At 44.5% G+C, this 144,179-nt stretch overlaps 5 protein-coding genes across 6 annotated transcripts; all 5 read right to left on the bottom strand.

The window, feature by feature from the left end:
- Nucleotides 1-4,128: 4,128 nt before the first annotated feature.
- On the bottom strand, nt 4,129-9,971 carry LOC124006723 (ras-related protein Rab-1A-like). Its single transcript, XM_046316837.1, has 7 exons — nt 9,818-9,971; nt 9,519-9,604; nt 6,778-6,850; nt 6,588-6,683; nt 6,392-6,487; nt 6,167-6,298; nt 4,129-5,220 (listed from the first exon to the last, which is right to left on the bottom strand). Exons 2-7 carry the CDS (start codon nt 9,530-9,532, stop codon nt 5,026-5,028), a joined length of 606 nt encoding a protein of 201 aa, XP_046172793.1. The 5' UTR covers nt 9,533-9,604; nt 9,818-9,971; the 3' UTR covers nt 4,129-5,025.
- Nucleotides 9,972-65,611: 55,640 nt separating this feature from the next.
- LOC124007380 (leucine repeat adapter protein 25-like) lies at nt 65,612-68,189 on the bottom strand. The gene is made up of 2 exons (XM_046317883.1): nt 66,796-68,189; nt 65,612-66,439 (listed from the first exon to the last, which is right to left on the bottom strand). Exons 1-2 carry the CDS (start codon nt 67,045-67,047, stop codon nt 66,155-66,157), a joined length of 537 nt encoding a protein of 178 aa, XP_046173839.1. The 5' UTR covers nt 67,048-68,189; the 3' UTR covers nt 65,612-66,154.
- A 146-nt stretch (nt 68,190-68,335) lies between these two features.
- Nucleotides 68,336-70,569, bottom strand: LOC124007379 (protein ZNRD2-like). The gene is made up of 4 exons (XM_046317882.1): nt 70,387-70,569; nt 69,783-69,934; nt 69,495-69,579; nt 68,336-69,193 (listed from the first exon to the last, which is right to left on the bottom strand). The coding sequence occupies exons 1-4, from the start codon at nt 70,463-70,465 to the stop codon at nt 68,748-68,750; spliced, it is 762 nt and encodes a 253-aa protein (XP_046173838.1). The 5' UTR covers nt 70,466-70,569; the 3' UTR covers nt 68,336-68,747.
- Nucleotides 70,570-83,735: 13,166 nt separating this feature from the next.
- Nucleotides 83,736-91,784, bottom strand: LOC124007388 (putative thiamine transporter SLC35F3). 2 transcript variants are annotated; one of them, XM_046317893.1, is made up of 7 exons: nt 91,656-91,784; nt 89,902-90,268; nt 89,185-89,404; nt 87,675-87,800; nt 85,831-86,023; nt 85,562-85,651; nt 83,736-85,397 (listed from the first exon to the last, which is right to left on the bottom strand). In XM_046317893.1, exons 1-7 carry the CDS (start codon nt 91,729-91,731, stop codon nt 85,141-85,143), a joined length of 1,329 nt encoding a protein of 442 aa, XP_046173849.1. In that variant the 5' UTR covers nt 91,732-91,784; the 3' UTR covers nt 83,736-85,140. The 2 variants fall into 2 exon arrangements, with proteins under 2 accessions (XP_046173849.1, XP_046173850.1); XM_046317894.1 differs by having other exon boundaries at nt 83,736-85,394.
- A 737-nt stretch (nt 91,785-92,521) lies between these two features.
- On the bottom strand, nt 92,522-119,202 carry LOC124007207 (arrestin-C-like). The gene is made up of 16 exons (XM_046317604.1): nt 119,131-119,202; nt 115,712-115,744; nt 112,852-112,882; nt 112,662-112,722; nt 112,520-112,564; nt 95,214-95,467; nt 95,040-95,113; nt 94,741-94,879; nt 94,538-94,622; nt 94,385-94,457; nt 94,158-94,295; nt 93,987-94,070; nt 93,804-93,877; nt 93,615-93,618; nt 93,429-93,452; nt 92,522-93,072 (listed from the first exon to the last, which is right to left on the bottom strand). The coding sequence occupies exons 2-15, from the start codon at nt 115,717-115,719 to the stop codon at nt 93,431-93,433; spliced, it is 1,092 nt and encodes a 363-aa protein (XP_046173560.1). The 5' UTR covers nt 115,720-115,744; nt 119,131-119,202; the 3' UTR covers nt 92,522-93,072; nt 93,429-93,430.
- Between the last annotated feature and the right edge of the window lie 24,977 nt (nt 119,203-144,179).

Raw genomic sequence — 144,179 nt, 5'->3', positions numbered from 1 at the left:
CTAGTAAGATACCAGTAACATCCGAGTCACATACCAGTAATATACAAGCAACATTCTAAGTAAGACACCAGTAACATAGCAGTCATTACCAGTAAGATACCAGTCCTGATTTTTGTTTCAGATTTTAATAGTTGTGTTTGACATAGTAGATTTTTTCACACTCATATTTAGAGTGTGTGTATGTGTGTGTGGGGGGGTCTAATGTAAAACAGGTCCACTACCATGGTGAGTCTGAGGGGTAAACGTGGCTGCTGGCACAAAGCCCTCCGGTCGAATGCCCATTACATCCCACAGGGAGGGACCCAGTTTAAGGGGGAGAGAAGACAATGTGAATAGAAATATAGGCTTCAATAAGCCTACTGTACTAATTTCCCACCGATCCAGAAATTTCTGACTTAACTCAAGTTAAGTAGGAGTCTTACACATAGATCTGCACACAGACTACACAATTGTAGAGCAGGCTACATAAACAATAATCAATGACTTAATTGCAATTTTGAAAAACATGATGGTTTTGAAGTTTGGTTCTCCTATCTTTGCAATTTACCGTGATGCCCACCCAATCTGCCCAAGCTTTCAAGACAGGAGGTGACAGAGCAGAGACCACCAACACAGTGGTGAAACGCCTTTTAATCACACTGGGACTATCCCCGTATACAAACACACACAGGCCGTTAAGCAAATAATTTGCTTTGCTATAGCACTAGTACACAACATTACACTATTGACAGACTGCTGTGTGGACTGGGACGGCTGTGTCCCAGTATAAACTACCTACAAAAGAACAGGCATGAAGTAAACAGGACAGAATGGACACCCTGCACACTCCATCGAGTGTCAACAAACTATCATTATTATCCAACTGGCATACTTGTGTTGAAATCATGCGTTTTCAAGTCTTCTCCTGCCATGCGAAGGCCTACGAGAGCTTGAAGGTAAATTGTCTTGATAAACTATTTTATGTCAGATGGTGTACAGCTCAAGAGGATTATCAGTAGGCTATAATAGCTTCAGAATAGCTCATGTTCAGGTTCTGTATTTTGTGCTAACTCTGACCTCTGCTGGCCATTATACGTATCACATTCACTTTCAATAGAAATGTTAGGGTCTGAAAGACCTCCTCAACCAATTATAGAGTCAACACAATACTCATAATGGTAATAATAACAATATACTTTATGACTATGGACTGCAATGTCTTCTGGGCATTAAAACATGATAAATTGTGCACAGCAAAGAAGAAATAACTAGCAAAGGCCAAATTAATGAATTAGTGGATAGAAGTTATTTGTTGTTTTAAGGAGAGCTGTTGATTAGTTAGTACACTACAGAACCAAAAGTATGTGGACACTTGATCGTCAAACATCTCATTCAAAAATCATGGCCATTAACATGGAGTTGGTCCCCCCTTTGCTGCTATAACTCCCGAGTGGCACAGCAGTCTAACACACTGCAACTCCATGCTAGAGGTGTCACTATAGACCCTGGTTTGATTCCAGGCTTTATCACAATCGGCTGTGATTGTGAGTCCCATAGGGTGGTGCACAATTGACCCAGTGTGGTTAGGGTTTGGCCGTGGTAGGCTGTCATTATTAATAAGAATTTGTTTTTAACTGACTTGGCTAGTTAAATAAAAATATAACAGCCTCTCTTCTGGGATGACTTTCCACTAGATGTTGGAACATTGCTGTTGGGACTTGCTTCCATTCAGCCACAAGAGCATTACTGAGGTTGGGCGATTAGGCCTGGCTCGCAGTTGGCGTTCCAAATCATCCCAAAGGTATTTGACGGGGTTGAGGTCACGGCTCTGTGCAGGCCAGTCTAGTTTTAACTAACTGATCCTGACTAACCATTTCTGTATGAACCTCACTTTGTGCACGGGGACATAGTCATGCTGAAACAGGAAAGGGCCTTCCCCAAACTGTTGCCACAAAGTTGAATCGTCTAGAATGTAAGTGTAATGCTGTAGCTTTAAGATTGCCCATCACTTGAACTAAGGGGCCTAGCCCGAGCATGAAAAACAGCCCCAAACCATTATTCCTCCACCACCAAACTTTACAGTTGGCACTATGTATTGGGGCAGGTAGTGTTCTCCTGGCATCCTCCTAACCCAGATTCGTCTGTCAGACTGCCAGATGGTGAAGCGTGATTCATCACTGGGGATCACCAGAGAATGCTTTTCCATTAATCCAGAATCCAATGGCGGCGAGCTTTACACCACTCCAGCTGACACTTGGCATTGCGCATGGTGATTTTAGGCTTGTGTGAGGCTGCTCAGGCCATGGAAACCCATTTCATGAAGCTCCCGACGAACAATTATTGTGCTGATGTTGCTTCATGGTGCAGTTTGGAACTTGGTAGTGTCTTGCACCCGAGGACAGATGTTTACATGCCACGCACTTCAGCTGTCCCATTCTGTGAACTTGTGTGGCCTACCACATCACGGCCGAGCCGTTGCTGCTCCTAGACGTTTCCACTTCACAATATCAGCACTTACAGTTGAACTGTGAAGCTCTAGCAGGGCAGAAATGTGACAAACTGACTTGTTGGAAAAGTAGCATCCTATGACTGTGACACATTGATAGTTACAGAGCTCTTCAGTACAGGCCATGCTACTGTCGATGTTTGTCTATGGAGATTGCATGGCTGGGTGCTCGATTTTATGCACCTGACAGCAATGGGTGTGGCTGAAATAGCCAAATCTACAAATTTGAAGGGGTGTCCACATAATGTTAGTGTATAGATTAAGGAAGCCTGATCGGTCAACAACCAACAAACAGGTTTTACTCAATAAAAAAACTCAGCCACCCCTGGTATGTTGCTTACCATCCAACCGCAAATAACACCTTTATCAAAAAGGCAAAGGATATCAATGGTGATGCTTAAAGGCATGTGGAATTCCCAGCCAGACCCAGTTCTACAGTATTTATTCAGGACAGCAAAAGTTTCTCTTGTTGTAATCCCCATACTAATTTGAGATGCTGGTGTTATCTCTTCGGTCCTCTGTCTCGCTCTCCCTCTATAATGATCATTAGCATAGACATCTGCAGTTAAAGCAAACATTCAAACATGAAAACAATACAATCAAACCAAGTCTAACTGGGGCAGGCTATGTGTGCCATACTCTTCAATTTTTTTTATTTAAACACATACCAAAATCTAACCTTCCTTTAATGCTGGATCATGGAGACTAATGGCATTGTTGAGCTAGTAACAGGGCCGGTTCCAGGCATAAGCGACGTGGTTGCTTAGGGCCCCCACGACCAAACATATATTTTTAAATCAGGAACTCAGTCGGGTCTCAATTTACTTTTGAGAGTAACAATAGTAGAAAACACCAGGTGAAATTTAAAAATGTGCTTGTGCATCCTTACCTTTTCTCTTGTTATGTCTTTCACTGACAGTCAACGAATTAGCCATGCCAGCTAACAATGGTTAGATTGGTAGTTAGTCTAGCCAGCTATCTAAACTTGTAATCATGACCGGACAAGTGTGCAGGGAACCTGACCTCCAGGGGGCCCCCATTGATTTCATTATTCTCACTCAGACCATATTAACATGGCATGTCATTACAAAATGTGTAGAATAACAGGAAATTAGCTTTGAAACTGCAAAAATCTCTCTTCATCCCATGGCAAAATATGTAGAATGACAGAAAATGAACTTTAAGTACAATTTTTCGCTTTACTGTAAGGGGGGGGGGGCTATATTGTTTTGCTGCAGGGTGGAAAACTATTAAGTGCAGTACTTTGGACCAGGGCCTTATGGGCGGCGGGTAGCCTAGCGGTTAGGAGCGTCCGCCCAGTAACCGCAAAGTTGCTTGTTGGAATTCCTGAACCAACTAAGTGAATAATCTGTCAATGTGCCCTTGAGCAAGGCACTTAACATTAATTGCTTGCTGTGCTGAACAATGGGCAGTTCAATACCTCTGTCAATTAAATGTGTGTATGTGATCTGGATAAGAGCATCTGCTAGAGTCGCCCCTGGCTAGTTCTGTAATAATGAAAGGGAAGCTGTCAGACACCAACCAGAGGTTGCCCATATAGTATAGGGAACATGTAAAGCTGTGATGGTACAGCAGCATTCTGAATTGATGTGAGGTCAAATGAAATGCTCAAGTATTGGACATGCCTTAATTCCCTCCTGTTTATAGCCAGCTTCCACTCCAGAAAGAACCAAATGCTGTCAGCTTTTGGTTATGCACTCAATCATTAGGTAACAACATAATTGATTATACACATTCTAGATTAGAAAACAGAGAAACAAAAAACAAACATCACAGTAATAAAACCACCATGTAATAGTATCATATAGCAATGATTAAATCAGACATTAAAGATGTGAACACCATGATGGCAGGTTTCCATTTACCACGTGATCCCCAGGTTGCGAAAACTGTTTTGACTTCACCATGTCCTCTCCTTTTCCTCAACAGCAGCCCTATATCGTGTTTGTGTGCACGGGCCCATTGATTTATGGCCAATATACCATGGCTGAGGGCTGTGTCCAGGCACTCCGCGTTGCCTCGTGCATAAGAACAGCCCCTAGCCGTGGTATATTGACCATATACCACACCTCCACAGGCCTTATTAAGTAATATAGTCAACCATATTTGAAAGAACATCCATGATTTCTTTCAATCACACACATATACATATACATATATATATGTGTTAAAAAAAATTGTGATACATGAGACAGAAAGTGCTGGATTAGTTACAATCATCAGTTGCTTTATCACATTTGTTTTATTAAGTTATTTCCACTTCTGTGCATATCGTTGAAATTTCTTTCTTATTTTTTTTATATATTTTTTTTAAGAGTTGAGGGGGGACTATTCCTTCAGCACAAAAACTTTCTTACTCACTCAATTATGGGCATTGGTCAAGAGGTAAAAAATGTCAGCCAGTTCTTGAAGATCCCACCATCATATTTTCCTGTTCTGTCAGAAGTACCCCAACTTCAACCCAATACTGTTACTCTACTCATGGGCCTCTGGGGGTGAGAGGAGAGGGCAGGACCGTCCTAACAGCATCCTCCTCCAGACTGCCTCACTGGAGTGCTGTCAATCTTCAGGTTGTGCTTCTCTCCTCCTGCCGTGGCCCCAGGCCCCATGCGCTTCTTAATCTCAGCCGCCATGGTCATGAAGGATTGCTCCACGTTAGTTGCGTCCTTCGCACTGGTCTCCAGAAAGGGGATGCATAGAGAGTCAGCAAATTCCTGTTTGAGGAGAGTGAGATGGGTCAATCACCAGTCTGACTGCAGTAGTAGGGTGCTTCCATTGCAAGTAATAGTGTCTCCCAAGGGTTGATAATTGAGCATGTCGACCAGGGCATAAAATGAACACCCACCAAACGCAGGTAGATTTAGGTACTTAGCGGGTAAGAATGTATATTTCCCCAGCCATGCTGGCAAGTGGTCAATTTGCAGGGTTCTACAATGCGAGTGTTACATTCACAAATAAAAAAATTGTGAAAAGTAAAGTATGAAAAATGCAGTAGTAGCTGTTTTCAAACTATTTCTGCGTTTTGTTTAATAGCTGCTAATTGCACAAAGAAATAAGAATCCTATACCCCTCCTCACGCAGCAACATTGCCTTGCAGGGGAGCTGTGCACACACTGAGTGAAGTTCTGATAGATTCATTGAGGCACTGTGCACAGACATAAAAGCTGGTCTAATTTACCCTAAACAAATCTACAAAGTGAGACTTAGTCCTCAAGCTCAGTTGTTTTTCAATGTTAGTTTGAGTCTGCTGCTTCAACTGATAGTGAAGACACGCTCTATAGTCATCAAAAATCTCAGACATGCTTTCCTGTGTAATGTCCCGCCCTTAAAGGGGCAGATAAAAAATGTAGTCTGATATTTTGATTTAAGAGACTCACGCCACAAAAAATAAATTGAGCAATATACCACATTACTTCTTACATTTCTTATTTTAGGAACATTACAAAGCACGGTGATCTGTTAATGGCCCCAAAAAAATTGACTGGTGAAAATATTTGAGTGGCTAGTATATTTTCTTAAATTTACCTGCCACAGTGGCTGGTAAACAAAAAGTACATTTTAGGCCCTGATGTAAACTACAACAAACTAAGGCTACAGAGAATAATATACCCAAATACTGTGGTTAATCTGTATGAGAGTCCAAGTTTCCTGAGGACTCACCTTGGCTGTCGTGTAGTCTACTACCTTCTTGGTGGTGAGGTCACACTTGTTACCCACCAGCAGCTTGTTGACATTCTCGCTGGCATAGCGGCCAATCTCCTGCAGCCACTGCTTTATATTGTTGTAAGACTCCTAGAAAGAGAAAATACCTCAGTTACGGGTTGTCAATAAATGCAGGTTGACTCAGATGTTAATTAATGTTCTTTGTGGAGGGGCGTCACTAACCTGATCTGTTACATCATAGACAACGATGATACCATGGGCTCCTCTGTAATAGCTGGAGGTAATGGTGCGAAACCGCTCCTGACCAGCAGTGTCCCACTAAAGACAATTTAAAATATATAAGTTACCGCACTTCATGAAAGCATGAACTGCAATTAAACTTCCCAGGACAGCTGCCAGAGCTGCTGACTCAACTCACAATCTGTAGTTTGATGGTCCTGCCATCCAATTCAATAGTTCGGATTTTGAAGTCCACGCCGATGGTGCTTATGAAACTTTCCGTGTAGGTGTCATCCTGAAATGCATAATAAAAAAACATAGCTTTAATCAACAAATGGACACACAGTATCCATCCAAATGATGTAAAGCTGAAGACTGATAGTTCTTACCGCAAATCGAAGCAGGAGGCAAGACTTTCCCACCCCTGAATCACCAATCAGAAGCAGTTTGAACAGGTAGTCACTAGGGGGAAACCAGGTCAGGGAACATTAAATAACAAACCAACAAAATCTATCCAATCAAGCCCCCGGCATTGACTTTCATCTGGGTCTCTGGGGAGTTAGGCTAAGTTCATATGCAATGCTGTCATTTCCATCTGAAATTAGCTATGTTATTATAGCTACAGTTGCAAGGGTGTGCAAAGAAATGTCAGAGGAAAATATAAATTATAAACTTGGTGGGTCGAGCGCTGAATGCTGATTGGCTGACAGAATTTATCTAACTGGGTGGGTCTAATCCTGAATGCTGATTGGTTAAAAGAGCATTCCAGCCGGTGCCTAATCCACAAATTACTAGCGGCTAAATCTATGACGTTAAAATGCCTATTTACTCTGTTCCATCTAACTGCACAATCCACCGTCTCATCAGCCCAGGCAGGAAAGTTATAAACTTGATCTCCACTATAAAAAGCATCCAGACATTAACTCACACTTCTTTTAGTGTAACATTTAGTTTAACAGCGGAGATTTGTATAAACCTCGCTGTCACAGTCTCTGACATTTGCAACATTGTTTCAATATTCAAAATCGATCTCCAACTGTCCCAGAGTACTGAACCTTTAGGGGTCAGGAGTCAGGCAACATTTCTCAGCCAGTCAAAATCATGAATCAGCTGGCATAATTTTTATGGATATATACAAAGTAATGTCAATTGAAACAAGGTCAATCGAAATGAAGTGCAGTTAGTTTGCAGTCTTTCCAGCTTCAGTTTGAAGTGATTGTGTTAGCTGTGTTGTTGGCTAGCTCCTCTGAACAACAGTGTCCTGAAGAGAGAGCACGTTTTCTACACCAGGCAAAATTGTGCCTCCTTAGCTCATTGTTATGGATGTATCCAAATAAATGTCACTAGAAAACAGCTTAAAACAAATGCAGCTACTGTTGTTATTCTGTCTGCACTGTTTGACGTGACTAAATTAGCAGTAGTTGTCTAGGATAAGAGCGTTGCCAGCCAGTACGGCAATGTAACATTTAGAATGAACGACTGGGTCGCGTCCATAGATACAGAACAAAAAGAACGAACTGAACGACTGGGTCGCAGCTCTGGCAACCGAACCAATAGAACGAACGACCAGCCGGCTTGGTAGCAACCCTAGATTTGTTTCAGGACTACATCTTGATGAAGGATGAAATACTATGAATAAATTAATCAAATGAACATCAATTATTTTCCAGTTGTCGTGGTAATACTATGAAAGTGTAGATGCCAATCACCATATAAGTTTAAAGATGAAAAAGCCTGTAAGGAGGAGAGATTTTATTTATTTATCTAACCAGGTTGGCAAGTTGAGAACAAGTTCTCATTTACAACTGCAACCTGGCCAAAATAAAGCAAAGCAGTTCGACACAACAGTCACACATGGAGTAAAAAACATACAGTCAATAATAGAGTAGAAAAATAAGTCTATATACAATGTGAGCAAATTAAGTGAGATAAGGGAGGTAAAGGCAATAAATAGGCCATGGTGGCAAAGTAAATACAATATAGCAATTAAAACACTGGAATGGTAGATGAGTGTGCAAAGTAGAAATACTGGGGTGCAAAGGAGCAAAATAAATACAGTAGAGATGACCAGAAACGATTCAGCCGGTCATTTTATGTGTGGATTAATTGTCCGAGTAGAGGACCTTGTGCATTTCAGGTAAAATAACAACTCAATGTTTATATCCCAGGACAAATTAGCTATCAACAGCAAGCTAGCAAAATAGGGCGAATTAGCTAGCAAGTGCAAGCCAACTAGCCATACAGGTGCAATGCTTTTAGACCTGTTGCCAAATTAATGTCATTACAAAATAAATTAATGCACGATAGCGCACGCGCCCAACCGGTTTAGTTTCCGTGTTAGCCGTGGTTTATTGGCCATATATATACACACACACACACACACACACAACACCTCCTCGGGCATTATTGCTTAAATATAGAACGTTGCAAGAGACAACTAACTAGATCAACAATATTATACATTGTTTTGTCAGCATTGCTTTTGCTATGATCATGACAACATTGTACCAAAACAACCCGATATGATGGCAGATGTAAGGCACAGAGCCCAGCTAACAGTAGCTAGTTAGCCCAGCTAACAGTAGCTAGTTAGCCCAGCTAACAGTAGCTAGTTAGCCCAGCTAACAGTAGCTAGTTAGCCCAGCTAACAGTAGCTAGTTAGCCCAGCTAACAGTAGCTAGTTAGCCCAGCTAACAGTAGCTAGTTAGCTAGTTAGTTAGCCCAGCTAGTTAGCCCAGCTAACAGTAGCTAGTTAGCCCAGCTAACAGTAGCTAGTTAGCCCAGCTAACAGTAGCTAGTTAGCCCAGCTAACAGTAGCTAGTTAGCCAGCTACATTAGTTTTCACTCAGAAAAACATATCATGTTTGTGTGTGTGCAGTTAGCTACTGTAACTAGCTATGTATTTAAGGGCACTTGTTTTACTTGTGTATTTTGTTTTGCGGTAGACGTGTTTGACGTACTGTAGTGATATATAAATGGTTGATTGTTGATCATTTGTATAACGAATATTTGTGCCTGATATTTGTAATTAGTACTTGGAATAAAGAATACAACAAAATGCTTGTTACATCATCGGTGTTATTAGATATGGAGCTAACAAGAACAACACCTAAACATCAACTTTACTCACTATTCAGGATTCATGGTGTCCGAAAGCTGTGTTTTCTTGGCCCTGTCTGGGTCACACACTCATCTTCTTGGTAGCTAGCTGCGTTGCTATCGTAGTAGGAAAGAAGACTTGTTGTTGTAGCTAGCTAACGTTATTGTACAGAAAATAAATTAGCTAACGTTAGTTTGGCAAATGGTTCTGCAATTTCACGAGCCAAAATGTTTTGTATAGCTTGTTGGTTAGGTAAGTAAACTCAAGTGTTCGGTGACTAACCAATTTAGCTAGAATTAGTGTCGCTAGGTAAACATAGCTTTGTTTACCTTGTTCTTGTTGCTTACTCGTCCTCATTCCTAGCCTTTTGCGCATGTGCCAGTGAGTGATGACGTTAAATAGTTTTCCTCCACCGATTGGAAAATGTAGTTCAGCCTAGAAGTCCTTCTGAACGTTCTTCTGGCCAGCTGCGTCTTTCTTTTCCCCATTGCAGTTAAGCCAAAACCACGCCCCGTTATTCAGAGGGGCGTTCTAAGACGCTTTGAGCGCTCTTCGAGTCCGGAAGTGAATATCAGGTAGCGCGAAACTTCAGTCACTTGATTAATAATATTTGCCATGTTTCAAAATGTCAAAAATATAATAACATAATGTCGTGGACCGAGCTAGCCATTTAACGTTCAAAGACAGATTCAATGGCTGTAAGCATAGCGTATTCGACTGAATGATTAGCTAATACATATTTGTGAAATTATTAATAATAAGCATATGATTTGACCTGATAATAGACTACTAATGATAATATAACAACTTCAAATTCCGAGCTAGTAACGTTAAGTAGCTTAGGTTAATTTAGCTCACCTTCAATTGAGAGAATTCAGCAGAGTTGTCAGAGACATTTTTACAACTAATGGAAACTCTGAAAATAAATACATGATAATAATATGCCTACATTACGGTAGGCAGCTAATTGTTCAATTACACTTTCTTTCCTTACAATACACATTTTCTGAACCACCAAAGGAGGCGTATTTATTCTTCATGCACAAACGTAATAAATAATAGTGCAAGATCAAGATAATAGATATGTTCCTGAACACAATGACATCTATCCACGAAAAAGTAAAGAAGTACCACATAATTTAATATGACAACAAATTAGAGAAAACATATTCAAACAAACTCTTAAACTGTATTATGTATCACTCACAGGTTTAAACAAAACATTGCGTATCCTTTTTAAAAACAGGCTTGGACAAAGTAATACTTTATTGTCACATCATTACATTTTCAGATCTACCCCCCCCCCCCCAAAAAAAATGTCACATGCTTCGTAAAAAAAGAAAGAAGTGTTGACTAACAATGAAACGTTTACTTAAGGGCCCTTTCCAACAATGCAGAAAACAGAACTAAAATTGAAAGTTGAAAAAAATAGAAGAAAATAATATTAATAATACCATGAATAATAGTAATCATCATCTATGATAAATAGCACATAACATCGAACAAGCTATTGGTAAATGTTGACTCTATTAATACTAGACAATTTGACAGATCTTTCAAAAAACATGCAGTGCCAGGTAATTCATTTAAATTTGTTTTAACTAGGCAAGCCTTAAGAACAAATTCTTATTTATAATGACCCCTGCCAAACCCTAACTCGGACAACACTGGGAAAATTGTGTGCCACCCAATCACAGCCAGGTGTGACACAGCCTGGAATCGAACCAGGGTCTGTAGTGACACCTTTAGCACTGAGATGCAGTGCCTTAGACCGCTGTAACACTTGGGATACTCAGAATAATAGAGGGACATACAGTATTATATACAGGATGGTATGTATGTTTTCCAAGTATGACTACTAGTTTATGTCTACAACTAGTTTCACCTTTATTCACTATTCTCTTTTTCTTTCATTTCTGGTTCGATCTGACTGTTCATGCCACTTGTAATATGACACACCTAACCCAAACATTTCTCATGCACATGTCCAATCCATAAATAATAGAAAGATTGATAAAACACAATTACAAGTCATCACCAGAAGTCATCAAGACATGATACTCTCATAAACAGTCTTTCATCAAACATCTGGGTCCAAAGTAAAACACAGAGCTGCTGTTACCAAACCCTCCTGTATACACAGAGGCCTGATGTTACCAAACCGTCCTGTATACACAGAGGCCTGATGTTACCAAACCCTCCTGTATACACAGAGCTGATGTTACCAAACCCTCCTGTATACACAGAGGCCTGATGTTACCAAACCCTCCTGTATACACAGAGCTGATGTTACCAAACCCTCCTGTATACACAGAGGCCTGATGTTACCAAACCCTCCTGTATACACAGAGGCCTGATGTTACCAAACCGTCCTGTATACACAGAGGCCTGATGTTACCAAACCCTCCTGTATACACAGAGGCCTGATGTTACCAAACCCTCCTGTAAACACAGAGCTGATGTTACCAAACCCTTCTGTATACACAGAGCTGATGTTACCAAACCCTCCTGTATACACAGAGCTGATGTTACCAAACCCTCCTGTATACACCTGATGTTACCAAACCCTCCTGTATACACAGAGCTGATGTTACCAAACCCTCCTGTAAACACAGAGCTGATGTTACCAAACCCTCCTGTATACACAGAGCTGATGTTACCAAACCCTCCTGTATACACAGAGCTGATGTTACCAAACCCTCCTGTATACACAGAGCTGATGTTACCAAACCCTCCTGTAAACACAGAGCTGATGTTACCAAACCCTCCTGTATACACAGAGCTGATGTTACCAAACCCTCCTGTATACACAGAGCTGATGTTACCAAACCCTCCTGTATACACAGAGCTGATGTTACCAAACCCTCCTGTATACACAGAGCTGATGTTACCAAACCCTCCTGTATACACAGAGCTGATGTTACCAAACCCTCCTGTATACACAGAGCTGATGTTACCAAACCCTCCTGTATACACAGAGCTGATGTTACCAAACCCTCCTGTATACACAGAGCTGATGTTACCAAACCCTCCTGTATACACAGAGCTGATGTTACCAAACCCTCCTGTATACACAGAGCTGATGTTACCAAACCCTTCTGTATACACAGAGCTGATGTTACCAAACCCTCCTGTATACACAGAGCTGATGTTACCAAACCCTCCAAACCCTCCTGTATACACAGAGCTGATGTACACAGAGCTGATGTTACCAAACCCTCCTGTATACACAGAGCTGATGTTACCAAACCCTCCTGTATACACAGAGCTGATGTTACCAAACCCTCCTGTATACACAGAGGCCTGATTTATTTTGTGTCTAAACACCAGACCCTTCATTTCATAGCCAGTTCCATCAAAGTTCTCTTATATTGTTGATGAGATCAGTGAGATGTTTATAGACATAAAAGTAAACATTATGGCCTATACATCTGAACCTCTTAGCTTCATGGCAGTCTAAAAGTACACAGCACATCTGTTTGTACAGTGGGCGTTCTGTCTATTGAATGACAGAGTAAGGCACATTGACAGACTGAATTGGAAAGGTCCTCGTTTCTCAAACAAAAATACTCCATGGATGGGCGACCTTCCCAGAGTCTCTTACCTCAAGGTACAGAGGGATTTATTTCTTCAAGTATCTCCAAAAGGGAAGGCACACAGCCCCAGCACCCTCGGGGGTATAATTGTTTATTAACCATCAGTCCCAAAATCCCAGTTAAGGATTTGTTGAAGTGGTGACATGTTTGTCTAGGAGTGTTTCATATTGTAGGTTGCTGAGTGACTGAGAGCTTGGTTTGAAGCAGAGATTGAGGAGGTTTAGTTCTAGATGGGTTGGTATTTAAGGCACTGCGCTATTTGTCATTGTCGTCCCTACTCTCACTGCAGCACACACTTGTCTTTGTTGCTGAAGTTCCTGCGTCTAAGCTCCAGCCCCCGCTCCAAACGCTCATCCTCTTCAACGGCACTGAGGACACACACACACGCATAAACAACCACACAGTAGTGCATCGTTTAAAACGTGTGTAAACGTTTAAAATATGTGTGCTTATGTGTGTTCATGCTTAGTGTGTCTCACTGCATAAGCATGGCTGTATAACAAACATATGGGCTAGACTCACCCTCTCTCCTTGGCGTCCAAGTCCCTGACCAGCTCGTCCCGCTGGTTGACCAGAGAGACCAGTTCCTGCAGTAGGAGCTCCTCCCGGTGCTGCTGGGCCTTAGTCTTCTGCCACTCTGAAGAGAAGGGGGATGAGGCAAGATAGAACATTTGTGGTCATATGCACGTCCTTAAAAAATGTAGTATTATAACAGAAAAGCTCACACACCGAATATGACAACGTTTCAAACCACAAGGATCTTCTTCAGGTCAGATCTGGATCAAAACATTGTCAATAAAGGTGGTAATTTGGAGCATATTAAGTGTGTGGGCCTTTCTATTGTTTTCAGGGATGAGAGACAATATCATAGTCATTATATATACACACACAACTGCTGTAGGTCTACAGTCGTCTCACTGGTTGTGTTCAATGTAAACAAGGTTGTGTTTATGCATTGGACTCACTAACCTTCATTGGCCATCATGGCTCTAAGTTCTCTATTCAGTAGTTCAAATCGTTTCTCCAAGTCCTGCTCCTCCTGCCTGTTAAATACAATACATTCAATTAGCTGCCGTCTGCTGGGCACACACACAGAACATAATATGGAGCAATTCAGTACAAACCATCTCCTCGTAATATAATCCTGTTACGTATTATTAAGAATGATAGATGTGTGAGTGGTGTGTTGTGTCTTACAGCAGCTCCAGATGATCCTGTCTCCTGATCAGGGCGTTCTTCTTGTTGACCAGAGTGAACCACTCCTGGATCAGTTTCTCTTCCTCGTCACGGTCGCTACCTGGAGCAAGGACACAACACATGACACCTCAGAGGTTAGACCCTGTTATATCTACTGAGAAAAGTCATCTGTGGCCTTTGATAAGCACACGTAAAGGTAAGCCTGACACTTCCTGTTAGGTTTACAGCCACTTTTTTTATATTGTTCTGTTTCTCACTTGATTCCATCAGTCTTCTGAGTCTCCTCTCCACGATGCCTGCTCGGTTGTCGATGTGCTTCTGTTCAGTCTCCAGGGCTTGCAGCTCACTCAGCACATACTGACTGGTGTCCTGCAGACGCGGACCGTGAAGATACAGCGACACACATTGCCAAAACGGACATGCAAGGACAGACACACAGATGAACATAGACGACAAAGAGAGGGAGAAACAGGAATAAAGGAGAAGAGAAATCCACGTTGACTCCAATGCTTCCCACAGTGAGTGTCAAGTTGGCTCCATGTCCAGGGTGGTGGAACATTCTTGATACACATGGGAAGCAGTTGAGTGTGAAAAACCCAGCAGCGTTGCAGTTCTTGACACACTCAAACCGGTGTGCTTGGCACCAACTACCATACCCCGTTCAAAGGCACTTAAATATTTTGTCTTGCCCATTCACTCTCTGAATGGCACACATACACAATTCATTTCTCAATTGTCTCAAGGCTTAAAAATCCTTCTTTAACCTGTCTCCTCCCCTTCATTGATTGAAGTTGATTTAACAAGTAACATCAATAAGGGATCATAGCTTTCACCTGGATTCATCTGGTCAGTCTACATCATGGAAAGAGCAGGTGTTCATCATGTTTTGTAGGCTCAGTGTATATAAAACACAGCAAATCAGATTGGTGACTGTACTGGGCCTTTAAGCTAAACAGAGAGAGAGAGAAGGTGGCCGAAACCAAAAGAGAAAAACAAGTGGATAATAATGTGAAGTCAAGGCAAAGGTTTGAACTGACCAGAGTATCCTCCTCCTGGCTTGGGACACTGGACTCCTGGACTTGTGCTGGGCTCCTTGACTCTACACACAGACCAAACAGCGAGACTGCATATTAGTATATTTACAACAACAATAGAAAAAACTCAAGAGTATGCAGCCTTTCATATCATGCTTTACGCATTGTCCTTTTCTGTTGTCTGCTCATTCAGTTCAGGTAAAAATCTCCCGGTAAACCTCCTACCGGATTCTGAGGAGACATTCTTCACTTCTCTGTCTGATACACTTTCAGCTGACTGGACAGGAGACACAAACACAATAGACATGATAGGTAAAGAGAAACATGGCCTGGTTTAAATAGCAAAACATTAGCGCATTAATTGAACATCAATCTCTGTTGAAATACAAGAACACAGTTTTAAAAGCTGGGAGAGTATTCAGCATGTACCTCTGTGCTCTTAGATGTGCTACTCTGCTGCTCCACCACATCCCCTTCATCCATGGACTCACTCTTCAGCCGCAAGCGCCTTTTCTTCACCAGGTCGGCGTCTCTTACGTGACCAAATCCTGATTTGGCTGCAGAGGTGTGTGACCTGGGTGGAGGCACGGGGGTCTGTGTCTCTCCCGTTCCCCCATCCAAATCCCCAGCTACGCTTCCCTTCTCTTCCACTTTTGTCACCCGTTTAGTCCAGGGGGGTGGCACTAGGCTCCCATTGGGCTTAGAAGCCTGTTCTGTAGCACCGTCCTCCAGGGAGATGCTACCTTCCTGTAACTTGCGGGCACAGAAGCGAGCAGCAGCATCCACATCAGAACCCTCACTGGGCTCAGTCACTGCATAGCTGGACTGGCTGCTGTTGTGCTCTATCTGAAGAACACTCAGCTCCTGCCCCGTAAAGTGGGTGCGGATCTGACTCAGGTAAGTCATGATGATCAGGCGGTCTGGCACAGAGAGCAGCACCATGTCTGAGGGCTCCAGCAGTCGGGAGATGCCCAGCGCAGCGAAGCCATCAAAGGCCTGTGGGAGAGGGAATAGTCAGCACAAAAAACAACGACTTCTGTGTTCCTTATAGACATTATGTATAATTATGTAAATATGTCATCAATAAGCTCATTGACGTTTTCACCTTCTTGTTGTTTAACTTGATATCGTTGGGTTCCAGTGCCTCAAAAGCTCTAAGAAAAACACCAGTAGTTAATAGAAGGACGGAGAGGACATTTTCTACTATTTTGTGAGAACTTCTACCCTATTTCCTGTAAGGAGATGGATTAATTCTACCTCTCCTACATTCAGCTGTATGGGTGGGTTTAAAGTACATGCGTGGACTACTAATAAAGTTGTTCGACATTTCACATTCAGACAAGGATCGAATATTGTGGATGATTTATCTGATTAGTGATCAAGTCCTTACATCTTGTCGGGATAGAAGTGGTGTAGGATGGAACAGAAAGCCAGACCATTACGCCAGGAGGTGTTAAAATTAGTGACCTTCACTCCCTTATAACCCTGTGTAACCACCTGGCACCACTCCAGTAAAGACCTGCTGGAGGACACGAGACCAGGACTGGGCAGAGGACCAGGCATCTGGGCAGGGTGTGAAGGAGAGGAAAGAGAGAGAGAGGAACAGAGGGAGAGAGACCTGTTATAAGTGACATTCCCATGAACATATTCAATGTTCAGCTGTGTTTGAAATATAATTAACTGTTTATATTCACTTTAAAAAAAAGAAATGTACCTCCTGGATGAGGACGAACACATCCTTCCCATGGGCTTCGTCCTTGTCCGCAGGGGGAGTGGAGGCCTCTGGGCCAACTTCCTGGAAGACCACAGGAAAGGAAAGGGGTTTCTTCTTGCTGCGTCGAGGAGGAACAACCGTATCTGACGCTTGACCAGAAGGGACCTCCTTATCTGCTGGAGTCTGTCCATTGGACTGTGGCTCTTCACTGCCTGAGTTACCCTGGATGTTACCCTGGATGTTACCCTGGATGTTACCCTGGGTTGTGGTGTCTGGTGAGGATGGCTGAGCAGCTTTCTTAGAGCATCTTGTTGGGACAGCCAGGTCACTGGACTTTCCCCCCCCCTCAGCCGTCTCAGATCTATAGAGACAGAAATAGGAGAAATAAGACGATGGGACAGCAAAGGCCAGTTTCAGTTATACACTCCAAAATGATTGGTAAATACAAACATTTTGGTTGTTCTTTTGGCTCTGTACTTCAGCAGTACGGATTTGAAATGACATACAAATATCATACCCGCCCAAAAATGCTAACCTATCCCTGTTATTGGTAATGGTGAGAGGTTAACATGTCTTGGGGGTATGACATTTGTGCATCTATAACTTTCTCACTCATCATTATTCACAATTCATTCAGGACTATCCATAATCATGGTTGCATCCACACGAATGTAGTGTTTAGAAGCATTTTCTATTCTTATCTACAATAAAAGGGACTCCAAAAGGACACATTATTTACCATTCATTTCTACTGGGCACAAAATCATCTGAAACACATCCAAAACAAACAGCAAATGCATCCAACTCATTTGTAGAGTCACAAGCTTTATGTAGTCATTGGGTGCTGGGAATATGGGACCAAATACTTCCCTTTTTACTACTTTAATACACATAAGTGAATTTGTCCCAATAATGTCCAAAAAGTGCTTTAATTTCTAAACAGTTCACCCGATATGGATGAAAAACCCCTGAAAGTCTGCACAGTTATTGTATAATTTCCAATGTAAAGTCCTGGTGCACAGAGCAAAAACAACAACAAAATTGTAACTGTCCCAATTTTCTGGAGATTACTGAATATCCTGCAAAACAAACAAAAACTGTTTAAAGTTAAGCACGGATTAATGTGAATATTATTTAACTGTGCAAGTAGTTACAAGAGCCAGATGACATGATCTGATTAACTTCAAATTGTTCTGCCAACTTACTGTTGATCCTCTGATGAATCTACAGTGCAACGAGTGGTATCCTGTTCTATCTCAAGGCCCTTCTCTTCCTTCTCAACCCCTGATTCAGTCACATTCTTATGGGAAACTGTCTCTGCTAATTCAGTCAATAACAAGCACTCCTCTTGGGCAGTGGCACAGAGAAAGGTAGAGAGCGGGCCATTGTGCATTTCAAGTCCTTTGTCAACAGGTACCCCATCTGTCCCTGTTTCTGTCCTCGGTGGATTGTCAAGTTCACAGTGGAGTTTGATGTCATACTCTCAGTGGTTGCCACCAGGTCCTCCAGGTCCTGTCCATGACTAGTGTCAGTAATAGTCTCTTATGGGTTACTATTTGATGAGGAGGTGGCTATGGTAGAGGGCTCACAAATGATTTCCTGCTGACCTTTCCTTCCATCTAGGTCTAGGTGGTTTGACTCAGGCCTGTCTAGACTGATTTCCTGGGGGATTACTGGTGATGGAGTCTCTTGCTCCTCGCTGGCCTCGGACCCTGGGAGATCTTCTGGGTTCAGAGAGAGGTCTTCCTCATGCAGGAAGGGGATCAGGCGTTTTCTGACGCAGAGGGCAGGCACAGGTACATCTGATATCTCTTCTTCTGCCAACTGACTAATATTAGCCAGTAGCAACTTTTCCTCCTTTATGAGGCTTAGGTCGTCTTTTGGGTGTTCTGCAGGGCTTATGTGAGGGACCTTGGGACACGTAGTAGATGTTCCAGGTTGAGAGGGTGGTAGAGACCATGGGACCACTGAGTTGACAGAGACAACTTTCTCATTGTCATCCTCCTGGTCAATGCTGGTCATTGGCTCACCTTCTCCTTGACTGTCACCAGAATGCTATCTGAAGAAGTTGTTTCCATGGCGAGGATGAGTGGTTTTGGAATGTCTTCCTTTAGCATCAGTGTTAAGGGTCTCCTTTGTTAAGCTATCTGTGCTGCTCTATTGGGCCATTGCCTCAGTACTTGTATTATCTGGTGGAGGGACAGTTTTCTTTTGTTTTGGTGGAGTAAGGCAACTGGCAACAGGTGCCATGTCTTGACTAACTCTTTCTGGGCCTACTTCCTGAAGAGGCACTGGAGGAGTGCTATTTTTATTTTTGCTGCGATGACAGGGAAGTGGTTCCAGTTCAATGGTCCTGGCAAAAGGTCCTGCAGGAGGGGACAACACTGACATGGCCTGCTGTATGGACAAACCATCAGGGCGTGTGTCCTCATGTTCAGCAGGTGGTGAAGAAGATAACACCCCTGGACTGTGAAACAGAGATATCAATGTTAGCCATCTGGCATGGCTACAATAGCAATTCAATCAATTCCCCAAAATGCAGACGACCACACAATCCTCAACAATGTCACAGACAAAAGACAACAGTAAACATCAACACGGCAAGCTCACTATCAGGTAACGTCCAGTTACATTCCCTGAACAACATTTCATTGGGTTCAGTTCACATGCTCATTCAGCACTAACATCCAACAATTCAACTCTCTCCTCAGGCATGGTAGTAGACTTTACGCACAAAGATATAAAAAACACAAGTTCATGACAAATAACTTTTACGAGAAATCTTTACAAGATCACTCAGCATAAAGAAAATACTGTACCACTCCAAATGTCTGAAGACACAAAGCCAGTCAAAACTTGACAGAGCTCCATTCCTATGGCATGAATCAAATCTGCCTCATTAAACCATGCAGGAAAGTAGTGCAGAGAGCGACAGGAGCTCCGGCACTTACCCTCCATCTACTGTATGTAAAACTCTGCTAGCCACACTGTGCCCACACCTCTTGCCCATCTCAAACTCAAACTCATCTGAATTGCTGTCAGGGATGAACACTGGATTGTCTCCTTACAGACTTTAGCACCATTAACGATGGGGGTGGCTTCATCTTTATTTTCTTCCAAGCACTCTTCATAAGCTATTTCCTCCAGCTCTGCTTCTCTCGGCAGTGGGAAATGGTCTGTACAGCTTTTGAATCCTTTTTGTATTCTAGAGGTGGTAACACATCCCTCTCTGGTTTACCTTGGTTTACCCACAGTCTTCCCTTTCAGGGGTTCTGTGATCTCCGTCAGTGGTCTGTGATCCCCTTCAGTGGTTTTGTGATTTTATTCAGTGGTTCTGTGATCTCCTTCAATGGTTCTGTGATCTCCCCCAGTGGTTCTGTGACCTTTAGTGGTTATGTGATCTCTATTAGTGGTTCTGTGATCTCTTTCAGTTGTTCTGTGATCTCATTCGGTTGTTCTGTGATCTCATTCAGTTGTTCTGTGATCTCTTTCAGTGGTTTGGCAGTCTCTTTGTGTGGTTTGATGATCTCTTTCCGAGGTTTGGTAGTGTCTTTATGTAGTTTGGTGGTCTCCTTCAGTGGTTCGGCCTCTTGCTCAATTTTGTTGGTTGGGTCCTTTAACCATCTCTTGCGCCACAGTAGCTAAACGCAAAGCCTCCACTAAGCTTATCCTGCCAGTCTCTTCAGTTGTAGAGAGCTTTTTTTTAGCTAATTAGCAACTACTTACTACATTTGAGCTACTTTGCAACTAAACTCAGCAAAAAAAAGAAACGTCCCTTTTTCAGGGCCCTGTCTTTCAAAGATAATTCTTAAATATCCAAATAACTTCACAGATCTTCATTGTAAAGGGTTTAAACACTGTTCTCATGCTTGTTCAATGAACCATAAACAATTCATGAACATGCACCAGTCGCTAAGACACTAACAGCTTACAGACGGTAGGCAATTAAGGTCATAGTTATGAAAACTTAGGACACTAAAGAGGTCTTTCTACTGACTCTGAAAAACACCAAAAGAAAGATGCCCAGGGTCCCTGCTCATCTGCGTGACGTGCCTTAGGCATGCTGAAAGGAGGCATGAGGACTGCAGATGTGGTCCGTACTGTGAGACGCTTAACACAGCGCTACAGGGAGACAGAATAGACAGCTGATCGTCCTCGCAGTGGCAGACCACGTGTAACAACACCTGCACAGAATCGGTACATCCGAACATCACACCTGCGAGACAGGTACAGGATGACAACAACAACTTCTCGAGTTACACCAGGAACGCACAGACTGTCCGCTGGACTGAGGGCTTGTAGGCCTGTTGTAAGGCAGGTCCTCACCAGATATCACCGGCAACAACGTCGCCTATGGGCACAAACCCACCGTCGCTGGATAAGAGCATCTTGATAAGAGCATCTGCTAAATGACTAAACTGTACAGGACACCCACTAATACTCTCATGAAGACATCAACATCAAGACCCTCCTCCTGTACAGCTACAGGAACCCACTCATCTTCCAACACCTCCGATGTGCTCTCAGCGCTCTTCTTCGACACTGGATCTACCTGCTGTTCATTGTTGGGGTGTCCTTGGAAGAACCTGACTGACTTGCATCTTCCTCACACTCAGTGTGGACAACAGCACATTTTTCCAGATACAATCTATTTTTCTTAGAAGGGTGAATTGGGCCTCCTCAGTCAATGGTGTGTCAAAGCCTCCTGAACTGTCACAGTGAAAGTAAATATCTGTTTCTCTATTTTACTTGGAGGGAGATGGGAGGAAAATGTCCTATAGGTACTCAGTAATGTAGATCTCTGTTACAGACACCTGTCTAGATGGGCTGCCACGGATACAGATATGAAATGACACACTTGATTGGACACTAATCTGAAACCAACAGTAGGACTGGAATCCATAGAGTCATGATCCATAGGTAATAACTTGTAATATGGGGAAAATGACTAGTGTCCAGAAAAGTTATAACCTAAATGCAGTGTTATTGGCACTTGTTGGTGAGCATTAAAACATTGTTTAAATGTCAACACCACCACAATTATGCATGTCTAGTGTAAATGTGCCTCACAGACACTTTATGCCATGCTGTGATGTGTTCAACACCCAGTAACTTACCCTGTTTGCAAGGTATTCTTTGTTGGCTCCAATGTGCTCATGCCTACTCCCTCTGTCCCATTCTCCTTAGTTTCCTCCTCTAAAGTAGCCCACAGAGGCCTTTCTGCCTCAGTTACAGCCTCCCTACTGGGAGGACGCTTCATATCGCACGGCCCCTCTTTCTTCGTAACATCTGACTCTCCAGCTGGAGAAATGTCTCCTTCCACTGACACAGGCGTGTCTAACAGCAATGTGCGCTCCATGGTGAAGCTACCGACAGCCTTCGCGGGGAGATCCAGGAGGGGTGTAGTCGATATTGACGGTACACTATCTTTACCATTTTCCTCTTCAATCATCTGTTTTCTAAGTGATTCAGAAGACTGGGTAGTGGGCTCTGGGGAAGCTGAAGACTGTGTAGTGGGCTCTGGGGAAGCTAAAGACTGTGTAGTGGGCTCTGGGGAAGCTGAAGACTGTGTAGTGGGCTCTGGGGAAGCTGAAGACTGTGTAGTGGGCTCTGGGGAAGCTGAAGACTGTGTAGTGGGCTCTGGGGTAGCAGAAGACTGGGTAGTGGGCTCTGGGGTAGCAGAATACTGGGCAGTGGGCTCTGGGGTAGCAGAAGACTGTGTAGTGGGCTCTGGGGAAGATGAAGACTGTGTAGTGGGCTCTGGGGAAGCTGAAGACTGTGTAGTGGGCTCTGGGGAAGCTGAAGACTGTGTAGTGGGCTCTGGGGTAGCAGAAGACTGGGTAGTGGGCTCTGGGGTAGCAGAAGACTGGGTAGTGGGCTCCGGGGTAGCTGAAAACTGTGTAGTGGGCTCTGGGGTAGCTGAAGACTGGGTAGTGGGCTCTGGGGTAGCTGAATACTGGGCACTGGGTTCTGGGGTAGCTGAAGACTGTGTAGTGGGCTCTGGGGTAGCTGAATACTGGGCAGTGGGCTCTGGGGTAGCTGAAGACTGTGTAGTGGGCTCTGGGGTAGCAGAAGACTGTGCAGTGGGCTCTGGGGTAGCTGAATACTGGGCAGTGGGCTCTGGGGTAGCTGAATACTGGGCAGTGGGCTCTGGGGTAGCTGAAGACTGTGTAGTGGGCTCTGGGGTAGCTGAATACTGGGCAGTGGGCTCTGGGGTAGCTGAAGACTGTGTAGTGGGCTCTGGGGTAGCAGAAGACTGTGCAGTGGGCTCTGGGGTAGCTGAATACTGGGCAGTGGGCTCTGGGGTAGCTGAATACTGGGCAGTGGGCTCTGGGGTAGCTGAAGACTGTGTAGTGGGCTCTGGGGTAGCTGAAGACTGGGTAGTGGGCTCTGGGGTAGCTGAAGACTGTGTAGTGGGCTCTGGGGAAGCTGAAGACTGGGTAGTGGGCTCTGGGGTAGCAGAAGACTGGGCAGTGGGCTCTGGGGTAGCAGAAGACTGGGTAGTGGGCTCTGGGGTAGCTGAAAACTGTGTAGTGGGCTCTGGGGTAGCTGAAGACTGGGCAGTGGGCTCTGGGGTAGCAGAAGACTGGGTAGTGGGCTCTGGGTTAGCTGAAGACTGTGTAGTGGGCTCTGGGGTAGATGAAGACTGGGTAGTGGGCTCTGGGGTAGCAGAATACTGGGCAGTGGGCTCTGGGGTAGCTGAAGACTGGGCAGTGGGCTCTGGGGTAGCTGAAAACTGTGTAGTGGGCTCTGGAGAAGCTGAAGACTGGGTAATGGGCTCTGGGGTAGCTGAATACTGGGCAGTGGGCTCTGGGGTAGCTGAAGACTGTGTAGTGGGCTCTGGGGAAGCTGACGACTGGGTAGTGGGCTCTGGGGAAGCTGAAGACTGTGTAGTGGGCTCTGGGGTAGCAGAAGACTGGGTAGTGGGCTCTGGGGAAGCTGAAGACTGTGTAGTGGGCTCTGGGGAAGCTAAAGACTGTGTAGTGGGCTCTGGGGAAGCTGAAGACTGTGTAGTGGGCTCTGGGGAAGCTGAAGACTGTGTAGTGGGCTCTGGGGAAGCTGAAGACTGTGTAGTGGGCTCTGGGGTAGCAGAAGACTGGGTAGTGGGCTCTGGGGTAGCAGAATACTGGGCAGTGGGCTCTGGGGTAGCAGAAGACTGTGTAGTGGGCTCTGGGGAAGATGAAGACTGTGTAGTGGGCTCTGGGGAAGCTGAAGACTGTGTAGTGGGCTCTGGGGAAGCTGAAGACTGTGTAGTGGGCTCTGGGGTAGCAGAAGACTGGGTAGTGGGCTCTGGGGTAGCAGAAGACTGGGTAGTGGGCTCCGGGGTAGCTGAAAACTGTGTAGTGGGCTCTGGGGTAGCTGAAGACTGGGTAGTGGGCTCTGGGGTAGCTGAATACTGGGCACTGGGTTCTGGGGTAGCTGAAGACTGTGTAGTGGGCTCTGGGGTAGCTGAATACTGGGCAGTGGGCTCTGGGGTAGCTGAAGACTGTGTAGTGGGCTCTGGGGTAGCAGAAGACTGTGCAGTGGGCTCTGGGGTAGCTGAATACTGGGCAGTGGGCTCTGGGGTAGCTGAATACTGGGCAGTGGGCTCTGGGGTAGCTGAAGACTGTGTAGTGGGCTCTGGGGTAGCTGAATACTGGGCAGTGGGCTCTGGGGTAGCTGAAGACTGTGTAGTGGGCTCTGGGGTAGCAGAAGACTGTGCAGTGGGCTCTGGGGTAGCTGAATACTGGGCAGTGGGCTCTGGGGTAGCTGAATACTGGGCAGTGGGCTCTGGGGTAGCTGAAGACTGTGTAGTGGGCTCTGGGGTAGCTGAAGACTGGGTAGTGGGCTCTGGGGTAGCTGAAGACTGTGTAGTGGGCTCTGGGGAAGCTGAAGACTGGGTAGTGGGCTCTGGGGTAGCAGAAGACTGGGCAGTGGGCTCTGGGGTAGCAGAAGACTGGGTAGTGGGCTCTGGGGTAGCTGAAAACTGTGTAGTGGGCTCTGGGGTAGCTGAAGACTGGGCAGTGGGCTCTGGGGTAGCAGAAGACTGGGTAGTGGGCTCTGGGTTAGCTGAAGACTGTGTAGTGGGCTCTGGGGTAGATGAAGACTGGGTAGTGGGCTCTGGGGTAGCAGAATACTGGGCAGTGGGCTCTGGGGTAGCTGAAGACTGGGCAGTGGGCTCTGGGGTAGCTGAAAACTGTGTAGTGGGCTCTGGAGAAGCTGAAGACTGGGTAATGGGCTCTGGGGTAGCTGAATACTGGGCAGTGGGCTCTGGGGTAGCTGAAGACTGTGTAGTGGGCTCTGGGGAAGCTGACGACTGGGTAGTGGGCTCTGGGGTAGCAGAATACTGGGCAGTGGGCTCTGGGGTAGCAGAAGACTGTGTAGTGGGCTCTGGGGAAGATGAAGACTGTGTAGTGGGCTCTGGGGAAGCTGAAGACTGTGTAGTGGGCTCTGGGGAAGCTGAAGACTGTGTAGTGGGCTCTGGGGTAGCAGAAGACTGGGTAGTGGGCTCTGGGGAAGCTGAAGACTGTGTAGTGGGCTCTGGGGTAGCAGAAGACTGGGTAGTGGGCTCCGGGGTAGCTGAAAACTGTGTAGTGGGCTCTGGGGTAGCTGAAGACTGGGTAGTGGGCTCTGGGGTAGCTGAATACTGGGCACTGGGTTCTGGGGTAGCTGAAGACTGTGTAGTGGGCTCTGGGGTAGCTGAAAACTGTGTAGTGGGCTCTGGGGTAGCTGAATACTGGGCAGTGGGCTCTGGGGTAGCTGAAGACTGTGTAGTGGGCTCTGGGGTAGCAGAAGACTGTGCAGTGGGCTCTGGGGTAGCTGAATACTGGGCAGTGGGCTCTGGGGTAGCTGAATACTGGGCAGTGGGCTCTGGGGTAGCTGAAGACTGTGTAGTGGGCTCTGGGGTAGCTGAATACTGGGCAGTGGGCTCTGGGGTAGCTGAAGACTGTGTAGTGGGCTCTGGGGTAGCAGAAGACTGTGCAGTGGGCTCTGGGGTAGCTGAATACTGGGCAGTGGGCTCTGGGGTAGCTGAATACTGGGCAGTGGGCTCTGGGGTAGCTGAAGACTGTGTAGTGGGCTCTGGGGTAGCTGAAGACTGGGTAGTGGGCTCTGGGGTAGCTGAAGACTGTGTAGTGGGCTCTGGGGAAGCTGAAGACTGGGTAGTGGGCTCTGGGGTAGCAGAAGACTGGGCAGTGGGCTCTGGGGTAGCAGAAGACTGGGTAGTGGGCTCTGGGGTAGCTGAAAACTGTGTAGTGGGCTCTGGGGTAGCTGAAGACTGGGCAGTGGGCTCTGGGGTAGCAGAAGACTGGGTAGTGGGCTCTGGGTTAGCTGAAGACTGTGTAGTGGGCTCTGGGGTAGCTGAAGACTGGGTAGTGGGCTCTGGGGTAGCAGAATACTGGGCAGTGGGCTCTGGGGTAGCTGAAGACTGGGCAGTGGGCTCTGGGGTAGCTGAAAACTGTGTAGTGGGCTCTGGAGAAGCTGAAGACTGGGTAATGGGCTCTGGGGTAGCTGAATACTGGGCAGTGGGCTCTGGGGTAGCTGAAGACTGTGTAGTGGGCTCTGGGGAAGCTGAAGACTGGGTAGTGGGCTCTGGGGTAGCAGAAGATTGGGCAGTGGGCTCTGGGGTAGCTGAAGACTGGGTAGTGGGCTCTGGGGTAGCAGAATACTGGGCAGTGGGCTCTGGGGTAGCTGAAGACTGTGTAGTGGGCTCTGGGGTAGCTGAAGACTGGGTAGTGGGCTCTGGGGTAGCTGAAGACTGGGTAGTGGGCTCTGGGGTAGCAGAAGACTGGGTAGTGGGCTCTGGGGTAGCAGAAGACTGGGCAGTGGGCTCTGGGGTAGCTGAAGACTGTGTAGTGGGCTCTGGGGAAGCTGGCATCTGGAGCAGCTCTGATTCATCTGAGATGTTTTGCTTGTCACCCTCAACTCTGATAATAGCAGCTTCTGGTTTAACATCGTTGTCTGAGCTGAGAGGGCAAACATATGTGAAGGACATCAGTATTATGACACAGTGAATACTTACAGATCAGACACTCAAAATAACTGTAGGACAGGGCCAGGCATTGTCTTACATTTGAACTATTGCCAAGGATTACCACCAGACCATAATTCACACATATATGGTAAACTTGAACAGGGGTATCCCTGAAGTCATCAATTACTCTCAGTGTTACAGAGATGCCTCCCTTCCTTCCACACTTACCCTGTCTCCAGTGATTCTACATCTGGCACTAACATGTTCTCATCTACTTCCCCCTGTTTCTCCCTGAGGACTTCATCTTTGATCATCACTTCTCCAGAGTCCTGCTCTGGTTCCTGATCATTAGCTTTCTCCTCCAGGGCCTTCCAGAGTGGAACCTCTGGCTGCTCCAGGGCCACTGTTGGAGGCTGAGGGTCTGTCTTCTCTGGCAGTTCTACATTCTCCATTGCATCCTCAGCTATGGTGTATAATGTGAATTTCAATTGGATCGTAGGTTCAAGGACTTCATATTGCGAGAGATCATTCATTTTGGATGTCTCTAGGCTTACTGGAGTAGCATCCATGGTTTTACCCATAGAAATGGAATAACTACTGTTTGATAGTACATCTACTTCTATGGTTTTATCTACACTGACACTGCCTGACAAGGGAAGCGTTTCTGCTTTTGATGACACATGGTCAGAAGAACTGAAAGAGAGACTGAAGGTCAGCCCAGTCAAAACTGTTCGCTGCTCTGGCCCCCCCAATGGTGGAACAAACTCCCTCACGACGCCAGGACAGCGGAGTCAATCACCACCTTCCGGAGACACCTGAAACCCCACCTCTTTAAGGAATACCTGGGATAGGATAAGTAATCCTTCTCACCCCCCCCCCCCCTTTAAGATTTAGATGCACTATTGTAAAGTGACTGTTCTACTGGATGTCATAAGGTGAATGCACCAATTTGTAAGTCGCTCTGGATAAGAGCGTCTGTTAAATGACTTAAATGTAATGTAAATGTAAGGTGACATGGAACAGGACATGAAGTGTGACAGAGGAAATGAGAGTTAGACAATAGAAAGGTTGACAAGGTTAAAGGACATTTCGTAGAGAGGAAAATGCTAATAAGATGTACTCTCACTTACCGCTCTTTCAGAACACAGTTAGCATCTCTTCTGTGTTCTTCCCAAAAAGCCTGCTTCCTCTTTCGCTGTGTTCCATTCAGAACTATGTGACTCCTCTACACTCTTGTTCACTTGAACTTCTAGAGTGGCTGATTTGTGCTCATCAGCTTGTGATATTGAGGCCTTCTCATCCCGGGGTTGATGGTACATCTGTTTCTTATCATTCTCTTTGGAGCCCATAACCTCCTCAGTCCATGATGGCCTTTTCGCTTTGATTGGCATTTTCATTTCCTTGTCTTTGCTGGGAGGACCTGCCTTCAGGGCAGCCATGCTTTTCATCATTTCCTTGTTTTTGCTGGGAGGACCTGCCTTCAGAGCAGCCATGTTTTTCAAAATTTCCTTGTCTTCATCTGACCTGTTGAGGTCATATAAACAAGGTGAATGAGGCACTGGGCTCTGTTTCCCGTGCTTCTTATCAACGGGCTGCTCTAGGCCTTTGGCGTGCTTCTCAGCTGCACACGTGATGTTTCCAATCTCTGGAAGTGTCTTTGTGTCAACTGGGCCGTGCTCTACGTGGAGCTCCATTGATGTTGGAAATCCAGTTGACTCTGGATCAGCTGTCCGTTCAACACTGTGGAAAGGGACATTGATGTTAAGGGTCTGAGCATCAATGGAGATATTATTCTCAGAAGTGCGCCCGTGTGTGCGTGCATGCGCGTCCACGCGCGTGCGTGTGTGTGTGTGTGTGTGTGTGTGTGTGTGTGTGTGTGTGTGTGTGTGTGTGTGTGTGTGTGTGTGTGTGTGTGTGTGTGTGTGTGTGTGTGTGTGTGTGTGTGTGTGTGTGTGTGTGTGTGTGTGTGTGTGTGTGTGTGTGTGTGTGTGTGTATATATGTGCACGTGTGTGAGTACACTTGCAATGGTAAACATATTTTTTTTGTGGAGAAACAAAGAGGAGCTTCCAATAAACACACAAATAGTGTCTGTAAAATAGCCCAGTATAGTGTTTAGGCTTGTAAGGATGACATGTTATTATACATCATCACATGAGGATGAGGAAAAAGGATGAAACTGCAGCACAGTGTTAGTGTGTGCTTGTCTACGGAATGTCACACTTACCCTCCATCCTGATGATCCATTCCAGTCATCAAGGGGCTGAATGGTGACCTCTTTACTGCGCCCACTTTTGATGTTTCTTCATCTGCATTGTCCTCCAAAAATAAGTTACCGGCCATGACTGACGGATCAGGCGTCTCTATGATTATGTCATCAAGGTCGAGCTCAGCCAATGGCGGCTTGTCTGCACTAAAAGGTTTTTCACCCGGGGTTGAGGCAGAGTTGTCCTCTGGTTTGGCAGGTTGAGAAGGCACTTCTTTGGTCTCATTGGATTTCTGTTTAAAGTCAGGCTTCTTTTCAGCACTAAAAGCTCCCAGGATGTTGGTAGAAGGCTCTTTATGGGTCGTGCTCTCTGGTGCTACTGTCTCTGGGCTAGAGAAAGGCCATGGAGGAGGGAGCGCTGGAATAAGCTCTGCTGAGACTTCTGTGTGAATAGGGCGAGGAACACCAGTTGCTGGGTCGCCATCTTGCCCAGAACTGAGGAATAAAGATACTTGGTGTCAGAGCTCAGACGTTGAGAGCAGGGAGGTTGCGGGGAACACAGCAGGCAGGTCACACACATTGGCAGGGTCATGAACCAGTAGTGTTAGGGAGGGTTGTGCTTTATAGAAGGTGAAATGAAAGTAGGTGTAACAAGACAAAGGGGAGGGGGTGAGTAATTATGGGTATAAATACCAGACACTAGAGACATACATGCCACTCTTTACCCATCCTCCCTGTTTGAGGCCATACATAGGACTATTTCTGCCCTTTATGAATCAACAGGGATCCATCAAGCAGGAGGTCAGATTACAGCGTGTCTCTGCACTATTGCTGTAAAGCTGAAATCATGGCAATGGTTCCTTTCACACCATAAAACTTTTGTATCCATTGGCATCCATTTTATGGTTAGGCAAAAAATTATAGCAATCAATAGAGACGAAAAAGGCCATTTTTACACCAACAAATAACTTTCAATTCATTATTATTTTTCAAATAATCTTTCCAAAAACGTTTGGATATTGTCCCATACAATAATCTGTACTCTTACTTTTTGTTAATTTTGCCGACGCCGCTGCAGTTCCCCAGTGACCCCACTAGACCCCGACTTTGAATACCACTGCCTACTACATCACACAGCAACAAGACAGCAACAACTCCATTTAAAAATCAACGTGTGAGGTCCAAGTTGTGAAGTGGCTGTACGTACGGTGTACCATCACTAGGAACTCACCCTTTGATAGTACTGGCATCTTTCAACCCCGCAGCTTTCTCAGCAGAGACTTGTTGGTTTGTGATCCTGATGGCGCCAACGGTCCTGGGGGATTGAGGAGACTCGTCCCCTCTCAGAGCCAGGGGAACGGTCTCACTGGAGACAGACGCTGTCTGCTGCTCTGACAGTTTCGGACCTAGAGCAATCAGGGAGTAAAACATATAGATTATGCTATAATTAAGCAATAAGGCCCGAGGGGGTGTGATCGGGGGTTAGTACAGTTTGCACATTAGACTGATTGTATAAATATAGTGAGAACATGGCAGAATGTCTCACCAAGAGTAGGACTGTGGTAGTCCTCTTCTGTGAGAGTTTTCAACCCCCCTCTGTATCTCTGTAAAACACGCACACATACACACATCATGTCATGGGGATAACTGTCATGTTTGTCATTTATTGTCATGTCTTGTCCCTGTGCTCCCCATGCTATTCGTTTCCCTCTGCTGGTCTTGTTTGGTTCTATCCCTCTCTCTCCCCCTCCCTCTCTCACTCTCTCGCTCTCTCTTCTCTCTGTCGTTCCGTTCCTGCTCCCAGCTGTTCCTATTCCCCTAATCATCATTTAGTCTTCCCACACCTGTTCCCGATCCTTTCCCCTGATTAGAGTCCCTATTTATTCCTTTGTGTTCCGTTCCTGTCCCGTCGGTTCCTTGTATTGTATTCACCATGCCGTGATTGCGTTTCGCCCTGTCCTGTCGTGTTTTTGCCGTGATTGTGTATCACCCTGTCCTGTCGTGTTTTGTGCCTTCATCAGATGCTGCGTGTGAGCAGGTGTCTCAGTCGACTACGGCCTGCGCCTACCCGGCGACCTGCAGTCTGTGGCCGCTTCTCCAGTTGTTTCCCCTCTACAAGTCTAGAGGAATTCTGTTATTCCGTTTTGGACTTTAATAAACTCTGTTTCTGTTAAGTCGCTTTTGGGTCCTCTTTTACCTGCATGACAGAAGGAACCGACCAAGGAATGGACCCAGCGACTTCAGACGCTCGTTACACTGCCGTCGAGATCCAAGGAGCCATGCTCGGCAGACACGAGCAGGAATTGTCTGCTGCTCGCCATGCCGTGGAGAACCTGGCCGCTCAGGTTTCCGACCTCTCTGGACAGTTCCAGAGTCTACGTCTCGTGCCACCTGTTACTCCCTGGCCTGCCGAGCCTCCAGAACCCAGGGTTAATAACCCACCTTGCTACTCCGGGCAGCCCACTGAGTGCCGCTCCTTTCTCACGCAGTGTGAGATTGTGTTCTCTCTCCAACCCCACACATACTCTAGAGAGAGAGCTCGGGTTGCTTACGTCATTTCACTCCTTACTGGCCGGGCTCGAGAATGGGGCACAGCTATCTGGGAGGCAAGGGCTGATTGCTCTAACAAATTCCAGAACTTTAAAGAGGAGATGATTCGGGTTTTTGACCGTTCAGTTTTTGGTGGGGAGGCTTCTAGGGCCCTGGCTTCCTTATGCCAAGGTGAACGGTCCATAACGGATTATTCCATTGAGTTTCGCACTCTTGCTGCCTCTAGTGAGTGGAACGAGCCGGCGCTGCTCGCTCGTTTTCTGGAGGGACTCCACGCAGTGGTTAAGGATGAGATTCTCTCCCGGGAGGTTCCTTCAGATGTGGACTCTTTGATTGCTCTCGCCATCCGCATAGAACGACGGGTAGATCTTCGTCACCGGGCTCGTGGAAGAGAGCTCGCATCAACGGTGTTTCCCTGCTCCGCATCGCAACCATCTCCCTCCTCTGGCTTTGAGACTGAGCCCATGCAGCTGGGAGGGATTCGCATCTCGAATAAGGAGAGGGAACGGAGGATCACCAACCGCCTGTGCCTCTATTGCGGAGTTGCTGGACATTTTGTTAATTCATGTCCAGTAAGAGGCCAGAGCCCATCAGTAAGCGGAGGGCTACTGGTGAGCGCTACTACTCAGGTCCCTTCATCTAGATCTTGTACTACTATGTCGGTCCATCTACGCTGGACCGGTTCGGGTGCTACATGCAGTGCTTTGATTGACTCTGGGGCTGAGGGTTGTTTCATGGACGAAGCATGGGCTCGGAAACATAACATTCCTTTCAGACCGTTAGACAGGCCTACGCCCATGTTTGCCTTAGATGGTAGTCATCTTCCCAGTATCAAATTTGAGACACTACCTTTAACTCTCACAGTATCTGGTAACCACAGTGAGACTATTTCTTTTTGATTTTCCGTTCACCGTTTACACCTGTTGTTTTGGGTCACCCCTGGCTTGTATGTCATAATCCTTCTATTAATTGGTCTAGTAATTCTATCCTATCCTGGAACGTTTCTTGTCATGTGAAGTGTTTAATGTCTGCCATCCCTCCCATTTCTTCTGTCCCTACTTCTCAGGAGGAACCTGGCGATTTGACAGGAGTGCCGGAGGAATATCATGATCTGCGCACGGTCTTCAGTCGGTCCCGAGCCAACTCCCTTCCTCCTCACCGGTCGTATGATTGTAGTATTGATCTCCTTCGGGGGACCACTCCTCCTCGAGGTAGACTATACTCTCTGTCGGCTCCCGAACGTAAGGCTCTCGAGGATTATTTGTCTGTGTCTCTTGACGCCGGTACCATAGTGCCTTCTTCTTCTCCGGCCGGGGCGGGGTTCTTTTTGTTAAAAAGAAGGACGGTACTCTGCGCCCCTGCGTGGATTATCGAGGGCTGAATGACATAACGGTTAAGAATCGTTATCCGCTTCCCCTTATGTCATCAGCCTTCGAGATTCTGCAGGGAGCCAGGTGCTTTACTAAGTTGGACCTTCGTAACGCTTACCATCTCGTGCGCATCAGAGAGGGGGACGAGTGGAAAACGGCGTTTAACACTCCGTTAGGGCATTTTGAGTACCGGGTTCTGCCGTTCGGTCTCGCCAATGCGCCAGCTGTTTTTCAGGCATTAGTTAATGATGTTCTGAGAGACATGCTGAACATTTTTGTTTTTGTCTATCTTGACGATATCCTGATTTTTTCTCCGTCACTCGAGATTCATGTTCAGCACGTTCGACGTGTTCTACAGCGCCTTTTAGAGAATTGTCTCTACGTAAAGGCTGAGAAGTGCTCTTTTCATGTCTCCTCCGTTACTTTTCTCGGTTCCGTTATTTCCGCTGAAGGCATTCAGATGGATTCCGCTAAGGTCCAAGCTGTCAGTGATTGGCCCGTTCCAAGGTCACGTGTCGAGTTGCAGCGCTTTTTAGGTTTCGCTAATTTCTATCGGCGTTTCATTCGTAATTTCGGTCAAGTTGCTGCCCCTCTCACAGCTCTTACTTCTGTCAAGACGTGTTTTAAGTGGTCCGGTTCCGCCCAGGGAGCTTTTGATCTTCTAAAAGAACGTTTTACGTCCGCTCCTATCCTCGTTACTCCTGACGTCACTAGACAATTCATTGTCGAGGTTGACGCTTCAGAGGTAGGCGTGGGAGCCATCCTATCCCAGCGCTTCCAGTCTGACGATAAGGTTCATCCTTGCGCTTATTTTTCTCATCGCCTGTCGCCATCTGAGCGCAACTATGATGTGGGTAACCGTGAACTGCTCGCCATCCGCTTAGCCCTAGGCGAATGGCGACAGTGGTTGGAGGGGGCGACCGTTCCTTTTGTCGTTTGGACAGACCATAAGAACCTTGAGTACATCCGTTCTGCCAAACGACTTAATGCCCGTCAAGCTCGTTGGGCGTTGTTTTTCGCTCGTTTCGAGTTTGTGATTTCTTACCGTCCGGGTAGCAAGAACACCAAGCCTGATGCCTTATCCCGTCTGTTTAGTTCTTCTGTGGCTTCTACTGATCCCGAGGGGATTCTTCCTTATGGGCGTGTTGTCGGGTTAACAGTCTGGGGAATTGAAAGACAGGTTAAGCAAGCACTCACGCACACTGCGTCGCCGCGCGCTTGTCCTAGTAACCTCCTTTTCGTTCCTGTTTCCACTCGTCTGGCTGTTCTTCAGTGGGCTCACTCTGCCAAGTTAGCTGGTCATCCCGGTGTTCGAGGCACTCTTGCGTCTATTCGCCAGCGCTTTTGGTGGCCGACTCAGGAGCGTGACACGCGCCGTTTCGTGGCTGCTTGTTCGGACTGCGCGCAGACTAAGTCGGGTAACTCTCCTCCTGCCGGTCGTCTCAGACCGCTCCCCATTCCTTCTCGACCATGGTCTCACATTGCCTTAGACTTCATTACCGGTCTGCCTTTGTCTGCGGGGAAGACTGTGATTCTGACGGTTGTCGATAGGTTCTCTAAGGCGGCACATTTCATTCCCTCGCTAAACTTCCTTCCGCTAAGGAGACGGCACAAATCATTATTGAGAATGTATTCAGAATTCATGGCCTCCCGTTAGACGCCGTTTCAGACAGAGGCCCGCAATTCACGTCACAGTTTTGGAGGGAGTTCTGTCGTTTGATTGGTGCGTCCGTCAGTCTCTCTTCCGGGTTTCATCCCCAGTCTAACGGTCAAGCAGAGAGGGCCAATCAGACGATTGGTCGCATACTACGCAGCCTTTCTTTCAGAAACCCTGCGTCTTGGGCAGAACAGCTCCCCTGGGCAGAATACGCTCACAATTCGCTTCCTTCGTCTGCTACCGGGTTATCTCCGTTTCAGAGTAGTCTGGGTTACCAGCCTCCTCTGTTCTCATCCCAGCTTGCCGAGTCCAGCGTTCCCTCCGCTCAAGCGTTTGTCCAACGTTGTGAGCGCACCTGGAGGAGGGTGAGGTCTGCACTTTGCCGTTACAGGGCACAGACGGTGAGAGCCGCCAATAAACGCAGGATTAAGAGTCCAAGGTATTGTTGCGGCCAGAGAGTGTGGCTTTCCACTCGCAACCTTCCTCTTACGACAGCTTCTCGTAAGTTGACTCCGCGGTTCATTGGTCCGTTCCGTGTCTCCCAGGTCGTCAATCCTGTCGCTGTGCGACTGCTTCTTCCGCGACATCTTCGTCGCGTCCATCCTGTCTTCCATGTTTCCTGTGTTAAGCCCTTTCTTCGCACCCCGTTCGTCTTCCCTCCCCTCCCGTCCTTGTCGAGAGCGCACCTATTTACAAGGTACATAAGATTATGGACATGCGTTCTCGGGACGGGGTCACCAATACCTAGTGGATTGGGAGGGTTACGGTCCTGAGGAGAGGAGTTGGGTTCCGTCTCGGGACGTGCTGGACCGTTCGCTCATCGATGATTTCCTCCGTTGCCGCCAGGATTCCTCCTCGAGTGCGCCAGGAGGCGCTCGGTGAGTGGGGGGTACTGTCATGTTTGTCATTTATTGTCATGTCTTGTCCCTGTGCTCCCCATGCTATTCGTTTCCCTCTGCTGGTCTTGTTTGGTTCTATCCCCTCTCTCTCCCCTCCCTCTCTCACTCTCTCGCTCTCTCTTCTCTCTGTCGTTCCGTTCCTGCTCCCAGCTGTTCCTATTCCCCTAATCATCATTTAGTCTTCCCACACCTGTTCCCGATCCTTTCCCCTGATTAGAGTCCCTATTTATTCCTTTGTGTTCCGTTCCTGTCCCGTCGGTTCCTTGTATTGTATTCACCATGCCGTGATTGCGTTTCGCCCTGTCCTGTCGTGTTTTTGCCGTGATTGTGTATCACCCTGTCCTGTCGTGTTTTGTGCCTTCATCAGATGCTGCGTGTGAGCAGGTGTCTCAGTCGACTACGGCCTGCGCCTACCCGAAGCGACCTGCAGTCTGTGGCCGCTTCTCCAGTTGTTTCCCCTCTACAAGTCTAGAGGAATTCTGTTATTCCGTTTTGGACTTTAATAAACTCTGTTTCTGTTAAGTCGCTTTTGGGTCCTCTTTTACCTGCATGACAATAACGCACAATATTATGTTATTTCAGTGTGTACAATTACGGCACTCAACAGTGCATAACATGATTTATACAGTATGTAAGTGTTGTTAGAACTGATATTTTACTGGCAGCAGTAACAGAACATTCTACTCCATTACATATGCAACAGAATGTGTCATTCTGTCTACAGACAACAGGTACTTTGTGCAGGATATATTCTTAGCTAAGTACACCACTTCATTGGTACTGTGCCTTCAGCACTGCTCACAGGCATTGACATGAATTTAGTTAAAGCTACATTTGGCCGTGGAATATTGTGGTCGTCTCAGTGCTTTGCCAACAGGTAGTGTCGGGCAAGGGACAAAATGTCCAGAATGGTTCTATTGATGAAACTAGGCTGACGTCTTGGAGCTAGTTGCCCTCCCATGTCCTAATGGTTTTCATGCTGTGAGACCTGTTAGTTCAGTACCTGACTGGGAGGCAGTGAGAACAGCTGAGGCAGGGACAGTAGCAGGAAGCAGAGGGACAGGCTTGGGTAGAGGGTGAGAGAGAGGGGCAACAACTAGGGCAAGTTTACGGTGGGTGTTAGGGTGAGGAGTTGGAGTTGGAGGGTTGTGAGAGAAAAGACATTTGACAGGAGGTGAGGACTTAGGGAAAGGGATGGAAAGGGGAGGAGAGTGAGGGTTACACAGGGCATCCAGGTCTAGTCTAGTCAACAGGGGGGACAGGGGCCCTGGCATCTCTGGGAGAGGGACAGAAATAGGAGGGGGACAGGCCAGAGGGGCCTGACACAGGCCTTGCCCCCCCCCACTCCCTCTGCCGGACTGAGAGAAGAGAGGTGATGAAGGGGATCGACAAAGAGAGAGTGGGGGTGGGATGAGAGAGAGAGAGAGAGAGAGAGAGAGAGAGAGAGAGAGAGAGAGAGAGAGAGAGGGGAGCGAGAAAGAGGAAGCGAGAAAGTGGGAGAGCGAGAGAGAGAAAGAGAAACAGAATTGTATGTCAAAGATAGTAGGTAAACAAAGGAAGGGAGAAGAGAAAAATGATATAATTAGTTCAGCAACCAGAATTAAGAGTGAAGACATAGCAGCAAGTCAGCTTGTCTCACGCTCCAATATAATACAACCGAAGAGAAACAAGCTACACAAGCTATAACTACAGAAGTAACACCAAGTTATCAGCTTTGGCTACCTGGCTCAGGGTTTGGGAGCTGGGGTTTCGGGAGCGGTGGGTCTGGCTGGGATAGGGCAGTAAAAGTGCTTTTATCTTGAGGAGAAGCAGCAGTGGAAAAGATAGAGGGGGAGGAGGGACGCTGATAAGTTGATACAATCTGAGGTCTGAAGACATTTGAATGAGCTGCAGTAGAGGAAGAGGGGGGTGTGGGGTGGGCATCAGTCATAAAGGACAGGAGAGGACAGAAATTTGATAGTGTAAGAAAAACTACAGCATGAGACACTCAAACCTCTATGTGTCAAACTTAAAGACATATAATGGCTAATGTGATAAAGTAGGTGGCCTTTGACCTATGAACTGCCATGTGTCTGGTACCTCTCTGTGGGTCAGAGGGGGGTTGAGAGATGCTAACACCCCGAGGCTTCAAGTCTACTGCAGGGCCACTCAGAGCCCCTGGGAGACTACTGAGAAAAGACCCAGGTACTAGCAGCAACAAGGAAAGGAGAGTGAAAAGAGGGAAGATAAATAGCAGAAACCAATGAGTGAGAGCGATGACCTGATGGAAAGAGGGAAGATAAATAGCAGAAACCAATGAGTGAGAGCGATGACCTGATGGAAAGAGGGAAGATAAATAGCAGAAACCAATGAGTGAGAGCGATGACCTGGTGGAAAGAGGGAAGATAAATAGCAGAAACCAATGAGTGAGAGCAATAACCTGGTGGAAAGAGGGATACTACAAGGCATGCCTTAAGACGTGCACTGATGTTACTTTGACTTTTTCTAAACCACAATTTCCTGTTAATAATGCAGAGGACATTTCTGTTATCTTACAGTAACACTGGAAGTCTTAAAGGAAAGCAAACAGGTTCAAAAGCGCCCCTGGTTGATGCTACTAATAATTTCTATGTTGCTCAAAATCACTCTCATTAGACAGGCCAGACAAACCTACAGCATGCTCTTGCTGGGGGATACTTATGTTGAAAATAATTCAAAGCAATTCATAGGTAAATCAGGGAGTACCATTATGCAGATTGAGAAAGAAGTGAAGCTTCAGTAATCACTTGTCAAGGCAGCATCATTCAGTCTATCTGCCTGGCTGGAGGTACCTGAGCCGCAGCTGGGACGGAAAATTTTGAGTAGTGGTTGATAGTGGGTAAAGACTGGCACTGGGGGAACTGGGGCTCCTAAGGACACTAATGGCACAGAGGCTGATAGAACTGATGGAACTGGTGGAACTGATGGAACTGATAGAACTGGTGGAACTGAGGGAACTGGTGGAACTGAGGGAACTGATGGAACTGGTGGAACTGAGGGAACTGGTGGAACTGATGGAACTAATGGAACTGGGGGAACTGGTGGAACTGAGGGAACTGGTGGAACTGATGGAACTAATGGAACTTGGGGAACTGAGGGAACTGGTGGAACTGATGGAACTAATGGAACTGGTGGAACTAATGGAACTGGGGGAACTGGTGGAACTAATGGAACTGGGGGAACTGGTGGAACTGATGGAACTGGTGGAACTAATGGAACTGGGGGAACTGGTGGAACTAATGGAACTGGTGGAACTGGTGGAACTAATGGAACTGGGGGAACTAATGGAACTGGTGGAACTGGGGGAACTAATGGAACTGGTGGAACTGGGGGAACTAATGGAACTGGTGGAACTGGTGGAACTGATAGAACTGGTGGATAGAACTGCTAGCCCCCGAATAGCAACACTGCAGAAACTATTACACTCAACGGAACGACTTGATTAGTGTAGTGTCAACAACGCACCCACTGCCAGCTGGCCTACTTCAGCAGTACTGTATCATTTTAATCATTTTAGTCAATAAGATTCTTGCTACGTAGCTTAACTTTCTGAACATTCGAGACGTGTAGTCCACTTGTCATTCCAATCTCCTTTGCATTAGCGTAGCCTCTTCTGTAGCCTGTCAACTATGTGTCTGTTTATCCCTGTTCTCTCCTCTCTGCACAGACCATACAAACGCTCCTCACCGCGTGGCCGCGGCCACCCTACTCTGGTGGTCCCAGTGCGCACGACCCACGTGGAGTTCCAGGTCTCCGGTAGCCTCTGGAACTGCCAATCTGCGGTCAACAAGGCAGAGTTCATCTCAGCCTATGCCTCCCTCCAGTCCCTCGACTTCTTGGCACTGACGGAAACATGGATCACCACAGACAACACTGCTACTCCTACTGCTCTCTCTTCGTCCGCCCACGTGTTCTCGCACACCCCGAGAGCGTCTGGTCAGCGGGGTGGTGGCACCGGGATCCTCATCTCTCCCAAGTGGTCATTCTCTCTTTCTCCCCTTACCCATCTGTCTATCGCCTCCTTTGAATTCCATGCTGTCACAGTTACTAGCCCTTTCAAGCTTAACATCCTTATCATTTATCGCCCTCCAGGTTCCCTCGGAGAGTTCATCAATGAGCTTGATGCCTTGATAAGCTCCTTTCCTGAGGACGGCTCACCTCTCACAGTTCTGGGCGACTTTAACCTCCCCACGTCTACCTTTGACTCTTTCCTCTCTGCCTCCTTCTTTCCACTCCTCTCCTCTTTTGACCTCACCCTCTCACCTTCCCCCTACTCACAAGGCAGGCAATACGCTCGACCTCATCTTTACTAGATGCTGTTCTTCCACTAACCTCATTGCAACTCCCCTCCAAGTCTCCGACCACTGCCTTGTATCCTTTTCCCTCTCGCTCTCATCCAACATCTCCCACACTGCCCCTACTCGGATGGTATCGCGCCGTCCCAACCTTCGCTCTCTCTCCCCCGCTACTCTCTCCTCTTCCATCCTATCATCTCTTCCCTCCGCTCAAACCTTCTCCCACCTATCTCCTGATTCTGCCTCCTCAACCCTCCTCTCCTCCCTCTCTGCATCCCTTGACTCTCTATGTCCCCTATCCTCCAGGCCGGCTCGGTCCTCCCCTCCCGCTCCGTGGCTCGATGACTCATTGCGAGCTCACAGAACAGGGCTCCGGGCAGCCGAGCGGAAATGGAGGAAAACTCGCCTCCCTGCGGACCTGGCATCCTTTCACTCCCTCCTCTCTACATTTTCCTCCTCTGTCTCTGCTGCTAAAGCCACTTTCTACCACGCTAAATTCCAAGCATCTGCCTCTAACCCTAGGAAGCTCTTTGCCACCTTCTCCTCCCTCCTGAATCCTCCGCCCCCTCCCCCCTCCTCCCTCTCTGCAGATGACTTCGTCAACCATTTTGAAAAGAAGGTCGACGACATCCGATCCTCGTTTGCTAAGTCAAACGACACCGCTGGTTCTGCTCACACTGCCCTACCCTGTGCTCTGACCTCTTTCCCCTCTCTCTCCAGATGAAATCTCGCGTCTTGTGACGGCCGGCCGCCCAACAACCTGCCCGCTTGACCCTATCCCCTCCTCTCTTCTCCAGACCATTTCCGGAGACCTTCTCCCTTACCTCACCTCGCTCATCAACTCATCCCTGACCGTTGGCTACGTCCCTTCCGTCTTCAAGAGAGCGAGAGTTGCACCCCTTCTGAAAAAACCTACACTCGATCCCTCCGATGTCAACAATTACAGACCAGTATCCCTTCTTTCTTTTCTCTCCAAAACTCTTGAACGTGCCGTCCTTGGCCAGCTCTCCCGCTATCTCTCTCTGAATGACCTTCTTGATCCAAATCAGTCAGGTTTCAAGACTAGTCATTCAACTGAGACTGCTCTCCTCTGTATCACGGAGGCGCTCCGCACTGCTAAAGCTAACTCTCTCTCCTCTGCTCTCATCCTTCTAGATCTATCGGCTGCCTTCGATACTGTGAACCATCAGATCCTCCTCTCCACCCTCTCCGAGTTGGGCATCTCCGGCGCGGCCCACGCTTGGATTGCGTCCTACCTGACAGGTCGCTCCTACCAGGTGGCGTGGCGAGAATCTGTCTCCTCACCACGCGCTCTCACCACTGGTGTCCCCCAGGGCTCTGTTCTTGGCCCTCTCCTATTCTCGCTATACACCAAGTCACTTGGCTCTGTCATAACCTCACATGGTCTCTCTTATCATTGCTATGCAGACGACACACAATTAATCTTCTCCTTTCCCCTTCTGATGACCAGGTGGCGAATCGCATCTCTGCATGTCTGGCAGACATATCAGTGTGGATGACGGATCACCACCTCAAGCTGAACCTCGGCAAGACGGAGCTGCTCTTCCTCCCGGGGAAGAACTGCCCGTTCCATGATCTCGCCATCACGGTTGACAACTCCATTGTGTCCTCCTCCCAGAGCGCCAAGAACCTTGGCGTGATCCTGGACAACACCCTGTCGTTCTCAACTAACATCAAGGCGGTGGCCCGTTCCTGTAGGTTCATGCTCTACAACATCCGCAGAGTACGACCCTGCCTCACACAGGAAGCGGCGCAGGTCCTAATCCAGGCACTTGTCATCTCCCGTCTGGATTACTGCAACTCGCTGTTGGCTGGGCTCCCTGCCTGTGCCATTAAACCCCTTCAACTCATCCAGAACGCCGCAGCCCGTCTGGTGTTCAACCTTCCCAAGTTCTCTCACGTCACCCCGCTCCTCCGTTCTCTCCACTGGCTTCCAGTTGAAGCTCGCATCCGCTACAAGACCATGGTGCTTGCCTACGGAGCTGTGAGGGGAACGGCACCTCAGTACCTCCAGGCTCTGATCAGGCCCTACACCCAAACAAGGGCACTGCGTTCATCCACCTCTGGCCTGCTCGCCTCCCTACCACTGAGGAAGTACAGCTCCCGCTCAGCCCAGTCAAAACTGTTCGCTGCCCTGGCCCCCCAATGGTGGAACAAACTCCCTCACGACGCCAGGACAGCGGAGTCAATCACCACCTTCCGGAGACACCTGAAACCCCACCTCTTTAAGGAATACCTAGGATAGGTTAAGTAATCCCTCTCACCCCACCCCCCCTAAGTTTTAGATGCACTATTGTTAAGTGACTGTCCCACTGGATGTCATAAGGTGAATGCACCAATTTGTAAGTCGCTCTGGATAAGAGCGTCTGCTAAATGACTTAAATGTAAATGTAATGTAAATGAACTAATGGAACTGGTGGAACTGGGGGAACTAATGGAACTGGTGGAACTGATGGAACTGTTGGAACTGGTGGAACTGATGGAACTGGTGGAACTGTTGGAACTGGTGGAACTGGTGGAACTGTTGGAACTGTTGGAACTGATGGAACTGATGGAACTAATGGAACTGATAGAACTGGTGGAACTGGTGCAACTGGTGGAACTGGTGGAACTGGGGGAACTGATGGAACTGGGGGAACTGGTAGAACTGGTAGAACTGATAGAACTGATGGAACTGGGGGAATTGATGGAACTGATAGAACTGATGGAACTGGTGGAACTAATGGAACTGGTGCATCCATCAGCTCTAGGCCAGAACAAGATGAAGAACAGAACAAGGGGAAGAGAGGCAGGGTACCTATGACAGGGGGTTTCTTTAGTGGTGCAGGCATCCTTCCCGTGGGAGGCACCAGGCAAGCAGGAGGGAGAAGAGCTGGCAGAGAAAGTGGTGAAAGAAAGCAATGAGAATTAAAAAGAAGGGACAGGAGATAGACTTTAAAAAATGAAGCGATAGAGTGGGGATGCCATTATTTATTGGAGAGAAAGGAAAGCATCAAATAGAGAGATGAACAACAGAAAGCATCAAAGAAGGTAAGGTTTTATCTGACAATGTATGTATGAGTGTATAATTGAAGTGTACCTGCGGCAGCTTTGCTAATGCTAGCTCCAGCACTAGACCTCCTGTCTTCCTCCTCATCACTCTCGTTGAAGTCGTCAAGGTTACCGATGTCTGTGGGTTTGACACTCATCAGACTGGCCAGGCTCTGCATGTCTTCGTCACTGTGGAAGAGTAACACAGCATTGTCATCTAAAATACATAATGAAGTCATTACTGATGTTATTACTGTAGTGGTAATTATGAATCTATCATTAGTGGGATATTATGGGATGGACTCACGTGGCTTTCCCCTCTCTGAGAAACACACAGGACAGGGAGAGCTTCAGAGTGGCCTCCAGCACCTTGACAGACAGGGGCTTCAGCTTCAATGTCAGGTCTTGCTGAGTGGGAGTGGCACTGGCAAACTTCTTCATATTCACGTCCACTGCAGCCAAGACCTTACGTTGACCCTTTGTCTCCTGCAAGGCAAGCAGCAGGGATACATTCATCAGTGGGCTTTAGTGGTACCATTAGATGATCTTTAAAGAACTTCTATATTTCAATGCTATGAGATATTGTATTAGATAGAGGCAGAAAGTACACTCACACTCTCAATGACAAATGTCCAGTCTTTGTCTTCAAACACATCAGAATGGGGATCCTAGTGGGTAAGTACAGAGATGGAAATGACAGGGGAAAAGGACACATGTTGTTGTACGTTGTCAATTTACATTAGAAATGTCTAAAGTGTCATGTTTTGTCTTATATTGTCTTGTCATTATGCTTTCCCTTCTGTTCGTTTCCCCCTGCTGGTCTTATTAGGTTCGTTCCCTTTTTCTATCCCTCTCTCTCTCCCTCCCTCTCTCTCCTCTCTCTATCGTTCCATTCCTGCTCCCAGCTGTTCCTATTCCCCTAATCAATCATCTAATCTTTCCACACCTGTTCCCTATCTTGTCCTCTGATTAGAGTCCCTATTTCTCCCCTTGTTTTCCGTTTCTGTCCTGTCGGATCCTTGTATATTGTTCACCGTGCTGTGTCTTTGTATCGCCCTGTCGTGTCGTGTTTCCCTCAGATGCTGCGTGGTGAGCAGGTGTCTGAGTCTGCTACGGTCAAGTGCCTTCCTGAGGCAACCTCCAGTTTATGATCGAGTCTCCAGTCTGTTCTCGTCATTACGAGTGGAATTGTTTTTTATGCTTTATTTACCGCTCCGATTTGTCTAGGAGCATTGCATATTTCCTTTACTGGATTAAAGACTCTGTTTTCGCCAAGTCGCTTTTGGGTCCTCATTCACCTGCATAACAGAAGGATCCGACCAAGAATGGACCCAGCGACTATGGATTCTCTCTACTCTACTCTCGAGTTCCAGGGAGCGATGCTCGGCAGACACGAGCAGGAATTGTCTGCTGCTCGGCATGCCGTTGAGACCCTGGCCGCTCAGGTCTCCGACCTCTCAGGACAGTATCAGAGTCTTCGTCTCGTGCCACCAGCTACTTCCGGGTCTTCCGAGCCTCCGGAACCTAGGGTTAATAACCCACCATGTTATTCTGGGCAGCCCACTGAGTGCCGCTCCTTTCTCACCCAGTGTGATATAGTGTTCTCTCTCCAACCCAACACATACTCAAGAGAGAGAGCTCGGATTGCCTACGTCATATCACTCCTTACTGGTCGGGCTCGGCAGTGGGGCACAGCTATCTGGGAGGCAAGCGCTGAGTGTACTAACAATTATCTGAACTTTAAAGAGGAGATGATAAGGGTTTTTGATCGTTCAGTTTTTGGGAAAGAAGCTTCCTGGTCCCTGTCTTCCCTATGTCAAGGTGATCGATCCATAACGGATTACTCTATAGAGTTTCGCACTCTTGCTGCCTCCAGTAACTGGAACGAGCAGGCGTTGCTCGCTCGTTTCTCTGGAGGGACTCCACGCTAAGGTTAAGGATGAGATTCTCTCTCGGGAGGTTCCATCCAGCGTGGATTCTTTGATTGAACTCGCTATTCGCATTGAACGACGGGTAGATCTTCGTCACCGAGCTCATAGAAGAGAGCTCGCGTTAACTGTGTCTCCCCTCTCTCCGACACTACCATCTTTCCCCACTGACTCAGGTGTTGAGCCCATGCAGCTGGGGGTATTCGCATTTCGACTAAGGAGAGGGAACGGAGAATCACCAACCGCCTCTGTCTCTATTGCGGTTCCGCTGGTCATTTTGTCATTTCATGTCCAGTTAAAGGCCAGAGCTCATCAGTAAGTGGAGGGCGACTGATAAGCGCTACTAGACGGTCCTCTCCGTCAAGTACCTGTACTACCTTACCGGTCCATCTACGCTGGACCGGATCGGCAGCTTCCTGCAGTGCATTAATAGACTCTGGGGCGGAGGGCTGTTTTATGGACGAAGCCTGGGCTCGGGAACATGACATTCCTCTCAGACAGTTAGGGAGCCCACGGTCATGTTTGCCTTGGATGGTAGTCCTCTCCCCAGTATATTATGTGAAACACTACCTTTAACCCTCACTGTATCTGGTAACCATAGTGAGACCATTTCTTTTTTGATTTTTTGTTCACCTTTTACACCTGTTGTTTTGGGTCATCCCTGGCTTGTGTGTCATAATCCTTCTTTTGATTGGTCTAGTAATTCTATCCTTTCCTGGAACGTTTCTTGTCATGTGAAGTGTTTAATGTCTGCAATTTCTCCTGTTTGTTCTGCTCCCTCTTCACAGGAGGAACCTGGTGATTTGACAGGAGTGCCGGAGGAATATCATGGTCTGCGCACGGTCTTCAGTCGGTCCAGAACCAACTCCCTTCCTCCTCACCGGTCGTATGATTGTTGTTCTGATCTCCTCAAGAAGCGTTTTGCATCCGCTCCTATCCTTGTTGCACCTGACGTCACTAAACAGTTTATTGTCGAGGTTGACGCGTCGGGGGTGGGCGTGGGAGCCATTCTGTCCCAGCGCTCCGATACTGACGATGGGGTCCACCCTTGCGCGTATTTTTCTCATCGCCTGTCACCGTCGGAACGTAACTATGATGTGGCTAACCGTGAACTGCTCGCCATCCGTTTAGCCCTAGGCAAATGGCGACAGTGGTTGGAGGGGGCGACCGTTCCTTTTGTCGTTTGGACTGACCAAAGGAACCTTGAGTACATCCGTTCTGCCAAACGACTGAATGCGCGTCATGCTCGTTGGGCGTTGTTTTTCGCTCGTTTCGAGTTTGTTATTTCTTATTGCCCGGGTACTAAGAACACCAAGCCTCATGCTTTATCCCGTCTCTTTAGTTCTTCTGTGGCTTCTACCGATTCCGAGGGGATCCTTCCTGTTGGGCGTGTTGTCGGGTTGACAGTCTGGGGAATTGAAAGACAGGTTAAGCAAGCACTCACGCACACTGCGTCGCCGCGCGCTTGTCCTAGTAACCTTCTTTTCGTTCCTGTTTCTACTCGTCTGGCTGTTCTTCAGTGGGCTCACTCTGCCAAGTTAGCTGGCCATCCCGGCGTTCGAGGTACTCTTGCTTCTATTCGCCAGCGGTTTTGGTGGCCTACTCAGGAGCGTGACACGCGCCGTTTCGTGGCTGCGTGTTCGGACTGCGCGCAGAATAAGTCTGGTAATTTTTTTTCTGTTTCTGCTCCTGGTCTTGCTGGGTCTCTGTCTGTTCCCTGCCATCGCATCTCTCCTGTTCTTGTTCCTGCCCTTGCTGTGTCTCAGTCTGTCCCTAGTTGTGACTCTCCTGGCCTGTTTGGTCCTGTTTGCTCTAAAGCTTTCAGTTCTCTACCCGTGTCTCATTTTTTTTTTAGAGTAGTACCCTAGTTTCCCTTTTTATCGTTTTTTCGTTACGGTCCTGAGGAGAGGAGTTGGGTTCTTTCTCGGGACGTGCTGGACCGTTTGTAATCTATGATTTCCTCCGTTGCCGCCAGTGTTCCTCCTCGAGAGCGCCAGGAGGCGCTCGGTGAGTGGGGGGGTACTGTCATGTTTTGTCTTATATTGTCTTGTCATTATGCTTTCCCTTCTGTTCGTTTCCCCCTGCTGGTCTTATTAGGTTCGTTCCCTTTTTCTATCCCTCTCTCTCCCTCCCTCTCTCTCCTCTCTCTATCGTTCCGTTCCTGCTCCCAGCTGTTCCTATTCCCCTAATCAATCATCTAATCTTTCCACACCTGTTCCCTATCTTGTCCTCTGATTAGAGTCCCTATTTCTCCCCTTGTTTTCCGTTTCTGTCCTGTCGGATCCTTGTATATTGTTCACCGTGCTGTGTCTTTGTATCGCCCTGTCGTGTCGTGTTTCCCTCAGATGCTGCGTGGTGAGCAGGTGTCTGAGTCTGCTACGGTCAAGTGCCTTCCCGAGGCAACCTCCAGTTTATGATCGAGTCTCCAGTCTGTTCTCGTCATTACGAGTGGAATTGTTTTTTATGCTTTATTTACCGCTCCGATTTGTCTAGGAGCATTGCATATTTCCTTTACTGGATTAAAGACTCTGTTTTCGCCAAGTCGCTTTTGGGTCCTCATTCACCTGCATAACATAAAGATTATTTATCACAGAAGCAAATATCTATGGTGCAGTGTACTCATGAATACCCATGGGATGATATTTACCCTGAAGAGTGTGAGGGAGATATCCATGTTTTCAGGTACGGGCCAAACCACCATCCCCCTGTAGGGGTTCTTGATGCCCGGCTGCCATCCATGAAGCTAAAGAGAGAGATCGAGACAACAAGACTACATCAAAACATGATACAAATTATGGAAATGCATCCCTGCCATCCTGGTGGGATAAGAGATGTGCTGATTTGAGGTAAGTAAAACTGGGTGAATATTTACCTTAGAGCACATACGCCTATTTCTTCTGGTCCAAACCACCCTGACTTTATCTGGTTGCCTAAAATCAAACAAAAAGGGACAATGAGACAAGAAACAGTGAGAAATGCAATAAATTGTTTTGTAGATTATTTTAGTCCTTACATAATTCAGCATAAGTTATATTCTTTGCCGTTTCAATGTAATAATTTCCACAAAAACACTAATACAAACACCAATACACAAGTTCTCTGTTATTTGTTATGAAACAATTTTCTGAGAAGAACGGGACTGCTTCCCCAGTCAGTGTCATCCCTGGTGGTTTAACTCCAAAGAAACAGTTTATTTTACACAAACTGAACAACGCAAGGGAATCATGACCTAACAGATGTTCTATTCCACAACAGATGACGAAGAGGGTGGATAGCAGACAATCAGCTGGAACCCAATACACACAACCCAAAGGCTGGAAGGGACACAGCATGTGTGTGTGTGTGTATGTGTGTCTGTGTGTGTGTCTGTGTGTGTGTCTGTGTGTGTGTGTGTCTAAAGTAAATCTCAGAATCTATTTTACATTACATAATGCATTCATGAAATATGTCATAGGCCTACACAAATGTTTGACTGTTTGTCAGATATATTGCTATTATTTCGGTCCTCAATGTGTAATATTATACAAATGTTGCTTGGTCTCCACTGACTGGGAGAAGTTTCCAACCCTTGGTTTGCCTCTTGTGTTTGTTAGATGGAGAAGCTCGGGCTTCTGCAACACAGGAATAATGGAAGGAAGCTGCATTAAGGCCAATGGCACTGCTTTCTTGAGGCCTCTGGGGTGGGGTACCTCACAAGAGGAAGGACCCATATTGCTCAATCACTTTTAATCTACAGTCTGAAGACTCTCCCATCCTGATTGTTTATGTTTTAACAAGACCCTCCCACTTTATTACAACTATATCATGTCATTCTGGAATACAGTTGAGCTGTCTGCTCACTAATATTGCTTGTAAATTGCAATGCACGTGAAATTCAGGCCCTGTTTAATATATTACTATTGTAGGATCTATCTAAATTGAATTGAAGTTCCTCTAGTGCAGGGGACTCCTTGCAGACATAGAGAGTCATTGAGCTAATACAGCCTGTTTAGGAGAACATAGAAAGCAGGGGAAAATTCAGTTCTGTCTCGGATTGTTAGAGCAACAGGGCAGAAGGGAGCCAAATGGCATGTTTGGGTGGGGAGGGGGTTGTTTTTTAAAACATTGTGGTATCATAGGGCACAGAAATAGTCTGACATACTGGGACAGGCAAACCCATTACAACAGGAGAAAGCACACCCATACTCCTTCCTGAGTTACCAGTGGCCAATATGACTCACACCAAAATCAGGCCACTTTGTCATGCTCCAGCTGTCATAAACTCAACCAGAGGCAAGACTGATCATTTGTTGAGACTGAAGACTTTGACCCTGACAGCTGCAACCAGTAGTAAGGCTTTCTCAACAACAAAAAACTCCCCCCCATTGGTTCTCATGTTAGAACAGCTTATTACTAAACATGAGATGGACAGTGTGATCACTCTTCATGTTTGTGTTATTATAAGTGATACCCAGTTCAACTGGAGAGCTTCAAGTTCTTCTTTGTTCACATCACTAAGGATATATCATGGTCCAAACACACGCCCGCTAATACAAGACTATTAAAGGCCCAGGGCACTTTTTTATATTCAAAAATGTTTCTTTAAATATTTTGAAATGATTCTGATTTTTCAGGAGGTGCTGCATCCCTCAGCATCCCTACTTCCCGTGGCTTTGACAGCTGCAACATTGAGAGCATCTCAACTTTCTGCATCCATGTTTTGTATGGCAACTGCGTGGCATCTGACCGCAAGGGGGTAGTATGTACGGCCCAGGACATCACTGGGGCCGAACTCCTTGCCATCCAGGACCTTTATACCAGGCGGAGTCAGAGGAAGGCCCTAAAAATTGTCAAAGACTCCAGCCACCCAAGTAATAGACTACAAGCGGTACCTGAGCACCAAGCCATAAGACTGCTGAACAGTTCATAAAATGGCCACCTGGACAATTTACATTGACACCCTTTTCTTTCTCACTGATATTCTTGCACTGGCTCTATAAACACTCACTGAACTCTACCCACACACTCACTGGACTCTACCCATACACTCACTGGTCGGAGATTTACATACTTAAGTCATTAAAACTCATTTTTCAAACACTCCACAAATTTCTTGTTGACAAACTATAGTTTTGGCAAGTCAGTTAGGACATCTTCTTTGTGCATGACCCAAGTAATTTTTCCAACAATTGTTCACAGACAGATTATTTCATTTATAATTCACTGTATCACAATTCCAATGGGTCAGAAGTTTACATACACTAAGTTGACTGTGCCTTTAAACAGCTTGGAAAATTCCAGAAAATGATGTCACGCTTTAGAAGCTTCTGATAGGCTATTTGCCATAGTTTGAGTCAATTGGAGGTGTACCTGTGGATGTATTTCAAGGCCTACCTTCAAACCTTCAGTGCCTCTTTGCTTGAAATCATGGGAAAATCAAAAGAAATCAGCCAAGACCTCAGAAAAACATTGTAGACCTTCACAAGTCTGGTTCATCCTTGGGAGCAATTTCCAAACTCCTGAAGGTACCACGTTCATCTGTACAAACAATAGTACGCAAGTATAAAAACCATGGGAACACGCCATCATACCGCTCAGGAAGGAGACGCGTTCTGTCTCGTAGAGATGAACGTACTTTGGTGCGAAAAGTGCAAATCAATCCCAGAACAACAGCAAAGGACCTTGTGAAGATGCTGGAGGAAATAGGTACAAAAGTATCTGTATCCACAGTAAAATGAGAACTATATCGACATACCCGGAATTTGTGGGCAGAACTGAATAAGTGTGTGTGAGCAAGGAGACCTACAAACCTAACTCAGTTACACCAGCTTTGTCAGGAGGAATGGGCCAAAATTCACCAACTTATTGTGGAAGGCTACCTGAAACTTTTGACCCAAGTTAAATAATTTAAAGGCAATACTATCAAATAGTAGTTGAGTGTAAACTTCTGACCCACTCGGAATGTGATGAAAGAAATAAAAGCTGAAATAAATCATTCTCTCTGCTATTAATCTGACATTTCACATTCTTAAAATAAAGTGGTGATCCTAACTGATCTAAGACAGGGAATTCTTACTAGGTTTGAATGTCAGGAATTGTGAAAAATTGAGTTTAAATGTATTTGGCTAAGGTGTATGTAAACTTCCAACTTCAACTGTACTACACTGACATTCCCACACACACACACACACACACACACACACACACACACACACACACACACACACACACACACACACACACACACACACACACACACACACACACACACACACACACACACACACACACACACTCTTCAGCTACTCTTTTTATTATACACTGCTCAAAAACATAAAGGGAACACTAAAATAACACATCCTAGATCTGAATGAATGAAATATTCTTATTAAATACTTTTTCTTTACATAGTTGAATGTGTGAAAATTCAATGGAAATCAAATTTATCAAGCCATGGAGGTCTGGATTTGGAGTCACACTCAAAATTAAAGTGGAAAACCACACATTTACATTACATTTAAGTCATTTAGCAGACGCTCTTATCCAGAGCGACTTACAAATTGGTGCATTCACCTTATGACATCCAGTGGAACAGTCACTTTACAATAGTGCATCTAAATCTTAAAGGGGGGTGAGAGGGATTACTTATCCTATCCTAGGTATTCCTTAAAGAGGTGGGGTTTCAGGTGTCTCCGGAAGGTGGTGATTGACTCCGCTGTCCTGGCGTCGTGAGGGAGTTTGTTCCACCATTGGGGGGCCAGAGCAGCACACTACAGGCTGATCCAACTTTGATGTAATGTCCTTAAAAAAAGTCAAAATGAGACTCAGTAGTGTGTGTGGCTGGACTAAAGCATCCGCCAACTCCTGGACAGTCTGTGGTGCAATGTGGCGTTGGTGGATGGAGCGAGACATGATGTCCCAGAGGTGCTCAATTGGATTCAGGTCTGGGGAACGGGCAGGCCAGTCCATAGCATCAATGCCTTCCTATTGCAGGAACTGCTGACACACTCCAGCCACATGAGGTCTAGCATTGTCTTGCATTAGGAGGAACCCAGGGCCAACCGCACCAGCATATGGTCTCACAAGGGGTCTGAGGATCTCATCTCGGTACCTAATGGCAGTCAGGCTACCTCTGGCGAGCACATGGAAGGCTGTGCGGCCCCCCAAAGAAATGCCACCACACACCATGACTGACCCACCTCCAAACCGGTCATGCTGGAGGATGTTGCAGGCAGCAGAACGTTCTCCACGGCGTCTCCAGACTCTGTCACATCTGTCACATGTGCTCAGTGTGAACCTGCTTTCATCTGTGAAGAGCACACGGTGCCAGTGGCGAATTTGCCAATCTTGGTGTTCTCTGGCAAATGCCAAACGTCCTGCACGGTGTTGGGCTGTAAGCACAACCTCCATCTGTGGACGTCGGGCCCTCATACCACCCTCATGGACTCTGTTTCTGACCGTTTGAGCAGACACATGCACATTTGTGGCCTGCTGGAGGTCATTTTGCAGGGTTCTGGCAGTGCTCCTCCTGCTCCTCCTTGCACAAAGGCGGAGGCAGTGGTCCTGCTGCTGGGTTGTTGCCCTCCTACGGCCTCCTCCACGTCTCCTGTTGTACTGGCTTGTCTCCTGGTAGCTCCTCCATATGCTCTGGACACTACGCTGACAGACAAAGCAAACATTCTTGCCACAGCTCGCATTGATGTGCCATCCTGGATGGGCTGCACTACCTGAGCCACTTGTGTGGGTTGTAGACTCCGTCTCATGCTCCCACTAGAGTGAAAGCACCGCCAGCATTCAAAAGTGACCAAAACATCAGCCAGGAAGCATAGGAACTGAGAAGTGGTCTGTGGTCACCACCTGCAGAACCACTCCTTTATTGGGGGTGTCTTGCTAATTGCCTATAATTTCCATCTGTTTATTCCATTTGCACAACAGCATGTGAAATTTATTGTCAATCAGTGTTGCTTCCTAAGTGGACAGTTTGATTTCACAGAAGTGTGATTGACTTGGAGTTACATTGTGTTGTTTAAGTGTTCCCTTTATTTTTTTGAGCAGTGTATATCATGATTGCCTAGTCACTTTTACCCTTTAGTTTTACACTTATAGGGAAGGACATTCAACAAGCACAGCACTTACACAAATGACTGATGGTTGGCTGGGAGAAATCGATGATAAAAACATTGTTTTGTGTTTGGATGTGTTTTGTTAGACTTCAGTGCGGCTTTTGACACTATCAAAAATAGTGTGCTGCTGGAAAAAATGTATGTGTTATGGCTTTACACTCCCTGCTATATTGTGGATGTAGAGGTACCGGTCTAACAAAACACAGAGGGTATTCTTTAATGGGAAGCCTCTCCATAATCCAGGTAAAATCAGGCATTCCCCAGGGCAACTGTCTAGGCCCATGCACGGCTATGCACGGTATGCTGGTATTTACCGGGTTTTGTTTTCTCGCCATTTCCGGTCACAACTTGCAGACTTGTTTACATGTTGCTGTGCGTTTTGTTGCCAACCTTACTTTGCTACCTGACAACTTTACGGTTTTTACTTTTTAATTACCGTTTATATTTTTGTTTTTTCCCTCAACTTTTTTTTTTCTCCATTCAACTTTTTCACTCCGGACGCTTTATCTGGACATGGTTTGTCAGGACCTCCAACAGCCGAAGCTAAGTAGTAACATTAACATGATGCCTTCTAATTGCAGTCGCTGTACTCATAATATACAGGAGAACGATCGCCTTACGGCGAGGATAGCTGTGCTACAAGCCAGTCAGACGCAATCGTTAGGCAAGGGTAATTTCAGTGTAGGAAAGGATGAAACAGCGTCTGTGCCACCAGTAAGTACAGATAGGAATGTTAGTATAAATCCCCTCGCACGGTCCCCGCAGCCGGACAACTTTCTCACAGTTTCTGGAGGGAAATGCTGTAGGAATGCTCAAAAGGTGTCGCTCATTCAGCTGACAGAAACTTTCAACCTGTTTTCCCCATTAAGCAACGAGTCGGAGTCAGAGGCCGAGCCTTCTCTTGTCTCTACTCCTCCCGTTACGGGGTCTGAGAAGCCAAAGCTTCCCACCATTAGCTCTGACAAATTGAAAACTCTAGTCATTGGCGACTCCATTACCCGCAGTATTAGACTTAAAACAAATCATCCAGCGATCATACACTGTTTACCAGGGGGCAGGGCTACCGATGTTAAGGCTAATCTGAAGATGGTGCTGGCTAAAGCTAAAACAGGCGAGTGTAGAGAGTATAGAGATATTGTTACCCACGTCGGCACCAACAATGTTAGGATGAAACAGTCAGAGATCACCAAGCGCAACATAGCTTCAGCGTGTAAATCAGCTAGAAAGATGTGTCGGCATCGAGTAATACTCTCTGGCCCCCTCCCAGTTAGGGGGAGGGATGAGCTCTACAGCAGAGTCTCACAACTCAACTGCTGGTTGAAAACTGTTTTCTGCCCCTCCCAAAAGATAGAATTTGTAGATAATTGGCCCTCTTTCTGGGACTCACCCACAAACAGGACCAAGCCTGCCCTGCTGAGGAGTGATGGACTCCATCCTAGCTGGAGGGGTGCTCTCATCTTATCTACCAACATAGACAGGGCTCTAACTCCTCTAGCTCCACAATGAAATAGGGTGCAGGCCAGGCAACAGGCTGTTAGCCAGCCTGCCAGCATAGTGGAGTCTTCCACCAGCACAGTCAGCGTAGTCAGCTCAGCTATCCCCATTGAGAAAGTGTCTGTGCCTCAACCTAAGTTGGGCAAAACTAAACATGGAGGTGTTCGCCTTAGCAATCTCACTAGGATAAAGACCTCCTCCTGATCATAATCTTGGTGTGATTTGCTTGACTGAAACATGGCTTAAGCCTGATGAATTTACTGTGTTAAATGAGGCCTCACCTCCTGGTTACATTAGTGACCATATCCACCGTGCATCCCGCAAAGGCGGAGGTGTTGCTAACATTTACGATAGCAAATGTCAATTTACGAAGAAAAAAAATGATGTTTTCATTTTTTGAGCTTCTAGTCATGAAATCCATGCAGCCTACTCAATCACTTTTTATAGCTACTGTTTACAGGCAACCTGGGCCTTATACAGCGTTCCTCGTTGAGTTCCCTGAATTCCTATCGGACCTTGTAGTCATAGCAGATAATATTCAAATTTTTGGTGACATTAATATTCACATGGAAAAGTCCACAGACCCACTCCAAAAGGCTTTCGGAGCCATCTTCGACTCAGAGGGTTTTGTCCAACATGTCTCTGGACCTATTCACTGTCACAGTCATACTCTGGACCTAGTTTTGTCCCATGGAATACATTTTGTGGATCTTAATGTTTTTCCTCATAATCCTGGACTATCGGACCACCATTTTATTATGTTTGCAATTGCAACAAATAATCTGCTCAGACCCCAACCAAGGAACATCAAAAGTCGTGCTATAAATTCATAGACAATACAAAGATTCCTTGATGTCCTTTCAGACTCCCTCTGTCTACCCAAGGACGCCAGAGGACAAAAATCAGTTAACCACCTAACTGAGAACTCAATTTAACCTTACGCAATACTCCAGATGCAGTTGCACCCCTAAAAACTAAAAACATTTCTCATAAGAAACTAGCTCCCTGGTATACAGAAAATACCCGAGCTCTGAAGCAAGCTTCCAGAAAATTTGAACGGAAATGGCGCCACACCAAACTCGAAGTCTTCCGACTAGCTTGGAAAGACAGTACCGTGCAGCATTGAAGAGCCCTTACTGCTGCTCGATCATCCTATTTTTCCAACTTAATTGAGAAAAATAAGAACAATCCGAAATTCCTTTTTGATACTGTCGCATAGCTAACTAAAAAGCAGCATTCCCCAAGAGAGGATGGCTTTCATGAACTTCTTTGAGGAAAATATCATGATTACTAGAAAGCAAATTAAGGACTCCTCTTTAAATCTGCGTATTCCTTCACAGCTCAGTTGTCCTGAGTCTGCACAACTCTGCCAGGACGTAGGATCAAGAGAGACATGCAAGTGTTTTAGTACTATATCTCTTGATACAATGATGAAAATAATCATGGCCTCTAAACCTTCAAGCTGCATACTGGACCCTATTCCAACTAAACTACTGAAAGAGCTGCTTCCTGTGCTTGGCCCTCCTATGTTGAACATAATAAACGTCTCTCTATCCACCGGATGTGTACCAAACTCACTAAAAGTGGCAGTAATAAAGCCTCTCTTGAAAAAGACAAACCTTGACCCAGAAAATATAAAAAACTATCGGCCTATATCGAATCTTCCATTCCTCTCAAACATTTTAGAAAAGGCTGTTGCGCAGCAACTCACTGCCTTCCTGAAGACAAACAATGTATACGAAATACTTCAGTATGGTTTTAGACCCCATCATAGCACTGAGACTGCACTTGTGAATGTGGTAAATGACCTTTTAATGGCATCAGACCGAGGCTCTGCATCTGTCCTCGTGCTCCTAGACGTTAGTACTCCTTTTGATACCATCGATCACCACATTCTTTTGGAGAGATTGGAAACCCAAATTGGTCTACACGGACAAGTTCTGGCCTGGTTTAGATCTTATCTGTCGGAAAGATATCAGTTTGTCTCTGTGAATGGTTTGTCCTCTGACAAATCAACTGTAAATGTCTGTGTTCCTCAAGATTCCGTTTTAGGACCACTATTGTTTTCACTATATATTTTACCTCTTGGGGATGTAATTCGAAAACATAATGTTAACTTTCACTGCTATGCGGATGACACACAGCTGTACATTTCAATGAAACATGGTGAAGCCCCAAAATTGCCCTCGCTAGAAGCATGTGTTTCAGACATAAGGAAGTGGATGGCTGCCAACGTTCTACTTCTAAACTCGGACAAAACAGAGATGCTTGTTCTAGGTCCCAAGAAACAAAAGAGATCTTCTGTTGAATCTGACAATTAATCTTAATGGTTGTACAGTCGTCTCAAATAAAACTGTGAAGGACCTCGGCGTTACTCTGGAACCTGATCTCTCTTTTGAAGAACATATCAAGACTGTTTCAAGGACAGCTTTTTTCCATCTACGTAACATTGCAAAAACCAGAAACTTTCGGTCCAAAAATGATGCAGAAAAATTAATCCATGCTTTTGTCACTTCTAGGTTAGACTACTGCAATACTCTACTTTCCGGCTACCCGGATAAAGCACTAAATAAACTTCAGTTAGTGCTAAATACGGCTGCTAGAATCCTGACTAGAACCAAAAAATTGGATCATATTACTCCAGTGCTAGCCTCCCTACACTGGCTTCCTGTCAAGGCAAGGGCTGATTTCAAGGTTTTACTGCTAACCTACAAAGCATTAAATGGGCTTGCTCCTACCTATCTCCCTGATTTGGTCCTGCCGTACATACCTACATGTACGCTACGGTCACAAGATGGAGGCCTCCTAATTGTCCCTAGAATTTCTAAGCAAACAGCTGGAAGCAGGGCTTTCTCCTATAGAGCTACATTTTTATGGAATGGTCTGCCAAACAATGTGAGAGACGCAAACTTGGTCTCAACCTTTAAGTCTTTACTGAAGACTCATCTCTTCAGTGGGTCATATGATTGAGTGTAGTCTGGCCCAGGAGTGTGAAGGTGAACGGAAAGGCTCTGGAGCAACGAACCGCCCTTCCTGTCTCTGCATGGCCGGTTCCCCTCTTTTCACTGGGATTCTCTGCCTCTAACCCTATTACAGGGGCTGAGTCACTGGCGTACTAGGGCTCTTTCATACCGTCCTTAGGAGGGGTGCGTCACTTGAGTGGGTTGAGTCACTGATGTGATCTTCCTGTCTGGGTTGGCGCCCCCCTTGGGTTGTGCCGTGGCGGAGATCTTTGTGGGCTATACTCGGACTTGTCTCAGGATGGTAAGTTGGTGGTTGAAGATATCCCTCTAGTGGTGTGGGGGCTGTGCTTTGGCAAAGTGGGTGGGGCTATATCCTTCCTGTTTGGCCCTGTCCGGGGGTGTCATCGGATGAGGCCACAGTGTCTCCTGACCCCTCCTGTCTCAGCCTCCAGTATTTATGCTGCAGTAGTTTATGTGTCGGGGGGCTAGGGTCAGTTTGTTATATCTGGAGTACTTCTCCTGTCCTATCCGGTGTCCTGTGTTAATTTAAGTATGCTCTCTCTAATTATCTCTTTCTCTCTTTCTTTCTCTCTCTCGGAGGACCATGCCTCAGGACTACCGGGCATGATGACTCCTTGCTGTCCCCAGTCCACCTGGCCATGCTGCTGCTCCAGTTTCAACTGTTCTGCCTGTGATTATTATTATTTGACCATGCTGGTCATTTATGAACATTTGAACATCTTGGCCATGTTCTGTTATAATCTCCACCCGGCACAGCCAGAAGAGGACTGGCCACCCCACATAGCCTGGTTCCTCTCTAGGTTTCTTCCTAGGTTTTGGCCTGTCTAGGGAGTTGTTCCTAGCCACTGTTTTTCTACACCTGCATTGCTTGCTGTTTGGGGTTAGAGGCTGGGTTTCTGTACAGCACTTTGAGATATCAGCTGATGTACGAAGGGCTATATAAATACATTTGATTTGAAATTTGATTACCTTTTTTTCAATCTTACATCAGATATCAGCTGATGTAAGAAGGGCTTTAATGACATGCCACTGGCTTTGAGTAATGCCAGTTTGTCTCTGTATGTGGATGACTCAACACTATACACGTCAGCTGCTACAGCAACTGAAATTAACAAAGAGCTACAGTTAGTTTCAGGAATAAGTTAAGAAAAAGTTAGCCCTAAATATTTAAAAAACGATTTAAAAAACTAAAAGCATTGTATTTGGGACAAATCATTCACTAAAGTCTGTCCATAATAAAGTGTTACTCTACCTTCTTAACAGCACTATCAACAAGGCAGGTCCTACAGGCTCTAGTTTAGTCACACCTGGACTACTGTTCAGTTGTGTGGTCAGGCACCACAATGAGGGACTTAGGACAATTGCAGTTGGCTCAGAACAGGGCAGCACAGCTGGCCCTTGGATGTACACAGAGAGCAAACATGAATAATATGTATGTCAATCTCTCCTGACTCAAAGTAGAAAAGAGATTACTTGTATTTGTGAGAGGTATTGCCATGTTGAAAGCACCGAGCTATCTGTTTAATCTACTAGCACACAGCTTAGACACCCATGCATACCCCACAACACATGCCACTAAAGGTCTCCTCACAGTCCCCAAGTCCAGAACAGACTATGGGAGGCGCACTGTGAAGCAACACAAACATAGGCAGAGACACAAGCATACACACACCTGACACACACACGTATACATTGGATGTTGTGTTGTAGATATGTGGTAGTGGAGTATGGGCCTGAGGGCACACACTTAGAGTGTTGTGAATTCTGTAATGAATGTATTGTAATGTTTACATTTTTTAATAACATTCTTAATTTTGCTGGACCCCAGGAAGAGTAGCTGCTGCCTAACTAATGGGGAACCATAATAAACCCAAGGAAGAGTAGCTGCTGCCTAACTAATGGGGAACCTGTAATGCTTGTCGTCTGGGGAAGGAGAGGACCAAGTTGCAGCGTGGTAAGTGTTCATATTATTTAATGAAATATGCAACACTAGACAAAACACGACACACAAACAGCCCTGAAAGGTGAAACAAAAACACTAAACAGGAAACAACCACCCACAAAACACAATTGAAAACAGGCTACCTAAATATGGTTCTCAATCAGGGACAACGATTGACAGCTGCCACTGATTGAGAACCATACCAGGCCAAACACAGAAATAGAAAATCATAGACAAACTAACATAGACAAGTCACCCAACTCACGCCCTGACCATACTAAAACAAAAGACATTGTGTGTTAATATTTCCTTTGTTTTTTCATATTAACTCTGCATTACTGGGAAAGGGCTCGTAAATAAGCGTTTCATGATAAAGTCTAGACCTGTTGTATTCGGGCACATGCAGCAAATAAAATGTGATTTGAATTGATCCATCACCCTGATGGGGCTCGACACTCCAAGGTTCAATGTGCGGACGTTGCGTCAGATTTCAAATCTGTGTTTTAGTCCAAGTTTAAATCTTATCTGCTAAGAAAGAATGATATAGTCACACTACTGTACAGTACACAATAGCACATGCTATAGCTCTGTTGGAACATGACAGAATACGCAAGGACATGGCACGGCTGGCAGGCCTGTTTACAAATGACATTATTGTGTAGTCTACTGTGGTGCAACTCAGACACTCGTTGAACAATCTTGAAAGATCACATTGAAAGATCTCCCTTATCATGGTTGACAGAAAATAAGTACGTAGTAACTTTCGGATTTCGCGAAGACTGAAGAAAGCATTGTTTTAATTGAATCAATTATGAGGCCCTTCTCCTCTTAAGATCAAACTAGGCAAAGGCTAGCGTAATTGATGACATGTATGATGACATCAACACAGATAGCCTAATTAACAGTACAAATAAATACCAACAAATCCAATCATAGGGAAACAAATGAAGTTAGACGTGATATCACTCTTGAAAACATTTGCCCTGTTTCCCAGTATCTGGCCATGACAGGGCATCATCATCATCATCATCATCATCATCATCATGATAGAGATTCTCCTGTCAACTGAGTGAACTGAGTAATGTCTGTTATTTATCAGTCTGACAGTGATGAGGTAGGCTTGTGGTAGGAGTATTGATGCCTATTGTGTGCATTACATCTACAGTAGACCTGTGCCTATGGGACACAGTCTTTTCAAGCCACTTCGATACTAAGTGATCTTCGTAGCAAGTTAGGAGAGTATTTTTTGCAAACCCTATATATTTTCCTAACCTTTAACCTCTGCCTCCTAACCTGCTACGTTAATTCTCCTGAACTGTTGCGTAAGTTCTAACCTGTTACGACAAAAGTCTCGTTGGTATCAAGTGGCGTGAAAATAGTGTTTATCCTGTGCTCATAGCCTACTATAATTACAATACACGCGGAAATGTAGAGGCTCAATTCGATTCCACAGCCACAAAATTGGCTATAGAGTAAAAAAAACAACATTGGTCTTCATTTATGGCAAGGGTAGCAATGTGGTTAAGGTTAAATGTTAGGTTTAAAATAAAATTTTAAATATAACAATTGGAGAAACAGGCAGAGTTTATCCATCATTATGACTTTGTAGTTGTGGTAGCTAGTGACGACAGCTCACGCGCTTCTCTTATTCATATTACTGTTTCAGAGGAAACAACGAACTAACCGCATTCTGCGCTCTTCCTGTAACTCTGTTGTCACTAGTACGGAAATGGAATACGGTCCGTTATGGCTTGGATCAAATAAATGGAATAGGTTCTTGACAAGGATGCCTAAAGCAGTACCCATGGTGGTAGGCTGCGCAAACCTAACATTAAAGTAGAAATATTACAAGGAGAAACGCCCTTCACGGGAGCAGATAGATAACGTGGGTCAATGGGATGTTGTGAAAATTAGTTCGTTGAACCTAAATAAATGACATAACCTACCATTTCTTCGTGCATTCCAACACAAGTTCTTGATAAGACGCCACAAACTGAAATTTTGAAGCTTTCTTGCCAACGCGTTGTAATCTTTTCCAAACCGAAGTCATAACTTGGTTGAGGTATTACAAAGTTTTAGAAAGTAAATTCCACTCTCTTGTAACTCCTTTCAGGATGATTGTTCAATGACAGTTCGTGGTGTGTAAAACCCTTGTCTTCAAGCTGGCCGTGTTCAAAAGGAACAGCCGCAGGTGAAGAAGTTGAGTTGAGTCACATAAAACTGTCGCCATCAACTAAAGGCATCGAATAAAAAAAACATGTAGCACGGAACTACCGTAATTATTAAATACAGTATTTAGAAGCGGAACCGAATCCACTGTCGTGCGCATTTCAACACTTCCACATGGTCAGAATAAGGAAAAACAAATATCCTAAATGCAACTACTAGTCCACAATATGCATTCCCGAGTTAAAGGACAGTGTCGACAATTCATCCAGGTATATAATAGCTGTCCTTCGCCCAGCCAGGGAAATAAAACTGTCCGATAAAGCCAGCATAACACATTTTTAGGCTACGTTATACTGACAGTGCAATAAACTCTCCAAGTGGTATAATTTGTTGAGTCTGTAGGCTGCAGATAAAGGGGAGCGGTTGCAAAGCATTGATGACGCGGCACTATGCAAAATTCCCTATCTTTTATCTTCTTTTTGCCTATCCGTATAACAGTAAACAATAACATTTCAGACTTTGGATTCCGTCCATGGTACGATGCCACTGTCAGTATGATGACCGTTAACGAGTCAGATGACACTTATCCAACTTTTCTGAAGTATATTCAAAAGTAATACTTTGTCCTGAATTGTTCACTCAAACTATTATTGGCACTGTTCTCTGCAGTATACATTGTATCCATTTGTAAAGTGCTCTTGCCTATTTTGACACTTTTATCCTAATATTTGATTTACATTTTAAGAACATCCTTTAATTTCCTTACTGATCTAAACGGTTTGTGATTCAATTTGGGCCAAACGCACATTGGGCAATAAGATGATGCATGATTTTTCATGAAGAGAGATGTCCTGTCCCAACGGGTATTCGAAGTAGCCATGCATAGGGATTTTCCATAGCTGTGTGGAGTATATTTTTGGAAGGAGAAGAGGGAGGGGTGGGTGGACAGAGGCAGCTGGGGACAGAGAAGTGTGGTACAGCCTACATGTGGAACACAGCAGCTGTGTACCTCTCCTTTCCTCTTTGCAATAGTATTATAACAACATTGACAGAGAGGATGCACGATCGATCACAGGCTATGAAAAAAATCAAGGCATGTTATGACTAGGAGTTATATACATTTATTGAGCCTGATTATGTTCAGAACGTCATTACTTAACATATGGAACTACACTAATAATGTTTTACAGTATTCATGGAAGAGATCAGTGAAGTAGACAGCTGGCTAGAGCCAAGAGTTTCCTAACTCAACCCCACCTTGTTCACTGAGACAGAGTGAGTGTTCTGCCAGGCAGCAGCGGATGTGTAAGTCATGAGTCAACATGTTATTTATCTTGACTCAAGCAGCAAACACATCACTATCAGTGTCTGAGAGTCATAAGGCCAGGTAAAGACCTGAAATGAGCAGAGGACTTGTCTAATTTATCTTTGCTCAGACTGTAGGTTAACTATCATAAACTGAGTTGAAGCCACATTACGTTTGTTTTCATGCTCACGCTACAAGTGGTTAAATCGGTCAGCTAATACAGGACTAGTAAAAGGCCTAGTGCACTACTTCATTTTTTAAATTGAATTGAGATTTTTTTAGGGGTGCTACAGCACCCTCAGCACCCCTACGTCCCACAGCTGTGTGTGGCCTATTTATAGAAATACATGGGATTTTCTACAAGGAATGTAAAAGCTCTCACCCGTTTTAATGTGCTGTATTACTTGAAAGATCACATTGAATATCTCCCTTATCATGGTTTATAGAAAATAAGTGCCTAGTAACTTTAGGATTCCGCTAAGTGTGAACAATGGATTGTTTTAATTTGATCCATCATCGTTAGGCTATTGATTGAGGCCCTTCTCCTCTTAAGATCAAAGAAGGTAAAGGCTAGCCTAATTGATGACATGTCTGATGACATCAACACAGATAGCCTATTTAACAGTACAAATACATACCAACAAATCCAATCATAGTGCTAAAAATTAAGTTAGAAGTTATACCACTCTGGAAAATATTTGCCCTCTTCGAAGTATCTGGTTTATGTTAGGGTGTCATCATCATCGTGATGATGCAGATCCTGCTGTCAGCTGAGTGGATGGAAGTAATGTCTGTCATTTATCAGTCTGACAGTGATGTAGTAGGAATGTAACAGCTCTCACCCCTGTTTTCATGTTCTGTTGCTATATGAATAGTAAATACAATTATTGAAATGGGAACTGACCACCAATGGTAAAAATATTTCAGAGACCGTTATTACGCAAATAAAATCAAAGGTTGAAGTAAAGTGGCCTTGCTCTGTGACTATTAGGAAAATGATCATGGATGTCTGAGGCATGTATGGGGCTTCCTGTTTTCAATTAGTCATTTCCTGGTGGCTAGTGGATCTGTAACGTAGCTTGCTCAAGGGTAGAGTTGATCTATTCATGTAATTCCTGTCACCAGTTACTGTGTTAAGCAGTACACACTTAGAAAAAATGGTTCTTCAACTGTCCCCATACGAGAACCCATTTTGGTCCCAGGTAAAACTATTTTGGGTTCCATGTAGAACCCTCTGTTTAAAGGGTTCTACATTGAACCAAAATGGTTGTACCTGGAAACAAAAAAGGTTCTTCAAAGGGTTCTGCTATGAGGACAGCCTAATAACTATTTTAGGTTCTAGATAGCACCTTTTTTTCTAAGAGTACACTTGCTGCTCTGACCTTAGCATTTGCTGCTATTACTTTTGATTCTGTCTTAAAAGAAAACATACTGACTCTGTGTGTACTAATATACTTATTAGACTGTAATTACAGAAGTTATTCCATTCCAGTTATGCTGGCATAATGTCTATGTAATATATATGGAAGTGTGGCAGAGAATGGAAGGAACTATGTGGAGACAACAATAAGCTGGGCCTACTGGTATAAGCCTCTGCTATTATTGCTTGATGTTGATGAGTTGTCATACAACTTTCCTTTATACTAAATATAATGGCAAGCTAGCAAGATAAATGACCTGGGATGTCCTGGTTGTATTCCTCTAACCTTCCTTTACACAAAACATTATGGTGTTTTCAAGTTTAAACAATAATTTTATGTTTTATTCAAATTCTATTTCAACCACTAAATAAGTAGAAACACTAGATGTTCAGGGCTAATTCCGTTAGTAAGGAATGCATTTTGATGGTAGTTGAATGTTTTACAGCTACTGTGTTCTGGACTCCTCCTCCTACCCTGGGGAGAGAACAGGGATCATTACCTAATAAGTCCATGTGTGGCTGGAATGGTTTGTTTATAATGGCCAGACAGTCAGAGTGGTGCTCTCAGGAATCAAAAACATGAAAAAGTACAGTCATATAACATTAAAGGGCTAAACAATGATATCAATGGCATCCACATAACTTCTCCTGTGAGATACTGTAAGTAATAGTTAGATGCAAAAAGGCACACTTCCAGGGTTATCAGAAAGGCACACTTCCAGGGTTATCAAAAAGGCTCACTTCCACGGTTATCAAAAATGCACACTTCCAGAGTTATCAAAAAGACACACTTCCATAGTTATTAAAAATACTCACTTCCATGGTTATCAAAATGGCTCAATTCCATGGTTATCAAAATGGCTCACTTCCATAGTTATCATAATGGCACACTTCTACAGTTATCAAAAAGGCACACTTCCACGGTTATCAAAAAGGCACACTTCCACGGTTATCAAAAAGGCACACATCCACGGTTATCAAAATGCATACTCTGCAGTGAGCCAGAAACACAAGAACAAAAGTACAGTTTTTGGAACGAAAGGGCTTTCTGACTTCACCTTGGGAAACAAGATTTTTCAGGTTTTCTCCATGTGGAACAGATGCTGATATCTGTCACAACAAATGTTGCCATCTAGTGGTTAGAGTATGCCAATAACCCCTTTCCAAACCAATATATTACAGTTGAGCTGGACCCATTAACGGACCATTGAAGTAGTGTAGATTTGACTTAAAAGACATGGTTACTGTCCATAACATTTTTTATTTTTTATGCCAAGATATTAAAAAAGCTCAATACATAAACTTCCCATCACAACAAACAAAAAGGAGAAATACTGACATTGTGTGTATGTGACTATGTGTCTAAGATTACATTCAATCTTAAAATTGTAGAGAAGAAAATTATATTTAGAGAAAAATGTTTTACTCCGATAAAGGAGTAAATTACAAGGCATTTACAATCATGTATATGTAATATGTATATAGATATATAAATCATCAGGTATTTGAAATATGCCTTAATTGGCTTGTGTTTTCAAGATACGTACAATTAGTCCAAATCAACAAGCAAGGTCTCTTTAACGAAGGATTGTATAGTAACAAGGTTTTGTTGAAAATGTCAGCTCCTTGTGTGATGGAGACCGTTCATCAGTAGGGCACCAGTATAAAAATGTTCTTCTGCCAATAACCTAGCTAGCTGGGTACAAGTATAATAAATAATAAAACAGCTATACAGAACAGGAAACAGATTATATTATGTAAATACAGGAAAAATATTAGTTGGTTTATAAGGAAATGTGGAAAGACTCTTTGATCCATTGGTCCCGGGAGTTTTGAGTTGACTGGAGAGTCAGTGAAGTGCCAGGTAGATTCTGAGGTACATTATCACCATCATTCTCCTCCTCTTCATAATCATCCTCTTCCTCAGAGTAACTATTTTCTGTAGTGATGCTGCTCTCTGACAGCAGAGAGTTGGAGATGTCCTGAAAGGCTCCCTTGTACTCCTGGATGGACTCATAGAGAGACCACAGCTGACATTGCAGAGACATGTCCAACTGTCTGAGTCCCACCTAGGACACACAACAGGAAAGGATAATTGTGTCAATAATCTCATACATGAACTATATTAACGTTGTCAATTTAATACAAATTAACAATAACACATGTAGGTAAATTGAGCAGAAATAGCAGCTGATTAAATAATATAATAATAATAAATAAAATAACCCTATTATTTCAGGATGTTCTCTAGATATGTTTGCTGACAATAATCAAAGACAAAAAGCTGTGAGAAATTATCAAAATATTGTATGTATTTCTGTTTTTAATTTGCTTTTGTTGTTTATCAAATTTCAGTATGTTTTTTACATTTCTTACGATAAATATTAATAAAATCAAATCAACTGATTGCAAAATAATGTCCAACCATTTCTTCGCGCAGCACTGCGAGCCCTGCGTCCAGACTTGCAGGCTTGCTGCGGCCGAGAGAGTCGATCACTGTAGACTCGCTAATGTCGGCCTGAATGCGTGTCAGTTTACTGTAGACTTTTTTGATGTCCCTCCATGAGCCACCACTGGAGTTCAGGATGCCGCTGAGGCCTTTTGGCAAAGGGGGTAGTCCTTCGATTGAACAGACGCTGTCTGGACATTCAGGAGGACTGGTCTGGAACCCGTTCATTTTCTACCTCTGTATCAATGTATATATATTTGTTTACTTCCACGCGTCTTATTATATGCTATAATATAACTGCCAGAAATATGAAATCATTAAGAACATACGGATTCAAAAACGGAAGTCCACTATCAAGAACAGTTTGTGATCATTTCGAAAAAGTCGGCTATAGCCCAGTCGTCTCAAATCCACCGATGATGAGCGTTTAACAGATCATGTCGCAAATGTAGAGGGAATGTATAGTTTCAATAAAAATACGTTGCGTCACCTTCAGTCCGATTATTGTATTTCCAACGAGTCCTCAGTGGCACAATAGAGGCGCCATACACACAGCATCCATCGTAGTGTGGATGAAAAACTGCTTTGACAATGAAAACATAACGGAAGCCTATGCAAATGTTACCAGGATGAATTCATGTCTGATGTCCTTGCTTTGTTTCCCACTACGCGTTCCTGTCTCAACTGCCAACCTCGCCCTGGATAATATCCCCTCCCCGTCCCACTTCATCGCAGCGAGACCGAGGCGCTGCACCGCTTCCAAAACACATTATTTGGGGAGAGAGGAAACAGTAAGTCCTTTGTAACGATAATTCCGAAATGAGGTTGGCGTTTTATTTCATTCTAGCAATACCAAAATCTTTACCTTAACCCATTTCCAAATGCCTAACCTCAAGACAACACCACTGAAAACTCCCACCCAATCTTGCCATCCAGAAATGCTGAATATTCCAATTGTCCCCACAATTAAAATCGGGGAGTGAACTATGGATCTGTCTCCATCAGTACATTCCTACTTTCGTCACACGTGATGTCAGACAGCACTAGCACGATTTCAACTTAACTTGGGTGAATGGTGAATCTTTCCATAGAGTTCGGGCATTTACAATATTACACTGACTGACACAAGGCGGGAAATGTGTTAGTCACAAGTGATACCTCTATTCGTGGGGCATTCGTATTGTATTTGTTGCCTTGAATTATATTTATACTACAACTCCCAAATAAAAAAATATCCACCATTACAAACACACTGAAATTCGTTCAGTACTACATCACAGCAAATATCATTATGCATCCATCAAGTCTCTTATCAAAAACATCCTTAGTTGCACCAACACTATTTGTTAAAAAGTAGGAAAGTCCCACGAGTGAATATTACAAATATCTTCTAGTATAAATAGATTGCTACAACACCATAAAATTACATGAGCATTCTGTCACTATAATTGTAGTATGCCACATAAAACAAAGGCCACTTGTTTAAAAATGAAGTAATAAGGACAGAAAGTAGGAATAATGTGGATAAATTCAGATTTTTATAAACAAGTGATGTACATTAATATCAACCAGTCAAACCCCACTCAACTATATGCAGTTTAAAGAAATTCAACCACTCAGAGGTGCCCATTCTCACCATGCAAGTTTGTGTCAACTTCACCATGAATCCAGAGAAGACTTCAAATGAAAAGTAACAGCAATGTTTAAACAAATGTTACACTACAGGTCAGGCAATCAACATACAAACTATGCATACACAGACAGTTGTAATTAATAATTACATGAACCTTTACCGCCAGAGGCGAAGCTGTTCATATTTGCCACAAAAACCTTTGCAAGGTTATCAAGCTGCTACAACTTCCGGTGTTGCTTATGTGAGCATGTGTTTATGCCTTGTTTCTGTTTTTAGAATTGCCATCAGTTCAGTCTCATGATTGGTGAAGCTCTTTCAGGCTGCGCAGTGAATCTGCGCAGCTGCGGATGAGGCTGCACAGCTGGATACTAGCCTCTACTGAGGCTGAGTGCTGGAGCTCCTGTGTAGCCCACCGCAGCTTGTGCAGCACTGCATCCTCAGCACTGGACAGGGCTGGGTGAGATGCAGGGGCTACTATGGGGGCTGCCACCTGGACTGGCTGTATGGATGGGGTGGATGTAGGGAGAAAGCTAGGGGTCACAGTGAGTGCTGGGGAGGGGTTGGCTGGTGGAGGTAGGGGCCCTCTCAGTCCTGACGCAGCACCCTCGCAGTGCTCTGGTCGGGGCTGCCCTGTGATGGAGAGGGGGTTGTCACTGGAGGGTGCTCCATTGTCCAGATGGACAGGCTGAGAGGCTAGCTGTCTCTCTCTGACCTGTGACAGGGCAGCCTGGGCATTTAGGGCTGAGTGTGAGAGTAACAGGAAAGAGAAGGAAAGGAGAACAGTTTAGTTGGAGCAAGACAATTATTTGTTCAGTTGCAAAATAATATTAGATTAGTCATAAGCAGGGCCCAGAGTTAGCTCAGGAAACTAATTTCCTAGCCTGTACCGATCCACATTGCTCCAGCCAAACATCACACCCACAAGTGTTTACTTTGTATGGAGTGATCAATAAAGCAGCTAAATTAAATTCAGGATGAGTTGTCAGGCAATTTTTCCCCCCAGTCATAACATAAATGAACCTAGCCCTGCACAGACTCTTACCTGGGTTGTCCTTGTCTACATCAGAGTCCAGTTCCTGACATGCAACACAGTAGTTCTTCTTCTGCTTGTCCTGAAGGAGAATCGTCTGGACAGGTACAAACAACCAATTATTCAACACAAGCCCAGATACTACTTAGACGTTCATTAATCTCCAAAGACAAGACCAATCAATCCCTTTAGTTTTAAAAAGCATTACAGAGTAAACATATTTAGCTATAGATCTCTCAGTAAGTATATAAAATGTTACAAATATATAAACTGGGATGGCCTGGATTATCCCCCACTCACCCCACATTGCTCACAGCATTCTCCTAACATTTTGTAGCCTTTGAGGAGGTAGGCACCCATGAGCTTGCTTATTTTGTCCTGTCGTTCCCGCTGAGCATGAATAACCTTCATCTCCGATTCTGAAGGGGGTGTCCACTCGAAGTCATCGTCGTCTGACAAGAAAACCGTGGAGGGTGAGGAAACCGACATTCAAACTATTAGAGCTCAGTCATATGGACACGGCTGGCTTGCAGCTAGCTAGTTTATCAAACTGACAGTACGATCATTTAACGCGTTGCATTAGTCGATTTTGGTTCATCTTTCAGCTAGCTAGGTGATGCTAATCTAACGTTTGATAGTGAGCCAACAGTAACTAGTTAGCAAGCAAGTATTATGCGACGTCAGTTTGCGCTAACTAAACTGGAGACACCGGTAGACCAACTAGTTGGCTAACGTTACTGTAGCTGGCTTAGCTGTCCAAGCTAGCTGTCAAACTGGGCTTCCGGTCAAAACTTTAATTCCCAAAAACGTCTGGCATTCTGAAAGACAGTTAGCAAAATAAACTTTTGAGATAGCCTACCAAAATAAAACATAAGCATTTAAAGAAAGCAGCTGGTTTATTTACCTGCATTCAGTGCCATGATTCCACTGCTGTCCCCGGTTGCTGCACGCCGTTGCTTTACAAAAAAAATGTATGTACACATGCGTGCACTACGTTTGAAATGTAACCTTTATAGGTTTGCTACTGCCACCTGCCGTAGTGGAAGACTATAGCTAGCTAGCTCAGAGACAGTCCAGTCAAATATATATTTTTATAACTAAACCAAGATAGACCTCAGCCCGGAACAAACGCATCTCGGTGGGCAGAACAAAACCAGGAGGTGGGCGGAGAAACACGAGCTAGCAACATCCTATTGGCGCGTTCTAGCATATATTCCGTTAGGGAACGCCTACTCTGTGATTTTTTTTAATTTACATTTTATCTTTATTTAACTAGGCAAGTCAGTTAAGAACAAATTCTTATTTTCAATGACGGCCTAGGAACATTGCCTGTTCAGGGGCAGAACGACAGATTTGTACCTTGTCAGCTCGGGGATTCGAACTTGCAACCTTTCGGTTACTAGTCCAACGCTCTAACCACTAGGCTACCCTGCCGAAATGCGCATATACAATAACTCAATTCGCCTTTGCACTCCTAAACAATGCTTTTTTTTTTTTTTTACTTTGGCAAAGGGTAAAGTCTACAAAACATAGTCAACTCTGTTTGTAACATATTCTAGTTTTGGGAACAGAAACCTGTATTGAAATCAAATGTTTCATAAATGAGAAAATTAGCAGAATGTTCTCCCACTGCCGGCAAATAGGCTTCCTCTCATTACTTCCATATTTGGTAGTGAGTGGAAACGCCAAGCGGATGCTTCACATTTATACATCCGGTGAAATATCTGTCTCATTGTTCTTTCATTGTTCTTTCTGTGGTACAGTATGAAGATCACCCTTGTAGGCGATGTCATGGCGACTTTGGCTACTTTAACTCATGCGCAGAAACGTCATCGGGTCTAATCTTTCGGATTGCGCATGTGCAGACCATCAAATCAACGGCACTCCTTTAATATAAAGTTGTTTTTTACAAAAATTAAAACGTGTCGGTTTGTCACTTTTACGAGGTTGGAGTAATAACATGTTCAACTACACAAGACATTGTCTCGAACCTAGGTTGTGCCTTTAGATTTCGAGAAAATTGACCGCTAAAGAATAATGTTTCACTTCTCTCATTGATTTCTCAAACCTCAGCCTGGTCTGCTTTGCAAGCGTTCCCGAAAGTCTCGCGATCTTCTTCTTCTTCATCTGTGGATTATATATGGCAACCAACTTTAAGGTTCATTTACCACAACCAACTGACTGGAGTGTGGACCAGAGACAGGGAAGGTCTAAATCCTACCCATTATTCTCGTCTCCATAAAGAAAAACACAATTAAATACTACATCCCCTTGGCTCTTCAACCCCATTACTCCTTAAATCTAATAACAATCTCTCCCTTTCCCTCCCATATTTCTGCCACTGAAATAGAACATGTTCCACTGTCTCCATCTCCTCCTGACAATGACCACACCTCCCAGTCGGATGTTTTCCTACCAATATCTATGTAGTGTTGAGCCTCGTGTGTCCGTCTCAGCCTTTTAATTACCCTTCTCTCTCAACCTGAGGACCTCCCTGCCCCCACCTTTTCCTGGATCTTATGTAGTTTTATTTTATTTTATTTTTACAGGGACAGTGCACATTAACGTTTCAGTAAATGTGCCAGTATTAACAAGCCGGCTAATTTTCAACCACAGTCCCTGGGCAGGTTATTAAAAACAATTACAATATAGACAATAGCAACATAGGACAAGCAAGACATAGCATACAGACAGAGCAACATAGGACAAGCAAGACGTAGCATACAGACAGAGCAACATAGGACAAGCAAGACGTAGCATACAGACAGAGCAACATAGGACAAGCAAGACGTAGCATACAGACAGAGCAACATAGGACAAGCAAGACGTAGCATACAGACAGATCAACATAGGACAAGCAAGACATAGCATACAGACAGATCAATATAGGACAAGCAAGACGTAGCATACAGACAGAGCAACATAGGACAAGCAAGACATAGCATACAGACAGAGCAACATAGGACAAGCAAGACGTAGCATACAGACAGAGCAACATAGGACAAGCAAGACGTAGCATACAGACAGAGCAACATAGGACAAGCAAGACGTAGCATACAGACAGAGCAACATAGGACAAGCAAGACATAGCATACAGACAGAGAAACATAGGACAAGCAAGATATAGCATACAGACAGAGCAACATAGGACAAGCAAGACGTAGCATACAGACAGAGCAACATAGGACAAGCAAACGTAGCATACAGACAGAGCAACATAGACAAGCAAGACGTAGCATACAGACAGAGCAACATAGGACAAACAAGACATAGCATACAGACAGAGCAACATAGGACAAGCAAGACATAGCATACAGACAGAGCAACATAGGACAAGCAAGACGTAGCATACAGACAGAGCAACATAGGACAAGCAAGACGTAGCATACATACAGACAGAGCAACATAGGACAAGCAAGACATAGCATACAGACAGAGCAACATTGGATAAATAAGACGTAGCATACAGACAGAGCAACATAGGACAAGCAAGACGTAGCATACAGACAGAGCAACATCGGACAAGCAAGACATAGCATACAGACAGAGCAACATAGGACAAGCAAGACATAGCATACAGACAGAGCAACATAGGAAAAGCAAGACATAGCATACAGACAGAGCAACATAGGACAAGCAAGACATAGCATACAGACAGAGCAACATAGGACAAGCAAGACGTAGCATCCAGACAGAGCAACATAGGACAAGCAAGACGTAGCATACAGACAGAGCAACATAGACAAGCAAGACGTAGCATACAGACAGAGCAACATAGGACAAGCAAGACATAGCATACAGACAGAGCAACATTGGATAAATAAGACGTAGCATACAGACAGAGCAACATAGGACAAGCAAGACGTAGCATACAGACAGAGCAACATAGGATAAATAAGACGTAGCATACAGACATAGCAACATAGAACAAAAAGCAGCAAGACAAAATTCATAAAAGCAACAGTGTTTCCACACCTCACAAGCTACAGACAACAGACAACATGGAAAGCAGCAACACACACCTAGGGACCATGTTCACAAATCTGATTGCCCTTTAGCCATGTCAAATCAAATCTAATCTAATTTTATTTGTCACATACACATGGTTAGCAGATGTTAATGCGAGTGTAGTGAAATGCTTGTGCTTCTAGTTCCGACAATGCAGTAATAACCAACAAGTAATCTAACTAACAATTCCAAAACTACTGTCTTATAAGGGGATAAAGAAGGGGATGTGTAAGGGGATAAAGAATATGTACATAAGGATATATGAATGAGTGATGGTACAGAGCAGCATAGGCAAGATACAGTAGATGGTATCGAGTACAGTATATACATATGAGATGAGTATGTAAACAAAGTGGCATAGTTAAAGTGGCTAGTGATACATGTATTACATAAGGATGCAGTCGATGATATAGAGTACAGTATATACGTATGCATATGAGATGAATAATGCAGGGTAAGTAACATTATATAAGGTAGCATTGTTTAAAGTGGCAAGTGATATATTTACATCATTACCCATCAATTCCCATTATGAAAGTGGCTGGAGTTGAGTCGAGTTGAGTGTCAGTGTCAGTGTGTTGGCAGCTGCCACTCAATGTTAGTGGTGGCTGTTTAACAGTCTGATGGCCTTGAGATAGAAGCTGTTTTTCAGTCTCTCGGTCCCAGCTTTGATGCACCTGTACTGACCTCGCCTTCTGGATGATAGCGGGGTGAACAGGCAGGGGTGAACAGGCAGTGGCTCGGGTGGTTGATGTCCTTGATGATCTTTATGGCCTTCCTGTAACATCGGGTGGTGTAGGTGTCCTGGAGGGCAGGTAGTTTGCCCCCGGTGATGCGTTGTGCAGACCTCACTACCCTCTGGAGAGCCTTACGGTTGAGGGCGGAGCAGTTGCCAAACCAGGCGGTGATACAGCCCGCCAGGATGCTCTCGATTGTGCATCTGTAGAAGTTTGTGAGTGCTTTTGGTGACAAGCCAAATTTCTTCAGCCTCCTGAGGTTGAAGAGGCGCTGCTGCGCCTTCTTCACGATGCTGTCTGTGTGAGTGGACCAATTCAGTTTGTCTGTGATGTGTATGCCGAGGAACTTAAAACTTGCTACCCTCTCCACTACTATTCCAACAATATGGATAGGGGGGTGTTCCCTCTGCTGTTTCCTGAAGTCCACAATCATCTCCTTAGTTTTGTTGACGTTGAGTGTGAGGATATTTTCCTGACACCACACTCCGAGGGTCCTCACCTCCTCCCTGTAGGCCGTCTCGTCGTTGTTGGTAATCAAGCCTACCACTGTTGTGTCGTCCGCAAACTTGATGATTGAGTTGGAGGCGTGCGTGGCCACGCAGTCGTGGGTGAACAGGGAGTACAGGAGAGGGCTCAGAACGCACCCTTGTGGGGCCCCAGTGTTGAGGATCAGCGGGGAGGAGATGTTGTTGCCTACCCTCACCACCTGGGGCGGCCCGTCAGGAAGTCCAGTACCCAGTTGCACAGGGCGGGGTCGAGACCCAGGGTCTTCAAGCATTTTGTGAAAGTGTGATATGTGGTGCAGTTAAGTGTGTCTGGCGGCAGTGTATTCCAGACATGGGAAGCTCTCACAGAGAAAACAGATTTAATAAAGTTGCTTTTCCTTAAGGGAACTATACAGTCACCTCTCATGGCAGACCTTGTGGATCTGCTGCCATATGTTTGGGTTTTCTGTTTAACAAAAATACTGAGTGGAGGGGGAGCCAGGCCATTTAGGATCTTGAATACAAGACATGCATCGGTGTATTGCACAAGATTTTCCCAACTCAGGAGCTCATGCTTTCTGAGGATGTAACAGTGATGATGGCTATCGGGCTTCCTATCAAGCACTTTGAGAGCCTGTTTGTAGACAGACTGAATAGGTCTTAATGTTGTACAGCAAGCTTGGGCCCAACTAGTCAAGCAGTATGTTAAGTGGGGGAGTATCATAGATTTGAAGTACAGTTTTGCTATCTCTGTAGTCAAACACTTTAGTATTAATCGGAAATTAGCCAGGTTGAATTTTGTTATTTGAATTACCTTTTTCACATGCTTTTTAAAAGAGAGGTTGGAATCAAGTATGATGCCAAGGTACTTAAAATCAGATACCACCTGGAGATTCACCCCTGACACATAGACATCTGGCTCAGTAGCATCTGTTGCCCTCTTTGTGAAGAACATGCAAACAGTTTTTTTTCACATTGAGATGCAAACACGAGTCACTGAGCCACTTTGTAACCTGGACCATTACAGTAGTGAGTTCTTGTGCAGCTTGTTGTTTGCTCTTTGCATGCACATATATCACTGTGTCATCTGTATACATTTGAACTTTAGATCCAGTACAGACAGAAGGCAGATCATTAATGTACAGGCTGAACAGGAGGGGCCCCAGTATTGGCCCTTGGGGCACGCCCACATCATAGCTAAGAGTGGGCGACAGCTCACTCACTCTGTCACACTGAGTTCTGCCTTCAAGGTATGATTTCATCCATCTCAAGGCATCAGGGGAAAAGTTGAACTTTGACAATTTTGTGATGAGAATCTCATGGTTAACAGTATCAAAAGCCTTCCTTAGGTCCAGTTGTCTTCCCTTTCCATCCTTTTTCCAAAACTCTTATAATTTGTTTTTAACCACTGTTCTTATTAACCCCTTGGCGTCTGCTTTACTGATTGACAGCTCCATTTCAACATTTGGATGTTTGAGAGCCTGCTTGGTGATAACATCCACCTCCTCATTCCCCTCTACTCCCACATGAGCTGGTACCCAGAGGAACATCACAAATACCACTATTTGTCTCACCCTATACAAGCACTGCAAATCCTCATACAATACACCCTGTCTGCTCTGATACACAAATGAGTGCTGCACAAGAGTCAGAGCAGATGACTACCCTGTCTGGCCTCACCTCCTCCACACACTCTGCAGCCAAGAGTATGGCCAGCAACTCCATTGTGTATACGGATAAATTATCCATTGCTCTTTTTGTCACAGCCACTTTAAACTCAGTAATACTAAAAGCTGCACCTGTCCTTCCTGATTTAGGGTCCTTACATCCATCTGTGAATATATTAAAGAAAGGATACTACTGAGTTCTTAAATGTTCACTTACAACTGAATCCACTCCTTCCTCAACAGCTCTTACCGTCTCAGCTCTTACTCTCTCAGTTCTTACTCTCTCATCTCTTACCGTCTCAAGCTACCCTAGATCACTGGCTGAGGGAGCAACCAAGGTGGGATAGCAGGAAGAACTACAGAGGGGCTAAACTCCTCCCAAAACAATCCCATCTCTCGCCATGCCTTTGCCTATCCACCCAAAACATCTATTCAGATTTCGTTCATGTTCCCAGCACTCTAGTAGCACCTTTTTTGTAAGTTGTGTAACCTTATGACCTTGAAGATTGACCCAATATGTGATGGCTAGTTGTTGTCATAGATCCATTTCCTGCAGTGGAATGCCCAAAGTGCCCTCTAGTGGCCTCCTGGGTGGAACATTATTAATATCTTTCATAATTTCAGAATGAATACACTTTTTGCCGGCAATCCGGTGTTTCTATTTCAAATGGTTTTGGCATATTTCCCCTTTCTGTGATGTACATGAAGTGTAATATTGGGATGCAAACTTAATATTGAATACATTTCAGCTCTATATCTGACATTGTACAGGTACGTTATTTTTTAAAGCCCATAGCTTAAGGTGTATACTTTTGTTGCAAAGTAGATTTGTTCAAGGCTACCCAGAACCCCTCTGTGTGGCCCTGATTTAGCCCAAGGCATTAGAATGTTTAACTGCACCACCAATCGATGCGTTGGGCGGTTAATTAAGGTAGTCAAAAACAGGTTATCTGCATTTCGTCTCTAATGTTTATTGAAAAGATAAATACATTTGCAAAATGAGCACTTGTCTCTCAAATTAATTATTACAGTTTCTGGTTAGCTAGCTAGCTAACTAGCGCATTTGAGCCATATTAGCACAGATGTGACATCAGTCAAAACATCACAAAACAAGACATGGTATCAAAAACAAGATCAAACGAGCTGAAAGGAGCCACTTACAATTCACCTCATGGCAGTTTCATTGAGTAGCCTACGTTTACATGCACACAGTGGTATTGTTATGCAGGTGAATGAGGACCCAAAAGCGACTTGGCGAAAACAGAGTTTTTAATCCAGTAAAGTAACTTTACAATCAAAAGGCATAATTCTACTCGTAATGACGAGAACAGACTGGAGACTTGATCAAGAACTGCAGGTTGCCTCGGGAAGGCACTTGAACGTAGCAGACTCAGACACCTGCTCACCACGCAGCATCTGAGGGAAACACGACACGACAGGGCGATACATAGACACAGCACGGTGAATAATAGACAAGGATCCGACAGGGCAGGAACGGAAAACAAGGAGAGAAATAGGGACTCTAATCAGGGAAAAGGATCGGGAACAGGTGTGGGAAGACTAAATGATTGATTAGGGGAATAGGAACAGCTGGGAGCAGGAACGGAACGATAGAGAGAAGAGAGAGCGAGAGAGTGAGAGAGGGAGGGGGAGAGAGAGGGATAGAAAGAGGGAAAGAACCTAATAAGACCAGCAGAGGGAAACGAATAGAAGGGGAAGCACAGGGACAAGACATGATAATCAATGACAAAACATGACAGGTATAAAGTACTTAAGTAAAAATACTTTATAGTACTACTTAAGTCGTTTTTTGTGTATCTGTACTTTACTATATATTTTTTGACAACTTTTACTTTTACTTCACTAGATAAAATCTTGTATTTTTTACTCCATACAATTTCCCTGACACCAAAAATGACTGCTTAACAGGACAGGAAAAAGTTCAAATTCACACACTTATCAAGAGAACGTCCCTGGTCATATTGCCTCTGATCTGGCGGACTCACTAAATGCAAATGCTTCTTTTGTAAATGGTGTCTGAGTGTGCCCCTAGCTATCCCTAAATAATAAAAAGAAAAAAAAGAAAATTGTGTCATCTAGTTTGCTTAATATCAGGAATTGAAAATGATTCATTATTTTACTTTTGATACTGAACTATATTTGAGCTATTACACAGAATGCGTACAAAGCTCTCCTTCACCCTCCATTTGGCAAATCTGACCATTACTCTATCCTCCTGATTCCTGCTTACAAGCAACAATTAAAGCAGGAAGCACAGTTACTCGGTCTATAAAAAAGTGGTCAGATGAAGCAGATGCTAAACTACAGTCCTGTTTTGCAGACTGGAATATGTTCCAGTATTCTTCCGATGGCATTGAGGAGTACACCACATCAGTCACTGGCTTCATCAATAAGTGCATCGAGGACGTCGTCCCCACAGTGACTGTACGTACATTCCCCAACCAGAAAACATGGATTACAGGCGACATTTGCACTGAGCTAAAGGCTAGAGCTGCTGCTTTCAAGAAGCGGGACTCTAACCCGGAAGCTTATAAGAAATCCCGCTATGCCCTCCGACAAACCATCAAACAGGCAAAGCGTCAATACAGGACCAAGATTGAATCGTTCTACACCGGCTCTGACGCTCGTCGGATGTGGCAGGGTTGTAAACTATTACAGACTACAAAGGGGAGAACAGATGAGAGCGGCCCAGTGACCCGAGCCTACCAGACGAGCTAAATAACTTCTATGCTCGCTTCGAGGCAAGTAACACTGAAACACGCATGAGAGCATCAGCTGTTCCGGAAGACTATGTGATCACACTCTCTCTGCAGCCGATGTGAGTAAGACCTTTAAACAGGTCAACATTCACAAGGCCACGGGGCCAGACGGATTACCAGGACGTGTACTTTGAGCATGCGCTGACCAACAGGCAAGTGACTTCACTGACATTTTCAATCTCTCCCTGTCTGAGTCCGTAATACCAACATGTTTCAAGCAGACCACCATAGTCCCTATGCCCAAGAACAATAAGGTAAACTATCTAAATGAATACCGACCCATAGCACTCACGTCTGTGTAACAGTATAACTTTAGACCGTCCCCTCGCCCATACCCGGGCGCGAACCAGGGACCATCTGCACACATCGACAACAGTCACCCACGAAGCATCGTTACCCATCGCTCCACAAAAGCCACGGCCCTTGCAGAGCAAGGGGAACTACTACTTCAAGGTCTCAGAGCAAGTGACGTCAACGATTGAAACGCTATTTAGCTCGCACTGCTAACTAAGCTAGCCGTTTCACATCCGTTACACTCACCCCCCTTTTGACCTCCTCCTTTTCCGCAGCAACCAGTGATCCGGATCAACAGCATCAATTGGTGCAGTATAACTTTAGACCGTCCCCTCGCCCATACCCGGGTGCGAACCAGGGACCCTCTGCACACATCGACAACAGTCACCCTCGAAGCATCGTTACCCATCGCCCACAAAAGCCGCGGCCCTTGCAGAGCAAGGGGAACTACTACTTCAAGGTCTCAGAGCAAGTGATGTCACCGATTGAAATGTTATTTAGCGCGCACCGCTAACTAAGCTAGCCGTTTCACATCCGTTACATCTGTAGCCATGAAATGCTTTGAAAGGCTGGTCATGGCTCACATCAACACCATTATCCCAGAAAAACTAGACCCACTCCAATTTGCATACCGCACCAACAGATCCACAGATGATGCTAGCTATTGCACTCCACACTGCCCTTTCCAACCTGGACAAAAGGAACACCTATTTGAGAACGCTATTCATTGACTACAGCTCAGCATTCAACACCATGGTGCCCTCAAAGCTCATCAACACCTCCCACTGCAACTGGATCCTGGATTTCCTGATGGGCCGCCCCCTGGTGTTAAGGGTAGGTAACAACACATCCGCCACACTGATCCTAAACACGGGGGCCCCTCAGAGGCCTGATCACGGACAACAAAGAGACAGCCTATACGGAGCAGGTCAGAGACCTGACCGTGTGGTGCAAGGACAACAACCTCTCCCTCAACATGATCAAGACAAAGGAGACTACAGGAAAAGGAGGACCAAGCACGCCCCCATTCTCATTGACAGGACTGTAGTGGAGCATGTTGAGAGCATCAAGTTCCTTGGCATGTACATCACCAACAAACTAACATGGTCCAAGCACACCAAGACAGTCGTGAAAACCTATTCCCCCTCGGGAGGCTGAAAAGATTTGGCATGGGTCCTCAGATCCTCAAAAGGATCTACATTTGCACAATCGAGAGCAAAGTGACGGCTTGCATCATTGCTTGGTATGGCATCTGCTCGGCCTACGAACGCAAGGCACTACAGAGGGTAGTGCGTACGGCCCAGTATATCACCAGGGCCAAGCTTCCTGCCATTCAGGACCTCTATACCAGGTGGTGTCAGAGGAAGGCCCTAGAAATCGTCTAAGACTCCAGCCACCCTAGTCATAGACTGTTCTCTCTGCTACTGCCCGGCAAGTGGTACCGGAGCGCCAAGTCGAACTCGAAGCGGCTTCTAAACAGCTTCTACCCCCAAGCCATAAGACTCCTGAACAGCTAATCAAAAGGCTACCCAGACTATTTGCATTGCCCCCCACCCACCCACCCACCCACCCCACGCTGCTGCTACTCTCTGTTACTATCTATGCATAGCCACTTTAATAACTAATAATAATTATTGTGTGCATGTAACCGTGCGTTGCTAGCTATCTGGGCATCCAGGGCTGAGTTTCCCAAAAGCATCGTAACACTAAAATAATATTTTGTCTATTTAGTTTCAAGAAATCTTACAGGTAGAATAAATCTTGTTAGAATGGCATGGCTGCCAAAGTTTTACTATTTATTTTTGGTAATAACCAAAAATACTTTATATGGGCAAATAAAATTCATATGATAAAAAGCAAAGTTTCACATTTTTGTAAGTCTGAGGGTGGTTTTAACCTTCCAGACTTGGAATTGTATCAACTCGCCACCCAAGCCTTGCGATATATAGTTAAATGCACTAAAGAGGAACAATGGGTACATATTGAAGATGTACATGCTCATCCCAAAATCTTTTTATGAGTCTATTTTCAAAGGATAAAGCTAAGAACATTAACAACTTCCTAGTTAAGAGCACTATATGAGCACTATTTTACAAGGACCAATATCACTCCCTAGAAACACAACCTTATGGAACAATCCTTAGATAGCTGTTAAACATTCATCGGTAAATTGGCCCACATGGAAAACAAAATGCATAGAAACCGTAAATGAATTTGGTAACAGGAAATACATTTATTTCCATCACAGAATAAAACAATACTTTTGGACTGACCAATGTAGATAGTTTCAAATACATTAAAAGTTACATATGACGTCATTTAGATTTGAAATCTTTTGGACATCAGAGAAATCTTGAGGGAATCCTATTTGAGTCAGAAAAAGATGTTCATATGACAGGTAAGATTTACTAAACCTTGCAAAGAGCCTATCCAACTGACAATCTCTTTAAAAATATATAAACTATTGGAACCAAGATTGTGATGGGGTATGAGGATGAGTGTCTGGGCAGATGAGATGTAGTCATTGTTTGTGTGTCTTGTAAGTTATGTTTTTTGGAATGCAAAAAAACTATTACAAAGAAAAATATAAAATATTTTTAAATATGAAGAATTAATCATTAAAGTAAAAGAGATCTAACTTTTGTTTTCTGCATAACGAAATACAGATATACTCTGTATTTGAGGGTATCTAACACATATCTCATGCCCTTGGGGTACTGAGTACGCCTCGTAGAGAAACATCCACAATATTTTAATATACAGGCTTATGGTCATCTGGCACTTTAGTTCCGAAAGACACAAGACAATTCATTATTTTGGTCAGGGGCGCAATATTCACTGGGGCTTGGCGGACATGACCCCGCAAAATTCTGAAATTGCATTTTTGTCCTTCCCAGTTTTATCATTGCACGGTGATACAAAACTTAGCTTAGGTGTGCTTTAGGACCGTGTAAACGCCTCAGAGCAGTCAGGTAGGCAATTTTCCGGTTTGAGCTGGATTTAGGACCAGACAGAAAGCACAGAGCTTGCAGACAGGCTGTGTTAAGGCTAAACTTCTGAACAGAAGCAGCTGCTGTCTTTGTTGCGCTTTTTCTCCGAGTTATAAAAGCAAGGAGAGCAGAAATGGGCTACTCTTTAGTTAACTGATCTAGCTGGCAAGGTAACTGCTGTTTGACAGAAAAAAATAACAAATGATTCCCTGTGCTGAGCTAGAAGTGTAACTAACATTAGCAAATTTTTCATCCCCTCTCAGCTGAAGTGAATGAACTGCTAGCAGCTACCACAGCCAGTTCAGCTCTAGCTAGCCTCTAGCTGCTGTATCTGTCAGGTAGCAATATCTAACAGCTGTTGTGTGTATGAAAATGTTTTGTTGCCTTTGTTTTGTCCTGTTTCAACATATGTACATTTGATGATGTACCATTAGCTAGCAGAGCTAGCCAAAAGTTGGCTAGGAAAACTGACAGCTAGCTAGCTCACTAACTGTAGGTATTATTTTTGCCTCAATCACACTAGACCTGAATCAAATGATTAAACCCAGAGTTTTTATTAGTCAGTATAGCAATGTAACATGATTTATCTGGCAGTTTCCCTAGCTAATTCCCTTCCTTTCACACTGACACGATATAAGCAGCTATTCAGGCTTCTTGGTGCAGTCAGTACACAACACTACAGTACACATCAAGCAGGATCAGATGATGACAGGTGTCCCAGCAGGGTCAGACAGCCAGGGAAGACCAGTCTACAGAACTCAGGTGAATTTTGCAGTATATTATAACAACCAGTGAATGAATACAAAGTTCCATCTTGAGGTGGCTAGTCTGGGATCTGGGAATTTCAATTTTTGAACCATTGATTAAAATCATGGATAATATAATGTAGAAATGTACACCAATGTCTTTGTCATGCCTCTTAGTATTTCTGAGCACATCTGAGAAAAAGATGGTGACAGAGTCAAGCAGCCAGGGAAGTCTGGGATGGAGCTGAGGTGAATTCTTGCAGATACAACACTATTTTTTCAGTGTAGCAAACACTGGGCAAGCAAGAAGCTTCAAAGATTGAAACTATTTCTTTAAACCCTTTTTTCTCCCCAATTGGTAGTAGTTACAGTCTTGTCTCATCGCTGCAACTCCCGTACGGACTCGGGAGAGGCAAAGGTCGAGAGCCATGCGTCCTCCGAAACACAACCCAACCAAGCTTCTTGACACAACACACATCCAACCCAGAAGCCAGACACACCAATATGTCGGAGGAAACACCTGGTGACCTGGTCAGCATGTACTGCGCCCGGCCCGCCACAGGAGTCGCTAGTGTGCGATGAGACAAGGATATACCTGCTGGCCAAACCCTCCCTAACCCAGACGACGCAGAGCCAAATGTGCATCGCCCCATGGACCTCCCGATGCATTGCCATTAATTGGAAGGTTGGTTATCCTCCCACAATGGATGGAAGAAATGTCAAGTTATGTATCACTAGATACACTTTATTTATTTATTTTTTATTTTTTATTTAACCTTTATTTAACCAGGCAAGTCAGTTAAGAACACATTCTTATTTTCAATGACGGCCTGGGAACAGTGGGTTAACTGCCTGTTCAGGGGCAGAACGACAGATTTGTACCTTGTCAGCTCGGGGGTGTGAACTCGCAACCTTTCGGTTACTAGTCCAACGCTCTAACCACTAGGCTACGCCGCCGCCCCAAGACACACTAGTATTTATTACTAGACTAAGGGTATACTGTGCAACTTTCATAAAGTATGGATACCTTATATGGAATACAGTATGACAAAGGGTGTCTTTATTGAAAACATGCCATGTCAGGGGAGATAACTATTTAGGAAATCCCGAGCTGCTGGGCTGCTCATTCCTCAGTCCTGGCCTTGGGGGTCTGCCGTACTGTTGGTTGTCACTCTGACCTTGGCCTAACACACCTGAAACCAATAATGAATGTTTCACTAAAATCTTAAAGCTGAGTGGGGTGTGTTGGGTTGGGGGCTGCAGGGCCGTGGACCTCTAGGGGCAGGATGGGGTGACCCAGCTATATTGTGTGCAGATAAAAAGAGCTACAGTACTATTACGCATGATGTGATTTATTTAGGGTGTACTGTTTCTGTGTGTCAATGTGTGTGTGTGTTTTTACAACACTTTTGTTTTCAAACCTTTCCTTGAGACATAAAAAAAAGATGGGAAGGAAGTTTTGTTGGGGAGAGAGTTGAGTTATTGACTAGACTGATGGGGGTTGGGAGTGCAGGTGGCTCGGGCTGGCTGGGCGGTCTGGCTGAAATGTAATAAAGACAATCAAAAGTCTTTGTACTTTATTTGTAAGAGTTGTTCGTTTTTTAGGCTGTTGGTTCAAGGTGCAACACATTATTTCTTATTGAATTACCATTTATCTAGTTCAGTCTTCTCAATCACTTAAACATATTTAATAAGGATATCTTAACTAGCTTGATGACTGGTCATTTTTGCTTTCTTTATGTTGTTCTAAATAGAGATGGCTAGAAAGGTCAATGGGTCATATTAGATTGTGCAGAAATGCAGGAAATTAGCTTTATATGCCCCCAAAAATGGGAGGACCCCCAGACCCTCCACCAAGTTATTCCCCCCCACTTCTAAAACCAAAGTTGCGTCCCTGGGTTTGGTTGAGAGACTTTTGACACCAAGTTCTGTCATGTAAAACCAAAGAGCATCATGTTAGGGCAGCAATGCCTGCTGGTTTGGGCTTGGGCTTGGGCTTTGCAATTTCTCCTCCATCAGCTCCTCCATCTTCTCCAACCACACTGTCCTCTTTCCATCCTCCTTGCCACAGACCCTCTATCCAGTGGACAACACTGTCATCCCAGTCTCCAGGGAGCAGCAGTAAGAGGTAGCCCACCCCGATGATAGCTGCTGCAGCCACTCTGACCTGGCTGAGCTGGGGGGCTGCAGCGACATAGAAATCCACTGCTGAGGAGAGATACAGCAGGGGGTCAGGTATAGTGGAATGCTGTTTGAGATTCCCACAATGACTTCAGGAAGATCTGTATGAAGATCTCTCATGACACCGTTGTTTAGCATGATTTATAGTGTCTAGTTTTATAAGCAGATAAATATCATTGTTCTTTCTGTACCTGAATTAGCTGGGATGCTCAGTAACATTCCAAGAGAAATAAGGGAGGGGTAGGCAAGCACACTTCCTAGATTCACCAAGACATTGAAAGCTGATGGTGAGAGAGGAGGGACAAGAGTGAAGGAAATGTTAAAAACAGAGTTATTCAAATGAACTAATTTAATATCTGGACGTGTAGGCCGTCATTGTAAATATGAATTTGTTCTTAGCTGACGTGCCTAGTTAAATAAAAATAGAATATCTGTACAGAAATGAGCGGGGGAGTGTTACCGAGGAGCAGGGAGGCCATCACGCACAATGCGTCCCAGGGGATGTACTGGATTGGAGGCCAGTACTCCACATGTGTGAGGTAGAGTATCACACACACCCAGGAGAGGAGGACACAGCAGCATAGCCCCACACAGGACAGCAGAACACTGGCCGTACCCGGCTGCACCTCTCCCACTCGCTTTCTAAACAACACCTTGAAGAATAAAAACAGACATGAATACTTTGTGCTTATGTCTGCCCACCACAACGGCTAAGATTTTGATTTAAGGAAGGAGACCTAAAGACAGACTCCAGCTATTTTTAAACGTTTTCTGTTGAAAAACAATACAGTTGAAGTCAGAAGTTTACATACACCTTAGCCAAATACATTTAAACTCAGTTTTTCACCATTCCTGACATTTAATCCGAGTAAAAATCCCCTGTCTTCGGTCTGTGGGGATCACCACTTTATTTTAAGAATGTGAAATGTCAGAATAATAGTAGAGAGAATGATTTATTTCAGCTTTTATTTATTTCATCACATTCCCAGTGGGTAAGAAGTTTACTTACACTCAATTAGTATTTGGTACAACATGATGCTGCCCCCCCCCCCCCCACTTCACGGTTGGGATGTTGTTCTTCGGCTTGCAAGCCTCCCCTTTTTTCCTCCAAATATAACAATGGTCATTATGGCCAAACAGTTCTATATTTGTTTCATCAGACCAGAGGACATTTCTCCAAAAAGTACAATCTTTGTCCCCATGTGCAGTTGCAAACCGTAGGCTGGATTTCTTATGGCGGTTTTGGAGCAGTGGCTTCTTCCTTGCTGAGCAGCCTTTCAGGTTATAGGACTCGCTTTACTGTGGATATAGATATTTTTACACCTGTTTTCTCCGGCATCTTCACAAGGTCCTTTGCTGTTGTTCTGGGATTGATTTTCACTTTTCGCACCAAAGTACGTTCATCTCTAGGAGACAGAACATGTCTCCTTCCTGAGCAGTATGTCGGCTGCGTGGTCCCATGGTGTTTATACTTGCGAACCATTGTTTGTACAGATGAATGCGGTACCTTAAGGCGTTTGGAAATTGCTTCCAAGGATGAACCAGACTTGTGGAGGTCTACAATTTTTTTTCTGAGGACTTGGCTGATTTCCTTAGACTTTCCCATGATGTCAAGCAAAGAGTCAAGAGGCACTGAGTTTGAAGGTAGGCCTTGAAATACATCCACAGGTGCACCTCCAATTGACTCAAATTATGTAAATTAGCCTATCAGAAGTTTCTAAAGCCATTACATCATTTCTGGAATATTCCAAGCTGTAATAAAGACATGGTCAACTTAGTGTATGTAAACTTCTGACCCACTGGAATTGTGATACTGTGAGTTATAAGTGAAATAATCTGTCTGTAAACAATTGCTGAAAAAATGACTTGTGTCATGCACAAAGTAGATGTCGTAACCGACTTACCAAAACTATAGTTTGTTAACAAGAAATTTGTGGAGTGGTTGAAAAACTAGTTTTAATGACTCCAAACTAAGTGTATGTAAACTTCCGACTTCATCTGTATATACAGTAACGTAGACACACTTAAGGGTAAAAAAACATGTTTGCGCTAAATAGTGTTTTTTCGACACAACTGCAAACTTCAAGGCGTTGGCCAATGAAGGAGTCGGTCTGATGGTGCCCTCTGATGTCATCAGCCTCCCTGCCTGCTTGCGGGAGCAACAGAGAATACAAGTGGAAAGGTCTGCCTCGTGCCATGTCATGAGGACACCTGGACCACCTAATGAGATGTGCCTTTTGTTAAGTAGATCATGCGATTAATGAAGCGAAACAGAGAATTGAGTAGGACTTTAATGCCGATGACCTTGTATAGGGCAGTGGTTGAAGCTGAGCCTACTGCCAGGGCCACCCCTGTGATTGAGTCGCTATGGAAACCATCAGCATACGCCATCATGACGATTCCTGTGATGGAGAGAATTACAGCCACTATCTGATAGAGAAAAAAGACACAGGAAGAAATCACAGCTCAACACTAATGACAAGGAACACTTTGATTTGCTCAGCCATAAACATCACCTTTTAAAGGTTAGGTACACATTAATCAATTGACTCAAACTCATCAAAGTCAAACCCCACATACGTAGTTGGTCAACAATTACCATGTGAGAGCTTGGCTGTGTTGCATTCAGTTCGGTTGAACATTTGCTACATTGTGTGACGGTTTGTACTGAACAACCCGTTTCCCGCACCGTTCTTAACAGCCTTTTGAGGTGTGTTTGCCCTCCGGTTGGTAACACTTGACTTGGATCGTCCATTTGTAGATGCTCTACGGACTACTGTATCTACAGACTCTACAGTAACATTTCAACTGTCAATGTACTAACCCAAACGCTAGCTCTAACCCTAACCCTAAACTTAACCCTTACCCCAAACTTAACCGTAACCCTAAACTTAACCCTTACCCTAAACTTAACCTTAACCCTTACCCTAACCTTAACCCTTACCCTAAACTTAACCCTTACCCTAACCTTAACCCTTACCCTAAACTTAACCTTAACCCTAAACTTAACCCTAACCCTAAACTTAACCCTAACCCTAAACTTAACCCATACCCCAAACTTAACCCTAAACCTAAACTTAACCCTTACCCTAAACTTAACCTTAACCCTTACCCTAACCTTAACCCTTACCCTAAACTTAACCCTTACCCTAAACTTAACCCTTACCCTAACCTTAACCCTTACCCTAAACTTAACCTTAACCTTAACCCTTACCCTAACCTTAACCCTTACCCTAACCTTAAACCCTAAACTTAACCTTAACCCTTACCCTAACCTTAACCCTTACACTAACCTTAACCCTTACCCTAAACTTAACCTTAACCCTTACCCTAAACTTAACCCTAAACTGTATTCTAAACCTAACCATAACCATAGTCTTGGCAAGCAGTTGCTGATCAACAGATAGTTTGTTGACAGTATGACCCTCTGTAGACCATCTACTGATGGAAAATCCGGACTATCCAAATAAAGTGTGACCCTCCTGATTGGTGGGGGGGGGGTGTGGCCTGATCAATATGGGTTTGACCATTATACATCTCAAAACTTGTGCAGCACACCATACACAATCGCTCTCTGGGCTGCCATAATCACAACGTTCCTCAACTGGTCGTTCAATACAGTACCGTTTCCTTTGAATTAAACGACAAGCACCGCTCTCTCAAGGGAAATCTATACATTTGAGAATTTTTTTATGGAAGCTTTGATGTGAGTATCTGGATGCTTAAATGAGTATCTACATTGGTAGATGCTTTGTGTTGCACTGTCCATCCACCCCCTTCCCCCTTTATCCAGCACTGACAGAGGAGTTCTTACCCGTACACCCATGAACCGGTCGTTGAGTCCGATCCAGGACAGGAGGAAGATGAAGCCCTGGCTACAGCAGAGAATGGCGCTAGCGTCTCCCGCTGAGATGCGACAAAGAGCCAGCAGGTACAGGTAGCCTGAGAGACTCCACAGCACGGAGAACGGTGCTGCACCCTTCAGGAGCACTCTCACTGTCATGTCCTCCTCCACCAGGAAGCCACTGCACTGCCTGGGACACAGGAAGACAGAGGCAGGCGCCTGGTGACCTGGTCAACCTCTCTACCAATCCTCTGGATAAACAGCAGGGTTGTTTTTAAGATGTTTGTTTGTTGAGCTGCAGATTAAAGCACAAAGCAGCTTGTCTTAAATATCTTGTCTGATACAGAGGGTTTGTGGCAATAGGTTTTCTATATTCCCTAAAAAGAAAACCATTCATTTAGTAATTTGACAAATCTAAAGTTACTGTAAATCCTTATATTACACTCTATCCAAAGTGGGTTCGATCCCCGGGACCACCCATACGTAGAATGTATGCACACATGACTGTAAGTCGCTTTGGATAAAAGCGTCTGCTAAATGGCATATATTATATTATTATAGATGAGTGTAATAACAAAAACAAGAGGTGATCATGACTTCCTGCCACACATAGCCCTGTGAAACTTCTCTCAACCTGAAATGGGCCCAACACCTGCTTGTCAGAGGACACTTTAGCTGTTGTTTCACCTGAAGCAGGCTGTGGGCCACTGTCTCTGCTCTGCCCCTAGCAGGTGTCCCAGGTAGTAGAGGGGGAAGAGGAGGAGGTTCCATGTACTGCAGAACCAAATAGTGAAGAAGGGGGCATGGAGCTGCTCCAGAGACTGCTTGGCACTGTGTGTGCCCACTGCCCACGCCAGGGCCACACAGCACCCAAGGACCAGCCCCCACACAGCTCGACACATGGCTCTCAGCGGGCAGCGGGCACAGCGGCTCTTACTGTCCTCTCTCTTCTCCACACACTCTTCTGCCTGGTCTCCACCCTTCCCTCCACCCTGCCCTCCATCCTGCCCATCTTCAGCCGCGTGCTGGGGTCCCCTCTGTCTTTCAGCATGCTCTACATGGCAAAGGCAAAAAAACAATAACATAATAGATGCATAAAGATATAATTCTCATATGGGAAAGGGTAATAGAAGAATATAGCCCATATTACAATTTTACTCCCAAGTTGCCTATTTTTGGTGGATCTTCAAGATATCATGGAATTATTCCCCCAACCTGAGGTGTCAGTGCTTTTCTCATACTGAAGAAATATACAGTTGAAGTCAGAAGTTTACATACACCTTAGCCAAATACATTTAAACATAGTTTTTTTCACAATTCCTGACATTTAATCCTAGTAAAACATCCTTTTTTTAGGTCAGTTAGGATCACCACTTTATTTTAAGAAAGTGAAATGTCAGAATAATATTAGAGGGAATCATTTATTTCAGCTTTTATTTCTTTCATCACATTCCGAGTGGGTCAGAAGTTTACATACACTCAATTAGTATTTAGTAGTATTGCCTTTAAATTGTTTACCTTGGGTCAAATGTTTTTGGTAGCCTTCCACAAGCTTCCCACAATAAGTTGGGTGAATATTGGCCCGTTCCTCCTGACAGAGTTGGTGTAACTGAGCAGGTTTGTCGGCCTCCTTGCTCTCGCACACTTTTTCAGTTCTATCCACAAATTTTCTATAGGATTGAGGTCAGGGCTTTGTGATGGCCACTCCAATACCTTGATTTTGTTGTCCTTAAGCCATTTTGCTACAACTTTGGAAGTATGCTTGGGTTCACTGTCCAGTTGGAAAACCCATTACTGTGGATATAGATCCTTTTGTACCTGTTTCCTCCAGCATCTGTCTCTAGGAGACGGAACACGTCTCCTTCCTGAATGGTATGACAGCTGCGTGGTCCCATGGTATCAAACAAAGAGGCACTGAGTTTGAAGGTAGGCCTTGAAATACATCCACAGGTACACCTCCAATTGACTCAAATGATGTCAATTAGCTTATCAGAAGCTTCTAAAGCCATGACATCATTTTCTGGAATTTTCCAAGCTGTTTAAAGGCACAGTCAACTTAGTGTATGTAAACTTCTGACCCACTGGAATTGCGATACAGTAAATTATAAGTGAAAAAATCTGTCTGTGAACAATTGTTGGAAAAATGACTTGTCATGCACACAAGTAGATGTCCTAACCAACTTGCCAAAGCTATAGTTTGTGAACAAGAAATGTGTGGAGTGGATGAAATATGAGTTTTAATGTATCCAACGTAAGTGTATGTAAACTTCCGACTTCAACTGTATATGACATTAACTACAAGCACCGAAATGGATAGATAATATCTTAATATGCAGTATTACATGTCACTGTGATTGGTCACACCTGACCTACACATAAATGAATGCACATAACGTTAGATTTATGCCTAAAACCATAAGAAAGCTATGAAATATACTCACCCTGTGGAGTGGGCAGCAGAAAGACAGCAGGACCAGTGATGGGCGAGGGAGACACTTTGGCTGTTTGTTTTTTCATGGCCCTCTCCAGTGTCGGCTCTTCTCTGGACACTGAGTCCTTCTACAGCCATGGGCTCTGGGTGGTAAGCCTTTGATGTGTATGGAGAATTAAGTTGCTTAAACTCAGCCAACCCAGAATGACCTGTGATTACTATGATTACTCCCCCTGCTCACAGACCATCTAATACCAGGAGGTTGCGTGAAGCCACTAACAGAACTGCAAACGTGTGTTTAGTGAGACGTGTTTACATATTGCCCTCTGAAATGTGTGTAAGTGACGTGGAATACTGTATACCTGTAATTTTTCATTGCAGTAAAGCGTTGACATATTGACGTGGTTTTGGTGTGTCTGATGTAGAGAACACTACAAACTGGGTGGTTTGAGCCCGGAATGCTGATTGTCTGACAGCCGTAGTATATCAGACATTTTTACTGGGTGGTTCGAGCCCCGGAATGCTGATTGTCAACATTGCCAAGCTGTGCTATTTTGGACAGTATACCACCAGTATACAACATTTATTGTTACTGCTCTAATTACATTGGTAAGCAGTTTATAATAGCAGTAAGGCACCTCTGGGGTTTGTGGTATATGGCCAATATACCACAGCTAAGGGCTGTATCCAGGCATTGCGTTGTGCATAAGAACTGCCCTTAGCCATGGTACATTGGCCATGTACCACACCTCTTCAGGCCTTATTGCTTAATTATAAAACATGTTTTGCTATGAAGACGTGAAGTTACCTGATGCCAGTTCAGCACCATGGACAGTTCCCGTCAATGCACTGCAGTGAATGGATGAAATCCCAGTCTTAGAAGTATATGAGTTGTTTTTATTTGGTTCAATGACTTATCAGTCCAAAACATACATACATACCACAGAAAAACACAATTCTTTGAATATGATAAACTGAGTACAACCGGACTCCCTGTTTGATGGAGTAGTTTAGGTGAGAGTTTTATCCGCAAACCAATAAACCCCTTTATACTGAATGTGTTCATTAACCCCCCTTGGTTTTATGTGAGAAGTACAGAGTGAATGGTTAATTAAGGTACGTTTGAAATGATGTGACTCATACGCATGGCTGGATATCTACATTACAGTACAGGTACTACAGGCTCAAACCACTCAAATACAATACTAAAATGGCCGTAATAGTGAGAGATATCAACATCATATAAAGCTGTTATTGTTTTTATTGATGGTTCTTCCTATGAGGTTTCCAGTTTCTTTTTGCTTTGGTCATCAGCCTTTCAATCTGGACAGCCATCAACAGCTTTGCTCCATTGAACTTTGCAGTCCCTCATTCCTCGTCTTTCTTCTGCTGGGGGAATGTACTCAGCCTCAAGGGTAACATGCGTTCTGGGGATTCACAAAACACATACAATAAATATGGCTGCTGGGTGACTGTCACAGATGACTACAGTGAATGATGGCACATGAACTGAGGCAGTGAACTCTTGGGCTGAAGTAATGTCCCAATTAGAATCATTCGATTCAGTCACGGGATCATCTGATCTACAGTTGTTTGAACTTCATTGAAATACAACCGCAGGTGCCTTTATGCCAGCACTATTCCAATACTGGTGATAGTAATGGCAAAGCCTGACCTCTATATAAAGACCAGAGTTCAACAGCCCTCCAATGAACGGGCACTTCACATCAAATTTATGCCTACTGTACATTAGGGTTGATAAGTCTGGCGGAGAGAAGCTCACCTTTACTCTCCCACCGGGAGACCTCTGCAGATTATAAAGGAAACACGAAAATAGCACAAGGTCACGAGGCAGTTCAAAATGACTTTAAAATGTGCATAACACAGACTACGTTTCATTAGAGCTGAACACTGCGGTGTATGCCACTAATACGTATTTTAAAATGATATCCTATAATGTTTTACTCACACATCTGTTCATGTAATGGGGTTGAATTTGTAGAAGGGAAAAGAGTTGAAAGATTACATTAGCAACATTGAATAGCAACCTTGAATGAGTAGAGAGAGAGACATTGCACCCTCATCACATCAGTTCTACTTTGACAGTTAATTAGATATGGTAAATCCTATTATTCATTAGGTAACACTATTACTTTACCTTGGGGTTTGGGGTTCATAAGGATCAAGGGGAGCTCCACCTGTACGTCACTGGCTGTGAGACCTCCTAACAAGCTGAATGGGAGTGAAGAACATAATTGGTTAGCATTTAATATTGTCCTCAATTTCAATGTAAAACATGGCATTGGCTTACAGGCAAACATGTATTTAATCTAAGACTTACCCTCCTGAAGACACCATCAAGTTGACCTTGATTTTGTAGGAGACCAAGATTCCCAACACTTCTTTATCCATACCGTCTCTCATACTGATGAGGAGAAAGGAGAAGACAGAGATGGACTCAGGTTGTTTGTGTCTAGATTTGAATGTGAAAATAATGTAGACTGCCACTCACATAGTGTTGGAGGCTAGGTTTGTGTCCTCATCCTTCAGTCTGCCGTCCAGCGCCAGACCGCGCTTCTCCTTGTTGTCGGCCAGTAGGGGGATGATGGTGAGGGATTTATCAAATGTGCTATTGGCATCTATTGTCTCTCTGTAAGAGAAGGTTGGAGATGTTAGTGGATCAGGAGAAGAGCACTTCTTAGAAGATGATGAGGAGAGGGCTGGTTTCTGTCTACTCACCCAAACTCTTGACAAAGTACGGTTTTGGTGTATTTGTCCGCGGAGTAGAGCACCACATCTGTAGTCTGGTCAACTGGAGGAAAGAGCCCACTGTTCTAAACTTAAGTATAGTATTTTAGTTCTACCATTCAGAGTCAGCGGTGATAGACCTACCTGTGACTTTAATTTTTGTCACTGTTTTGGTGGTTTCATTCTTGACTTTGACGTTGACATTGATTGGATCTCCATGGTAATAGATCTGATATCAATATAAGAAAAACAATTCACTGTTTGCAACCCCTTCTTGTTATGTATTCTAATATAGCTGCTACAGTATATGCGCTGTAGAAGCCGGTGGGGATTTCTGTTTAACTCACCTCCTTATCCAGAGAGGCCTCCAGGTGGACAGGCTTGTCAGACATCATGAAGCTCTTGCAGATGTCGGCCTTGGGACCAGAAGCACCCGTTGCATCTGGAGCAAACTGGATCTTACGGACGATCAGACGGGCTGTGTCTCTACAAGGATGGAGGGAAAAGTGGCAAAGAGGGAGGGAGGGAGGGAGGGAGAAAAGTGTCAGAAAGAAACTATTGTTTTTACATGTAGATGTAGAATTTCCATGTCTTATTGTGTAAAGTATTTCAATAAAAGAAGACAAGTATTTGGACAGCCACTCACTTCTTGTCAAGTTTCTCTTCTGGGTCTGCCACATCTGAAATGTAGGTCTTCACTTCAAAGTCCACACCACAAGCCTAGGTATACACAAAAGGCCAATGTAAATATCATGAATCATTGAATTTAATATATCTGGGGTAAAAAAATATATATATAAATAGCAAGGCAAGTGCCTACCTTTCCAGCATCATCTGGTCCTGGCTGGAGTGTGACAGAGCAGGGAAGGTTTACGGGAATGTCGAAAGTGAAGGCATGGCCCTGCTCTCCTGCCTTCTTGAGCAGGCAGTCATGCATGGGAGTGAGGGTGGGTTTGTGGTCAGCAGCAGGGTACAACTGGAGGTGCTTGAACCAGATGTCTTTCCTGAAGGACAGTCCAATGACATCCAGGTCGTCACGGCCATAACGGAAAGCACAGGCCAGCTGCACAAACACTAGAGACCAGGATAAACATTAGAGACCAGAATAAACACTAGAGACCAGAATAAACATTAGAGACCTGAATAAACACTAGAGACCAGGATAAACATTAGAGACCAGAGTAAACACTAGAGACCAGGATAAACATTAGAGACCAGAATAAACACTAGAGACCAGAATAAACATTAGAGACCTGAATAAACACTAGAGACTTGAATAAACACTAGAGACCAGAGTAAACACTAGAGACCAGGATAAACACTAGAGACCAGGATAAACACTAGAGACCAGGATAATCACTTGAGACCAGGATAAACACTAGAGACCAGGATAATCACTAGAGACCAGGATAAAAACTAGAGACCAGGATAAAAACTAGAGACCAGGATAAAAACTAGAGACCAGGATAATCACTAGAGACCAGGATAAAAACTAGAGACCAGGATAAAAACTAGAGACCAGGATAAACATTACAGACCTGAATAAACACTAGAGACCAGGATAAACACTAGAGACCAGGATTAACATTAGAGACCAGAGTAAACACTAGAGACCAGGATAAACACTAGAGACCAGGATAAACACTGGAGACCAGAGTAAACACTAGAAACCAGGATACACATTAGAGACCAGGAAAAACACTAGAGACCAGGATTAACACTAGAGACAAGGATAAACATTAGAGACCAGGATAAAAACTAGAGACCAGGATAAAAACTAGAGACAAGGATAATCACTAGAGACCAGGATAAAAACTAGAGACCAGGATAAAAACTAGAGACCAGGATAAACACTAGAGACCAGGATAAACACTAGAGACTTGAATAAACACTAGAGACCAGAGTAAACACTAGAGACCAGGATAAACACTAGAGACCAGGATAAAAACTAGAGACCAGGATAATCACTTGAGACCAGGATAAACACTAGAGACCAGGATAATCACTAGATACCAGGATAAAAACTAGAGACCAGGATAAACACTAGAGACCAGGATAAACACTAGAGACCAGGATAAACACTACAGACCTGAATAAACACTAGAGACCAGAGAAAACACTAGAGTCCAGGATAATCACTAGAGACCAGGATAAACACTAGAGACCTGAATAAACACTAGAGACCAGAGTAAACACTAGAGACCAGGATAATCACTAGAGACCAGGATAAACACTAGAGACCAGGATAATCACTAGAGACCAGAATAATCACTAGAGACCTGAATAAACACTAGAGACCAGGATAAACATTAGAAACCGGGATAAACACTAGAGACCAGGATAATCACTAGAGACCAGGATAAAAACTAGAGACCAGGATAAAAACTAGAGACCAGGATAAAAACTAGAGACCAGGATAAAAACTAGAGACCAGGATAATCACTAGAGACCAGGATAAAAACTAGAGACAAGGATAAAAACTAGAGACCAGGATAATCACTAGAGACCAGGATAAAAACTAGAGACCAGGATAAACATTACAGACCTGAATAAACACTAGAGACCAGGATAAACACTAGAGACCAGGATTAACATTAGAGACCAGAGTAAACACTAGAGACCAGGATAAACACTAGAGACTTGAATAAACACTAGAGACCAGAGTAAACACTAGAGACCAGGATAAACACTAGAGACCAGGATAAACACTAGAGACCAGGATAATCACTTGAGACCAGGATAAACACTAGAGACCAGGATAATCACTAGAGACCAGGATAAAAACTAGAGACCAGGATAAAAACTAGAGACCAGGATAATCACTAGAGACCAGGATAAAAACTAGAGACCAGGATAAAAACTAGAGACCAGGATAAACATTACAGACCTGAATAAACACTAGAGACCAGGATAAACACGAGAGACCAGGATTAACATTAGAGACCAGAGTAAACACTAGAGACCAGGATAAACACTAGAGACCAGAGTAAACACTAGAAACCAGGATACACATTAGAGACCAGGAAAAACACTAGAGACCAGGATTAACACTAGAGACAAGGATAAACATTAGAGACCAGGATAAACAATAGAGACCAGAGTAAACACTAGAGACCAGGATAAACATTAGAGACCAGGATAAACATTAGAGACCAGGATAAACAATAGAGACCAGGATAAACACTAGAGACCATGGAAAAACATTAGAGACTAGGATAAATAATAGAGACCAGGATAAAAACTAGAGAGCAGAATAAAAACTAGAGACCAGGATGAACATTAGAGACCAGGATAAACACTAGAGACCAGAATAAAAACTAGAGACCAGGATTAACATTAGAGACCAGGATAAACACTAGAGACCAGGCTAAACACTAGAGACCAGGGTAATCACTAGAGACCAGAATAATCACTAGAGACCGGGATAAACACTAGAGACCTGAATAAACACTAGAGACCAGGATAAACACTAGAGACCAGGATAATCACTAGAGACCAGAATAATCACTAGAGACCTGAATAAACACTAGAGACCAGGATAAACATTAGAGACCGGAATAAACACTAGAGACCAGGTTAATCACTGGAGACCAGGATAAAAACTAGGGACCAGGATAATCACTAGAGACCAGGATAAAAACTAGAGACCAGGATAAAAACTAGACACCAGGATAAAAACTAGAGACCAGGATAATCACTGGAGACCAGGATAAAAACTAGAGACCAGGATAAAAACTAGAGACAAGGATAATCACTAGAGACCAGGATAAAAACTAGAGACCAGGATAAAAACTAGAGACCAGGATAAACACTAGAGACCAGGATAAACACTAGAGACTTGAATAAACACTAGAGACCAGAGTAAACACTAGAGACCAGGATAAACACTAGAGACCAGGATAAACACTAGAGACTAGGATAATCACCTGAGACCAGGATAAACACTAGAGACCAGGATAATCACTAGATACCAGGATAAAAACTAGAGACCAGGATAAACACTAGAGACCAGGATAAACACTAGAGACCAGGATAAACACTACAGACCTGAATAAACACTAGAGACCAGAGTAAACACTAGAGTCCAGGATAATCACTAGAGACCAGGATAAACACTAGAGACCTGAATAAACACTAGAGACCAGAGTAAACACTAGAGACCAGGATAATCACTAGAGACCAGGATAAACACTAGAGACCAGGATAATCACTAGAGACCAGAATAATCACTAGAGACCTGAATAAACACTAGAGACCAGGATAAACATTAGAGACCGGGATAAACACTAGAGACCAGGATAATCACTAGAGACCAGGATAAAAACTAGAGACCAGGATAATCACTAGAGACCAGGATAAAAACTAGAGACCAGGATAAAAACTAGAGACCAGGATAAAAACTAGAGACCAGGATAAAAACTAGAGACCAGGATAATCACTAGAGACCAGGATAAAAACTAGAGACAAGGATAAAAACTAGAGACCAGGATAATCACTAGACACCAGGATAAAAACTAGAGACCAGGATAAACATTACAGACCTGAATAAACACTAGAGACCAGGATAAACACTAGAGACCAGGATTAACATTAGAGACCAGAGTAAACACTAGAGACCAGGATAAACACTAGAGACCAGGATAAACACTGGAGATCAGAGTAAACACTAGAAACCAGGATACACATTAGAGACCAGAGTAAACACTAGAGACCAGGATAAACAATAGAGACCAGGATAAACACTAGAGACCAGGATAAACATTAGAGACCAGGATTAACATTAGAGACCAGGATAAACACTAGAGACCAGGATAAACACTAGAGACCGGAATAAACACTTAGAGACCAGGATAAACACTAGAGACCAGGAAAAACACTGGAGACCAGAGTAAACACTAGAAACCAGGATACACATCAGAGACTAGGAAAAACACTAGAGACCAGGATAAACATTAGAGACAAGGATAAACATTAGAGACCAGGATAAACAATAGAGACCAGAGTAAACACTAGAGACCAGGATAAACATTAGAGACCAGGATAAATACTAGAGACCAGGATAAACATTAGAGACAAGGATAAACATTAGATACCAGTATAAACAATAGAGACCAGAGTAAACACTAGAGACCAGGATAAACATTAGAGACCAGGATAAACAATAGAGACCAGGATAAACACTAGAGACCAGGATAAACATTAGAGACCAGGATAAATAATAGAGACCAGGATAAACACTAGAGACCAGAATAAAAACTAGAGACCAGGATTAACTTTAGAGACCAGGATAAACACTAGAGACCAGGATAAACACTAGAGACCGGAATAAACACTTAGAGACCAGGATAAACACTAGAGACCAGGATAAACACTGGAGACCAGAGTAAACACTAGAAACCAGGATACACATTAGAGACCAGGAAAAACACTAGAGACCAGGATTAACACTAGAGACCAGGATAAACATTAGAGACAAGGATAATCACTAGAGACCGGGATAAACACTAGAGACCAGGATAAACACTAGAGACCAGGATAATCACTAGAGACCAGAATAATCACTAGAGACCAGAATAATCACTAGAGACCTGAATAAACACTAGAGACCAGGATAAACACTAGAGACCAGGATAATCACTAGAGACCAGGATAATCACTGGAGACCAGGATAAAAACTAGAGACCAGGATAATCACTAGAGACCAGGATAAAAACTAGAGACCAGGATAAAAACTAGAGACCAGGATAAAAACTAGAGACCAGGATAATCACTAGAGACCAGGATAAAAACTAGAGAGCAGGATAAAAACTAGAGACAAGGATAATCACTAGAGACCAGGATAAAAACTAGAGACCAGGATAAAAACTAGAGACCAGGATAAACACTAGAGACCAGGATAAACACTAGAGACTTGAATAAACACTAGAGACCAGAGTAAACACTAGAGACCAGGATAAACACTAGAGACCAGGATAAACACTAGAGACCAGGATAATCACTTGAGACCAGGATAAACACTAGAGACCAGGATAATCACTAGAGACCAGGATAAAAACTAGAGACCAGGATAAACACTAGAGACCAGGATAAACACTAGAGACCAGGATAAACACTACAGACCTGAATAAACACTAGAGACCAGAGTAAACACTAGAGTCCAGGATAATCACTAGAGACCAGGATAAACACTAGAGACCTGAATAAACACTAGAGACCAGAGTAAACACTAGAAACCAGGATACACATTAGAGACTAGGAAAAACACTAGAGACCAGGATTAACACTAGAGACCAGGATAAACATTAGAGACCAGGATAAACATTAGAGACCAGGATAAATACTAGAGACCAGGATAAACACTACAGACCTGAATAAACACTAGAGACCAGAGTAAACACTAGAGTCCAGGATAATCAGTTGGGGAGACCAGGATAAACACTAGAGACCTGAATAAACACTAGAGACCAGAGTAAACACTAGAGACCAGGATAATCACTAGAGACCAGGATAAACACTAGAGACCAGGATAATCACTAGAGACCAGAATAATCAATAGAGACCTGAATAAACACTAGAGACCAGGATAAACATTAGATACCAGTATAAACAATAGAGACCAGAGTAAACATTAGAGAGCAGGATAAACATTAGAGACCAGGGTAAACAATAGAGACCAGGATAAACACTAGAGACCAGGATAAACATTAGAGACCAGGATAAATAATAGAGACCGGGATAAACACTAGAGACCAGAATAAAAACTAGAGACCAGGATTAACTTTAGAGACCAGGATAAACACTAGAGACCAGGATAAACACTAGAGACCGGAATAAACACTTAGAGACCAGGATAAACACTAGAGACCAGGATAAACACTGGAGACCAGAGTAAACACTAGAAACCAGGATACACATTAGAGACCAGGAAAAACACTAGAGACCAGGATTAACACTAGAGACCAGGATAAACATTAGAGACAAGGATAAACATTAGAGACCAGGATAAACAATAGAGACCAGAGTAAACACTAGAGACCAGGATAAACATTAGAGACCAGGATAAACAATAGAGACCAGGATAAACACTAGAGACCAGGATAAACATTAGAGACTAGGATAAATAATAGAGACCAGGATAATCACTAGAGACCAGGATAAACATTAGAGACCGGGATAAACACTAGAGACCAGGATAAACACTAGAGACCAGGATAATCACTAGAGACCAGGATAATCACTAGAGACCAGAATAATCACTAGAGACCTGAATAAACACTAGAGACCAGGATAAACACTAGAGACCAGGATAATCACTAGAGACCAGAATAATCACTAGAGACCTGAATAAACACTAGAGACCAGGATAAACATTAGAGACCAGGATAAACACTAGAGACCAGGATAATCACTGGAGACCAGGATAAAAACTAGAGACCAGGATAATCACTAGAGACCAGGATAAAAACTAGAGACCAGGATAAAAACTAGAGACCAGGATAAAAACTAGAGACCAGGATAATCACTAGAGACCAGGATAAAAACTAGAGACCAGGATAAAAACTAGAGACAAGGATAATCACTAGAGACCAGGATAAAAACTAGAGACCAGGATAAAAACTAGAGACCAGGATAAACACTAGAGACCAACGCTAGCCAACGTCTTCTGTATAGAACTCAACTACCCGGTCGCATTCACAGGTTGTATCACATTTTCACTTCATTTTCATTACAGTACAACGGTTTGATTTGTTTGATCGTAGCTAGCTACTTAGCTAGCTACATAGCCGTCTTTGTATCAAAGATAATTGTGTAGTCTAGAGCGATTTTCTAGGTTCGCTAGCCATCTATTGTCGTTCTTTTAACGCAACGTAACGTAAACAACACTGCTAGCTAGCCTGCTAGCCCCCGAATAGCAACACTGCAGAAACTATTACACTCAACGGAATGACTTGATTAGTGTAGTGTCAACAACGCAGCCACTGCCAGCTAGCCTACTTCAGCAGTACTGTATCATTTTAATCATTTTAGTCAATAAGATTCTTGCTACGTAGCTTAACTTTCTGAACATTCGAGACGTGTAGTCCACTTGTCATTCCAATCTCCTTTGCATTAGCGTAGCCTCTTCTGTAGCCTGTCAACTATGTGTCGGTTTATCCCTGTTCTCTCCTCTCTGCACAGACCATACAAACGCTCCTCACCGCGTGGCCGCGGCCACCCTACTCTGGTGGTCCCAGCGCGCACGACCCACGTGGAGTTCCAGGTCTCCGGTAGCCTCTGGAACTGCCAATCTGCGGTCAACAAGGCAGAGTTCATCTCAGCCCATGCCTCCCTCCAGTCCCTCGACTTCTTGGCCCTGACGGAAACATGGATCACCACAGACAACACTGCTACTCCTACTGCTCTCTCTTCGTCCGCCCACGTGTTCTCGCACACCCCGAGAGCGTCTGGTCAGCGGGGTGGTGGCACCGGGATCCTCATCTCTCCCAAGTGGTCATTCTCTCTTTCTCCCCTTACCCATCTGTCTATCGCCTCCTTTGAATTCCATGCTGTCACAGTTACTAGCCCTTTCAAGCTTAACATCCTTATCATTTATCGCCCTCCAGGTTCCCTCGGAGAGTTCATCAATGAGCTTGATGCCTTGATAAGCTCCTTTCCTGAGGACGGCTCACCTCTCACAGTTCTGGGCGACTTTAACCTCCCCACGTCTACCTTTGACTCTTTCCTCTCTGCCTCCTTCTTTCCACTCCTCTCCTCTTTTGACCTCACCCTCTCACCTTCCCCCCTACTCACAAGGCAGGCAATACGCTCGACCTCATCTTTACTAGATGCTGTTCTTCCACTAACCTCATTGCAACTCCCCTCCAAGTCTCCGACCACTGCCTTGTATCCTTTTCCCTCTCGCTCTCATCCAACACCTCCCACACTGCCCCTACTCGGATGGTATCGCGCCGTCCCAACCTTCGCTCTCTCTCCCCCGCTACTCTCTCCTCTTCCATCCTATCATCTCTTCCCTCCGCTCAAACCTTCTCCCACCTATCTCCTGATTCTGCCTCCTCAACCCTCCTCTCCTCCCTCTCTGCATCCCTTGACTCTCTATGTCCCCTATCCTCCAGGCCGGCTCGGTCCTCCCCTCCCGCTCCGTGGCTCGATGACTCATTGCGAGCTCACAGAACAGGGCTCCGGGCAGCCGAGCGGAAATGGAGGAAAACTCGCCTCCCTGCGGACCTGGCATCCTTTCACTCCCTCCTCTCTACATTTTCCTCCTCTGTCTCTGCTGCTAAAGCCACTTTCTACCACGCTAAATTCCAAGCTGCTGCCTCTAACCCTAGGAAGCTCTTTGCCACCTTCTCCTCCCTCCTGAATCCTCCGCCCCCTCCCCCCTCCTCCCTCTCTGCAGATGACTTCGTCAACCATTTTGAAAAGAAGGTCGACGACATCCGATCCTCGTTTGCTAAGTCAAACGACACTGCTGGTTCTGCTCACACTGCCCTACCCTGTGCTCTGACCTCTTTCTCCCCTCTCTCTCCAGATGAAATCTCGCGTCTTGTGACGGCCGGCCGCCCAACAACCTGCCCGCTTGACCCTATCCCCTCCTCTCTTCTCCAGACCATTTCCGGAGACCTTCTCCCTTACCTCACCTCGCTCATCAACTCATCCCTGACCGTTGGCTACGTCCCTTCCGTCTTCAAGAGAGCGAGAGTTGCACCCCTTCTGAAAAAACCTACACTCGATCCCTCCGATGTCAACAATTACAGACCAGTATCCCTTCTTTCTTTTCTCTCCAAAACTCTTGAACGTGCTGTCCTTGGCCAGCTCTCCCGCTATCTCTCTCTGAATGACCTTCTTGATCCAAATCAGTCAGGTTTCAAGACTAGTCATTCAACTGAGACTGCTCTCCTCTGTATCACGGAGGCGCTCCGCACTGCTAAAGCTAACTCTCTCTCCTCTGCTCTCATCCTTCTAGATCTATCGGCTGCCTTCGATACTGTGAACCATCAGATCCTCCTCTCCACCCTCTCCGAGTTGGGCATCTCCGGCGCGGCCCACGCTTGGATTGCGTCCTACCTGACAGGTCGCTCCTACCAGGTGGCGTGGCGAGAATCTGTCTCCTCACCACGCGCTCTCACCACTGGTGTCCCCCAGGGCTCTGTTCTTGGCCCTCTCCTATTCTCGCTATACACCAAGTCACTTGGCTCTGTCATAACCTCACATGGTCTCTCTTATCATTGCTATGCAGACGACACACAATTAATCTTCTCCTTTCCCCCTTCTGATGACCAGGTGGCGAATCGCATCTCTGCATGTCTGGCAGACATATCAGTGTGGATGACGGATCACCACCTCAAGCTGAACCTCGGCAAGACGGAGCTGCTCTTCCTCCCGGGGAAGGACTGCCCGTTCCATGATCTCGCCATCACGGTTGACAACTCCATTGTGTCCTCCTCCCAGAGCGCCAAGAACCTTGGCGTGATCCTGGACAACACCCTGTCGTTCTCAACTAACATCAAGGCGGTGGCCCGTTCCTGTAGGTTCATGCTCTACAACATCCGCAGAGTACGACCCTGCCTCACACAGGAAGCGGCGCAGGTCCTAATCCAGGCACTTGTCATCTCCCGTCTGGATTACTGCAACTCGCTGTTGGCTGGGCTCCCTGCCTGTGCCATTAAACCCCTTCAACTCATCCAGAACGCCGCAGCCCGTCTGGTGTTCAACCTTCCCAAGTTCTCTCACGTCACCCCGCTCCTCCGTTCTCTCCACTGGCTTCCAGTTGAAGCTCGCATCCGCTACAAGACCATGGTGCTTGCCTACGGAGCTGTGAGGGGAACGGCACCTCAGTACCTCCAGGCTCTGATCAGGCCCTACACCCAAACAAGGGCACTGCGTTCATCCACCTCTGGCCTGCTCGCCTCCCTACCACTGAGGAAGTACAGCTCCCGCTCAGCCCAGTCAAAACTGTTCGCTGCCCTGGCCCCCCAATGGTGGAACAAACTCCCTCACGACGCCAGGACAGCGGAGTCAATCACCACCTTCCGGAGACACCTGAAACCCCACCTCTTTAAGGAATACCTAGGATAGGTTAAGTAATCCCTCTCACCCCACCCCCCCTAAGTTTTAGATGCACTATTGTTAAGTGACTGTCCCACTGGATGTCATAAGGTGAATGCACCAATTTGTAAGTCGCTCTGGATAAGAGCGTCTGCTAAATGACTTAAATGTAAATGTAAATGTAATAAACACTAGAGACTTGAATAAACACTAGAGACCAGAGTAAACACTAGAGACCAGGATAAACACTAGAGACCAGGATAAACACTAGAGACCAGGATAATCACTAGAGACCAGGATAAAAACTAGAGACCAGGATAAACACTAGAGACCAGGATAATCACTAGAGACCAGGATAAAAACTAGAGACCAGGATAAACACTAGAGACCAGGATAAACACTAGAGACCAGGATAAACACTACAGACCTGAATAAACACTAGAGACCAGAGTAAACACTAGAGTCCAGGATAATCACCAGATACCAGGATAAACACTAGAGACCCGAATAAACACTAGAGACCAGAGTAAACACTAGAGACCAGGATAATCACTAGAGACCAGGATAAACACTAGAGACCAGGATAATCACTAGAGACCAGAATAATCAATAGAGACCTGAATAAACACTAGAGACCAGGATAAACATTAGAGACCGGGATAAACACTAGAGACCAGGATAATCACTAGAGACCAGGATAAAAACTAGAGACCAGGATAATCACTAGAGACCAGGATAAAAACTAGAGACCAGGATAAAAACTAGAGACCAGGATAAAAACTAGAGACCAGGATAATCACTAGAGACCAGGATAAAAACTAGAGACCAGGATAAAAACTAGAGACCAGGATAATCACTAGAGACCAGGATAAAAACTAGAGACCAGGATAAACATTACAGACCTGAATAAACACTAGAGACCAGGATACACATTAGAGACCAGGAAAAACACTAGATACCAGGATTAACACTAGAGACCAGGATAAACATTAGAGACAAGGATAAACATTAGATACCAGTATAAACAATATAGACCAGAGTAAACACTAGAGACCAGGATAAACATTAGAGACCAGGATAAACAATAGCGACCAGGATAAACACTAGAGACCAGGATAAACATTAGAGACCAGGATAAATAATAGAGACCAGGATAAAAACTAGAGACCTGAATAAACACTAGAGACCAGGATAAACACTAGAGACCAGGATTAACATTAGAGACCAGAGTAAACACTAGAGACCAGGATAAACACTAGAGACCAGGATAAACACTGGAGACCAGAGTAAACACTAGAAACCAGGATACACATTAGAGACCAGGAAAAACACTAGATACCAGGATTAACACTAGAGACCAGGATAAACATTAGAGACAAGGATAAACATTAGATACCAGTATAAACAATATAGACCAGAGTAAACACTAGAGACCAGGATAAACATTAGAGACCAGGATAAACAATAGCGACCAGGATAAACACTAGAGACCAGGATAAACATTAGAGACCAGGATAAATAATAGAGACCAGGATAAACACTAGAGACCAGAATAAAAACTAGAGACCAGGATTAACTTTAGAGACCAGGATAAACACTAGAGACCAGGATAAACACTAGAGACCGGAATAAACACTTAGAGACCAGGATAAACACTAGAGACCAGGATAAACACTGGAGACCAGAGTAAACACTAGAAACCAGGATACACATTAGAGACCAGGAAAAACACTAGAGACCAGGATTAACACTAGAGACCAGGATAAACATTAGAGACAAGGATAATCACTAGAGACCGGGATAAACACTAGAGACCAGGATAAACACTAGAGACCAGGATAATCACTAGAGACCAGAATAATCACTAGAGACCAGAATAATCACTAGAGACCTGAATAAACACTAGAGACCAGGATAAACACTAGAGACCAGGATAATCACTAGAGACCAGAATAATCACTAGAGACCTGAATAAACACTAGAGACCAGGATAAACATTAGAGACCGGGATAAACACTAGAGACCAGGATAATCACTGGAGACCAGGATAAAAACTAGAGACCAGGATAATCACTAGAGACCAGGATAAAAACTAGAGACCAGGATAAAAACTAGAGACCAGGATAAAAACTAGAGACCAGGATAATCACTAGAGACCAGGATAAAAACTAGAGACCAGGATAAACACTACAGACCTGAATAAACACTAGAGACCAGAGTAAACACTAGAGTCCAGGATAAACACTAGAGACCAGGATAAACACTAGAGACCTGAATAAACACTAGAGACCAGAGTAAACACTAGAAACCAGGATACACATTAGAGACTAGGAAAAACACTAGAGACCAGGATTAACACTAGAGACCAGGATAAACATTAGAGACCAGGATAATCACTTGAGACCAGGATAAACACTAGAGACCAGGATAATCACTAGAGACCAGGATAAAAACTAGAGACCAGGATAAACACTAGAGACCAGGATAAACACTAGAGACCAGGATAAACACTACAGACCTGAATAAACACTAGAGACCAGAGTAAACACTAGAGTCCAGGATAATCACTAGAGACCAGGATAAACACTAGAGACCTGAATAAACACTAGAGACCAGAGTAAACACTAGAAACCAGGATACACATTAGAGACTAGGAAAAACACTAGAGACCAGGATTAACACTAGAGACCAGGATAAACATTAGAGACCAGGATAAACATTAGAGACCAGGATAAATACTAGAGACCAGGATAAACACTACAGACCTGAATAAACACTAGAGACCAGAGTAAACACTAGAGTCCAGGATAATCAGTTGGGGAGACCAGGATAAACACTAGAGACCTGAATAAACACTAGAGACCAGAGTAAACACTAGAGACCAGGATAATCACTAGAGACCAGGATAAACACTAGAGACCAGGATAATCACTAGAGACCAGAATAATCAATAGAGACCTGAATAAACACTAGAGACCAGGATAAACATTAGAGACCGGGATAAACACTAGAGACCAGGATAATCACTAGAGACCAGGATAAAAACTAGAGACCAGGATAAAAACTAGAGACCAGGATAATCACTAGAGACCAGGATAAAAACTAGAGACCAGGATAAAAACTAGAGACCAGGATAATCACTAGAGACCAGGATAAAAACTAGAGACCAGGATAAACATTACAGACCTGAATAAACACTAGAGACCAGGATAAACACTAGAGACCAGGATTAACATTAGAGACCAGAGTAAACACTAGAGACCAGGATAAAAACTAGAGACCAGGATAAACATTACAGACCTGAATAAACACTAGAGACCAGGATAAACACTAGAGACCAGGATTAACATTAGAGACCAGAGTAAACACTAGAGACCAGGATAAACATTAGAGACAAGGATAAACATTAGATACCAGGATAAATAATAGAGACCTGAATAAACACTAGAGACCAGGATAAACACTAGAGACCAGGATTAACATTAGAGACCAGGATAAACACTAGAGACCAGGATAAACACTAGAGACCGGAATAAACACTTAGAGACCAGGATAAACACTAGAGACCAGGATAAACACTGGAGACCAGAGTAAACACTAGAAACCAGGATACACATTAGAGACCAGGAAAAACACTAGAGACCAGGATTAACACTAGAGACCAGGATAAACATTAGAGACAGGGATAAACATTAGAGACCAGGATAAACAATAGAGACCAGAGTAAACACTAGAGACCAGGATAAAAACTAGAGACAGGGATAAACATTAGAGACCAGGATAAACAATAGAGACCAGGATAAACACTAGAGACCAGGATAAACATTAGAGACTAGGATAAATAATAGAGACCAGAATAAAAACTAGAGACCAGAATAAAAACTAGAGACCAGGAAAAACACTAGAGACCAGGATTAACACTAGAGACCAGGATAAACATTAGAGACAGGGATAAACATTAGAGACCAGGATAAACAATAGAGACCAGAGTAAACACTAGAGACCAGGATAAAAACTAGAGACAGGGATAAACATTAGAGACCAGGATAAACAATAGAGACCAGGATAAACACTAGAGACCAGGATAAACATTAGAGACTAGGATAAATAATAGAGACCAGAATAAAAACTAGAGACCAGAATAAAAACTAGAGACCAGGATTAACATTAGAGACCAGGATAAACACTAGAGACCAGGCTAAACACTAGAGACCAGGATAATCACTAGAGACCAGGATAATCACTAGAGACCGGGATAAACACTAGAGACCTGAATAAACACTAGAGACCAGGATAAACACTAGAGACCAGGATAATCACTAGAGACCAGAATAATCACTAGAGACCTGAATAAACACTAGAGACCAGGATAAACATTAGAGACCGGGATAAACACTAGAGACCAGGATAAACATTAGAGACCAGGATAAACAATAGAGACCAGGATAAACACTAGAGACCAGGATAAACATTAGAGACTAGGATAAATAATAGAGACCAGAATAAAAACTAGAGACCAGGATTAACATTAGAGACCAGGATAAACACTAGAGACCAGGCTAAACACTAGAGACCAGGATAATCACTAGAGACCAGGATAATCACTAGAGACCGGGATAAACACTAGAGACCTGAATAAACACTAGAGACCAGGATAAACACTAGAGACCAGGATAATCACTAGAGACCAGAATAATCACTAGAGACCTGAATAAACACTAGAGACCAGGATAAACATTAGAGACCGGGATAAACACTAGAGACCAGGATAATCACTGGAGACCAGGATAAAAACTAGAGACCAGGATAATCACTAGAGACCAGGATAAAAACTAGAGACCAGGATAAAAACTAGAGACCAGGATAAAAACTAGAGACCAGGATAATCACTAGAGACCAGGATAAAAACTAGAGACCAGGATAAAAACTAGAGACCAGGATAATCACTAGAGACCAGGATAATCACTAGAGACCAGGATAAAAACTAGAGACCAGGATAAAAACTAGAGACAAGGATAATCACTAGAGACCAGGATAAAAACTAGAGACCAGGATAAAAACTAGAGACCAGGATAAACACTAGAGACCAGGATAAACACTAGAGACTTGAATAAACACTAGAGACCAGAGTAAACACTAGAGACCAGGATAAACACTAGAGACCATGATAAACACTAGAGACCAGGATAATCACTTGAGACCAGGATAAAAACTAGAGACCAGGATAAAAACTAGAGACCAGGATAAAAACTAGAGACAAGGATAATCACTAGAGACCAGGATAAAAACTAGAGACCTGGATAAAAACTAGAGACCAGGATAAACACTAGAGACCAGGATAAACACTAGAGACTTGAATAAACACTAGAGACCAGAGTAAACACTAGAGACCACGATAAACACTAGAGACCAGGATAAACACTAGAGACCAGGGTAAAAACTAGAGACCAGGATAAACACTAGAGACCAGGATAAACACTAGAGACCAGGATAAACACTACAGACCTGAATAAACACTAGAGACCTGAATAAACACTAGAGACCTGAATAAACACTAGAGACCAGGATGAACACTAGAGACTAGGATAAACACGAGAGACCAGGATAAACACTAGAGACCAGAGTAAACACTAGAGACCAGAGTAAACACTAGAGACCAGGATAATCACTAGAGACCAGGATAAACACTAGAGACCAGGATAATCACTAGAGACCAGAGTAAACAATAGAGACCAGGATAATCACTAGAGACCAGGATAAACACTAGATACCAGAGTAAACACTAGAGACTAGAGTAAACACTAGAGACCAGGATAATCACTAGAGACCTGAATAAACACTAGAGACCAGGATAATCACTACAGACCTGACTAAACACTAGAGACCAGGATAAACATTAGAGACCTGAATAAACACTAGAGACCAGGATAAAAACTAGAGACCAGGATAATCACTAGAGACCTGAATAAACACTAGAGACCAGGATAAACATTAGAGACCTGAATAAACACTAGAGACCAGGACAAACACTAGAGACCAGGATAAACACTAGAGACCAGGATACACATTAGAGACCAGGATAATCACTAGAGACCAGAGTAAACACTAGAGACCTGGATAAAAACTAGAGACCAGGATAAACACTAGAGACCAGGATAAACACTAGAGACTTGAATAAACACTAGAGACCAGAGTAAACACTAGAGACCACGATAAACACTAGAGACCAGGATAAACACTAGAGACCAGGGTAAAAACTAGAGACCAGGATAAACACTAGAGACCAGGATAAACACTAGAGACCAGGATAAACACTACAGACCTGAATAAACACTAGAGACCTGAATAAACACTAGAGACCTGAATAAACACTAGAGACCAGGATGAACACTAGAGACCAGGATAAACACGAGAGACCAGGATAAACACTAGAGACCAGAGTAAACACTAGAGACCAGAGTAAACACTAGAGACCAGGATAATCACTAGAGACCAGGATAAACACTAGAGACCAGGATAATCACTAGAGACCAGAGTAAACAATAGAGACCAGGATAATCACTAGAGACCAGGATAAACACTAGATACCAGAGTAAACACTAGAGACTAGAGTAAACACTAGAGACCAGGATAATCACTAGAGACCTGAATAAACACTAGAGACCAGGATAATCACTACAGACCTGACTAAACACTAGAGACCAGGATAAACATTAGAGACCTGAATAAACACTAGAGACCAGGATAAAAACTAGAGACCAGGATAATCACTAGAGACCTGAATAAACACTAGAGACCAGGATAAACATTAGAGACCTGAATAAACACTAGAGACCAGGACAAACACTAGAGACCAGGATAAACACTAGAGACCAGGATACACATTAGAGACCAGGATAATCACTAGAGACCAGAGTAAACACTAGAGACCAGGATAATCACTAGAGACCAGGATAATCACTAGAGACCATGATAAACACTAGAGACCAGGATAAACATTAGCCAGTGTATAGTCATTCCGCAGGACTACTAACATTAGTAACTTATCTGTAAAGAATAGTTTAGTAAAATAATGTGTACCTTTCTTGCCTCCAAGGTCTGCAGGATCAATTTTCACCACTCCCTCTGTAACAACGATGGGTAGAGATGTCAGAGATTTTCCCCTCAACACAAATGTCTAAACTTACGATACAGAAGTGCCAAGTGTAAAAGTAAGAGTTACCGATGGGGTCCACATTCTGAACATGGTCGACGTAGTCTCTCTTTCCCAGGTAAAGGGTAAGCTGAAGACAGGAAGAAGAAAATGGTCAAACAGAATGTTTTCTGGAGCTCTATCACACTTATCACAAATAGGTGATGGTCTGTATTTCTATGGGGCAAGTATTAGAGAGAAAGAAAATGTTTTCACTTACTGCGCCATTCCCAGAGGTTTTCTTGTATACCCTGAGAAAATATCAAACTAAACGGTCAGCAGTGTTTAACACATTTCTCTGTCTTACTTTAGTGACCAAAGTGGCACATTCTGCAAGGATTAAACACTCAATGTAAATTTCAAGTAGTGAAAAGACAAAGCTTTATCAGAAGACAAATGATCAATCAACAGTCAATCAAATGTGCGAAGGTATGCAAATTATAATGACACAACCCGATATAAACATATAATTGATACAAAATGATGATAACTGACATGTTTTATCCAAAATGCTTCCTAATCCTGAGAGTTTGGAGATGTGTTTGTCAGACCATACTGAGGGCAGCAGGTATCAGCCAGGGTCGTACATTGTCTTACATGAGCAGATCTGAGGAATTAACCCTTGAGTGTAATATTACCTAACTGGCTGGGTTTGACTCGGGCTGTAAGCCCCCCTGCACGAGTGACCATTCACCACGTAGTGCTTGTGGTATTCAAGGGCACTCAAGTCAAAGCTGCAGCCTTGCCTGCCTCTCTCTTGGATCCTGTTGAACTGACTGGAGCCCTCCTCTCAGTAGTCCTCAGGGAAACTTATTATTGACTTTCACTAGCACCTTATGGCAACTCAACTCATGCAACTCAACTCATGCAACTCAACCCATGCAACTCAACCCATGCAACTCAACCCATGCAACTCAACTCATGCAACTCAACCCATGCAACTCAACCCATGCAACTCAACTCATGCAACTCAACCCATGCAACTCAACCCATGTAACTCAACCCATGCAACTCAACCCATGCAACTCAACCCATGCAACTCAACCCATGCAACTCAACTCATGCAACTCAACTCATGCAACTCAACTCATGCAACTCAACTCATGCAACTCAACTCATGCAACTCAACCCATGCAACTCAACTCATGCAACTCAACCCATGCAACTCAACTCATGCAACTCAACTCATGCAACTCAACTCATGCAACTCAACCCATGCAACTCAACCCATGCAACTCAACTCATGCAACTCAACTCATGCAACTCAACCCATGCAACTCAACTCATGCAACTCAACCCATGCAACTCAACCCATGCTGTCAAAACCTACAGAAGAAGGCACAGTGATGCCGAAACGTTGGTAAATACCCAATAAATGACTGGGAGTTTATATATGGAGTTTATATATGGAGTTTATATATGGAGTTTATATATGGAGTTTATATATGGAGTTTATGTATGGAGTTTATATATGGAGTTTATGTATGGATTTTATGTATGGAGTTTATATATGGAGTTTATATATGGAGTTTATATATGGAGTTTATATTACATTTACATTTACATTTAAGTCATTTAGCAGACGCTCTTATCCAGAGCGACTTACAAAGTTTATATATGGAGTTTATATATGGAGTTTATGTATGGAGTTTATATATGGAGTTTATATATGGAGTTTATATATGGAGTTTATATATGGAGTTTATATATGGAGTTTATATATGGAGTTTATATATGGAGTTTATATATGGAGTTTTTATATGGAGTTTATGTATGGAGTTTATATATGGAGTTTATATATGGAGTTTATATATGGAGTTTATATATGGAGTTTATGTATGGAGTTTATATATGGAGTTTATATATGGAGTTTATATATGGAGTTTATATATGGAGTTTATATATGGAGTTTATGTATGGAGTTTATGTATGGAGTTTATGTATGGAGTTTATATATGGAGTTTATATATGGAGTTTATATATGGAGTTTATATATGGAGTTTATATATGGAGTTTATATATGGAGTTTATGTATGGAGTTTATATATGGAGTTTATATATGGAGTTTATATATGGAGTTTATATATGGAGTTTATATATGGAGTTTATATATGGAGTTTATATATGGAGTTTATATATGGAGTTTATATATGGAGTGTGCTACTCTCTTTATTTTGATCATTTACAACCTACAGAGGAAACAATGCTCTCCCTATGGGAGATGAAAACCCTGACGTACGGCTAATGTCACTAACAAACGGACAAATCCTTTGTGAATGATAACACTTAATGGTATTAATAGTGTTGGAGACGACCCAGGTTATTTCCTGTGTTATTTCCTGTGTTATTTCCTGACATAGTTAGCAGTCCTCTGAGTATTAAAGGGATTTCTTGACGTTTTTGTTAGACACATTTTCTTATTCTGCACCATTTAACAGATACCATCAAGTAGTGGTATAACAGATAGGCCTACATGAGGTAGATAGGTACACACTGCTATCTAGAACCTAAAAGGGATCTTCAGCTGGCCCCATAGGATGACCCTTTGAAGAACCCTTATTGGTTCCAGGTAGAACCCTTTTGGTTTCTATGTAGAACCCTTTCCACAGAGGGTTCTCCATGTAACCCAAAAGGGTTCTCATATGGGGACAGGTGAAGAACCCCTTTGGAACCCTTTGTTCTAAGAGTGTATATAAAATAGAGGAATGTTGCTACCTCTCAGTAGAAAACGTTTGGAATTCTTCCCATGTGTGCTTCTAAAGCACAGTGAAGAGGAGGAGGTGCATCTAAGGACATCTACTCTGTGACACCTTTGATAGTCAAAGTGTGATGTAGTGGGTGAGAGAACAGGTTCATTCAACAGAACCATCTGCCTCTGTGCTCTCACAGATTAAGAGGCTCTTTGGGGCATGGTGTCCTCAAATGGTGTGAAACACTTGCAAACAGCCAATTACATTGGCCGAACAAACAAAACAGCTGTACTAGTAACATAGTAATAGTAATATAGACCATGTATGACATTCAATAACATTGCATTGCTATCAACATGTAGTCTGATTGAAAATCAGGTGGGGCCTTACTTAGACATTTTTCAGCAATTTCAGGATTTTTTTCTGTGGAAGACAAAACAAAACAAAACGTGTGAGTTCATGAAAATGACAAGAAGTGAATCTCAATCACAATCACGCATAACCCCTGATTCACCAATGAGTTACAGATGAAAGGATGCTGTATCTGTGTTGAGTGACAGGGAATAATCTGGTGGAATGAGATTACAGCATCACTGTTAGTTGTCCTGAGCCAAATCTTGGCTGGGGTTTAGCTTTTCAAAGTACTGCTGCTATTGACAACGCTCATCTAATAGACTGCAGAGGCACAGAGACCCTAACAGTAGCTAAACGTAACCTGGGCAGGATTTACAAGGTAGCACATTCTTATGTAATACTCCATTCTAAACGAAGGGGTTTCATCCTCACGTCCCTGGTGGATTACACATATTGACCAAGGTTTCCCAAAAGCATTCACAAGGTCACAGGGTCACAGGGTCACAAGGTGTCTTATTTTCCTGAAACATTTACAGAGGATAGATGAAGATAATAAAATGAGATCATAACAGTATCAATACTCATAAAAGGAATAATAAGAATTTTCTCATTTTAGTCTAACCCGAAAAATAAGTTTAAATCCACTATTGACATTTCTCTTGTTTGTATTTTGGGACTGTATCACTTTCAATCCTCAACAATGTTGCTGTCCATGTTCCAGATCTCAATACAAGACCGGTATTCAATCAATTACAGTGGATTCCTGGATAGTGCTTCCAGAAGTATCCCAAATGAATACGCCATGCACAGGAGGTTGGTGGCATCTTAATTAGGGAGGATTGGCTCATTGTAATGGCCGGAGTGGAATGAGGGAAATGGTATCAAATGCATCAAACACATGGTTTGGTCCTCCCCTCAGCAACCTCCACAGACACCATGGTATTGATGACCATGGAGAGCGGCCTTCTTGAGTTGCATTTGGAATGTGTTACAGGTAGTAGTTGACTATATTTCAGTAGTAAGAAGTTAAGATTGGATTGTCAGCAGTCAGCTGTCTTTATCAGAGAGATCTGTTCCACAATGTAATAGCAGCACATTTCTCCTACAGATGGTAGACACTGCCAGTAGGCTACCAGACACTGCCAGTAGGCGACCAGACACTGCCAGTTGGCGACCACACACTGCCAGTTGGCGACCAGAAACACTGCCAGTAGGCTACCGGACACTGCCAGTAGGCTACCAGACACTGCCAGTAGGCTACCAGACACTGCCAGTAGGCTACCAGACACTGCCAGTAGGCGACCAGGCACTGGCAGTAGGTGACCAGACACTGCCAGTAGGCTACCAGACACTACCAGTAGGCTACCTGACCCTGCCAGTTGGCTACCAGACACTGCCAGTAGGCTACCAGACACTGCCAGTAGGCTACCAGACACTACCAGTAGGCTACCAGACACTGCCAGTAGGCGACCAGACACTGCCAGTAGACGACCAGACACTGCCAGTAGGCTACCAGGCACTGCCAGTAGGCTACCAGGCACTGGCAGTAGGCTACCAGACACTGCCAATAGGCGAACAGACAATGCCAGTAGGCGACCAGACACTGGCAGTAGGCGACCAGACACTGCCAGTAGGCAAACCAGACACTGCCAGTAGGCGACCAGACACTGCCAGTTGGCTACCAGAAACACTGCTAGTAGGCTACCGGACACTGTCAGTTGGCTACCAGAAACACTGCTAGTAGGCTACCGTGCACTGCTAGTTGGCCACCAGAAACACTGCCAGTAGGCGACCAGACACTGCCAGTAGGCTACCAGGCACTGCCAGTAGGCTACCAGACACTGCCAGTAGGCGACCAGACAATGCCAGTAGGCGACCAGACACTGGCAGTAGGCGACCAGACAATGCCAGTAGGCGACCAGACACTGCCAGTTGGCTACCAGACACTGCAAGTTGGCTACCAGACACATCCAGTAGGCTACCAGACACTGCCAGTAGGCAACCAGACACTGCCAGTTGGCTACCAGACACTGCCAGTAGGCGACCAGACACTGCCAGTTGGCTACCAGACACATCCAGTAGGCTACCAGACACTGCCAGTAGGCGACCAGACACTGCCAGTAGGTGACCAGAAACACTGCCAGTAGGCTACCGGACACTGCCAGTAGGCTACCAGACACTGCCAGTAGGCTACCAGACACTGCCAGTAGGCTACCAGACACTGCCAGTAGGCGACCAGGCACTGGCAGTAGGTGACCAGACACTGCCAGTAGGCTACCAGACACTACCAGTAGGCTACCTGACCCTGCCAGTTGGCTACCAGACACTGCCAGTAGGCTACCAGACACTGCCAGTAGGCTACCAGACACTACCAGTAGGCTACCAGACACTGCCAGTAGGCAACCAGACACTGCCAGTAGACGACCAGACACTGCCAGTAGGCTACCAGGCACTGCCAGTAGGCTACCAGGCACTGGCAGTAGGCTACCAGACACTGCCAATAGGCGAACAGACAATGCCAGTAGGCGACCAGACACTGGCAGTAGGCGACCAGACACTGCCAGTAGGCAGACCAGACACTGCCAGTAGGCGACCAGACACTGCCAGTTGGCTACCAGACACTGCCAGTTGGCTACCAGACACTGCCAGTAGGCTACCAGAAACACTGCTAGTAGGCTACCAGACACTGCCAGTAGGCTACCAGACACCGCCTGTAGGCGACCAGACACTGCCAGTAGGCTACCAGACACTGCCAGTTGGCTACCAGACACTGCCAGTAGGCTACCAGACACTGCCTGTAGGCGACCAGACACTGCCAGTAGGCTACCAGACACTGCCAGTTGGCTACCAGACACTGCCAGTAGGCTACCAGGGATTTAACCCACTGCCATTTCCAGTATCAGATATCAATGAATTAGATTGAGTAGCTATATGCCTGAGTGTTGTACATTTTACTGCAATTACAGGAGGGATGCTATGTTACTTTTCTATCATTGACCTGAGTGACAAAAATAATCCTTACAATGTAATTCACTTAATACCTTTTACTATCCCCTACTAAATCTGACTGACATGGGTATTAACAGGCCAGACAGGAAAGACCTAAGTGTTTACGAAGTCAGGGTTGAGCTATTCCATGCTACAATAACATTTGAGGCTCCCAATTAGACAGTGCGTAATGTTCATTGAAGTGCAATAATTGGTTTACTACAAGTTGAAACATGTACCAACATATTTTCAACTATATTACAGCGGTTTAGACAGCATCAATACTGGTTTAAAGCCAGTTGAAAACTGTGTAGGCATTGAAAGTTTAAATTATTCTACCTATTTGCAGTCAGGACGTTTGTTATAATGTACTTCTGCTATTCACAGAGTAAGGCTTTGTCCCTTCCGTCATCCCTCCCATTACAAAACTACACAGCTGTGAAGCAAAAAGAATGGTGATGTCTTACCTTTCTTAAAGCTACCAGTGTTCCACTGACATTCTGTGGTTAGAGTGCAGTCTCTGACTGTTGACATCACTCTTTATAGCCGGACCTCTGACCCCTCCCCCGACTTAACTTTCTTGTTTAAGATGCTGTTGTCTGTCTCTCAATCCAATTATTCAATAAGTAAACACCTTTTTTTGACAACATATGGTTTAAAAATACCACAGCCAACTGATTTAAAACGTGCAATGCACAGTAAAGTGCTCCCAGGGACAGAGACATGACCTTGATCTATGGTACGTATAAAACAACAGTGATTCTCTAAAGCCTGTTGTTGGTCTTTACAGTATGCTGAACGTCTAATACTCACAGGGTATTGCACTCTATAGGAAAGAGGCCTACCTTGGTAATTGGCTACAATACTTTGTAAATTAACTAAACTTTTCACCTTTGAGTGTGAAAATATTACAAGTTTGGGGTCACTTACAAATGTCCTTGTTTTTGAAAGAAAAGCACATAGTTTGTTCATTAAAATAACATCAAAATGATCATAAATACTGTGTAGACATTGTTAATGTTGTAAATGACTACTGTAGCTGGAACTGGCTGATTTTTAATGGAATATCTACATAGGCGTACAGAGGCCCATTATCAGCATCAATCACTCCTGTGTTCCAATGGCTTATCCAAGTTTACAATTTTAAAAGGCTAAATGATAATTAGAAAATCCTTTTACAATTATGTAAGCACAGCTGAAAACTGAAGCAATAAGAAGCAATAAAACTGGCCTTCTTTAGACGAGTTGTGTGGAGTATCAGCATTTCCAGGCTCAAAATGGCCAGAAACAAAGACTTTCTTCTGAAACTCGTCAGTCTATTCTTGTTCTGAGAAATGAAGACTATTCCATGCGAGAAATTGCCAAGAAACTGAAGATCTCGTAGAAAGCTGTGTACTACTCCCTTCACAGAACAGTGCAAACTGGCTCTAACCAGAAAAGAAAGAGGAGTGGGAGGCCCCGGTGCATAACTGAGCAAGAGGACAAGTACATTAGAGTGTCTAGTTTGAAAAACAGACGCCTCACAAGTCCTCAACTGGCAGCTTCATTAAATAATACTCACAAAAACACCAGTCTCAACGTCAACAGTGAAGAGGCTACTCCGGGATGCTGCCCTTCTAGGCAGAGTTGCAAAGGAAAAGCAATATCTCAGACTGGCCAATAAAAATAAAATATTAAGATGGGCAAAAGAACACAGACACTGGTCAGAGGAAGATTGGAAAAAAGTGTTATGGACAGACAAATCTAAGTTTGAGGTGTTCAGATCACAAAGAAGAACATTTGTGAGACACAGAAAAAATGAAAAGATCCTGGAGGAGTGCTTGACGCCATCTGTCAAGCATGGTGGAGGCAATGTGATGGTTGGAGGGTGCTTTGGTGGTGGTAAAGTGGGTGATTTGTACAGGGTAAAGGGGATCTTGAAGAAGGAAGGCTATCACTCCAGTTTGCAACGCCATGCCATACCCTGTGGACAGCGCTTAATTGGAGACAATTTCCTCTTACAACAGGACAATGACCCAGAGCACAGCTCTAAACTATGAAATAACTATTTAGGGAAGAAGCAGTCAGCTGGTATTCTGTCTATAATGGAGTGGCCAGCACGGTCACCGGATCTCAACCCTATTGAGCTGCAGCTTGACCGTATGGTACGTAAGAAGTGCCCATCAAGCCAATCCAACTTGTGGGAGGTGCTTCAGGAAGCATGGGGTGAAATCTCTTCAGATTAACTCAACAAATTGACAACTACAATGCCAAAGCTCTGCAAGGATGTAGCTGCTGCAAATGGAGGATTCTTTAACGAAAGCAAAGTTTGAAGGACACAATTATTATTTCAATTAAAAATCATTATTTATAACCTTGTCAACGTCTTGATTATATTTCCTATTAATTTTGCAACTCATTTCATGTATGTTTTCATAGAAAACAAGGACATTTCTATTTGACCCCAAACTTTTGAACGGTAGTGTATATTTTCAGTTTGCTTAACATATCTAATATGTTGGTTACATTAGTAGTTTAGCTGAATTAACTTCAATATTGTATTAATCTAATCTGCTGTACTGTGTTCATCTAACAATATCTGCTTAGTGCTGTACCGTGTTCATCTAACAATATCAACTTAGTGCTTTACCATGTTCATCTAACAATATCAACTTAGTGCTGTACCGTGTTCATCTAACAATATCAACTTAGTGCTTTACCATGTTCATCTAACAATATCAACTTAGTGCTTTACCGTGTTCATCTAACAATATCAACTTAGTGCTGTACCGTGTTCATCTAACAATATCAACTTAGTGCTTTACCATGTTCATCTAACAATATCAACTTAGTGCTGTACCGTGTTCATCTAACAATATCAACTTAGTGCTTTACCGTGTTCATCTAACAATATCAACTTAGTGCTGTACCGTGTTCATCTAACAATATCTGCTTAGTGCTTTACCGTGTTCATCTAACAATATCTGCTTGGTGCTGTACCGTGTTCATCTAACAATATCTGCTTGGTGCTGTACCGTGTTCATCTAACAATATCTGCTTGGTGCTGTACCGTGTTCATCTAACAATATCTGCTTGGTGCTGTACCGTGTTCATCTAACAATATCTGCTTGGTGCTGTACCGTGTTCATCTAACAATATCAACTTAGTGCTGTACCGTGTTCATCTAACAATATCAACTTAGTGCTTTACCGTGTTCATCTAACAATATCAGCTTGGTGCTGTACCGTGTTCATCTAACAATATCAGCTTAGTGCTTTACCGTGTTCATCTAACAATATCAACTTAGTGCTGTACCGTGTTCATCTAACAATATCAACTTAGTGCTGTACCGTGTTCATCTAACAATATCAACTTAGTGCTATTAGAGGTGGATTATTTTATCCACCTCTACACAGACGACACCATTTTGTATACTTCTGGCCTTTCTTTGCACACTGTGTTAACAGACCTCCAAACGAGCTTCAATGCCATACAACACTCCTTCCGTGGCCTCCAACTGCTCTTAAATGCTAGTAAAACTAAATGCATGCTCTTCAACCGATCGCTGCCTGCACCCGCCTGCCCCACTAGCATCACTACTCTGGACGGTTCTGACTTAGAATATGTAGACAACTATAAATACTTGGGTGTCTGGCTAGACTGTAAATTCTCCTTCCAGACTCATATTAAGCATCTCCAATCCAAAATGAAATCTAGAATCGGCTTCCTACTTCGTAACAAAGCCTCCTTCACTCATGCTGTCAAGCATAACCTCGTAAAACTGACTATCCTAACGATCCTTGACTTCGGCGATGTCATTTACAAAATATCCTCCATCGCTCTACTCAGAAAATTGGATGCAGTCTATCACAGAGCCATGTGTTTTGTCACCAAAGCCCCATATACTACCCACCACTGCGAACTGTATGTTCTCGTTGGCTGGTCCTCGCTACACATTCGTTGCCAAACCCATTGGCTACAGGTCATCGATAAGTCTCTGCTAGGTAAAGCTCTACCTTACCTCAGCTCAGTGGTCACCATAGCAACACCCACCTGTAGCACGCGCTCCAGGAGGTATATTTCACTGGTCATCCCCAAAGCCAACACCCCCTTTGGCCTCCTTTCCTTCCAGTTCTCTGCTGCCAATGACTGGAACGAATTGCAAAAATCACTGAAGTTGGAAACGTATATCTCCCTCACTAACTTTAAGCATCAGCTGTTAGAGCAGCTTACCGATTCCTGCAGCTGTATACAACCCATCTGTTAATAGCCCATCCAACCAGCTACCTACCTCATCCCCATATTTGTTTGTGCTTTTCTGCTCTTTTGCACACCAGTATTTCTACTTGCACATCCTCATCTGCACATCTATCACTCCAGTGTTAATTTGCTAAATTGTAATTACTTCACCACTTTTGGCCTATTTATTACCTTACCTCCTTACTTAATTTGCACACACTGCATACAGATTTTTATATTGTGTTATTGACTGTACATTTGTTTATCCCATGTGTAACTCTGTGTTGTTATTTTTGTCGCACTGCTTTGCTTTATCTTGGCCAGGTAGTAGTTGTAAATGAGAACTTGTTCTTAATTGGCCTACCTGGTTAAATAATGGATCTTCCAAATGGACAATGACCCCAAGCATACTTCTAAAGTTGTGGCAAAATGGCTTACGGACAACAAAGTCAAAGTATTAGAGTGGCCATCACAAATCCCTGACCTCAATCCTTTAGAAAGCCATACAAACCTGACTCAGTTACACCAACTCTGTCAGGAGAAATGGGCCAAAATTCACCTAACTTATTGTGGGAAGCTTGTGGAAGGCTACCCGAAATGTTTGACCCAAGTTAAACAATTTAAAGGCAATGCTACCAAATACTAATTGAGTGTATGTAAACTTCTGACCCAGTGGGAATGTGACGAAATAAATGAAAGTTTAAATAAATCATTCTCTCTATTTTTCTGACATTTCACATTCTTAAAATAAAGTGGTGATCCTAATTGACCTAAGACAGGGAATTTTTACTCGGATTAAATGTCAGGAATTGTGAAAATCTGAGTTTAAATGTATTTGGTTAAGGTGTATGTAAACTTCCATCTTCAACTGTATATTTGGATCCTTATGACATGCTAACAAGACATCATACATAGCAAAATGTTACGGAACTTCCTATGCAAGTCTAACGGATGTGAAACGGCTAGCTTAGTTAGCGGTGCACGCTAAATAGCGTTCAATCGGTGACGTCACTTGCTCTGAGACCTTGAAGTAGTAGTTCCCCTTGCTCTGCAAGGGCCGCGTCTTTTGTGAAGCGATGGGTAACGATGCTTCGAGGGTGACTGTTGTTGATGTGTGCAGAGGGTCCCTGGTTCACGCCCGGGTATGGGCGAGGGGACGGTCTAAAGTAATACTGTTACACAGGTGTGGACTTCCACTGAAGCAAAGAGAAACTGGTACCTTGCTCAAATGTTGGTCCCATATCAGAACACTCCCTCCCTGCAAGGACATGCAGGTCTACGTACTTTAACAGATGTTCCATGGAATTACTTGAAAAGTGACCCTTGGACACACAATGAAGTACCTGGTGATGTTACTGTAATAACCGGAAATTATATTAAGGTTCTTACAATGAACAGTTTTTGCATGTTTTAGCAATTGCAATTTCCACACATTTTGCAATTTGAATAAATGTGTTTTTAATTCTGAATCATTTAATAAACTATTGTGAATTACGGAAGGAAATATGGTATTGTATTTATTTTTCACAAAAATGTGTCATAGTATCCCTATGACCATCCTAAATCTAACCATCTTGGTCCTTAAATAACTGCACTCCGGCAGATGCATCCCTACCACTAACCCTAACACCAATAATTACCCAGGCACCAAGGCTAACACCTTTGTTGGAAACCAATTAAAACATAAGTCGATTGAGATAACTTTAAAACTCGCTCCTGTTATTCACACACCAAGACCATTAAGTTTCAGTCATGTGTTGAAGTGACAGCGTTGAAAGACATTGAAAGCTATGTTTGAATGAGGAAGAAATCATGTTTATGAAGATATTTCTGCTTGAAAATGAATGTCACCTATTTGCCAGTCAATTGTCATTGCTAGTTGTGAGTTGTATTGTCCATCTTTGAACAGAGTGTGCCAAGTCTCCAATATTTAGGGTTCTTCGAAAAAAGCATGCATCAAAGCTGCCTTCCTTTCTTAGTGTTACTGTTATTAATGGTGTTCTCTACCCTATCTGGTTATCCTGTTTAGTTCTCCTATGTCTCACAAGGGCACTCCTGGCCTTGCCTTGATTTGTTTCTGATTTCAGGTGACGTTATAGGGCATCTATACCTGTAGTCGTGGGAGTGGATACTGCTATAGTAAAGTTCTTTGTAATTAAGGTAATCCCCTTACGGTTAAGCTCTGTCTTAAATAGTTGTTCTGGAGTCTAAAGTGGTTAGTGAGTTCAGATTTGGTGTGCACTTCATTGTCATAACATCCATCTATATACCATTCACTTACCATGTTATACTCCCCCAAACCTTTAGAATACTGCCATATCCCCTCTCTGTCTCTCTGTCACACACACACAAAGTTTGAGCTCAACTCTAACAGCTATAATGGGCCAACATTTGACTCCTGGAAGCCTTCTCATCTCATCTCATTGTATTAGGGATCCTAACACCTGTCCTCTCCAGCAGAAGAACCAGAAATATGATTCAACGAGTTCCTCTGCATCATCCTGACAACCTCTGTGAAAGGCCCCAAACTCAATCAGGTCTATGTACTCATATGAGACGTGAAGCTTTCGTAGTACAACCATTGATGTCATGTGGATCTGGAAGTCAGTTTAGATGAGTTACATGTACAGTAAGATGTGACATGTTCTATTTTCAATTATAAACCAGGTGGTTCGAGCTCTGAATGCTGATTGGCTAAAGGCCATTGTATATCAGACCGTATACCACAGGTATGACAAAACATTTATTTTTACTGCTCTAATTACGCTGGTAAGCAGTTTATGAAAGCAATAAGGCACCTCAGGGGTTTGTGGTATCCAGGGACTCTGCGTTGCATCATGCATAAGAACAGCCCTTAGCTGTGGTATATTGGCCATATACCACTCCCCCTCATGCCTTATTGCTTAAACATACCCTGGATGACTTAGGCTGGTTGATATAGCCCACATGGTATAACACAAGTTTGGTATCAGCCAGACTAAGAATGCCTAGAAAGTGGTGCCAGATATTATTCTATACTGTAGCCATTATTTCCAATACTAAGTGTACAAGTAGCCCTGGAGTTTCCAAGTATCTGTGGAGTTTGTAAATATCCGTGTTTGATCATAGGCTTTGTGGGCAACATCAACTGCCACAGTCTCAATACATTTGCAATGCCAGCGAGTGCAGTGCCAGTCGGTACACTATTAGAAATAAGGGTTCCAAACGTCTGTCCCCATAGGAGAACCCTTTTGGTTCCAGATAGAACCCAGTTTGGTTCCAGGTAGAACCCTTTTGGGTTACATGTAGAGCCCTTTGTGAAAATGGTTTTTACATGTAACCCAAAAGGGCTCTACCTGGAACCAAAAAAAGTTTTACCTGGTACCAAAAAGGGTTCTTCAAAGGGTTCTGCTATGGGGACAGCTGAATAACACTTTTAGGTACAAGATAGCACCTTTTTGTTTTAAGAGTGTAGTATGCCTTTCTGATGCTTCTCTGACGTGCCCCATCATAGCCAACCTCTCAAAAGATTCCCCTGTGAGTTTAACCTGGAGTCTCTTAGAATCCAACTCTGATCCGCAACACAATCCAATTACAGACTAAGTGAGACGGCAGACAGATTGAGGGAGATTTGTCGCTTAATCAATTCAGACTGCTATAGATAGACAAGACACCTGGGGACTGGGAAACCTTGCTTCTAGAACGCCACAAGTCCTGATCAGGCATGAAGAACATTTAATTCTCTCTCTCTCTCTGTAAGGCACCGTGCCAGACAGGAGTACTGGTAGAGATGTTTGGCTCGACGCGGTCAGGGAGCTGGCATCCTGCAATCTAAATAAGTCCACTGGCTTGGCAAGGGCAAGCAAGACCATTGGACCAGTAAGTAAAGATCGCTGGTTCGAATCCCTGACCAGACTAGGTGTAAAATCTGTTGATGTGGCCCTTGAGCAAGACACTTAACCATAATACTGTACCTTGAGAAATGTTTCTCTTTTACAGATGTAGTCCCTATTATTTACAAAGCTGAGGTTGTTGCGGAGTGGATGCTCTTGTCACGCCCTGGACATAGAGAGGCTTTTTATTCTCTATTTTGGTTAGGCCAGGGTGGGACTAGGGTGGGCGTTCTATGTTTTTTCCCCCTATGTTTTTGTATTTCTTTGTTTTTGGCCGGGTATGGTTCTCAATCAGGGACAGCTGTCTGACAAGGAAGCCCGAGAGGCAGCCCCCAAAATTTATTGGGTGGGGGCACACGGGGAGTGTGGCGGAGTCAGGTTGGAGACCTGAGCCCGCTCCCCGTGCTTACCGGGGCGAGCAGGTGACAGGTCAGGCCCCGTGCTATGGGGTGATGCACACGGTGTCTCGGCCGAGTATTCACCGGCCGGTGTGCTCGGTGCCAGTGTCCCGCATTTGCCGGGTGGAAGCTGGCATCCAGCCAGAACGGGGGGGGCAGCTATGCGGTCGAGACCACCAGTGCGCCTCCACGGCCCTGTGTATCCGGTGCCTCGGCCAAGGAAGAGGCCGCCTGTATGTCTCCCCAGCCTGGTGAGTCCTGTGCCTGCTCCCAGAACCAAGTCTCCATCCTGTCCAGAGCTGCCAGCGCCTCACTCCTGTCCATAGCTGCCAGAGCCTCCCTCCTATCCGGAGCTTCCAGAGCCTCCCTCCTGTCCGGAGCTTCCAGAGCCTCCCTCCTGTCCGGAGCCGCCAGAGCCTCCCTCCTGTCCGGAGCTGAGAGAGACTCCCTCCTGTCCGGAGCTGCCAGAGCCTCCCTCCTGTCCGGAGCTGCCAGAGCCGCCCTCCTGTACGGAGCTGCCAGAGCCGCCCTCCTGTACGGAGCTGCCAGAGCCGCCCTCCTGTACGGAGCTGAGAGAGACTCCCTCCTGTCCGGAGCTGCCAGAGCAGCCCTCCTGTCCGGAGCTGCCAGAGCCTCCCTCCTCTCCGGAGCTGCCAGAGCCGCCCTCCTGTCCGGAGCTGCCAGAGCCGCCCTCCTGTACGGGGCTGCCAGAGCCGCCCTCCTGTCCGGAGCTGCCAGAGCCGCCCGTCAGTCCGGAGCTGCCAGAGCCGCCCGTCAATCTGGAGCTGCCAGAGCTGCCAGTCAGTCCGGAGCTGCCAGAGTCGCCCTTCACTCCGCAGCTGCCAGAGTCGCACTTCACTCCTGAGCTGCCAGAGTCGCCCTTCACTCCGCAGGTGCCAGAGTCGCTCCTCACGCGGAGCTGCCAGAATCACAGCCCCTCAGTCCAGAGGCTCCCCTCAGTCCAGTGGCACCCTCTACGAGGGTCTTCAGTCCGGGGCCCACTGCGAGGGTCCCCGCTCCAGAGGCGCCACCTAAGTGGGCCAAGACTGAGGTGGAGCAGGGTCCATGTCCCGCACCTGAGCCGTCGCTGTAGGAAGGCCCGCCCGGATCCTCCCCTTTAGTGTCAGGTTTTGCGGCCGGAGTCCGCACATTTAGTTGTTTGGCTCAGTCAGAAGCGACAAAAGGACTGTTTTAGTCTCGAGGACTTGGGTATTATTTAAAAGTTGCAGAAAAAATGTAGTTTGAATATAATGGAGATCAAGAGTTCTCTCCAGTCACCCATCATGGAATCGGGTGAGAGATGGTAAACAAACCAATTCCAGTGACCAGCAGCAAGTTCTTTCGATACTGTTCTGCTATTTCAGAGGCTTTCCTCAATTGGCATAGGCCAGGCCACAGGTAGCTGGATTGAAAACTACTTGAGAGATAGAACTCAATGTGTACAGTGACTTCAGAAAGTATTCCCACCCCTTGACTTATTCCACCTTTTGTTGTGTTTCAACCTAAATTCAAAATGGATTGAATATTTTTTTCCCTCACCCACCTACACACAATACCCCATAATGACAAAGTGAAAACATGTTTTATACATTTTTTGCAGATTTATTGAAAATGAAATACAGAAATATCTAATTTACAGAAGCATTCACACCCACACTCAATACATGTGATAATCACCGTTCGCAGTAAAAAATTGCCATAGATTTCCAAGCAGATTAAAGTCAAAACTGTAACTCGGCCACTTAGGAACATTCCCTGTCTTCTTGATAGGTAACTCCAGTGTAGATTTGGCCTTGTGTTTTAGGTTATTGTCCTGCTGAAAAGTGAATTCCTCTCCCAGCGTTTGGTGGAATCAGACTGAACCAGGTTTTCCTCTAGGATTTTGCCTGTACTTAGCTCCATTCCATTTCTTTTTTATCCTGAAAAACTCCCTAGTGCTTAACGATTACAAGCATACCCATAACATGGTGCAGCCACCACTATGCTTGAAAATATGGAGAGTGGTACACAGAAATGTGTTGATTAGAATTTCCCCCAAACATAACACTTTGTTTTCAGGACAAAACGTTTTTTTGTTGTTGCAGTATTAGTTCCTTGCTGTAAACAGCATGCATGTTTAGGAATATTTGTATTTTGTACAGGTTATGCCTCTCACTAGAATGAAGGTCATTCAGTCAACGTTCATTCTGGTCCAATATGGCGACTATCCCGTAATGTCCCTGACTACATGCCTAGACCAGCTGCGGGGAGTGACTGTGGAGGAGAGGAACCAACACTTTACATAGGCAATGCATTAGTAGTCATGAATATCTCTCACTATTTGTTAAGCATATAGTTGTTAACTATTAATATTAAACAAATCAGGTAAATACGTTATTTTTCTTTCACATCGCTCACCAACCAAGAATTCACAAAATGGGACAAACATCAAATTGAGATTTTTGCCAAAATATCCTCTGTGTACAATGTAAAACACCAAATACTGCATGCAGAGCAGAATTAGGTCGATAACATCGATAATGTTTCAAATCCAGAAAAAAAGCTGTTAAATTCTACAACACCCTAAAAGGAAGCAATTTCTAAAACTTCAATAACAAACATCACCTACGGAGAGATGAACCTGGAGAAGAGTCCCCTTAACAAGCTGATCCTGGGGCTCTGTTCACAAACACAAACACACCCCACAGAGCCCCAGGACAGCAGCACAATTAGACCCAACCAAATCATGAGAAAACAAAAAGATAATAACTTGACACATTGGAAAGAATTTACAAAAAAAAAACAGAGCAAACCAGAATGCTATTTGGCCCAAACAGAGAGTACACAGTGGCAGAATACCTGACCACTGTGACTGACCCAAAATTAAGGAAAGCTTTGACTATGTACAGACTCAGTGAGCATAGTATTGCTATTGAGAAAGGCCACTGAAGGCAGACCTGGGTCTCAAGAGAAGACAGGCTCTTTGCACACTGGCCACAAAATGAGGTGGAAATTGAGCTGCACTTCCTAACCTTCTACCAAATGTATGACCATATTAGAGACACATATTTCCCTCAGATTACACAGATCCACAAAGAATTTGAAAACAAATCCAATTTTGATAAACTCCCCACACAGTGTGCAAAAACAGCAGCAAGTTTTGTGACCTGTTGCCACAAGAAAAGGGCAACCCGTGAAGAACAAACACCATTGTAAATACATTTACATTACATTTAAGTCATTTGACCTATATTTATGTTGATTTATTTTCCCTTTTGTACTTTATCTATTTGCATATCATTACATTATTTTGGAACTTTTGTGAGTGTAATGTTTACTGTAGATTTTGTATTGTTTATTTCACTTTTGTTTATTATCTATTTCACTTGCTTTGGCAATGTAAACATGTTTCCCAAGACAATAAAACCCCTTAAATTGAAATTGAATTGAGAGAGAGAGAAAGATAGAGAGAGACAGAAAGAGGAGTGAAATTGCGAGTGAAAGTGCGAGAGAAAAATAACGAAAGAGAGAACGAGAGAGAACGAGAGACAGCGAGAACGAGAGAGAGAGGGAGAGAGAAAGAGAATGGGAAAAGGAGAGGGAGAGAGGGAAAGGGAGAGAGAAAGAGAACGAGAACGAAAGAGATTAAGAGAATGAGAGAGAGAGAGATTAATTGAGTTATGTACAGTGTATATGTGTGTGACAAGGAAATGTTCCAAGGAAAATGGGGAAGGCATTAAACAATGCGCCTACTCCTGTTCCCCCCTCCGGCGCTCGACATCACCGGTCTACTAACCACTGGTCCTGGCAACCCACATTGTGCAGACCTGGCAACCATCATTGCTCACACCTCCCCATCGTTACGCACACCTGGACTTCATCACCACCCTGATTACTCTTCCTTCATATAGCCCTCAGTTGACTGTCATCAGGCAGTGTTGGTTATGGTTACGTTCAGTGTGCTGCGCCTGTTTGGTCTTATCGTCATGGTTATTATTAAACGCACCTGCTTCTTGACTTCCTGTGTATACATTACAGCAATGAGCTGCCTATAGTGAGTAATCAATCACTTCTGATGCTCGCAAAATGCATCATATTTAGCAGACCTTGTAAACTAAGTACTCAATAAAGTTTCATAAACCAGATGCTTGTATGAGGAATTGTTAACATGACTGCAGGCCTAACCAATCAATACAGAAGAAAGGTGAATGGAGCTGCACAGATCCCAATCCATAGACCCAATAGTGACTGTGTTAGAAAATGACATTGCAATGCTATAAATACTGGGACAATCCTAAAGAAAAACATTTACAGAGAGATAGAGAGGACAGGATCAATAACCTCAGATTAATGTGTCTATTTACTGAAGAATGAATGGTTTAATTACATTTTCTAAATCAAAGTAGTGGTCTAAACTGTTTTCAGCTTTTTTCTCCTTCCTTCCTTCCTCCACCACCCCCCTCTCTCTTCCATATCTCTGTCCCCTTCTATCTCTTTCCCCCTCTCTCTCTCTCTCTCCCTTTCTCTCTCTCTCAGACAGACAGACAGACAGACAGACAGACAGACAGACAGACAGACAGACAGACAGACAGACAGACAGACAGACAGACAGACAGACAGACAGACAGACAGACAGACAGACAGACAGACAGACAGACAGACAGACAGACATGTAACGGATGTGAAACGGCTAGCTTAGTTAGCGGTGTGCACTAAATAGCGTTTCAATTGGTTACGTCACTTGCTCTGAGACCTTGAAGTAGTAGTTCCCCTTGCTCTGCAAGAGCCGCGGCTCTTGTGGAGTGATGGGTAATGATGCTTCGAGGGTGAATGTTGTCGTTGTGTGCAGAAGGTCCCTGGTTCACGCCCGGGTATGGGCGAGGGGATGGTTTAAAATTATACTGTTACACACACACACACACACACACACATAATCGAGCAGATTGTTGAAGGAATTTGATATAATATGAGTGCAATGTATAATACTCTAGCTTAACCTTTTGAATCAACTTTTATTTTACTAGGCTATGGAAACTTCTCTGTAGGTCATCCATAGCCTATATGCCTATTTATGAAACCCACAAAGACCAAAAACATTGCTCACACAACATGGCATAGACACACATATTTTTGTAATAGAAAATAATTAATGATGTAATTGTATATATTTAATTACATTTGGCAGTTGAAGCATAAAGCGTGTGACAGTGACATGACCCTATTCGGGGGCACAAAGCGTGCAAGGTGTTGCGGTCCTACAGCCCTGCCTAGCTACCAAAACAGGCACTGCAGTGTTACAGACCTGCCTAGCTACCAACACGGACACTGTAGTGTTACAGCCCTGCCTAGCTACCAAAACAGGCACTGCAGTGTTACAGCCCTGCCTAGTTACCAACGCGGACACTGTAGTCCTACAGCCCTGCCTAGCTACCAACACGGACACTGTAGTGTTACAGCCCTGCCTAGCTACCAACACGGACACTGCAGTGTTACAGCCCTGCCTAGCTACCAACACGGACACTGTAGTGTTACAGCCCTGCCTAGCTACCAACACGGACACTGCAGTGTTACAGCCCTGCCTAGCTACCAACACATGTAGGAAGTTGTGAGCAAGGCGGCGAGAAAGGGGCGATATCCTCTAAAAAGCCCGACCTAAAACCATGGCGGAGGCCAATCATTTTAGAGGACAGCCCCGTACGATGTTTATGATAGAAATAGGCAATTTTTTTTAACGTTTCCCCAAATTAGGAAAAGGATGTCTATTGCAGCATAGCGATGAGAATAATCCTTGCCAGGGATGTGCACTATTGCTGCATCAGGCTAGAAATCGCATGTGACGTTAGGTATACCCAGATGCAAGATAACACTTGAATTTGTGTGTGTTCTCGTAAGCGTGAATGAAAAACTAGTTTACACGTGTTGTATACATGTGCTTAGAAATGCGAGGGGTTGGACATTTCACTGGACACAGACGTCAGTTAAACTTTTAGTTTTCATTTACATTTGGTTGAGTTGTCAACTAACGTGAAATCAACTAAAAACACTTTCAATTGATTTAGGTTAACAGTTAGATTAAAGAAATACAAGATTTCCTTACATTGATGACTTTTTGCAAATCCAATCAGTTTTCCATGTTGATTCAATGACACAACGATGCATTTTTGGTTGAAATTACATGGAAACAACGTTGTTTAAACTAGTTTTTGCCCAGTGGGAAGGGTGTGTATAATACATATTGTCTGGTAAGATCAGTAATATTAGTTGAAACAGCTCTTTCGGCATTGAAGCGTAATATATAGCCTAGTGTAAGTTGTAGAAGGTTATCATCAGTGGAATCTTGGGTAAGCTGATGAGCTTGGTGTCGGCTGGGGTGTTTCATTGATCATCTTTCCTGCAGACAAACAGATTGACTTAGCCCTATATCTATTTGCATTCACATGACTGCTCAAAGCTGCCTCTTGGATCACAGTGGCCTGTAGATGGAAGTCAGTGGAGGCTGCTAAGGGGAGAACAGCTCATAATAATGACTGGAATGGAGTAAATGGAATGGTATCAGAAACATGGGTGTCATAAGTTTGATACCATTCCAGTCACTCCATTCCAGACATTATTTTGAGCCTAGTGGTTAGAGCGTTGGGCTAGTAACTGGAAGGCAAGTTCAAATCTCCGAGCTGACAAGGTACAAATCTGGCGTTCTGCCCCTGAACAGGCAGTTAACCCACTGTTCCTAGGCCGTCATTGAAAATAAGAATTTGTTCTTAACTGACTTGCCTGGTTAAATAAAGGTAATATATATATTTTTTAAACAGCCTCCATTGATGGAAGTACATCTCCATCTTAACATATGCAAAGTTTTATTAGTAAAGACCACTCTTATTCACTTCAAGTCCTTAAAGTTCTGAACCTTAGATGCATGCATTTGCCTCACACATATGAGAAGAGTCTGATAGAGAACAACAACTAGCTCAGTAGTATCAGCAGGATATAATAATGTTAATAATAATATATGCCATTTAGCAGACACTTTTATGCAAAGCGACTTACACTCATGTGCATACATTTTTAAGCACAGGTGTTCTTGGGAATCAAACCCACTGTCCGGGCATTGAAGCGCCATGCTCTAACAACTGAACTAAAGAGTAGGATGTAGGTTGCAGTAGGATGTTGTAGTTGCTACAGTATATAGTAAGGGTCTAAGGACCTCTACTGCTGTTGCAGTAGGACATTGTAGTTGCTACAGTATATAGTAAGGGTCTAAGGATCTCTACTGCTGTTGCAGTAGGACATTGTAGTTTCTACAGTATATAGTAAGATTCTAAGGACCTCTACTGTTGCAGTAGGACTTTGTAGTTTCTACAGTATATAGTAAGGGTCTAAGGACCCCCCGGGCATCTAGCCTCGGTGGCAGCTCCGGTGTGGGACGTATACCCCACTCCGCTCGTGGATCCGCCCGCTTCGGTAGCAACTCTGTGGCGGGGATCATCACCGGAGGAACCGGACCGTGGATCATTGCCGGATGAACCGGGCCGTGGATCATCGCCGGAGGCTCCGGACTGGGAACCCTCGCAGGAGGCTCCGGACTGGGAACCCTCGCAGGAGGCTCCGGACTAGGAACCGTCGCAGGAGGCTCCGGACTAGGAACCCTCACTGGAGGCTCTGGACTGGGAACCCTCGCAGGAAGCTCTCGACCATGGATCATCACTGGAGGCTCCATGTCATGGATCATCACTGGAGGCTCCGGGCCATGGATCATCACTGGAGGCTCCGGGCCCTGGATCATCACGGGAGGCTCCGGACTAGGAAATGTCGCTGGAGGCTCCGGACTGGGACCGTGGAGCTGGCACAGGGTGTACCAGGCTGGGGAGACGCACTGGAGGTCTGGAGCGTAGAGCTGGCACAACGTGTCCTGGACAGATGACAACCTTCGCACGGCAAGTGCGGGGACCTGGCGCAGGACGTACTGGGCTGTGAACAGTCACCTACAGCAACACAGCGATTATAGGCAGACCTGGTATTTTGGAATACTGTCCACATCAACAACGTGTACACAATTACGCAGCAAGGCAGCCTAGATTTGCAATGTAACAGAAGACATAACAAATGAGGGTTTTTGGTAAGAGACATAAATGCATTACTGTTTGTCTCCCTCTTCAGACTATTGAGAGATTTGCTGTGACGGTAAAGCATATAGCCCAGTTTCTGCCAACATACTGACTCAACTCCAGCCACTTTAATAATGGAAATTGATGTAAAGAATGTATCACTAGCCACTTTAAACAATGCCACTTAATATAATGTTTACATACCCTACATTACTCATCTCATATGTATATGTATATACTGTACTCTATATCATCTACTGCATCTTGTCATCTTATGTATTACATGTATCACTAGCCACTTTAAACAATGCCACTTTATGTTTATATACCCTACATTACTCATCTCATATGTATATACTGTACTCTATACCATCTACTGCATCTTGCCTATGCCGTTCTGTACCATCACTCATTCATATATCTTTATGTACATATTCTTTATCCCTTTACACTTGTGTGTATAAGGTAGTAGTTGTGGAATTGTTAGGTTAGATTACTCGTTGATTATTACTGCATTGTCGGAACTAGAAGCATAAGCATTTCGCTACACTCGCATTAACATCTGCTAACCATGTGTATGTGACAAATACAATTTGATTTGATTTGATTTGAGAACTCTTGAACATCAGATCGGATGTTACTCACCCCAATTCCTGCTTCTCTTTTGACTTATCTGCATTGGGCTCTCTGTAATTCCAACCCAATTGTCGGGCTACCCGAGAGGAAACGGTAGCGATACAGAGGCAAGAGATCCCGTGATTTTGTGGAATAACAATTATTTGCAGGATGACATCAGGTCAGTTCTTGATCCAAATCAGTCAGGTTTCAAGACTAGTCATTCAACTGAGACTGCTCTCCTCTGTATCACGGAGGCGCTCCGCACTGCTAAAGCTAACTCTCTCTCCTCTGCTCTCATCCTTCTAGATCTATCGGCTGCCTTCGATACTGTGAACCATCAGATCCTCCTCTCCACCCTCTCCGAGTTGGGCATCTCCGGCGCGGCCCACGCTTGGATTGCGTCCTACCTGACAGGTCGCTCCTACCAGGTGGCGTGGCGAGAATCTGTCTCCTCACCACGCGCTCTCACCACTGGTGTCCCCCAGGGCTCTGTTCTTGGCCCTCTCCTATTCTCGCTATACACCAAGTCACTTGGCTCTGTCATAACCTCACATGGTCTCTCTTATCATTGCTATGCAGACGACACACAATTAATCTTCTCCTTTCCCCTTCTGATGACCAGGTGGCGAATCGCATCTCTGCATGTCTGGCAGACATATCAGTGTGGATGACGGATCACCACCTCAAGCTGAACCTCGGCAAGACGGAGCTGCTCTTCCTCCCGGGGAAGGACTGCCCGTTCCATGATCTCACCATCACGGTTGACAACTCCATTGTGTCCTCCTCCCAGAGCGCCAAGAACCTTGGCGTGATCCTGGACAACACCCTGTCGTTCTCAACCAACATCAAGGCGGTGGCCCGTTCCTGTAGGTTCATGCTCTACAACATCCGCAGAGTACGACCCTGCCTCACACAGGAAGCGGCGCAGGTCCTAATCCAGGCACTTGTCATCTCCCGTCTGGATTACTGCAACTCGCTGTTGGCTGGGCTCCCTGCCTGTGCCATTAAACCCCTTCAACTCATCCAGAACGCCGCAGCCCGTCTGGTGTTCAACCTTCCCAAGTTCTCTCACGTCACCCCGCTCCTCCGTTCTCTCCACTGGCTTCCAGTTGAAGCTCGCATCCGCTACAAGACCATGGTGCTTGCCTACGGAGCTGTGAGGGGAACGGCACCTCAGTACCTCCAGGCTCTGATCAGGCCCTACACCCAAACAAGGGCACTGCGTTCATCCACCTCTGGCCTGCTCGCCTCCCTACCACTGAGGAAGTACAGCTCCCGCTCAGCCCAGTCAAAACTGTTCGCTGCCCTGGCCCCCCAATGGTGGAACAAACTCCCTCACGACGCCAGGACAGCGGAGTCAATCACCACCTTCCGGAGACACCTGAAACCCCACCTCTTTAAGGAATACCTAGGATAGGATAAGTAATCCCTCTCACCCCCCCCCCTAAGTTTTAGATGCACTATTGTTAAGTGACTGTCCCACTGGATGTCATAAGGTGAATGCACCAATTTGTAAGTCGCTCTGGATAAGAGCGTCTGCTAAATGACTTAAATGTAATGTTAAATGTAATGTAAATGATGAGGGAGGGCCGTCACCTGCTCTCCAACCTAGAGGCCGATGGCCAGGAGGACAGAGATATCTAACAGGACTGGAATACAGTACAGAGGTACAATAAACTTGTATTATATCTATTTGTATTTATTTATTGGTTTTCACATATTAATGACACAACATAACCATAATTTCATTCTTCAGGTGTACTTTAAAAATAATAATAAAGTGTCTTCACATTGGTGTGTAGTATATTTTGATCTCAGGTTAATCTTCATAATCGCAGTCATGCGGTTCTGGTGGGATTCTTGTTTTGAAAGATTGAAGTGTTCACCTGTAGCTTGTGTTCCATCTGTTTCCCTCAGACTTCTGGCACAACTACGACAAGCAGAAATAACATTGAGTGTTAAAAGTAGTAACTTCCTTTTTGCTGTTGTTCGAATTGAGGAGACCCTGGACCAGCTGATTGGTCGGGAGAAGGAGGTCACTGCAGTGGGCGGGACTGTGGTCCAGACAGAACAGCTACTGAAAACACTGGAGTCACTGGACACCCGAGCACAGGTCATGGTCCCACGACACAAACTACCCGAGCACAAGTCATGGTCCCACTACAGAAACTACCCGAGCACAGGTCATGGTCCCACTACAGAAACTACCCGAGCACAGGTCATAGTCCCACTACAGAAACTACCCGAGCACAGGTCATGGTCCCACTACAGAAACTACCCACGCACAGGTCATGGTCCCACTACACAAACTACCCGAGCACAGGTCATGGTCCCACTACAGAAACTACCCACGCATAGGTCATGGTCCCACTACAGAAACTACCCACGCACAGGTCATGGTCCCACTACACAAACTACCCGAGCACAGGTCATGGTCCCACTACAGAAACTACCCGAGCACAGGTCATGGTCCCACGACACAAACTACCCACACACAGGTCATGGTCCCACTACAGAAACTACCCACGCACAGGTCATGGTCCCACGACAGAAACTACCCACGCACAGGTCATGGTCCCACTACACAAGCTACCCACGCACAGGTCATGGTCCCACTACACAAACTACCCACGCACAGGTCATGATCCCACTACAGAAACTACCCACGCACAGGTCATGGTCCCACTACAGAAACTACCCATCGTGCAGGTCATGGTCCCACTACAGAAACTACCCACGCATAGGTCATGGTCCCACTACAGAAACTACCCACGCACAGGTCATGGTCCTACTACAGAAACTACCCACACACAGGTCATGGTCCCACTACAGAAACTACCCACGCATAGGTCATGGTCCCACTACAGAAACTACCCACGCACAGGTCATGGTCCCACTACAGAAACTACCCACGCACAGGTCATGGTCCCACTACAGAAACTACCCACGCACAGGTCATGGTCCCACGACACCAACTACCCACACACAGGTCATGGTCCCACTACAGAAACTACCCACGCACAGGTCATGGTCCCACGACAGAAACTACCCACGCACAGGTCATGGTCCCACTACACAAGCTACCCACGCACAGGTCATGGTCCCACTACACAAACTACCCACGCACAGGTCATGATCCCACTACAGAAACTACCCACGCACAGGTCATGGTCCCACTACAGAAACTACCCATCGTGCAGGTCATGGTCCCACTACAGAAACTACCCACGCATAGGTCATGGTCCCACTACAGAAACTACCCACGCACAGGTCATGGTCCTACTACAGAAACTACCCACACACAGGTCATGGTCCCACTACAGAAACTACCCACGCATAGGTCATGGTCCCACTACAGAAACTACCCACGCACAGGTCATGGTCCCACTACAGAAACTACCCACGCACAGGTCATGGTCCCACTACAGAAACTACCCACGCACAGGTCATGGTCCCACTACAGAAACTACCCACGCACATGTCATCGTCCCACTACAGAAACTACCCACGCACAGGTCATGGTCCCACTACAGAACCTACCCACGCACAGGTCATGGTCCCACTACAGAAACTACCCACGCACAGGTCATGGTCCCACTACAGAAACTACCCACGCACAGGTCATGGTCCCACTACAGGAACTAGCCTCACACTTTACCTTGATCTAGTACATCTTCATTAGATGACAGTTTCTGCCAGAGAAACATAAACTTCTCCAGAAAGGTACAGTAGGATGGGGTTTTGTGATTGTGGTGGCTGTCAGGAGGAGATGGGCTGTGCCCAGATCATCATCCTGCACGGCCACCAGCTAGCCACCAATCACCACTACGCTCTGGCCCTGATCAACCAGCGCTGTAACGAGCTGCGACACCACTGAGATGTGCTGACCACCGCCATCCAAGCCAAACGGGCTGCCCACACCCGCATATGCCACCGGCTGCTGCGTCTGGAGGTGGTATACACAGGCACGCACGCACACACACGCACGCGCACTCACACACGCACGCACACGCGCACACACACACACACACACACACACACACACACACACACACACACACACACACACACACACACACACACACACACACACACACACACACACACACACACACACACACACACACACACACACACACACACACACACACACACACACACACACACACACACACACCTCTCCATGTCCACTCATAAAGCCTGCAGTGTGTAACGGTCAGTGTATCATGCTCCCATGCCTTTTTGTCTGCCTTCTTAGCCAATCAGCTGGTAGATAAGTTCCAGTCCAAGGAGGGTGCGCAGGCAGCGCTGCAGGATATAGAGCAACTCCAGGAGGAGGCACAGTGGTGTCTGAGCCAAAGCCCTGAGGTCCTCCGCTACAGGTATACATCCCTGCTCCATAGTTTTTTCTTGGGTATCAGTCACTTTTCCACCCTGTCTGGCTCCAAGCCATACAGTATCATTTCATCTCATTATCACTGGGATCATTTCATCCCATTATCACTGAACCTGTCACGCCCTGATCTGTTTCACCTGTCCTTGTGATTGTCTCCACCCCCTCCAGGTGTCGCTTATTTTCCCCAGGGATACTGTGTTTCCTGTCTCTCTCTGACCATTTCGTCTTGATTGTTCAAGTCAACCAGCGTGTTTTCCCCGTGCTACTGCTTTTCTATTATCTTTTACTAGTCCTCCCGGTTTTGACCTTTGCCTGTTTTTCTAGACTCCAATCCCACCTGCCTGACCATTCTTCCTGCCCTGACCTCGAGCCTGCCTGCCATTCTGCCTGCCCTGACCTCGAGCCTGCCTGCCAGTCTGCCTGCACTGACCTCGAGCCTGCCCTAACCATTCTGCCTGCCCTGACCTCGAGCCTGCCCTAACCATTCTGCCTGCCCTGACCTCGAGCCTGCCTGCCACTCTGTACCCGCCTGCCCTAACCATTCTGCCTGCCCTGACCTCGAGCCTGCCCTAACCATTCTGCCTGCCCTGACCTCGAGCCTGCCTGCCACTCTGTACCCGCCTGCCCTGACCATTCTGCCTGCCCTGACCTCGAGCCTGCCTGCCACTCTGTACCTCCTGGACTCTGAACTGGTTATGACCTTTTGCCTGTCCACGACCATTCTCTTGCCTATTCCCTTTTGGATTGTTAATAAACATCTTGGACTGTAACCATCTGCCTCCTGTGTCTGCATCTAGGTCTCGCCTTGTGCCCTTACAGTACCATTTCATCCCATTGTCACTGTCATTTCATCCCAAAGCTCTTTTGTATGACGATAACATTCGGTAACTGCCAACAAGGCAAACATGACATATTTCTATCATCATTACTACAATGCTACTACTGTAAAACTATTACCAACACAAGCTTGTACTATCATTATCAACAACCTACTGTTGCCAGCTCTTCCCAACTGTCTCCATCATATGTATATACTTTACTCTATACCATCTATTGTATCTTGCCTATGCAGTTTGGCTATCATTGATCCATATAATTTTATGTACATATTCTTATTCAATCCTTTACACTTGTGTGTATAAGGTAGTTGTTGTGAAATGGTTAGATTACTTGTCAGTTATTACTGCATGGTCGGAACTAGAAGCACAAGCATTTCTCTACACTCGCATTAACATCTGCTAACCATGTGTATGTGACAAATACATTTGATTTGATTTGCTCTTGATGTGAATAGTATTAGCATTTTTTCCAATGTGGTATAATATATTTTTGTCTGTCCTCCACATGGTCTATGTGTTCTAGAGAGGTTTATCATTCATCAGCTTGTCATGTTGACTAAACTCCATGCCGACACAATACTTGTGTCCTCTCCAGTCTCTCCTATCCAGATAGAGGTGCTGCATGATCATGAGGAGAACCGCAACTGTCTCTCCTACAGCCAGAGGGGAGAGGAGAGCCCAGACCAGCTGAAATGGTGAAACAGCATCCCACCCCACTCAACATTAGTCTGCATGTACAGTCCCACTCCAGTTTGGTTTCAACACCTGTTTATCTGTCTGTTATCTGCCTAGAATGTTTCATCAGGGTCACATCATTTAATTTAATAAAGCAATTCACATTACTGGTGCTTATCTGACTCACTCTTTCTCTCTGTGCATCTTGCTGACTGTGCTCTGTGTCTTCAGACACATAATGAAAGAGTTTATTGAGACAGAGAGGATCTATGTTGAGTAGCTGCTTTTTCTCTTGCTGGTAAGGTGTTTCATTTGACAGTTGCACAGACACACAACCCATCCCAACGGGTACAGGATAAAAACCCAGTCTCAATTTCTCTAGGGTTATAGAGTTGAGATGGATAACCCTGTTCTCTTTGGAAATATGCCAGAGATCTACAAATTCGACAGCAGGCAAGGATGTACACACAAAACACACAGATATACTCTTTCTTTCTCTGTCTCTCTCGCACACACACACACACACACACACACACACACACACACACACACACACACACACACACACACACACACACACACACACACACACACACACACACACACACACACACACACACACACACACACACACACACACACACACACACACACACACACACACACACACACACACACACACACACACACACACAGAGAGAGAAACTCTGACTCATTTTTTGCAGTGAATAGTGTATTGATTGAAGTTAAGCCTGCCATGTCCGCCCCTCCTCCTTTCTGCAGGACCTTCCTCCAGGACTTGGAGGAGTGCCTGGAAACTCATGAGAGGGTTGGAGTCTGCTTTCTACAACGGGTGAGCAAGCTTGTGATCACCCCTCTCTGACCCACTGTCAGCATGTGGTATGAGGTCATCAGCCAGAGACCACTATAACCATCTACAGACATGCTCTGTCATTTCAGAAAGAAAAGTTTCAGGTGTATGAGTGCTACTGTCAGAACTAGCCACAATCTGAGTTGCTATGGAGACAGTGCTCTGCTTGGCCATTCATCCAGGTACTCTCGCTAAGTGCACTGTCAAGCTTTTTTATTGACCAGGGATGTACTCCTACTTACTTTCTGCTTTTAAATACCCTTTCATCTATTGATAAAATGTTTATTTATTTTTTATTTGAAGTTATAGTTTTGACAAATGTGTGTCTTCTGGATAAATTTGAGACATTTCTTCAATCTTTCCGTCCAGTGGCGATTGTAACGTGTAAATCTCGGTGGGGCATGCCAGCAAAGCCACAACACAGCACAAACAATACATTAATTGCACTATAATGGTGACAAACGGTGCCCACAAACATAAAGCTGTCCCAACATCAGAGCTTTCTATTCAGCACAATGGAGTGAATTCTTACAACAACTACACCTGGCTATTAGCGGAGCCTTGTCTGGCAGCGAAACAGTTCATTCAGCCTCATTAACTGCCTTCAAAAAAAACATAGCTGATATGGCTGACTTGCTTAAACAAATGTGGTTTCTATTGACAATTGAGATGTACAAACTATGGCATAAGGGGACGATAGGCGGATAAGAGGCAATCCATAATTTCGATTAAGACATTAACGAGTGAGCTAGGACGGATGTAGTCAATATAACTATTTGTTCAGCACTTTTGAAATGTACAGAGACAGAATTCAGAACATGGGCCGTTCTTACAGTTTTCTCCCTGTACACCAAGTCAGAACTGTAGGATAAATAAATTGCATATAAACAGACAATGAAAGCTCCTACAATATTCAATGATTACATTTCTCCAAAACAGACTATAGTCTACATGTGCACCACCAAGTCAGAACAGTAGACTAAATTATGAGGGGGAAAGGGACCAAATGATTAGGGTGAGGCACAGCTTACTACACAACATACACTTAGTATTAATTTCTTAGCTACAGTATACATATCTTCTTGGCATATTACATCATTGATCCAGCCATTTTTGGACTCATCTTGTTGTGCTGTGCTCACTTGAACAGGAAGGTGGCACGGCAGTCCTTGTGGGCAAATTTTGCAATCAATCTTTGTCATCAAAGTCTGTCATTCTCTCGATTTATGGTGCTTTCAAGACAACTGGGAACTCTGAAAAAAACAAGGTTGCATCATGACGTCAGTGATCTTTAGGTCGGACATCTAGAAAGAGGCCCGAGTTTCCGACTTGGAATTCAGAGTTTTCTGAGTTGGATGACCGTTCAAAGCTTATTTTCCCAGTTGTCTTGAACTCACTGAAGTCTGAGATTTACCATTTCCATGTTTCCAGTTGTCTTGAACTCACTGAAGTCTGAGATTTACCATTTCCATGTTTCCAGTTGTCTTGAACTCACTGAAGTATGAGATTTACCAGTTCCAAGTTTCCAGCTGTCTTGAACACGACAGA

Source organism: Oncorhynchus gorbuscha, linkage group LG20, assembly GCF_021184085.1.
Source record: "Oncorhynchus gorbuscha isolate QuinsamMale2020 ecotype Even-year linkage group LG20, OgorEven_v1.0, whole genome shotgun sequence".
NCBI lineage: Eukaryota > Metazoa > Chordata > Actinopteri > Salmoniformes > Salmonidae > Oncorhynchus > Oncorhynchus gorbuscha.
Note: the sequence above shows the minus strand (reverse complement) of the source record. Positions and strands in the feature narration are given on the sequence as shown.

Bases quoted from the DNA above. Each gene is read 5' to 3' on its own strand.
- LOC124006723 (XM_046316837.1), bottom strand. The intron at 6,684-6,777 runs GTAAGAACTATC...TATGCATTTCAG, and splicing joins GCCTCCTGCTTCGATTTGCG to GATGACACCTACACGGAAAG. The intron at 6,488-6,587 runs GTGAGTTGAGTC...AATTGTCTTTAG, and splicing joins GGACCATCAAACTACAGATT to TGGGACACTGCTGGTCAGGA.
- LOC124007380 (XM_046317883.1), bottom strand. From the start codon at position 67,047: ATGAACGGGTTCCAGACCAGTCCTCCTGAATGTCCAGACAGCGTCTGT. The intron at 66,440-66,795 runs GTTGGACATTAT...TGTGTGTCCTAG, and splicing joins CAGTGCTGCGCGAAGAAATG to GTGGGACTCAGACAGTTGGA.
- LOC124007379 (XM_046317882.1), bottom strand. From the start codon at position 70,465: ATGTGTACATACATTTTTTTTGTAAAGCAACGGCGTGCAGCAACCGGG. The intron at 69,935-70,386 runs GTAAATAAACCA...TTTTCTTGTCAG, and splicing joins AATCATGGCACTGAATGCAG to ACGACGATGACTTCGAGTGG. The intron at 69,194-69,494 runs GTAAGAGTCTGT...TCTCACACTCAG, and splicing joins TGTAGACAAGGACAACCCAG to CCCTAAATGCCCAGGCTGCC.
- LOC124007388 (XM_046317893.1), bottom strand. From the start codon at position 91,731: ATGAAAAAACAAACAGCCAAAGTGTCTCCCTCGCCCATCACTGGTCCT. The intron at 90,269-91,655 runs GTGAGTATATTT...TTTGCCATGTAG, and splicing joins TCTGCTGCCCACTCCACAGG to AGCATGCTGAAAGACAGAGG. The intron at 87,801-89,184 runs GTAAGAACTCCT...TTTCTCTATCAG, and splicing joins ACCGGTTCATGGGTGTACGG to ATAGTGGCTGTAATTCTCTC.
- LOC124007207 (XM_046317604.1), bottom strand. The intron at 112,723-112,851 runs GTAAGTGAAAAC...TCCTGTCTTCAG, and splicing joins AAACCTCTGGGAATGGCGCA to CTTACCCTTTACCTGGGAAA. The intron at 94,880-95,039 runs GTGAGTGGCTGT...CCATCCTTGTAG, and splicing joins GAAGAGAAACTTGACAAGAA to AGACACAGCCCGTCTGATCG.